The sequence below is a fragment of the Epinephelus lanceolatus genome, chromosome 14 (assembly GCF_041903045.1).
Source record: "Epinephelus lanceolatus isolate andai-2023 chromosome 14, ASM4190304v1, whole genome shotgun sequence".
NCBI lineage: Eukaryota > Metazoa > Chordata > Actinopteri > Perciformes > Serranidae > Epinephelus > Epinephelus lanceolatus.
The window spans coordinates 35,297,905-35,438,213 of NC_135747.1; the positions used below are offsets into that span (position 1 = coordinate 35,297,905).

General features: G+C 41.0%; 7 protein-coding genes across 11 annotated transcripts; 4 read left to right on the forward strand and 3 right to left on the reverse strand.

The window, feature by feature from the left end:
• The first annotated feature begins 34,681 nt into the window (after positions 1-34,681).
• Positions 34,682-77,575, forward strand: parp4 (poly (ADP-ribose) polymerase family, member 4). Of its 5 annotated transcripts, XR_013493288.1 has the most exons (42): positions 34,682-34,836; positions 37,337-37,464; positions 37,620-37,842; positions 39,283-39,415; positions 40,761-40,839; positions 40,939-41,043; positions 42,696-42,854; positions 44,750-44,887; positions 45,064-45,234; positions 45,550-45,701; positions 46,128-46,265; positions 47,270-47,368; positions 47,652-47,835; positions 48,791-48,932; positions 51,331-51,482; positions 51,638-51,769; positions 52,392-52,478; positions 52,792-52,956; positions 53,110-53,147; positions 53,387-53,468; positions 54,297-54,434; positions 54,521-54,710; positions 55,216-55,286; positions 56,644-56,831; positions 56,952-57,051; positions 57,642-57,812; positions 59,540-59,620; positions 60,539-60,619; positions 60,723-60,818; positions 60,916-61,044; positions 61,156-61,224; positions 61,342-61,401; positions 61,526-61,576; positions 61,673-61,804; positions 62,724-64,129; positions 64,908-64,973; positions 69,202-69,277; positions 69,555-69,657; positions 71,456-71,588; positions 72,842-73,021; positions 74,048-75,964; positions 76,044-77,575. XR_013493288.1 is itself a non-coding variant. In XM_078174651.1 (41 exons), the coding sequence occupies exons 2-41, from the start codon at positions 37,339-37,341 to the stop codon at positions 74,055-74,057; spliced, it is 6,036 nt and encodes a 2,011-aa protein (XP_078030777.1). In that variant the 5' UTR covers positions 34,682-34,836; positions 37,337-37,338; the 3' UTR covers positions 74,058-77,575. The 5 variants fall into 5 exon arrangements, 4 of the variants coding, with proteins under 4 accessions (XP_078030777.1, XP_078030778.1, XP_078030780.1 ...); XM_078174651.1 differs by having other exon boundaries at positions 74,048-77,575; XM_078174652.1 differs by having other exon boundaries at positions 34,682-34,831; positions 74,048-77,575.
• A 1,857-nt stretch (positions 77,576-79,432) lies between these two features.
• Positions 79,433-87,845, forward strand: LOC117251694 (C-type lectin domain family 4 member E-like). Its single transcript, XM_078174171.1, has 6 exons — positions 79,433-80,537; positions 81,200-81,311; positions 81,388-81,519; positions 85,139-85,281; positions 87,002-87,105; positions 87,705-87,845. The coding sequence occupies exons 2-6, from the start codon at positions 81,239-81,241 to the stop codon at positions 87,838-87,840; spliced, it is 588 nt and encodes a 195-aa protein (XP_078030297.1). The 5' UTR covers positions 79,433-80,537; positions 81,200-81,238; the 3' UTR covers positions 87,841-87,845.
• Positions 87,846-90,293: 2,448 nt separating this feature from the next.
• LOC144466873 (CD209 antigen-like protein C) lies at positions 90,294-96,477 on the forward strand. The gene is made up of 6 exons (XM_078174658.1): positions 90,294-90,421; positions 90,494-90,592; positions 92,633-92,803; positions 92,898-93,040; positions 94,906-95,006; positions 95,345-96,477. The coding sequence occupies exons 1-6, from the start codon at positions 90,349-90,351 to the stop codon at positions 95,496-95,498; spliced, it is 741 nt and encodes a 246-aa protein (XP_078030784.1). The 5' UTR covers positions 90,294-90,348; the 3' UTR covers positions 95,499-96,477.
• Positions 96,478-103,610: 7,133 nt separating this feature from the next.
• LOC144466871 (CD209 antigen-like protein C) lies at positions 103,611-114,764 on the reverse strand. The gene is made up of 6 exons (XM_078174656.1): positions 114,631-114,764; positions 114,460-114,558; positions 112,252-112,422; positions 112,015-112,157; positions 107,474-107,574; positions 103,611-107,135 (listed from the first exon to the last, which is right to left on the reverse strand). Exons 1-6 carry the CDS (start codon positions 114,701-114,703, stop codon positions 106,982-106,984), a joined length of 741 nt encoding a protein of 246 aa, XP_078030782.1. The 5' UTR covers positions 114,704-114,764; the 3' UTR covers positions 103,611-106,981.
• A 2,163-nt stretch (positions 114,765-116,927) lies between these two features.
• Positions 116,928-123,050, reverse strand: LOC117251632 (CD209 antigen-like protein C). The gene is made up of 6 exons (XM_033618100.2): positions 122,918-123,050; positions 122,747-122,845; positions 119,860-120,030; positions 119,623-119,765; positions 118,507-118,607; positions 116,928-118,168 (listed from the first exon to the last, which is right to left on the reverse strand). The coding sequence occupies exons 1-6, from the start codon at positions 122,988-122,990 to the stop codon at positions 118,015-118,017; spliced, it is 741 nt and encodes a 246-aa protein (XP_033473991.2). The 5' UTR covers positions 122,991-123,050; the 3' UTR covers positions 116,928-118,014.
• Positions 123,051-123,973: 923 nt separating this feature from the next.
• LOC144466808 (E3 SUMO-protein ligase ZBED1-like) lies at positions 123,974-126,485 on the reverse strand. Its single transcript, XM_078174216.1, has 2 exons — positions 125,465-126,485; positions 123,974-125,123 (listed from the first exon to the last, which is right to left on the reverse strand). The coding sequence occupies exons 1-2, from the start codon at positions 126,275-126,277 to the stop codon at positions 124,692-124,694; spliced, it is 1,245 nt and encodes a 414-aa protein (XP_078030342.1). The 5' UTR covers positions 126,278-126,485; the 3' UTR covers positions 123,974-124,691.
• Positions 126,486-127,502: 1,017 nt separating this feature from the next.
• On the forward strand, positions 127,503-137,456 carry LOC144466872 (CD209 antigen-like protein A). Its single transcript, XM_078174657.1, has 6 exons — positions 127,503-127,700; positions 127,773-127,871; positions 131,466-131,636; positions 131,731-131,873; positions 135,834-135,937; positions 136,157-137,456. The coding sequence occupies exons 1-6, from the start codon at positions 127,628-127,630 to the stop codon at positions 136,317-136,319; spliced, it is 753 nt and encodes a 250-aa protein (XP_078030783.1). The 5' UTR covers positions 127,503-127,627; the 3' UTR covers positions 136,320-137,456.
• The last annotated feature ends 2,853 nt before the right edge of the window (positions 137,457-140,309 follow it).

Here is a 140,309-nt window from a genome sequence, read left to right on the forward strand (position 1 = left end):
CAACCACAGACCAAAGTGCTGATCATCAAGAGCCTGAAGACCAAGTCTGCTGCTGAGGTGGCAGACATCTTCAGTGTATCCAAACGTCAAGTGGAGAGGATAAAAAAAGATTTGAAGAAACTGGTGACACTTCATGACAAGCCCAGGTCAGGCAGACCCCTTAACACAACTGTTAGAGAGGACCGTTTGTTGCTTCGGCAGTCCAGGGCCAGCCCTTTTTCAACTGCAGCAGAGCTACATCAGAACTGGTCACCAGAAACCCCTGTATCTACCAGAACAGTTTGTCGAATTCTCTCACGCAATGGTCTCCATGGCCGAATTACTGCTCACAAACCAGCATTAAACAGAAGACAACAAAAGAATCGTGCTGCATTTGCCAAGGCCCACAGCTTGCAGAAAGGATGGACAGTGGAAAAGTGGCAGAAGGTTGATTTTTCTGATGAATCATCCATTGAACTGCATCCCAATTGCCGCAAATACTGCAGAAGACCTGTTGGAACCCGCATGGACCCAAGATTCACCCAGAAAACAGTCAAGTTTGGTGGAGGAAAAATCATGGTTTGGAGTTACATCCAGTATGGGGGTGTGCGAGAGACCTGCAGAGTGGATGGCAACATCAACAGCCTGAAGTATCAAGAGGTTCTCGCTGCCCATCACATTCCAAACCACAAGAGAGGGCAAATTCTTCAGCAGGATGGTGCTCCTTCTCATACTTCAGCCTCCACATCAAAGTTCCTGAAAGTGAAGAAGGTCAATGTGCTCCAGGATTGGCCAGCCCAATCACCAGACATGAACATTATTGAGCATGTCTGGGGTAAGATGAAGGAGGAGGCTTGGAAGATGAAACCAAAGAATCTTGATTCTTGACTCTGAGAGTCCTGCAAGACTGCTTTCTTTGCCATTCCAGATGACTTCATCAATAAGTTATTTGAGTCATTGCCGAGACGTATGGATGCAGTCCTCCAAGCTCATGGGAGTCATACACGATATTAATTCTTTTTCCCAAGGCACCATGACTTTATGTTCTGATGTTATTGGAGCATGTTTGTGTATTCAAAATAAAGTATCATTTCTACAGTACACTATTTTTGTATGCGACAAGACTTTTGTCCAAGCAAGATCTGACCTTTCTGTCCTAATTAAATGATAAAATTCAGTGAATGATGCACAACTTTATTTTGGTATAATAAGCATAATCTAGAGGCCTTTGCCTTTCATATAAGCCATTTCTGATTCCAATTGATCAACTACAAGTCAAGTTATTATTTGTTGTTCCTACAACTTGGATAAGCGACAAGACTTTTGTCAGGGACTGTATATTAAAAAAACAAGTATCTATCTATCTATCTATCCATCTACCTACCTACCTACCTCCCTACCTCTATATGGTGACACCAATTAGTTGCAGTTTTGAGTATTTTCCAGGTGTTTATATGTCTCACCTTTTGGACAGATTTTGTTCATGCCACGACCGTGCAAGAGAGTCACAAAACTTCACATATCTAGTTAAATACCGTATCTAAAAATCTATTTGATGAACGGACACGAAATTTAGTCCCGACATTAATGGCTCCCAGATGATGTATCTTGTCTTGTCTGTATCTTGACAACTATTGGATGGATCGCCATGACATCAAAGATTTATGGGGCGACCTCTAGCTCACCGGGTAGAGTGTGTGCCCCCTGACTAGCAGCCCCTTGCTGCACTTAACCCCCCACCCTCTCTTTCCCCACCTTTCCTGTCCATCTTAGTTGTCCTATCAGTGAAGGCAAAATCGGCTAAAAAATAATCTTGTCTCATGCAGGATGATCTGTCATTACTTTGGCGGTCCTCTGACTCTTGTTTATGTCGTCAGTCTCTTTGGACTCATCAGGTGATCCACATACACCATGGTGAACATTTAAGTGGGATGTCTTCTATGAATTTTCACTAAGGTTTGAACTCACTTCAGACACACTAGACAAAGGAAAGGCATCTCTGACAACAAACGAGGGTCTACAGAAACCAAACTGTGCCTGCAGCTGTGTATGTAAGCCTTGTTGCTATAAGCAGTTGAATAGCAGATACACATCTATCGCCGAAAGATAAAAGTTTTGTGTGTGTGTATGTATGTAGGAGGGCTGTTTAAAGGAGGCATGCTCTGTAGGTGAGGGGGCTGTGGATGGGCGAGCCACATTTCTTCTTTTAGCTCTTTCTTTTTAGAGCGTATGAAGAGGGAAAGATCTGTGAGCGCCGAGCACTTCTCTCCAACATGTTGGATTTATCTCTTATGCATCTCAACAGCCTGAGAGTGTGTGCTCGGTGAAAAGAGCTGATATACTGTACAGGACACAAGGACAGGACTCGAGTTGCTATAAATAACACAGTCCAGTGTGCTTTTGTTTTATTCCCATTTGCTGACTGTATCATTCACATTGCTGTTTAATAGGCACTATACTGTAGTTTTAAATCAGTGAGGGATTGCTGCTCTGTTTGGCCAATACTGACCTTGAATTTGATATTAACACCACATCAGTGCTGTCTATATGGGCCACTCTGATGATGAATGTGCACCGGGCTGACCTATAAGAGGTGGGACACACTGGAGAGTCCAAAAAAGGGGGGGGGGGACTCTAACCTTTCAGCTCATTTACTGTAGCCTAAGGGTGCCTTTTACAACCTTTTTGTCATCTTCAACCAAACTCTGATGCATTTGTCCGTTAAGTTTGATTAAGTGATTTAACATGAATTCCAATAATTAAAGCTGCAAGTGGGTCCTCGCACCGTCGCACATGTGGGTGGGGGATGCTGGTGGGGGGCGTACCTATCGACACATCTATGCATTTCAGAGTTAGATGGTATTTCTGGCTTGGAATACATGGCTTTGGAAATGACCTATTGCAAAACATTTCAGGAAGTGGCACAAGAGAACACACACTAATTTTATGTGGTGTTGCTGCATATCATGTGTAGATCACTCAGTGTAGATGTCATGTAAATCAGATGATCCTTGTCACATAAGGGGCTGTACACATGCTGCGTTTTTTGCGTGCTCATATTCATTGTTTTCAATGAGGATGTACGGCGGGCGCTTTCAAACACCAGAGCGACGCCAGACCGGCTTCCACGCGTTCCCGAACACCTATTTTTCAGAGATGTTCAGAGTTCAACTTTTGGAATGCAGCAGCAGGCATCGCATGTCATGTGACGAGTGACAACCAATCACAGCCAACAGATATCTTTCCCTTCTTCCGTAAATTTCAGTCTGTGGTAAATATGGAAAGGTTGATCACTTTGGTGCAGGGCTGAGCTTTACATCTGTCCCACGCATGATAGGCCTACACACAAACAGCGCCTGGGAGAAGATCAGCTCTGCACTCAAGATTTCAGATAAAGACTACAATACGGTGCTTGTTAAAGTTGCTTAGCAACCTCAATCGCGACCTACCACAATGCTCTTGAAAGCTGGCACAAAAAAGTTACAAAAGTAGCACCCAGCGCTGACCTCTCGTTTTCCAGTCAGTTAAAGATGTGGCATGTGTACGGCCCCTTAGACTCACTTCCTGTTTTCAGTATCCAGCATGTGATATTTGGGGCAGATTGGACGGTGCAAAATGAAGTTACAACAGCCTCCTGTGCTATGAACATTGAAATTCACCAGGCTGCAACAGCAATGCCGTTCCATGAAAACACAAACGCTTCACAAGCTGGTACCATGAAAGTCTTGAGATTCTTCTGCCTAACTTTGAGATGGATCTGTGAACACTTTAGGAGGAGTTTTGTAAGGTTACATACCTGTCAAGTGCCTAAAACAGGGTGTTCTCATGTAAACTATAATTGTTCAAACTGTCAATGATTCATCTGATCATAAAGATATCCACATACAGTGTCACAAGTTGTATGCGCAAGCAAATATGTCTTGTCTTTATATTGTATTTTTGTACACAGACGATTGTCTGTTTTATGTGGCATGCCATGGACCTTTCTCTGTGCCCTTTATAAAGTCATTTTATATTATTATTATTAACTTTTCCTTCACAGTTTAGCTTCACATTAGTCGGAGGGTTATGCCCCCCAAATATGAAATGAATCCGATAACCCTCCAGAAGGAGCTTGAAAATTTTGCTTAAAATACATGAAGAATGACCTCCATGTGGGCGTAGCTAATGAGACCGTATGAGAACGAGGTCCAAAATGATGAGACGAATATACGTCCCAAATTCCAGGAATATCAAAGCAACCTTTTCACGCATTAGGGGAGCTATGGAGCCCACTAAACATGTGTGAACCCAGTCACTTTATATTCTTCCAGAGTCAACAAGGTTTGATGTGTGTGCCGAGTTTCATGAGTTTTTTAGTATACCAAGGGGATCAAAATTACCTTTCCTTATCCACTTTGAGGGTCCAAGGACAGAGGGTTTCATATGTTGTAAAGCCCTCTGAGGCATGTTTTGATTTGTGATATTGGCCTATAAAAATAAAATTGAATTGGATTACATTGACTTGAAATCCATCTGCTATTTTTAAAACAAAGGTGTGTTCAGCTTGTGTTTTTCCTTCTCCATGTCTCCCCCACCCCCTTTTTTACGACACACCTTTATTTTTATTGTCCTGCTTTTACTATAACTGTGAGTCATTATTTACAACATATTAGGTCCTGTTGCAGACTTGATAATACATCATGTCTTGGTGCGCTGTGTGACAACAGAGAAGAAAAAAAAAACCTAAACAGCACAGCAAAGTGCAGAATAAGAATAAAAACGACGATGCAGGATCACAGCCTGTAGAACTGTTACAGCCCAGTCACCAGAAGAAAATGTTAGCATTAAATGTTCCTGCAAGCCATCAATATGTTACATTTGTACCCTTGTCCCACAAGACCGATAACATCATGGGGGTGGAGCTGGACTCTCTGGTGGCAGTGTCAGGGAGGAGGATGCTCACTAAGACACATGTCATCTTGAACAATGTCTCCCACCCACTCTACGATGTGCTGGTCAGACACAGGAGCACATTCAGTGATGGTCTCTTCCCTCCAAAATGCACCAGAGCACCACAGGAAGTCATTCCTGCCGCTTGCTATCAGCCTGTACCACTCATCCCTCAGACTGCCAGCCGCTCTGAGTCAATAGCCTGGCATTTGGACTTTTTAACTTACATTTATAATTCATAATTATCTATTGGGTGCATTAGTTCAACTGCCGCAATAATTTGTGCAATTATTCAACTGTGAAGTATTTTTCACCTCTTGAATGTAAATATTAATTCGATATACAATGCACACAATTGTACATATTTCTTATGTTTACTCTTATTTTATTGTTGTTTTATAGTTTTAGCCTCAGCACAGTGACAATATATATTTCATTTTAATATACATGGTAGCATATTGCACATTTATTTTTATTTTAATGCACATTTCATTTCTACTTTATTTTATTTATTGCTTTGTATGTACACACATTAGAGCTTAGATTCACTGCTCGAGCCCGAACCCGACCCGAACCCGTAATTTCCCGCCACTATCCTCGGGCTCGGCAGGGTCGGGCTCCTCATAATAGACCTAGGCTATGGAACCAACTACTTATCACACCTGGAGCGGCGCGGATCACAATGCTGGTATATGACAGCAAAAAGACGGGGACCTTGACACTAAAGAGGCACATGGCGAAGGCTTGCCATAGAAAGAAAGACGAGAGTCAGCCTTCAATGTCCACGTTCATATCCTTAAAAAAATGTCGGGTTTAAACCAGGTTCGGGCTCATAATTACAGTTAAAGGGATGGGCCGGGCCTGGCTTGGACAGAACATGCACGGGCTTGGGTGGGGTCAGGCTGGATTTTTTGGGCCCGATCTAAGCTCTAACACACATTTATTTCTCCTCTCTTTTCCTCTCGTCTCGTCTCATCTCATTCTCGTCTCGTCAGGGGAATGGTAAAGGACTGCCAATCTGCAATCCACCGCAGACTACTGTTCGAGACCAACACCCAGCTTTTTAAATATTTTTAGTCACTAAACAGATGTTTTTAATGACCTGTTTTTTTACAGAGACAGAGCTGCATTCCTTGCCAAGATAGTGCCACAAAAAGCAATCCTTTTTCTACAGAGACATTGCTGCATTTCCAGTCAGGATTGTGCCACCAATAGTTGGTATATTGAGCCAAAACATGATCTTTTTCTGACTATATCCAAGTAGTTTTTGTGTCCAAACCTAAGCACATGTTAACCACAGTGCTGTCCAAACATAAAGGAAGTTTCAATCTATCCACCACATAATAATGTACAAATGTAACGTATCCGTTGTTTGCAGAAACATACAATACCAACAGCAATTGATCTGACTATCAAATAAATGACCATGAATCAGTCCATGACACTTATGTTTAGTTTCTTGGTTCATTTATTTGTGAGTGTTCACACAGAATTGATCACTCAGGATTAAGAGGATGTAATTGTGTTCTCATATATTTCACATATTTGCCTGCTTATTTGAGCATTGCTGAGCTTTTAGTTTAGTTTTTGTGTGACTTATCTGATATAATGAAAGTTACTGTCTGAACACAGCTGTAGAAAATAAGTGTTACCTTTCAGAAATCCACCTATCCAAAGTTTACTTTAAATTCATGATATTTTGAGGCACAATAAGGCTGAACTAAAGCTGTCTTCGAAATTTACTCTGAGTCAGAATGCTTTCTATGAAAGAGAGGGGAGAGACCCGGGAGCGTCTGCGGAGACTGTGGTTTGACAGATAGAAAAAGAAAAAGAAAAAAAAAAAATCAAAGTGCTCTAATGTGTTTTACAGAGAAATTCAGGCTGAATCGATTCGGCTGAACTGAAACGTCGGGCGGTTTTCACACCAAACCACTGGCTTATTCTTTAGGGTCTGTTTATACAGTTTGAGCTGTGAAAGAACAAAAACAACTTGGTCCAGAGTGCTGCTTTTATTTCAGCCCGAGTTAAGAGGATAGATGAACTAAATATCTTGTAGCAATCAATAGATATCGATCAATCCACTGAAATGCTTTTATTTCGGGCATGGTATGGGCCAAATTAAAAAATGGCATGCTGTTAATGGAGAGAAGGGGGAGAAATAGGATACTGTGCCGTATGAAGCTGCTTTGTTTTTCCTCCTGACCTGTCTGGACTCTCAGTGCTGTTTTGGTTAATGAAACAGGAAATACGGGAGAAAATGATTTAAAGGCTTATAGTTGTGGTTCAAAACTATTTTTCAAAACTGAATATTGAATTTACATGCAAAATATGAATCCTGCTGTATCTCGTTTTGTCTGCAGAGAGGCCAACAGCCAGATTTGTTAAGGTTGTGTTTTGCCAAATTGAAGCTGGATATAAAATGGGAAGCAGCTACTGGGACCCACCATAACAACCCTGACGTGTGTGCACTACTAATTTGCCCTGCCAAGTATATTTTGCAGAAAAATGTAATTGGTGCCTGAATTATTTGACCTTGGTTGAGGTCAGGGGAATATTCTGTTTCTGAGAAATGTTAATGAATTTTACACATCTGTGTGAAAAGAAAAAACTTTACCCATACATTACCAAGTGTTGTGGGTGCCTAACCATGACATGTTTGTCAGTGCAAATTCAAATCATCGGTGAACAATATAAAGTTGGCCTTTTAACATGTGGGTCTATGGGGATTGACCCACTCTTGGAGCCAGCCTCAAGTGGCCGTTAGAGGAACTGCAGTTTCTTGCACTTCTTTTCAGCCATAGATGTGTCTTCAAGTCATCTAATCCCATCTTTCCATTTGAATTTGTATGCAGTCATAACCTCTAAAATTAGCATCACACTGTGTCTGAGCACAATGTAAAATATGGCACATAGATTACATCTTTTTAGACAATTTTTTTTATCAATTGACCCTTCGCTAAGTCCCGCCCCTGGATGCAGACTGGCCAATCATAACGTAGCATCAGGCCGGCTCAGACCAGGGTCTGACAACAACACAGCTGTGCTCCATTGACTCTAATGCAGTCGTTTCAGATTTCCTTCATTTTCAGGCTGGTGTTGTGGATTAGGAGCTAAATGTTGTGTCTGGGGCACGTCGTGTATTAATGATACTCGTTACCTGGAGAGGTTGGAAAAAGACATACGTTTCTTCCCTGTTCCAAAACCAAAATCAAACCCTGAAAAGTGTAGGGTTAGCTAGCTAGCTACTGAAGATATAGCCTACTGAATGTATACACATGCTGCTTTTGCTTTTTAATGATTGTAACAGTGAAACAAAGACCGACCCTGCTGTACAGGAACCAGTGAAGGGAAGCAGCGAAACTTTGCTGATATTCAACCAGCTGTGTGTCATCACAGTGTGTGCAGATGAATGTTGTTTGACTTCCCCTGGAGATCCCTGCCTGTCAGGTGGTGGAGGACCAGACACTCTTCATCTGCACACACTGTGATGCCACACAGCTGGTTCAGTATCAGCAAAGTTTCCCTTTATATTCATTGTCTTGTGTGGCGATCAGCAGTGATGTGGTGGTTCACTTTTACACTGTGATCTGTAGCCTATAGTTCGGCTTTAGCTTCTAACTGTCTTTGTCTTTTTAACCTGTTGTTGCTGCTGAGTCAGGTTGACATCCTGGATATATCCTTCAAACACAGACTGTAGACCCCTCTGTCTGCTTCTCTCTGGAATCACTGGTTCATTTCTCCAAAAATATGATAATATTTTATCAGGGAGTGCAGTTAGTTACAGTGTGGGCTCCATGCTTACTGCGACAGCTTGTTGGACCATCACAAAGGGGTGGGGCTTAGCGAAAGGTCAATTATTAAGTAGTTATTTGGTTGAAACTATATTCAGTTGGTTTCAGTTTTTCTCTTCTGTCAAAGTTTTTTAAATTAACATTTAAAGAGAATCTTTAGACTGTGTTGGTCAATCTAGTTTGTGCACTGTGGTGGTACAATATATAATTAAGTTTAAGCCCAAACGGTTCAAGCTCTGTGACATTAATATAAAAAGCATGCGTGTTCGGTTATTACATTAAAAGACTGTTACATTAACACAGAAGCATTCCAAAGAGAGGCTGTAGCAATGTAAATCAATCTAACGGCTGAGATATTAGATCAGTAGCGTAACCAGAGGATGGTGCATGGTGAGAGCAGCATGAAATTAGATTTCAGGGAGGCAGCACCAGTGAAAGTGACTGGCTTCAGTCACAATCTCTGGCACAAGAGAAAAATACGAGGAACATTCACCTTATAGGACATCTTTTTGAGGCTTTTGTTTCATGGTCTGTCACAAGGGAAGAAGGCTGTCAAGAAGACAGGGGAAAAAAAGCAAAGACAGAAGAAGCTCTTTGGATAAGGTCTGATGTTACGGAAGTGGAAACATGGCTTTTCTCACTGTCTGAAATGTGGATCTCTGAGATTTCTATCCAGCAGCTACACTTGTATTTATCGTGGTTTTACTAAGCTTTGATGTAAAATCTGAGTCCATCATATCCCACAGAATAAAAGCAGATATCAATAAACTTTTTTTTTTTAATAAATAGAATTTCTGAGATACTAATAAAATGAATATTTGTTAAAGCTGGGGTAGGCAGTTTCATTTTGGCATCACTGGGCAAAAATCACATAATTAACACTGACCATATGATATTCAACTGAACTGAGAGAAAACTAGACTTCTGCACCTCTTCTTGGCTCTGTTTTCAGACTTTAGAAAATCTAGCCTGTGATGGGAGATTCCTATTGGCTGCTTTACAGATGTACATGCAGGTGAATAAACAAATAAAGCGTGTTAGTATCAGCAAATATATTCAGAGATGGGGAGTAAATGATGCTAATAGTTTAGCCCTCTGCTTACCGGAGCGAAAGGCTTGCACCTGCGGCGTTAAGTTCACGTTTATGTAGCTCACATTAGCTAGAGCCTCGAAGTGCAGTGTGTTCTCCACCTCACTCCCCACTGCTATAGACCAGAGGGGTTTCCAACTGGTGGGTCATGGTCCAAAAGTGGGTCGCAGATCCATTCTGAATGGACCATAGGTGACTTACAAACATGAGTGCCTAACAGCTACTTAACAGAGACAGCAAACTAAGTCAGTGACATGGCTAACAGCAAGCATGATGCTGAATAGATTAAACTGTGTGGACCTAGATCTGGACCTGGACTAATGACTTCCTTGCTGGACCAGTTGGGATCCACTGCTATCGACCACCTTGCCAGGAGGAGAGTGGGCAGCAGCTCTGGAGTCTGACCTCCCATCTGTGACCGCAGTATTCAAAATCCAGCCAGTGCAAACCCCAGTTCTAGGGGATCAGACAGTGGCAGTGACTTCCCACCAGATCAGCAAACTTTCTGTTGCTGCCGTTACACAGGTTAGGTTAGACCTTGCATTTGGGATTTGAGCTGGGCGAATTCAAGGCATTACAGCCTGCTGTTGTATGGGAAACACTGGGTTACTGAATGAAGCGTTCTGCATATGTCCATGGTCGTCTGGTGGGAGAGGCTTAGGACAGAGAGGGGAGAGCTGCAGGAGGAGGGTGTATTTTCAAATTCTAAAATCTTTAAATATCTGAAAAATACTGGGATATTCAGGCCTCTACCACAAACCGAGATTATTGGGTTTGCCAGCTGTTTCTGGGCTCAACTCATGTTCTACGGTGTCCCAAAGAAGAACAAAACAGTGTCCAGAAAAGTGACAATGAACAGAAGCCAACTGATATTCTATGGATCATTCAGATCATTTTGCTGTTCCATATTTCCCTCGTGTCACTCTGCTTTTAAAACAGAATTTTTAAATACATAGCGGCAATAATAGATGCATTTCTATGCGAAGAGTCTTTTCATTCCTGACAGGATTCTTGACAGTGATGATGCTTTTACACTCCTTTTCAGCCAAAGCAACTCAGAATAACTCGAGGCGACTTTGAGATGATAATTGGATATAAAGACTATACCCTCTGGTGTCTTTTATTAGAAAAATAACATGCACAATGTTAAATATTTCCCATGATTGTATATGCAACATGTCTCTCAGAGAGACCTCATCAGGTATTCACTGCTTTTCTTCTTATGTCTGCTCTGGCAGTCGCAGTGACATTACTTTTAACTTTTTGTTTCATGTGCGTCGCATTTTTGTAGTAGTTTATTCATTATCAGACAAAAAAAGGAAAAAATATTCACTATATGTATATTATAATATTTCCCACACTTATTTATAGGCTTACTTCAATGGAAATTATTTCTAGTGTTTCTACAGCTTCTTGTTTTACTCAGAGATTTTACCTTGTTGAATGTCACTTTTTGCTGTCACTCTAACCAAATTTTCTCACGTGTTCCCATTTCATGCTTTTTCTTTCAAGTTTTCCACTCAAGGTTCTGATGACATCGCTTGTTATTTAACCACTCTGCCTCTTCCAGTAGTGGAATGCAATCAAGTACATTTACTCAAGTTCTCTCCTTTAGTCCATTTTCAAGGTACTTGTATTTTACTTGAGTATTTGGATTTTATACTGATTTATACTTCGACCCTTCTACATTTTGGGGACCAATATTGGACTTTTAATTTTACTATTTTTATTTGACAGCTTTAGCTACCTTGCAGATTTAGATTAATGATACAAAATGTAATAAAAAGGCTCCCTTTGCCATCTTTATTTGTGACAAGATGAAACCATTTTAGAACGTTGCAGACAAAAGTTGCAGCAGTGTGAACTGACCGTCTGAGCTCGACTCAAGCCGGCTGATGGTGTCACCTGCAACAATCTTCGGAGGCTGGTTTTAGAACGTACAGCAGGTCACCAGTTTCAACAGCCAATCACCTTGTCCACTGGTTGAGTCAAAATGACCGCAGATGGCAAACGAAAGACTTTCACCCAAGAGACTGCAGTTTGTGTCCCATGTGAAACCAAAATCAACATTTTAACTCAAGGTTTTCAGAGTTTTCTAAACCCAACTGTAACCAATATAGAATGTGCTGTCATTAAGGGGTTAACTAACTAAGCGACAAATCGCGTGATGCCAGCAGAGGGTGCACTTTCGCTATAAACAACTCAAGTGCTACATCGTGAGAGCCTGGTTTCTGTTGATTTCCACCGTGTTTATTTCTTGCTGTTAACGATTGGTTTTGATCCTGGATTTAGTTTGGTTCCATACCACGCTGACTTCGATAGCGAGCCTGTCCCAGTGAGCGACACTCAACCGAAGGATCATTTTGATGCAGCATGGCCGACTGTGTCAGATTCCATTCTGGGAGTGATTGAACTGATTCGCATCAGGATTTCGGACACTGGATCCAGGATAGGGAACACTCAAAAGTATTTTGTTTTACTGCCCGGGTAGATTAACTTTATCTTGTCTCACAAACACAGGCTAAAAGATAATTTACTCTATTTTTCTGTACTTTTTTTAAAGGTTTGTTGCAGAGATTGTGCAGTAACCCTAGCCTGGAAATCCAGACCCAAATCTAGAAAGATTTAGGGTCTGGCCATGAGTAGTGAAAATGGCCCAACTCGAGGAGCGGCACCAAGCATGCATTTGTAAATATCACTGCACGCAATTGGATAACACTACAACCAATCAGAACAATACACGGGGTGACGTATACGCTTAGCTACCAGCGGAGCTAACTGGTAGATTAGACTCTTGTTGTATCCGGTCGGCAAAACAGTTAAAACGTCCTTCTTGCAAAGGAAAGACTCGAGTGCCGTCTTCTGTTCCTCTTTTAGAGAAAAAGCCAAGTCTAACTCGTTCATTGTAGCGGCCGTTTCAACCAACTGGTGTTCATCAGTAGCCATCTTGCAATGTTTACTGACTGATTCTGGACTTTGTCGTCGCAGCGCTGTTGTCATCTGTTTAGCTCGCCTCTGGCCCTCCTATATCAGATACACCGATGTGATTGGTGCAGCTCGGCTCCAACGGCATGGGTAATGAGCATCATTACTGATTGCCAGAGTGACTTGCTGAGCAAATTCAAATTGTGCTCTCACGAGAGCTCTGGATTTCCAGGGCACAATAACCCTGCAATAAATCTCCATGTGCAACATATTCTCATAGAACAGATAATATGATATCTACAAATAAGCACCCCACGAATGACATCATGTCCTTAACATACAGTTATGTAATTAATATAAAGTTATGGAGGTTAGATCAGGCAACTTAAGTTACTGTGGTTAGGTTTAGGAAAAGAAACATGGTGATGATGTACCTTAAAACGACTCCAAGTTCACACAGTTCCGAACATGCGACTCCAGGGGAAAGTCCACATTGTTGTGGCCCATCCATCATCTTGACCTGCCTCCTCACAAGACTGCTGGGGACTGCTTGTTTACTCCTGTCAGTGCATTGGTCACACGATTGCAGCCTTTCAAAATATGCAGAATTTGGGTGCATTACTTTTTATAGGAAGACATACGATCAGTTTGTTAGAGCAGCCTGCCTTGTGAGTCTTGTCAACTCCACACTCCACCCAGAACCTTGGTAACTGATGTGTAGATATCCTTTCTAATTCAGAACAGAGGTGCTACATAACCAAGTAGTTTTGTTGCCTTAACCTAACTGCAATCATTTGACAACTTTAACGACGTATTTCAGCTGTGCGTCACTTAGAGACGCTAAAGGGTTCCCTGTGAGGTGCAATGAGATCATGAGGAGCATGACCAGGTTGTATTTTTGCAATATAGTATTGCTATTTTTATGTAAGTGAAATATCTGAATACTTCCTCCACTGCCTTTCTCACATGTTCACACGTGTAGCTGGATTGGGTAATCCAGAGTTAACAGAACCAGATTGATAACCACATTCATTATACAGCTTTAGCGTTCGGCTCACTGAAGCCTGCTAACTGGAAGAGAGCCAGACAACTGTGCTGTCCAGGCTCCAGGTCTGAGCTGACTCACAGGAATAAAACAATATAATATTTCTCTCAATACCATTATCTCATTTTTGGTCAAACATAAAAGAAAGGTGTAAATACTTATTGTATATCTTTCCTGTTGTTCGTGTTAACTACAGATATTGGCAGTCTGTTAATTAATTGGACGTCTATTGCCAACATTTATGAAGTGAACTGCTTTCACACCCACAGGCGAGGCAAACAGTATCGAGTTTTGTTTATTATGTCAGGAGCCATTAATTTGCTGCCAGCTTTATATTGAATATGTTATCAGAAACCTGGCAAGCGAGTGAGAGCGAAGACAAAATGAGCCAATTTAATACTGTTTGGCAGGAGGAGTCAGATTTCACTGCTCGCTGGGCTTTTGTCTGACTGGGAATCTCTGAAAATGAATTTGCGCGACCTCATTCTCCCGAGGTGTTTGCACCTGTACCTTAATTTTAGCGACAGTGCTTTCATTAGTGCTCCGTGATGCAGAACTGCAATGGGCGTTGGGATAATTTTCTGTTTCCTGACAAGGGAGCTCATTGTCTGCTAACATGCTCTGTGTCCAAGTCAAACACTTTTCAGTTACAAACAGCCTTGATTTCAGCTCTGCAGTCACGCAAACATTCCTTTCATTTTATTCTGAGCTAAAGGTGGATGAAGGTTAGGAAAGTGCCAGCATTTCAACAAACAGGTGCTTAAGTAATCTGCTTTTTGTTAAGTTATTTGTGCTGTTATTGCACACAAATGACCTCTCAAAACTGACTTGAAAAGCAAATAAGTGGAAGCAAAATGAGCCTTAGAAGATTTTGTCTTAAAACCTGTGAACCGTAAAGGGAGACTAAAACATCATAGTCGGGGCTCAAATGTTCTTTGTGATACTTTTAAAAGGAGAGATGAGAATAGAAGAAAAATGTGTAATAAAACCACAAAAAATAATACAATTTTTGCATCTAATTCATGAACGAACCCAAGGAATGACGCACATTATCGACAGTGATGCTGTTTCCTTTTATAATTCCCAGTCATCTACAATTTATGAAAATTCATTAAAAGAGGTCACAGCTTCAGCAAAGATTGGACTTGTATTAAATAACCCAAGTTCTCTGTGGGATATGACTCGCTTGAAGTCAAGAACAAGGAGAAATTGATATCACAAAAAGCAGACTTCAGACTGGACTCACTGCCCTGATAATATACATGTGATGCAGTTTGCAGATCGTGACATCACCCACAGGACTCTCAGTTTTAAGCTTTGAGTTTGGCATTTTTTGTCACCGTCTTGGATATTTGGAGCCAGAAGTGACCAATTTGGTTGAGACGATGTGGAAGAGCAAAGGCTGGATGGATCTGATGATGTGCTCTATTATGCACTGGAAAGTCAGAAGTTCCATGTTGGAAATTTCAACTGGAGCGGCCCCCTGAAGTCGGATTTCTTACTTAGAGAGTTGGGGGAACCTCACCAACCCAGATCTCAAAATCCAAGATGGGGCTCTGTGCATCAGAAGTAGTGAAAGCTGTAGTAATGTCTAGTGTTTATCAGCGCTTCTGCCTTATTTGTGTCTCATTAAAACAGTCGAAACCATAGTACTATCCAACCCCGAACTGTACATGTGTTCCTACTATGTTCGTATGCGCAAAATGCAGCATAATGCACAATGCTGATGTGACGTCACTTTCATCTCCGACTGCTACTCTACAAATGAAAAGTACTACTTTACAAATGTGAAGTAGCACAACTCGCAGACTCTGTTGACGCTTTGCAGAACGCTTGTCACTCAAACTGGCCACATTACACGCCATATAAAAATTCACCTACGTACAGCTGGTATGAACAGGGAAATTAGCAACTAGACCAAAACCATTTTTTGGCTGTGACCATGTTTATCTCCATGGGGGTCTATGAGGACTGACTCCATAATTATAAGAATAATAATACACTGGATTTATATAGTGTTTTTGTGGATGCTCAAAGACACTTTTCAGAGAACAAGAACAATTAAACTAAACTAAATTAAACAAAAATGAAATAAAATGGGAAACAATGAAGAGAGAAAGAAGAAGTACACTGTTTTTTTTAGAGGTTGAAAGAGGTGCGTTTTGAGGGATTTCTTGAAGGTGGAGAGCGAGGGGGGGTCTCTGATGCATTTAGGGAGTGAGTTCCAGAGGGTGGGAGCAGCAGGTGTGGTGGTTAGTCCTGGTGGGGGGTGGCAGAAGGTTGGTATCAGCACATCTGAGACTGTGGGAGGGAGCGTGCCAGTGGAGGAGCTCAGACAGGAAGGGGGGAGCCAGGTTGTGGAGGGCTTCATAGGTGATGATGAGTTTGAAGTGGATACTCTGGCGGATGGGGAGCCAGTGGAGGTTATGAAGGACGGGGGTGATGTGGCCACAGGTGGGGGAGTGCGTGAGAAGATGAGCAGCTGAATTTTGGATAGTAGTTTCTTGAGAGTTTCTGATGATGAACAGTAGAGGAGACTATTGCAGTAATCAAGTCTGGAAGTGATGAATGCGGTAATGAGAGTCTCTGCAGCTGAAAAGGAGAGGGATGTAAGAGATGGGCATTGATGTGTAAGAAAAACTGGATACAGTGTTGGAGGCGGGGCTCCATTCATTCCTGTGAAAGTTTCTCTGTGGTGCATTGAGCCAAAAAAGTTGCTACCAGGGTGTAAAATTACCTGGACCTTCTGCATTGTTGGACTCATGGGGCTAGTGCACTTGAGCAGCGGCGGGACCAAGTAATTGTTTTGCATGTCACAAGTAAGTCTCAATTCTTTGCACTCAGTTCCCACTGTCAATTCCTAAGCCAAGTCCCAAGTCCTAAACTCAAGTTTCGAGTCCTAAACTAGTGAAAATATGCTCTTTGCCAAATGTGATGCCAGTTTAACAACAGAATTCAAATATATAAAATTGACAAAAATCATGAATGCTGTTTAAAAGGTTTGTTGGACGTTGCTGCATCTATTACTTTCAACCACTGAAATTTGTTTCTGTTGATCAACTTTTTGTATGCAAATGAAAGTATCTTTGGTATCATTTTTTTCCAACTGCCGCTCAGTAACGTAATGTTCGTGCTTCATGGTTCTCTTTTATCAGATGCTGCCAGATTGGTCCAAACAAAGTGGATCTGGGGAATTAAGTGTCAACTTGCTGGGAATGAATAGTGTTAATGTTAGCTGACTCAGGAAATAAAGGGACATCAACTGATTTGTGGCATTTTAAATAACATACTTTTTAATCTTTGGTTTGGGGGGAAGGTATCAAGTATTTTCAAGTCAATGGGCTCATGCCCACGTCAAGTCCTAGTCACTGATGTTAAAGTCCAAGTCCAGTTGTATCTCATTTTTGATTTTGTCGAGTCTAAAGTCATCCCATTTTTGACTCGAATCTGACTCAATTCCAAGTCATGTGACTCAAGTCCAGACCTCTGCACTAAAGACTTTGCTGGCCGAGCAGCTAACTTCTGGTTTAGCTCTCTGCTAACTAGAATGGGGATAAAGTAATTAAATTGTGACTTTATTCAGACTTTGGATATGTGATCGAACCAAATGGATTGAATCCCAATAGTGAAGCGAGTCATTTCATGAGGGTGATGAAGCTAAAGAAAATGTATCCACTGATATACAGACGTCTCCTTCCCAATGTAAGTCTATGAGAATTTTTTGGGGGGCCCTATAGCATCATGTGATGGTAGTTGTAGTTACACAGTTTGGCCACTGTGTCAAATTGGCTGCAAAGTTCAGTGCACATCCTTGAGGCCTGATTGCTTTTGGGGCCAGCCTCAAGTGGCCACTTCAGGAACTGCAGTTTTTTGGTCTTCCTTGTTAACTTTATTTTTCAGCCCCGGAGGTTGCTGCTTGTTGCAAATGCCACTTTGACAGATCAAGATCATATTGTTCATACATATAGGTATTAAACCAAGCGTAGATGTGCTCTCATGCTTAAGCTGAAGTTAAAATAAAGGAGATTTTGTGGGGATCAGTTTACATCATCTATCTTGACTGGACACTTTGTCTGTTCCTATTTGGCACTTGTGTTCAAAAATGAAAATGGATGTCAACAAGGATTTAAAACTGAACCTGCAGCACTTGTTCCCCGCTTCCACAACGACCTCCTACTTCAAAACATAAAAGGTTTCCCTTTTATTTGTAACACCTCTTCTGTCTCTTTCTCTCCGGGAGCAGAGCAAGCACAAAAATATTAATGCTGACTGTTATGATCATTGTACTGTGCAAAGCAATCTGCTGCAGGCATGGTGAAAAGCAGAAACAAACATAGGGACTGTTTGTCTTTCTATATATGTCTGTACGGATCATGGCAGGATAAATCTGTTAGGGGGCCCTGGGGCACAAATATGCTGCAGGGGGTGGAGGGGTGCTACCCTTGTGCTCCCTGTGCAACATGAGAATATCACAGTCCTTCTATGCTGGAACAATAGTTCATGCTTATGTAATTAAACACAATTTATCACATTACTGATGCCTTATCTGAGCACAGATGTAATCAAAGGTGTAATTAGGCTCCTAAAACTAGACTTTCACACAGGGCTGCAACATCAGGTAATGGTCATTTACACCAGAAATTGGCACAGCAAAATATGTGGTTCTGGTACATTGGCTAGTTGGCAAACTACCGTGGCTGACGAGCTAATATGCAAGCCAGCCGGAAAGATGCTAGTCAGTCACAATAGCTCCAAATGAATAAATGCAAATGAGCTTCCTTCTATTTTCTCTGTTCTGGGCTTGAACAAGGATAAAAGCTCAGTTAGCGAGCTCATTAGCTCAGCCGCTAACGGACGATAAGTTCACACAGTTAATTCAAAAGATGCATTTGTGTCATTAACTCCTGTCTCAAAACAATCATTTATTGTGGGGTGGTTCATACTCCAGCAGAGGAGGTTAAATAGAAGCGGACGGTGGCACACAGCTAAAAAGCTACAGTAATAGCTTCCTCCATTTTGGACTCTGACATCAGTGGAGGAGAGAAAGAGAGCAGACAGGTGGCAGTGAGCACAGGGTGCATAAAGAGAGGAGGCAGAGAAGGAGGAAGAAAGGACAGATGAGGGAGGAGGAGCTTTAATGTGCTTTGCTCCTTTTTTTGTTTTTTGCATGAATGGAATCAATCGGGAGGACAAATGTCTGCAGTGTGAGGTGGTGACTAGTATTCAGGGAAATTATGACCATGTGTGGCTCCCAAAAGAAGGAATGTGAGAGGGATGAAATCCTCACACTCACCACCATCCTCAGTGACAGTGGTCTGAGTGCTGTGGTGTCGACTGCAGGAGCCAGAGCTCCTCCTGCTGGCGGGTGACGGCACTGCAGTACAAGTACATGTGTACGGCAATAGCACTTTCTCCTTCATGCTCACAGTAGAGATGTAAGATTAAGATGGAAATCTAAATAATCAAAAATTCATTCAAACACAATCATTTAGACAGCAAAATACAGTAGGAAAAATACAAAAATAGTATTTAAAACTTTATTTTGTCAAGTTGCTTCTCTTAGTGATGAGATACTACATCAACACCTATTTTGATGGTGAAGTCATCCAGGTCATGGTAATTCCAAGTGCTATATCATAGGTAACTGGACTTGCCTGCTTTTCCTGAAGATGTTTCACCTCTCATTCAAAACCTGAAGTGAACTGAAGAAGTCTCTTGGATGTGAGGTGAGACGTCGTCAAGAAACTCAGGCAAGTCCAGTTGCCTATGATATACTTAGCACTTAGGACACACTATTGTCTGCCAAAGTTAGAATAAAAATATCTGTGGTTTTATTTTGGTGTGCAAATCAAGATTTAGCCATGTTTGGATTGAAACAGAGTCTGTTGTTTGGCCACTGTCAGTCAAGTCTGATAAATGTATATACGGCCCAAATGAAGCAGATTAGCGACATTTTTCAGTGTTAAAAATAATAAATAATAAAAATCTAATAAATAGATAAAATAGAAAATAATGATAAAATAAATAATAATAATGATAATAAAAATGACAAAATTATAAAAAATAATACCTCATAAATAAAAACATAATAAAATAAATAATAATAAAAAAATAAAAATAATAAAATAAACAATAAAAAAATAAAATAATAATAAATAAATGTTTCGCTTCCATGTTTCGTTTTAACATTGGGGAGAGCTAATACAAAATGGGGAGGTTTGGGTTTCCTCTGCTAGAAAATTTTGGGCATCAAACACTTGATTTCCTCCATTCTGGTAATATTTTATGAAAAAATAAGAGTCCTCTGCTACGTTCATGTTTTTATTTGGGGTGACGAATGCACATGTTCACCTGTGCCTAAAGACATTGTTTCTTTTATTGTGATTGTTGCTTGTTTAGTGGTCAAGCTCATTTATAGTCATAGACAGGCTTGCCATTGGGGGAGGGTCAAAGGGTACAGATGACCCTGGCTCCAAGCCCAGAGAGGACCCATGCAAAGGTCTAATGGTTCACCCTTCAATGGGATCAATTACAGCAGTTAACTAACTGACTTATATCACCGTCAATACAAGTTATATGTATTTGACTGATTATTAAATATACTGTAAAATGGTGCGGTCCAGTTTCAATCCCAGGTATGACTGGCAGAAGCTGAACATGGCAAAGGTGATGAGCTTGGAAGACTGGCAAATAAAACCCACTGCTGCAGGCTCCATTTTAAAGCTAGAGTGGAGATACTGCTATTGACAACCTCAGGCAAAGGGAATAAATAACACCCCAAAGTTAAGATAAATTTTGAAGAGGGGAAAAAGTGGCATTGCCATTTTTTCCAAAATGCATTTATTTCTGAAAACAGTTTTGGCATTGCATGAATTAAGACATCAAAAACTTTGGATTTTGAAATGGTAATGAATAAAGAGAAAGTTTGTTTATTCAGTCATGATTTGACCTTGCCATTGAATGCGTCACAGTAATTTCTTCAATTGATGTTTGATTTTACTTTTCTGTAAGCACTAATTGAAGGGCATTTCTTTTTATCTCGTTTTATTTTAAGTGAAGAGGAGGAATAAAACCGTCTTTTTTGAAAGACATTTCTCTGTGTTTTGAAATAACTGACTTGACCTTTTGTGCTTTGTAACTATATCAAGTGTATATGTGCAAAACAAGCAGTGGTCTGAACAAGTCTTCTTAGAGGCTCCATTTCTGTCACGACAAGGCTAATGGCCAAGAGCTTATTTAAATTTGCTCATGTTGGTTTTATAGTTAAGAGGAAGGTGGGAGGTGGTGGTGCTGGAGTGGGTGTGAATGAGAGGCCCAATTTGTCCACCTGTCCATCATTCCTAATAGCCAGCCTGGTGCAAGACAAAGAATTAAGATCTAAAGCCAAGTTTTCAAGGGCTTTAAAAACAAAATCATAAAAGATAAGAATCCAATAATGGCCTTAAAACAGTCTAAGCAAAAGCCAGGCTGAAGAGGTAGCTTTCAAGTTTATCTTTAAAGATACCAACACTTTCAGCTTCTCATACACCCTCCGGCAGGCTGTTCTAATAGCTCCAAGCACAAAAACTAGAAGCTCATTTAATGTTTTTCCTGCATTTTTGAATAACTGAAAGACTTGTATGAGAGGACCTGGGGGTGAGGGAGGGGGGCGTTTCATCACAATAACAACATGCAATGTATGATTTGCAACATAAAATTTAACATTGATTGATTCAATCTTACATCATTGTAGAGCTGTTTTTATCAGACTACAAATGAGATAAGAATTAGCTCATCACTTTCCACCTTCCCTTCACCTCCTAGCTCTGATGAGGCTCCAGCTCCTCATGAGATAGACCTTCAGTAGTTGGCTGTAGCAGCTCGAATTTGGCCAGCACACTGACCAGCGGCAGGCATCGCAGTGGTTTGGTTGTCAGGTCCAACCTGTGTAACGGCAACCTGGTCTCACTCTGAAGTCGTTGAAATCCAGTGCCTGGGCAGTGATTAGCGGTGTCAGACGTTGATGAAAAAAGCCATCCTTAAATGTCAGCATGATAGCAGCCGGTTGCCATTACAGTTTAACGCAATCAGCGTCGTCCGATGGAAATGCAGCGGGACAAGAACGAAAGTTAAAGCGGCGAAAGTCCGAGTGTGGTGGGCGGAGGGTTGCCAGATGGGTCCAACAAACACCGACTTTCGCAGAGTGGTGTTCACGTCCTGTAAGATTATAAACGCAAATACTGTTCTTTTTTCCTAAACCTAACCACATACTTTAGTTTTGGAGGGAAAAAAAACTCAATTGAAAGAGACTATATGTAAACAGTAAATTTTCCTGTGAAAACGGAACTGCTCTGTTTTGAAAGAAGACAATACAGGCTGATCTTGACACAGCGTCCTAGAACGTCAAAAACCAACACACCCAGGGTACCTTTCACATCGTATCTGGACGTGGAAGGTCCATGACCAAACATCGTTATGTGACGAGGTCGGAGTGAGAATTCGTTGGTAACGGCAGCAACAGAAAGTTTGCTGATTCAGCTGGGAGTCAGGGCTGCCTGCTCTACTCCAGGCGGGGTGGTCCGTAGTGGCGGGGAGTGAGGCAGAGAACACACTGTGATTTCAGGCTCTAGCTAACAATAGCTACATAAACATGAACTTGAAGTCGCTGTCGTGAGCCTTTGGCTCCAGTCAGCAGAAGGCTGATATTGACGTGTTTTGTATTGTTGTCAGACTCTCTTTTTGATAAATTTATCTTCCTTTTTAAAGTTGCTTTGCAGTGTTGGCAGTTGTTACCAATGCTGGGATAGCAGCTTTCTCTGCAGGATTCTCCGCCATTGAATCAGACTTTCACTAAAGGGACGTACACATCTGCTTTTGTAGAACAGCCAATAGGAACGCCCTCTTTTTGAAATGACCTGTGATTAGCCAAAGTCTCCCGTCATGGTCTAGATTTTCTAAAGCCTGAAAACAGAGCCAAGAGAAGGTGCAGAAGTCTAGTTTTCTCTCAGACTTCAGAATTGATTTCAACACGTTTTACTGCTCAAACCAAAGGACTCACCTGAAGATGGCTACTTGCAATTCTTTCCACAATTTTCAAACGTACAACATTTGTCAACTTGTAAGTTGCTTTTATTAAGTCCCTGGTTCATATCTTGCAAGCACGTCAGACGAACAGAGTTCTTTATGAACTGGTCAAAAATAATTTCAAAAGCAATACAAAGAACTGAAGACCAATGTAAAGACATAAAAATATGTGCTCTCCATCTGCTCCCAGTCGACACTCAAGCAGCAGAGCTCTGAGTCAATTGTAACTGATTTATGACTGTGGCGCTCCGAGCCACATGGTACACAGCTAAAATATTACAGCTGGACAATGAATGAATATTGTGACAATGTTCCCTCAGTAAACACACCCAGGTAACTGCTGTGCAGACCTCAGAGAGGAGCGTACAGTAATGAGAAAGCTGACTCATATCTCTGTTCAGCCCTTGCTCTGAATAAAAGCTGACTCACTTTCTGTGTCACTCCTGCAAGGCTACTCAAAGACAGTCTGGACGGCGGGTTAGAGAAGAGGGCAGGGGATCAAAGCCAATCTGCGATCTGCTTTCTCTGAAGTAATACTCCAATTAAACACTTTGTGACAACAAACGGATGAAGGTGCTGTCTGCAGCTGCTGGAGTCAGAGAGGCGAGGGAGATAGCTGCTATTATAGTGCTGAGGCATGATTGGTACATGAAAAGCTTGCATCTATGTGTATGGAAACCCACAGGCTGTATACAGATAATTATGTAGGGTTGGGGAAATTTATCAAATTACACTGGGAATATAATCATGTCACAGCCTCCTGCTCCATCCATCAGTTTTTGTCACTGGGTCTGTGGATGATTCAGAATATTCTTTTCTTTTATCAGTGATCCTCTCATCTCTCTGCAGCTTATAGAAGCTTTGGAGGTTTCTGGTACCTGATGATGCAAGTCCTGGCAGGCAGAAATGGCAGCTGTGAAAATCCCTGCTGGGATCTTGTGTGTGTGTGTGTGTGTGTGTGTGGTATTCAGTGTTGATTTCTGTTCTTCGACGTTTAGCAATCACAGGACGGAAGGAAGCCCTGATTGTGATGAACTTGCTTCCTGCTGCTCGCTCCGTCAATCCAATCGTTGCGTTTCCTTTCCAGCATGATGAATGCTGGTCCAATTTGTCATCCAGAAATTTTTCTTGGACACAAATACTCCCACGTCTTCAGCAGCTCACACCATCAATATTTGCCAAGCTGGTGGTGTTCACATTTCCCAGCCAAAATCCTGTCCTACAGTCCTACTTTATTATGTGAGTAATGCACATGTCCACATGCATTAACACCAGTTACTGTTTCTGTTTTTGGTGCTGCCTTGTTGTGCTTCACAGCCCTGTCAATGCAATTAGCTGACTCGAGCAGACAAATTCACTTGGGATAGAACAGTAATTATGTTAGAAAAGGGCAAATGGGCTTGCTCCAGGCTTCAGTGTGACTTCTAGTATTCACACAGGAGTGTTAGGATCCTGTGGGCATCAGTAAACATTACACTATCCTCCACAAAACAATGGGCCTCATGCAGGAAGTGAAATACAAGCTAGTATTCCCTTACTTATGTTCGTATCCATGATTTGTTGTTATTTTGTTAGTAATTACTGAGTTCTGGGATTCATCAGTGTTTTCTTATTTTTGCTCCTCTCTTAGGGAAGAGAAAACTTTATAAGTGTTAGGAAGCACTCTCACTAAGACAAAAGCAGTACCTGATGTAGCACATTCGGCACCAAAGGCAAGCTTTTCTGGGTGACGTAGTAGTAGTAGTAATCGTAGCAGTAGTAGTGGTTGTAGTCGAAGAAGTAATGTTAAAATTTATAACACTATTATGCACAGTGGTGCAGTGGTTAGCATTGTCACCTCACAGCAAGAGGGTTTGCGGTTCAAATCCAGGGTTCCTGGTTCAGTCCCAGGAGGAAGCCCTTCTGTGTGGAGTTTGCATGTTCTCCCTGTGTCAGCGTGGGTTTCCTCCAGGTACTCCAGCTTCCTCCCACAGTCCAAACACATGCAGGTTAACTGGTGACTCTTAATTGTCCGTAGGTGTGAATGTGAGTGTGAATGGTTGTCTGTCTCTATGTGTCAGCCCTGTGTGTCTTAGTTTTTTATGGGTCATTTTTCTTCTTAAGAATGAATCAGAGAAAAACATCTAATTTCCACAGTCCACAAATTCTTTTTCCAACGCAAGAAACCATATGTTTTATGCTTTTTATCTCAAGAATAGACTTTTTACTGACTTAATTTGAGGTACTTTTACTTTACTTGAGTATATTGATCTCATGCGACTGTCTACTTATCCTCCACTACACTTCAGTGGGACATATTGTACTTTTAATTCCACTATCACTCTGTGATGACACTAATTACTTTACAAATCAAGATTTATGCACAAATACCACATGAAAATATACAAATGCAGCTGAAATTATTAGTTGATTGATCAAATGGCAGAGATATTTTAATAATTAGAGTCATATTTCACGCGAAAACATTTGATGGTCTCAGTTTCTCAAATATGACGACTTACTGCTAGTGATGGGTGGACCAGTTCCTTTCACAGTGTTGGTTCCTTCTAGTTGATACGTGTAAATGTATCAAACCTTTTCTCAAGAGTGTAGGTTTCCTTTGAACATTGGTGGGGACACTCTGCCAGAAAACTTTGAGCATTAAACATTTCATTTTTGTGCAAACTGGTATATTTTTATGCACAAATTTGTACCTTTTCTGACCCAATTTATGGTGTTAATGTCCCTTTGGTTGGGTATCCTTAGAACTTAGATACTGTGGCAGTGTCATCTAAGACTTTAGTCCGATTGGAGCTCATTCAATATCCTTTGCTGATACACAGATTGTTTCAATGCAATATTTGTCTGATATATTTACAGTATTATATTACAATATGGCAATGGTCCTAATACTGTATGTACCAAACAATGCAGCCTGTTTTGGGATGAACAAAAGCTCAACTTTATTGTAAGAAGGAGAAAAAGGAAACTATTCCTATACAGTTTTAAGCCACAACACATATAGATGGTGTTTTTATTGTAGTGTTCTAAATGTATCACATCAGTGTTTAATTGATGCTCTGTAAGAGATATTCATATGACGGATGTGTGTATGGTTTTGGTGGAAAGAATCAGTTTTGAGAAGAGAGAACATGGTTTTGAGTGCTGTCTCATTTTGCATTAGATATGTGGAGTTTTGACTCTTTTCAGTTTTGTGTTTAGAGTTTTTAGAAACTGAGTTAATGTTTCTGTAAATATGCTTAAATATTTGAATGCATTTACTTAATTGTACTTTCATATTTTTACTTAAGTAATATTTTCAATGCAGGACTTTTCCTAGTAACAGAGTGTGTTTACACTGATTTATTAGTACGCTTTACTGAGCCCCCAGCAATGAAAACCAATATAGATGTTTATTTATTAGAGTTATTGATAGATTCAGGTCCAAATCTTGACATTTGATTGCAACATATTCTTACTATACTGTATAATGACGAAAACTCTGTCTGTGTGTCTGTTCCACGTTTTTCTCCTCACTGACTTGGTCAGTCCATGTGAAATTTGGCACAGTGGTAGAGGGTCATGGGAGGATGCGAATGAAGCAATATTACATCAATTGTCCAAAGGGGGGCGCTATAGCAACCAATTGAAATTGCAAACTTTGAATGGGCATATCTCCTGCCCCATAGAGACATGAAACTTTGCACAGAGACGCCTCTCCTCATGAGGAACAAATTTGCCTCCAGAACCCATAACTTCCAGTGATATCGATTTTCAGCCATTTTGAATTTTTTGATAAACACTTTAAATCGATCTCTTCCTAGGAAGTTTGAGCGATCTGCATGAAACTGGGTGAACATAATCTAGGAACCAATATCTAAAGTTCCCTCTTGGCAAAAGTTGGAAAACTTACTAAAACTGAGCTTCTATAAGGCAATGAATATTGCGGAGGGCGTGGCTCATCACATAAAGGTGTATAACATCTCAAGGGTTTCACCCATCACCACGCAACTTTGTAGGCATATGACCACACATAATCTGAGGGGACCCCTCCATTATTGACCCCATCAAACAAAATGAGGGCGCTAGAGAGCTAATTTCTAATCTCGGCCTAACCGCCATATCAATTTTTACTAAACTTGGTAGATATGAGAAATTTAACTTTAACTGGCAACTGGGTGGCGCTATAACAACAGAAAAATGCTTAAAAGTGGCTAAAATGCGACCAATCGCTGTGGCTGTGGTATGGTATGCTGTACATAATCACAGAAACTGTCAGTGTGTCATTCTGTCAGTGCACCCCACTTTTAAGTCAATACAATATATAAACACTTTAACTATCTGCCTTTCAACGTGCTACCTCAGCTACTAATGTACAGTTTTTAGCCCACTAACTATCCCACTATTGGCAATGGTACTACTGTACTTTCAATAAAGCAATCGTACTATCAAATTCACAAAAACTCTGTCTGAATACATTGCTCTTCTTAATGGGTTCACTTGACTATTTAACTTGACTATTCAATTTCCTATGACCTGTATCCCAAACACACACCATGTGAAACTGTACGTGGGCAACTGTGCACTCAATGGGTATAGACTAGTATCCATATATTCTACATATTGTGTTATAAATATGCACAGTGACTGCCCTCTACAGGTTGAAACCTGGCTATTGCAATTTAATTTAGCTGTTGGCTGATCTGGTGGGTGAAGGATCAGAATACTTCCTCCACCACTGCAGCTGACACATCATTTACAGCATCACTGAAGTTTTGCCATTGCCAGTACTGACAGTCTGGAAAATCACATGGTTAAGGTTATTTAACAGCACGTTGACTGCACTACTGCTACACTTTTTCCTTCTTACAGCTTTAATTCATGTATTTATTTTGGTGGCATCTTTCCCATTCTCAGGCATGTGCCAGAGTACTTTCACAGTACACAACACCTGCCCTTACGTTGTGTTGAAGGGGCGTTACCTACATATGCTAATCAGTTACATATAGTATGATCTAGTAGGATTCATCAGTCAGCATGTCTGGGTAAAAGCAAGTTTGGAGGATTAAGAATGTTTGGTGCATCCCTTTTTTTCTCTTAACATTAAATTAAGAGAAAATATAAGATGAATTGAAGACAATGTTGCTGCATGAGGCCCAGTGATACATTTTCTGTTACTACATCCATTCTGTGGCCTGATGTGACACAGATGAACAGCTGAAACGGGTCAGTGGTGAGTAATTAAACAAAGACGGATGGTTTCATGAGCGATAATTAATAGTCTCATCTAGATAGATAGATTTAGATTAAAATTATCACCAGATATGTTCTCATCTTACCATGTCTGGAATGAAAACAGATTTTTATTTTGCACAGACGCAAACACCACTATACTGTCTGTCCTCAGCAGCAGCAGTGAATGACAGTCAGGAATACTGCATACAGGCATGACAACTGCAAGGACAGGAGGAGGAATGATAGCTGCATGGTCGTAGTTTATAAAAATGCAGCGTGATCACCACACAGCCATTTCATACAGGAGAGAAGCGAATGACGCACATTCAACCTGTTGAGACATCTGGACAGCTCCACATGGCTGAAGCTCCACACTGTGAAGAAGTCACTGAGTTTACCTGCCCCCTTGTGGATCACATCTGTCATAAGACTATTGGTGCATTATTAAACTCCATGGCTTTGTTTGAGTCCTTCCTGAATCCTGTCCCACAATAGTTTAATGATTTCTATCATGGATCTGTCAGAAGCTTAGCTGTGTGCCACAAACACTGTCTGCAGTTGATAATTAATGCATGCTTGTGCTATCATTTCTTTTATTAATCAGATTCATTGACAGTTGCACCTTGGCAGTGGCAACCTTAAAGAGTCAGAGAAATGCTTTCAGTAGCATTTAATAATAGTATTAGTTTTAGCAGCAGTAGTAATAGTAGTACCAGCAGACATAGTAGTAATGTTACTTTACCAAATGTCAACTTTGTTTAGTAATATTTTTAGAAACAGAGCATTTAAAACGTTTGCAAAGATTGTTGGCAACAACTGATGTTTTTTTTCTTTTGCTCACAACATGAAGTACTTTAAAGCAGTAAAGAACTGTGTGGCGTGTTTAATTTACTGTGTGTTCATAAAGCAGATGCTTATACTCAGTCACATGCACAGTGATGGTGATGCTCAGACACCGGTCCTTTTGCAAGACTTTTTTTTCTGAATTTATTTTACTTTATTTTATTTTATTTTTAATTTATTATATTTATTTTATTTTATTTCTTTATTTTATTTTATTTTATCTATTTATTTTGTTTTATTTTATGTCTTTAATTTTATTCAATTTTTTTCATTTTATTTCTTTATTATATTTTGTTTATTTTATTTCTTTATTTTATTTTTATTCTATTTTATTTATTTTGTTTTATTTATTATATTTTGTTTATTTTATTTCTTTATTTTATTTTATTCTATTTTTATTTATTTATTTTGCTGTTTCTTTTAATCATTTTACATTTTAGTTTTAACATTTGGCCCATGGCTCCAATTCTCAGTTAAAAGTGTGTTGTATGTCCAATGACTGCATTTGGGTCGAGCCCCCCTCCCTCTTTCACATCCCTTGTCAGAGTCACCACAGTTAACCAAGGAAAATCTGGCACCCTGCGGAGCAGCATCATGTCTCCCTGACCTGCCTTCAAGGACAGCCAGGTGACTATAGTGACTGCCCTGAGTTTCGGCATTGTTTGTCACCATTATGAAATTAAGCCACCGTAAAAACATCACAATACAGGCAGGCTAATTTAGGCAATAACCCACCACTGAGTTTAACAAGTAAACTAGTCTGCCGTATAACCACCTCTCTGGCAGTTTCGGGTTCAACAGAGGAGCGCGAAGCTGCACGCGTCTGTTCTCTAAGATTATTTAATTAAAGCTTATTTAGAAGATGCTTATAAGAGCTAGTATGTGGCTATTTATAAAGGAAGGAGGAGGAGAAGTAAATGAGGAGAACAGAACGCACTTGAAGCCTGATTATTGTAACTGACCACAGGCCACTTGTCCGGAGGGCAGATTGAGTTGATTATTTTATTTATTCAAAGAACAGCGTTTTTAAGTTTGTGTTAAGATTATTTGATTGTGATGGTTATTTATTTTATGGAGCACCGAAGTGAGCACAGTGTGGCGTTGTTGCCCTTGTTGTTGCCCGTTATAAACATACATAAATGTAGAAAGTCTACATGTAGCAGCTGCTGGGTGTATGTAGTGTAGATCTTGAGACACCTCAGAGAAACATTTTCCCTGATCATTCCTGTGCACAAATGTACCGTATGTACTCCAACCTCAAGAGCTCTTCTGGTGCCAGCAGACACTTAGAAATCTCCTTGCAGGGTGTACAAGAAAATTCTGCATGCCCACATGCAAAAGAAAATTGTGGAAGGGATGCTTTCTTTTTCACTTGAGCACCTGCATCACAAAATGTCTGTGTACGGCACTGCTGATACTGAAGTCTTATATCTGGTGTTCAGACACTCAGGGAGAAATGTATGTCAAACATCTTTTCTGGTGCAATATTTAACTATGTGAAGGTACAGTACTGGCTTAAAAGGACAGGTCACCCCCAAAATCAAAGATATATTTTTCCTCTTACGTATCTATTTTTTACAATTGTTCTCAATTCCTCAGGCACACTTAATGAACAGGGACTCATGTGATCTTCATCGTCACCTTCATTGCACAGCAGAAGTCATCTCTTCTCGTCTCAAATGTGTTCATTTTCACTGGTTTCACACATTTTATTACTTCCTTTCTCACAACAGTTCACACAGATCTCACTGAAATATCCCAAACTCTGTTGGACTGACTGTGTTGAACAAAAGGGAGACATCTATTCACAGCTGATGAAAAATTCTTGCATATTTATGAGCCTCTAATGTGTGAAACTTCTGTGAAACTTCTTCTCACAACTCTTCAATTGGCAATCAGTCCTTATGCACCTATAAAGATGTCACCTCTGTGTCGCTGTTTAAAGCATGGATCCAAGAGGCAGAGGCACGTAAGGAGAGTAAACGGTCATGGCGCAGGGGCCTGAGTATCCAGCATGTCTGAGTTTGGAAAGTATAGAAACAAGACTAGGTCAAAATCTTGTGTATGGTCGTTGCAGTCCAGCCAAAAAGAACGATAGGGAAAAATCTAATCCAGTACAAATCACAATGTTTCTGAGTATCAGTGGCGTACGGTAGTTAGGATGGGCCCCAGTGCTTGTTATTATGATGGGCCCCAGTGCAAGATTTTGCATACTAGCTACGGCTTGACATTAGATAACACCAACGTACATATTGCTGAGCAGTCATCAGTGCATATTTGTATATGACAAAAATACCAAATAAAATAAGAAAGTATTCATTTAATTAATTGTTTTTATAGGTTTATTTGTTGTTTTATAGTTTATGTAAAGTAATCATATAACTTTATTGTAGAAAGAGCCTGGTCTAAAGTCATCGAAGCAGTAACTTGCGGCGTCAGAGACCAACGATAAAGGTGTCCTTTGACGTCGGCATGATACGCGGCTAGTTGCCGTGATAGTTAAATGGCGGAAATGTGATGGGACAAAGACAAAAGTTAAGGTGGCAAAAGTCCAAGTGGGGCAAGCCGGAGAGGTGGTGAATGGGTCCAACAAACATAGACTTTCATCCAAGAGAGCTGTGTTCACATCCTGTAAACTGTATCACTGTGCGGAAGGAAGAGTGCATCTACTCATGGACAAGAGGCTCGTGCTCGTGACAGTGTGAGATGTAAACAGTAGTGGCCTCCTCGGCTGAGCTGTAACGTTAGCTAGCTCAGTGGTGCTAGGTGAGCTCGCAGTAGATGCACACTTCCTGCTTCGTGGCGATATGGTTGGCAGGTGTAGTTTGGCAGAAAGAAAATAGTCCCTACATGAAACTGCTCACAACAAAGTCTGTGAATTATCTTGAGTAATCAGGTCATGATTTCTGCAAAGAGACATTGCTGTTGAGTTTTTTTTAATGTATTTTTGGCGCTTCAAGCACTACAAGCCAAGTGCCATTTAATTCCATTATATTGGTGAGAAGGCAGACATCACTACAGCTGATATCTCCAACACTCAGTAACTCGCACCAAAATAATCTAGTTTAATAAACAGCACTACAGGTAAGAGGAATAGTATGTATATTTGATTTTGGAGTAAACTGTACCTTTAAAAATGCCAGTTTTGGACATCAGTCTCAAGTATATATCTTCTAAGGTGTTGGTCCTCTACTGTTCTCCTTAAGTCCTTCACTTATCTGCATTTGCCATTTTGTATCTTCAGTCATTTTCTGTATTTTTTTTTAGCCGAACAAAATAAATAATAAGAGTAACTACTGTTTATTGAGGACTCTCACTGTCACTTTGAGGCACCAGACTGCACTGTATCTGAATCAAAGGTTGGACAAACTTTGTGTTCCCATTATAAGATATTAGATTATTTTATTTTACTTCACTGCAGGAGGTTCAGGCTGTCAGAGTTCTTTAGTTTTGTGTTTTAATAACTGGCTTGGTGCGGCTCTCAGTGTCTCCTGACTGTGATGATGGAGAAATGTATCCTGCCGCTCTATAGAAGGATTGCTGTTTTCAACGTACTTAAATATATCCACTTGTAATATCACATCTTATGAGAAAAGTAAAAGCCCCAGTGTTAGCGTGAAACCTGAGGTTGTTGCTCAAAATAACATCTTAATTTACACACCAGACAACACACAACTCTTTTACCACAGCTGCTCAGTGTCAGCCAATCATTACTGTGGGCCATGTAACACGTGTGTGAGTGTGTTCCTGTGAAGAAGGCGTGGCTGCACGTTTCAATAATCCTGGGGCCGTATTGACAATCATCCCGAGAATACTCATAAAGCTCCTAATTTAGCCTAATTTAGTAAGGAGTCCTAGCTTAGGAGTGATTTAGGAAAGTTCTCAGAGCAACTCGAGAAAGGGACAGAAACTTTTACCTCAGTGAGGAAGTGTGGTTGACCCCCCTGCTAGGTGTGGTGCATTCTTTTAACAGGTGTGATTGGTTGTCACAGACACACCCTAGATGTGGACACCCAGTGGAAATGAAATGAACTGCTGACTGTGAAAGTGTCATTGTTAGTGTGATCACTCTGCTGATGGAAGGTTGAGACAGACTCAAGTCGTCTCTGCTGCACTGTGGCATTTTTTTTCCAGTTTTCTATCCTAGTACTGTGATAACTTATTGCGTTGGGTGGAAAAATGCGTGTGTGTGTCCCTAATGAGATCAACTACAAATATTATCCCTCCACAATATAATCTGTGGCATTACATTTACTCCCTGTCATCCAGTATTGGGAGATCATTTCTCTGACCTCTTTGTGTTTCTGCCATGTTCTCCTCTGATTAAGAACCTCTAAAGCCTCATAAAAGTCCTCCTCTCTATTCCTAACAGTTTTTCAGCTCCTTTAAGGTCTAAGATGCTCTGTGAATAACTCTTATCTTTACAATGACCTAGTCTTAACTTTAAGGGGAAATTTTGAATCAAGAATTTTGACACTAGGAGCAACTCTTAGCACGAGGAAGCTTTGTGAATACGGCCCCAGGTTTCCATACTGTTTTTGTTGTACTCTTCATCCAGAGGAGGGCAGCGTGGCCTTCTGGTTGTAGTGTAAGTAAAGCAGCTCAAGTGGTGAATCAAATGAATAACTACAATTTGCTTTTAACCAGGAAGTTAGCCACTGATTAGCTCTGTCAAGTCACAGAAACTGAAAGTGAGACTACTTCCACTCTTGTGAGTCTCCTTTCAATGTAAAAGTCAGATAAAAAAGAGTTCACAGTTGGAGCAAATATCTAACCCTGGGAAAGCAGCTAAGCCTTTTCCCTGGAAATTGCATTTTGGGACAATCTACATACAGTTAATTTATATTATTTCTTCAGTCAGTATTACATATCAGTGTGTTATCAGTAAGAGAGAAAGAGAGGTATATGGGTGGATTACTGCACAGGCTGACTGGAAAAATTATATGGAAATGAATAAAGGCAAATTATGTTAATATACCATTGTTGTTGGTCTAAAGTGGTTCTTACGTTCTTCACTTGTACAGATATGTAGCCTATACACCAAACTAAAAAACTGTTTCAACATTTCATCATTCGTCTGCGGCCTGGCGCCTTTTCCTCTAAATTTTGCCGAACCTCAATAGCAGTGGCTCGTCTTGAGTCTCCCTAGCTAGCCTAGCTATAGACTCCATATCCAAAAAAAAAAAGTCTTGGAGGAAAATAGAGAATTTCATAGTACATGAACATATTCATTTACTTTCACCACCAATGCTGCAAAGTTGAAGTACAAAATAAACATGAATAGCCCACTAAAGAGCAGCCATCTTGTTGTAAAACACTATGAATGCTCATTAAGACCTGTTAGTAATGTTAAAAGGATAATTTACACTTAATAGACTGTGTTACCTTCCTGATAAGGTATGTTTTGCAGCTCCAGACAGATTTTTATTTTTTATTTTTTGGTCAAATATGGCTCTTTTGATAGTAGAGGTTGCCACCCCCTGACCTAGGGGAATGCTCTGAGTATACAGGTACATTTTCTGTGTCAGAGATGAGAAAACTACAACAGCTACAACATTTTGTTGGTCCACAAAATCAGGCTCCTGTTCATTGTCTATGACGTCACAAGTTTGAGACTTAATTCTCAAGTTTCTGTCTTTAAAAGAGAGTAACTCGTGTTCACAAATATTCATTGAACTTTGTTAGGCCATGAAAATATATTTATATCATAACATATATAATACTGGAGTTCTAATTTTGGGGGTTCCGCTTTAACGCCACCACTTTTATTTTGAAAAGCACACACACACCGGAAATGGAGACGGTCGTGCCGTTAGCTTGATGCTAAGCTGATATACGCTGCAGCACTGACAGGTTAGGACTTTACTTCAACGCTTCATCTGCTATAAGACCTAACGCCAGCCGTTACTCTCTGACAACAGCCGCAGAAGTATCGCCTGGATGTTAACAGTAAAGTAAACCTCTCTTTTTATTAATTAACAAGACGTTAGTGACGCCATGACTCAACGAAGCTAGCTAACTCTTACTGTAATGCAAACTGTCAAAGAGCTTAGCTTGTTTTGCGGTTAGTAAAGTAGGTTACACAGTTTATTAGACATTTAAGGGGCGCATTTACTTTGCCTACTTTGTTCATTGCTTTATTTCTTATTTTTTGTTTCATATTCGCCATATGAAAAACATGGAATACAAATTTGAAAGCTATTTCAAGTAATGCTGCGTCAGTGCATCCGGATGTGACTGTAACGTTAACCTTTGATTCAGATGCTTGTAGCCTGTATGTTGCACCTTTATACCTGTTTACAGCTTACTTGTTCATGCTTCCGTGTTTGTTTCCCAGCAGTTCAATTACTGTTGGTGTGTGTGTGTGTGTGGGTGGGTGGGTGGGTGGGTGGGTGTGTCATTATGACGCCAATTACTGTAACAATAACACACAGAAATCAGGACATATAAAGTACACCAAAAAGCTATTATCCTGCTTTTCACACCAAAAGAGAGATAAACAGCAAACACAATAAGCAGCTTAAAACATCAGATGTATAACAATGATTTTATTTATTTTTATTTAATCTATATTTAACCAGGAAGTCCCATTGAGACTGAAAATCTCTGTTACAAGAGAGACCTAGTCGAGGTAGCAGCCGATCAAAACACATTAAAATGCAACAAATACAACATATAATACAAAAATCCCACAATAAAACAACAACTATTCAAACATAGTGGCCTCTTAGGAAAAACAAGCGCATGTCTCTGTCACTACATTCTTTATGAACCCCTAAATTCATCAATTAAATTGATCTGTGTCCAAGGTGCAGAGTAGGGGAATGCAGTTTTCCCCAGATCTGTTAAAACCCAAGGTAATTTAAAAAGCAAACACCTGGAGGAGCTGGTAACTATCAGAGCTGACACACAGAAGGGTGCAGAGTTCAGCTGGAAGTTTGCCCAATATTGCTTATAGATAAAAATACACTAGTGCTGTTGTCTGTGAGTGGTCAGTGACGTCCAACCCACCAAATCATAAATGGAGTGGTGAGTATGTGTCTTTGCATTTGTAATAAATCATAGAGACGTATGGTACACTGAATCAAGGCTACGTAACATAGAGGAGGTTGCAAGCATATACAATATGTCACTGTCATCGATCACAGACAGAAAAGTAGCATCTACACGTTTCTTTCTTAGCACTAAAAGATTTATTTCTAAAATAAAAGCCAATCTTCACTTTAAGCTTCCTGACTAGAGCAGCAATATGCACATGAAATGAAAGCTTGTCACCTATCCATATACACAAGTACTTGTATGACTTGAAACAACTTGTATGTTGTCATAACTATAATTAGTTGAGTATGCAGTGGTGGAAGAATTATTTAAATCTTAAAGTTAAAGCAGAAATACTCTGTTAAAAGTGAAAGTCCTGCTTTGAAAATTATGTGTATGTAAAAGTAGGTAATTATCAGCTTAAAGTATCAAAAGTAAAGTACTTAATGTGCAGTAAAAAGTCGCCTGTCGGTATTTTACCTTTATGATTTTTTTTAACAATATTACAGTCGCATTAAATGTTGTATTTTACTGCTGTAGGTGTTTAATGTTGTGCTACTACTCAGATTCAGATTCAGAAAACTTTATTTGTCCCAAAAGGGCAATTCATTTTTTCTGCCTATGCCATCCATGTAAGATAGAATAAACAAATACATAAACTAACAGCAGCAATCAGATATCAACATCAACATCAACATGCCAGTGACGACAACAGCACAGATAAACAGGCTGCAACAACAGAAACCAAGATCTCACTCTGGCTCTTTCCAGAGGCCGTGTATATGTAACCTTACATGAGGAGCCAGGTGGAAAAAAATATAGATATATATAGAAAATATAGACATAAAATAAATTAACATGGTGTAGAGGGTTGGCATAGATATTTGCAGCTTGGTTACTATCAGCATTTAGTGGCCTGATAGCAGAAGGAAATGAAGGACTTTGCTCATCAGTTGTTTTCTGTGTAGGCACACAATAGTATAACTCATTTATATACTGTTGGGTAGTTTAATCTACAGCAATGCTGCACCATTATCTATAATATCATCATATGTTTGTAGGGTAGCTGTCCTCTGATCTCCAAAAAGTCAACATGTTATGGTGTCAGAAAAACAGCTGTTTTCAGCTTTGTGACGATGCATTCCCCGGCTGATCCAAGAGGATTTTTCAAATAGTTTATCAAATTTAAGAAGTAGCTGGATTTAATCACATTTGGGGATACATGGTTTACACAAGACAGGAAGAGTATGGACAGTCTCAATCTAAAAACTAAAGCTGTCAAATTAATGTGGAATGAAGTATTAGTTGTAATATTTACATCTGAGATGTGGTGGAGTAGAAGTATAAAGAAGCGTGAAATGGAAATACTTGTCCTTAGTTACTTCCCATCACTGTGGTTGTGTCCTCTCCTTACAGGCATGGCTGTGTTTGAGAACTGCTCCATCCTGTTGGAGCTGAAAACTTTGCCCTACAAGGAGAAGAAGAAGCTGAAATCAGCAATAACAGAGAATGGAGGCCACATTTCCTTTGTGGTCAATAAACAGGTCAGCTGATGTGATCACTCCTCACTCCTCACCGGTTAAGGGCCTTTATTAAAAACTAAGTATTCTTCTCCAACATGATTAATGTAGATGCAGCTTTCATGAATGTTCATATACAGTAACAAAAATCTTCTGATATCTGCCCACGTTACCCACAGTGCTCTCTGATAGTGACCAGTGATGTATCCAACCTGAGCTCCAACAGGCTGCGCAGCATCCAGAAATACCAAACGCCCGTGGTCGGGGTGGATTACGTGCACAGCTGTGTGGAGAGGGGATATCTTCTGCCTGTGGATCAATACAAGTTGGATACTTCCTCTTCATCTCCTTCTTTTTCGCCTCCTCTTCTTCTCTCCTCATCGAAGCCACTCTCACAGCAAGGTATTGAATCATTATTATGGGCAGTAACTGTCCTAGAAAAGCACATAAATACTGATGAATACCAAGCAGATCATCTGTGCAACAAAAACAGTATGAACATTTAAAACAGCTTAAAACTTCAAACTGTTGTCACTTCTATTTTAATTTTATATGGGCATCACTCATGTTTTAACAACAAAAATACTCTCATCAGGCCACCTCTGTCAGGGATCCACATAAAGAACAAAAGCAAAACTCAAGTCTAACTTTTTTGTACAGCACATTTAAAAACAACTGCAGTTGATCAAAGTCACGAAACAGGCACCAAACAGGCATGAAATACTGAAACAAATGAATACAGATGCAACAAAACGTGTGTCAAAAATGCTGGTTTGCCTTGTTTGCTGTTTCCAGAGGAAACCAGGATAATATTAACTTCCAGGTTGGCCGACAAAAACATGTCTTCTCTGCACCTCTCCACACAAAAGCCAGTTGTTGTCTAATACAGGAAACAGACTTCAACCCAAAACTGGCCTGAAACCTCCAGCGCAGGGCTGACTTGTCGGTACAGAAAGTGAGAATTTCTCTTTTACGGATTGAAGGAGTAGATATGCTTTCATCCCCTTTTGGCAAACTGTGTTCAACAAAATATTAATCATATCTGAGTATTTTTACATACTTTAAAACTTGTCTGGAGAGGATCTTTAAATAAAAATGCAGATATCAAAGATTCTGCCTTTGAAATAGGATGTAGTGCAGATTTATTGATCCCTGTTAGACGAAAAAATGAATATTAACTGCAGCAGTAAATGGAAGAATCCTCCCAAACCCTGACGCTGATATTTGTAAATGCACATTATTTAACAGTTTGTGCTTAAACTTTAAAATTACATTTAAACATGTGCAGTGGGGGTTTGTGCAGTGTGCAGTCAGTGATGTGGGAATGAAAAATGTCAATCAATCACTTTGTTTATACTGTCTCAGCCAGTTTGAGGGCAGCGTAACACAATCAGTGTTAGGACTCAGCCTGCACCCAACACAACCACTCATGATTCATCTCAGGCAGAAGTCATGAGTTTATTGTTGTTCAGTAGTTGTTTCCTCCCACTTCTGTTTCCACATTGAAAAATGGACATTGTGATTTGAGAATACAGTGCAGACTGAGTCAGCAGGTTTAACCACATAGCAGCCTTTGGGTCAGATCAGGGGTGTGTTTGCTCATCAGGTGTGTGCACCTCTGTACTTTGTTACACAGATTTGCTTTAGAGCTCATTCAAACCTGCAGCAGCGTTGTGTAACGAGCGCTTTGTGAAGTGTATTTAAAAGAGTCTATATGTCACTAAGTTCACACAGCCTGTGTGTACTCAGGCTTAAATGCATACCACTTTTAATGCATGTATTGCAGAACATGTGACATGAGGAGTGGCATTTATGTGATTGGCTCTGTCTTGTGCTTTGTAGCTTCTGAAGTGCCAACAAGCAAAGCAGCTGTGAATAAGCCATCCAAGGGCCCAGCCAAGCCTGTAAACTCTGTCAGTGTGATTCAGAAGGCAGAGACTCCGGGGAGAAGTGGAAACATCCTGGAAAAGTTCAGGTGTGAACAACGCTCACTGACTTGACAGCCTGGATGTGCACAGTTGTGTGTTGCATTTGCACTGGAGGATGAGTAATGAAGGAGACAATATGACACACAGTACACTCGTACTAATTGCAGAGATGGTTAAATATTAAAGGTCCAGTGTGTAGGATTTAGGGGGAAATGTTGCCAGAAATTGAATATAACATAATAAGTAGGTTTTCCTTAGTGTATAACCGCCTGAAAATAAAAATCTTTCGTTACCTTAGAATGACCCGTTTATTGCTACCTAGGCAGTAGGTCCTCCTCTACGGAGATCGCCATGTATGTACCACTATGTTTCTACAGTAGCCCAGAGCAGGCAAACCAAACACTGGCTCTAAATAGGGCCATTAGCATTTTCAACATGAAAACGAAGTAGCTTCGGAAACTAATTACATGTCATGTGAAACTGCTTTATTCAGTGTTTTTACCATTTTAAATCACCAGAGGTCTCCCATCAAGTCTGCTTTTACAGATTACAACTTTTGCGTGGGAAATGGAGAACGCCGCTTTCAGGCCTTGTTTTGTGCGTACACAGTGTTTATAAATGAGACCCTGAGTCCGCTTGTTTTAGAGAGAAGGAAAACTCTGTGGATAATTTGGCTTGCAGTAAAAGGCTCCTGAAGTCTGGATCTTAATTTGTCAAAGAAAAAAGGTGAGCACACATTAGCAGGTGCAAGGCTAGCGGCCCATCTCAGACATGCCCAAACATCGTCAGAGAAACACTGATTTCTACTGTGAAACTGCTTTACTAATTGTTTTTACTGGTTTAAATTACCTGGCCTGTTTGTTTTGGAGAGGAAGAGACCTCTGTGGATAATTCGGCTCACAGTAAAAACCTCCTGAACACTGAAGGAGCTCTAACTGGGAGAAATTGCAGCTGGTTGAAATCTGCCATCCTCACCACTAGATGCCACTATATCCCCCAAAATCTTACATTTTGTGCCTTGAAGTCTTTTTAAAAAACATTTAGCATTGTAAATATGGCGTAACACTTTTGGCATAGTTACAATAAGCAGGTGAGGCCTTTATAAAGCTGATTTGTAGCCTATTCCTGATCATCTTTGAGCATTTTCTGCAGAGAGTGGCTTTCGCTCATTCACGGGAGGGCATGTTTTGCCACTTGAGGATGTAGCCCACAAAGATAATTTCTCTTCCCTTAAATCTCAGTGTTTTCCATTTAAAAATACAGTTGGTTCAGGGTTGAAAGAGCTGGATGAAACCCACCACAAGACATAAACATTTCTGCAGAAAACTGTATTATAACATGTATAAACTTGCATTGACTTTTGCATGTTTGTTGTCACTTGTTATGTCACAGAATTTATACTGAAAATGATTCTGATATTCCAACGTATCCAGATAATTTCAAAGTGGCCAAGTATTCCATCTTTGAAAAGGTAAAGCTGCAATTTATTTTTAGCTTTTTTTGTTTTTACTATTGCGACAACGAGGGCACTGTAGTCACTAATATTGATATTAAACATTTCTGTCTATAGGCAAACAGCAACATTTGGTGTGTGCTGGAGCTGCAGAGTTGCAAAGGAGAGGAAGGATGGCAGTACCGTGTGGTCAAGTACTGGAAGGACGATATACTGTCCAAGGTATGAACTCTATTTATGTTACTGCTTGTGTCTCAGCTCACAAATGACTTATTTACTTGTTAGAAATTAGGCAATGTCATTCTTTTTTGGAGAGCTTGACATTGAAAACAAAAAAAAGTAATTTGGTCACATGGCCAAAAGTCATATGGATGGGTATGTACTCGATTTGGATGTCAGTATTTCTGATGCAGGCATTTATTTGCTGTCTATAAATCTGCACAGATCCTTATAGCAATAATGTTGGATCTATGCAGCTGCAAATAACATTCCATGTTTTCAGTCAGACATCACTTGATCAACCGGTAATGGCAGAATGGTGACCAGGCATAAGAATCCTGTTAGCTAATCTCTACAGTAGGTAGGTAGGCTAACCCTAAACCCTACCCACATTTTGCTTGGGTGGTCATTTTGGACCCTTTTCTTAAATTTAGGGCTGACTTGAATGCTTCGAAGAGTCAGTCATTGCCATGGTAATGGACATCCAACTCTGTATTCAAAATTTTCTTTTGTCTCATTTTATTTTCCTACTAGTAAACTGGTAAAGGAAACTGAAAGGGGGTGGCAAGTGTCAAGACACTAGTGAGGCCAGTGTCCTCAGTGCAGTCATTGACCCCCGCTCCAAGCCATTAAATTGGCGCTAGGACCTACTGTTGGATGAATATTGCATATGAACATGAGTTATTACTACAACTCAACCCCCCACCCCCACTCTCTGCTACACCTTTAAATATTCGTAGGTAATTATCACTGAATCTTCAGAGCCCCCAAAATGCTATTCAGGACAGCCCTGCTTCCATTGTTTCACTTTATTCTGAGCTTTTGGTCCATCAGGCCTCATTAGAGCGTACATGAGTCAACAGTGCACAGGCAGGTAAAAGCAGCCAATCCCATAATAATCATTGACAGTAAGCGACACACCTCTGCATAACCCTCGAGGTAGAAACTCCAGCTGTTGAGAAGTTTTTCAAGCACTGAAACGAGTACTGTGAGGCGGACAAGTAGAAGTCATACGTGGTGTTATAGACAACAGGGTAGTTAACACAGTTAGTGCAGCAAATACATCGACAGTCAGGAAGCACCTTATAAAAGTGCCATACCATTTTATTTGATATTTAATGGGGCTTGGAGAGGGAGCAGACTTGAGCCATCGTTACTCTGAGATCCCCAGTTGTATCACACAAGGACTGTTATGAACCGGCCCCAAATTCCGCATCAGACATGAAGAAAAGAAACTTGGTGACATCTTAGATAACAGCATGACACTCATATCAAAGTCCTTGTTGAGGCATTAAATGTTTCTCATGTTGCTTTAGACACTCACATAGTGCTTGACCTTTTATCGATATACGTTTATGACCTGTTTACGAAATGTTCTCCTTTATGTCTTGAAACATGTTGTCTTCTGTATTATCCTGTGAAAGTAAACTGAAGTTAAAAGGTGTTTGCAGTAGTTTTAAACCAGTGTGGAATTAGTGTGAGAAAGCTCCTGAACATTTAGACCATCACAGGACACAAAATTGACCAATGAAACCAGATGCCCAAGTTATCAAGTGAGAGTCGGAAGTTTTGGCCCCATCAGAGGCTTCAGACGCAAGTCAGACTTATGAAGAATAACTTTCAGGTTAGAAAACTCTCTGTGTTTGTGCCAACAGAAGGCGGCGAAAAAGGATGCGATGGTGTTCTTGTCCACCTCAGAGGACGCTCTGGAGGTGTACAAGGCCCTGAGAGAGACCCTGCAGGCTGCTGGTCTGCAGCTGAGGATCAAAATCCCTCCACAGGCAGTGGACCTGGGCTCCGCCCCCCTCCAGCAGGTCTGACACACTCACTGTACATCACTTACACATTTAATAGACATTTTATAAAGCTGCACACAATAATGTGAAGGGTTAAATACTGGTTTACGGCAAGGCATTGTGGGGACTGTAGTTTTTGTCACAGCATTTCAATTTTCAAGTAGCTGTATTTTCTTCAAATCTGAACAACCAGAATGTGATTAAATAAAATTTCTGGCCAACTTTTAGGTTTTTATTTTATTCATTTATTTTTTTAGTTCATGCTGACTCACTAAATGTTGCGTAATATGACACATATTGTTCAAAGCAGTGGCTCCCAACTGGTGGGTCACGGTCTAAAAGTGGGTCTGAATGGACCACAAGTGACTCGAAACGAGTCAAGTTTGTAAAAGAAACAAACTTCATTTTAAGTACGGTGAATTTCTGGCACAGAGCTTTTGTTTTCATGTGCAGTTTCCTGCTGTAGAGTGAGTGACTAACGTAAAGCTACTCAGGAGAGACAACAAACTAACTCGATGACACTAAATAAATTAAACGGTGTGGACCTTGAACTGATGACTAAGGAGAAATCTGGACCTTGTGGCCGGACCAGTTGAAAACCACTGGTATATAGTATGTTTATGGTTATTAATTCATAGTCACCATAATAACAAATTATGAATTATAATAATGCATTACACTATATGATCGTCTGAAGCTTTACATATCTGTTGCCAGTGTCGGGCAACTTACTAAAAATCAGTAATAAGTTACAGTTACTAGTTACTTATTCCAAAAGTAGTTGAATTATTCATTCATATTGTATGGTACTGTACATCAAAGCACTTTGTAACTCTGGTTAAGAAAAGCGCTGTAGAAATAAAGATTATTACTTTAAAATCTGTTTCAACTCTCTCATAAGTGCACACTGTATTGTTTATGTGTCGCTGTGGAACAATGTGCAACAAGACAACTTTTATCCATTTTATTACCTATTCATTACTATGATGAGAGTCTAAAGTAGAACAATTAAACACAGTAGATACGTTTTCACAGTTCTATTCATTGTGGCCTGGTCAGACCTTCAAATCAAGCGACACAAGTCAGTTTTAAAAATGCTTTTGGCAGAATAAAATGAAATTAAACTGTTCCTCAGACATTTAATAGTGATTTCTTCTCACAATAGCAAATAAAGGTGCTAAATAAATGTGATATATAAATCATAAACACGCTGACATTTATCCTTTTAAGCTTAACAGAAATTTAAATCCTTGACATAGACTATAACTCACCTGTTTGTCTTTGATCTTGAGGAAGGAAAAATGATGTCCATATTTCCAGGACAGCAAGCTCATTACCTGTCGGCCATTATGTGCAGTGACAGTCTAATAACAATTGATTGATCCAGGTTATTTATGTGCCACCGTAAGGCCAGGTCTAGTTATCGACCAGTGGGTCCTGCAGTATTTTAAATAACGTCAAGTTATTAATAACATACAGGAAATTCAAGAACACAGGTCTAATCTGTCTGAGAGCAGGGTCACTACAGGTGACGTTACATCATAACAAGGAAAAAATCCAGGGTATAGGCTGTTTGTCTGCTACGATGACGACAAAACTAACGAGTAACGTGTCCATTTGAATTTCAATAATAGTAATTGTGTTAGTTACAAGTTACTTGATCATAATCATTTATAATCGTCATCACAATACACTTGAATGTCTGTGTTTCTTTGACCCTAGCATTAAAATGTGAAGGGAGGTGTGTCTTACAGTAAAATGTAAGGTTTACAGTATTTTCTGTACACATTTTATGCTCTTATGTTTGTTTCATTATGATGTCTGGCGCCTGAGAGTAGCTGCTGCTGGACATTTGCGTAGCTGAATCTAATGAGCTGATCAGCTGATTTATACGTGCCTTGTTTAACTTGCAGCTGCTGCTGGAGGAGAAGCTGAACACAGGAAGCTTATCACAAGAGGTGGGCGTATTTGTGGAGCTGCTGTGGACCGAGGCTCTGGGCTGCCTCAGCAACATCCTCACAGTTCCGATCAATAAGCTCAGCCTCAATGATGTAAGGTTCTCTCTGTGGATTGTTCTGCGAAATCTCAGTCTGCCCTCAGACTGCTTAAATCAGCTGTCCCATCAGCCTGTTGTTTGTCTCACCTTCCAGGAAAATACAGGCTAATCATGAATCTCATTATGATTATGCCTGTGCTCCATGCTTTGTTGGTGTTTGTGTGTGTGTAGGTGAGCAGGGTCGAGGGCTTGTTGCTTCAGGCTCAAAGGAAGCTGAAGGAGGCAGATCAGACTGACGTGGCGTCTCTTTTTGACGAGATTTACACCCTGCTGCCGCATGTAACGCCCCACCACTCCCCTCCCTCTGCCAAGCTCATCTCTCAGAAACTGGACCTCTGTCAGGTAACACAACAACATGCACGCATTCAAAAACACGTGAACTCAAGCACATACATGAAAACAGATACAAATGTACAGAGAACCCAGAGAACCAAATATTCATATGTCCTAAATCCATGCCACACACTAAATCTAAGCAGGTTTTGATTTGGAATAATGACCAAATTAAGCATACTCAAAACAGTCAGTAAGTGTACTAAAAGTAAAAAAGTTTTCCAGACCTGACATTGTTTTGGAAAAGTTTTAAATATACACTGTTTTGCCTGTTGTTTAAAACATGCCCATAAAATCCCCAAAACATTTTTTTCTTTTTCCAAGTTAATCCGAGATGTTCTGAACGTGACTGAGATGACACTGAGAACCCCGGTGCTTTCCTCTCTGGGGAAGTACCGCGCTCTGAGGTGCAGCATCGAGAGCGTTCCCCAAGGCACCTCCGAGTTTCAGGCTTTGACCTCTCTGCTGCAGAGCAGGTAACGTACTGCCTCAGACATGCTTTTATATCTGATATCATGGAGGAGTGCAGAACCTATTTGCCACGATGCAGTGCCTCTAAACCCGCCCAATAAATACGTCTATCCTCAAAACCTGTTGCAGATATAAAAGCACGACACCTGTTAATTGTGTTACTGAGTATATTTTCTACTCGAACATGGGTGCTGGCTGTGAAAATGACAACTGCATCAGTTCGGAGCCAAATGAGATTTGCGCCAGGTGTACCATCGTGTCCTGTACCTGTTTTAGAGGCACTGGATTTACACTTTTCTTGAAACAGCCTAGTAAAGCATGCTGATGTAAAACTTTTTTAGAACAACAACTTACAGTTTAACACATGCACTTGCTGATTTTTCGACATGACGCACCTTCTTTGCCGCACTTCTCTCTCCACTTTTAACCAGTTTCTACGAGGTGCAGGTCCGACAGGTTCTGCGTGTCACCAGAGGGGTGGAGCTTCAGACGTTTAAGAGTGAGGTGGGAAACGTTAAGTCCCTCTTCCATTGCTCCAGCCCCAGCAACTTTGTGGGACTCTTGTCGCGGTGAGATTACACACGCGAACACACACAGACATACACACACTTACAAGTACACTAAATAGTAGGAATTTCATGAAAAAACTGGGTCATTGGCTGTAACTTTAAGATGTCCGCTAGGCAGCCTGCTCGGCCTAAGCATCTGGCAATTGTTTTATAATATATTTTTAAGATGTTTTTTTAACTTGCAGTAGCCTAGGGAGTATAGCAAGAGACACAAAGATAAACACCCTGCAAATGTTACAGTGAACAGTGATGAACGGTATCACACAAGCACACACACACACACACACACACACACACAGCAGAGAGCCGCCAACTTCTGCAACCGGGAATTAACGTTGGACTGTTTGATGTTAACACAAATGTTACTGTTAATTTAAGTTAACAGGTCAGCAGCCAATATTTACAATTATTGAGAGTGAGCTGACAATAACATAACGTATGAGGAGTTAAAACTCACCCCTCCTCCCCCCCTGTGGGACATAAGACTACAATGAGATCTCTCCAACGCATTTTGTCACTGGCAACGTGCTGCTCCTCTTCCCACGGCAGCTGCATCTTGTCCAGTAGACGCTCCAGCTAGCAGGGCTGTTTGTAGCTTTTTGGGCAACCCCCCATTTTCCCATTTCAGTTGAATATAATTCAATAAATACACACTAAATCTGCATCAAATTTTATATGCACATGACACCAAATATTGCTGCCTCCATCACGCCTGACAACTTTTCTTGGGAAAACCCTGAAGTTTGACTACGAGCAGTTTCCCCACATCAACCTACAGGATTTATGCATCATTTAAGTTCAAGTTTTCAAGCAGCATCCCTCTAGTGCAAAGATGCTGTATGTACTTAGTGTTTTGACAGTCCTCTTTATATTTATGCATATATTAAATAGTGATGATGATATATGTAATATCAGTACAGAGCAGCTTTTCATCTTTAACTGAAAACTTAAGAACTCTAACTTGGACTTTTTTTGTGTAACTGAGTGTTTCGCTGTTCCTTTAGTGGCCTGCTGCTGCCCCGTGTCGGAGTGGAGTATCATGGGATTGAGAGAACAGACATGGGTAATCTGGGGAGTGGAATCTACTTCAGTGATGCTATGAGGTCAGTAGAAAATCTGGTATTGATCAGGTTTATTCCAGAAATATTGTCGATTAGTTTTAACATATATCACCATCGTCTATATAATGCCATTTTATTGCCTTAAAACATTAAACAAAGTAAGCCCAGAGCAATTTCAATAGCATGTCTGAAAATGAGGAAATATGAAATTGAGCTAGTGAGCCTGAGATCCTCATTTACATCTTTTCATCATCTGGGAGCGCAGATGGCAACAACACAGCCATCTCTGGAAAGCACATCTCTTTGTCTCCATCTCCATCCACAGCACCAGTTTGCAATACTCCAAGCCCAGTGAGACCGATGGCTCCCGGCTGATGTTGGTGTGTGATGTGGCACTGGGACGGTGCAAGGACGTCTACAAGAGAGACCTCACACTGACACAGGCTCCTGAGGGACACAACAGCGTGCACGGGGTGCGCCGCACCCGTCACATTAAGTCTGACTTTCAGGTAGGAGTGTTTGCCTGTACTGCTAAATTAAGCGTCTCTAATTAGATGTTCAGTGCTAGTATCAGACACACATTAGTTGTTCATCGTGACAGTGTGAACCAATCAAATTGATTTAGATCAAACAATTTGAATTCTGGGTGGATGGATGGATGGATGAATGGATGGATGGGACAAAAAGTGACATAGAGGGAGTATTATGAGTCGGTTTTAAGAGAGACATTGCATCAAATTGTCCGCTTTTACATTCTCTCCCCCTGTCTGTCTCCCTCTGAACACACGTAATTTTGAAGAGCACCCTGCTGCTCATCTCTGTCCTTAGTCCTGACAATTGTTCAGCTGTAATGCATATTAGTGGTTTGCAGACTGGGTGGTTGATTAACGCATATTTTTAGCATCCTGTGCATCATTTTGTGTGATTTTATATCCTCTTCTGACGCTACTAAATATGACAGCTGGTTTGGTGTTCACTTTCTGCAGAGGCACCTCCACTTCAGAATTCCTTTTTGTGTGTGTGTGTGTGTGTGTGTGTGTGTGTGTGTGTGTGTGTGTGTGTGTGTGTGTTTGGGGTCTGTTGCTCCACCACCTTCGGACTTTCTTTTGGGCATTCTTGACTCAAATCTCTCAACTTCCTCTTATTTATCATTTACCTATGCTTATTAGGATCAGCAATTACGTTCCTTTAATAAGAAGACAGGAGCAAACAATTCTGCCATGTAAGAACACGTTGTTAATCTGACATGGACTTTTTCTAGGACCTTTTCTGAAGAACAAATCTAAGAAGAAACTTATATTGGTGAATGAGACCCAATAAGTGAATTCACCTATTTGTTATCATATCTAAATCTACTATTTATGAAAACAATCATTTGTGTAAATCTATAAAGCTTTAACACATCTATATGTCTGTGCCTGTGTGCATTCTAACGTACTGTGCATCATTATACTTGTGCTCCAGGATGACGAGTATGTGGTGTACAGTCCTGATCAGGTCCAACTGAAGTATGTGGTTCAGTTCACCATGAAGAACGACCAACTGAAGGAGTTCAGCCCTGCCATCGACACCTCAGCTGAGCTGTTGCGGCCCCTAAAGACAAATGGTATAGTTGTCCTGACGATCAGCAGTTTAAATAACATAAGAACACATCATATTGTTTGTGGTGATTGAAAAACTTTTCTGAAATCTTTTGGCTCCTGAAGCCATTTTGAACCACTATGGTAAACTTATTAAGTTGTGTTGTTACCAAAATATACTTTATCAAAGTATAATTCTCCGGTCCACTCGGCTGAATTATGGAGTTGTTTTTACTTCGGACAGCAGGAAAGCTAAAATGAAAATGCAGAGTTTAGTTTTCTGTGTTGGTTTAAATGCTGCTCCAAAAGCTTTTACATCCTGATGAGAGGACAGTTCTGATTTTACAAGGAGACGCTGGAGTAAGAGGATCAAGGAGCTTACTTCTGTTTAAATATATCTACACCGATCAGCCACAACATGAAAACCACTGACAGGTGAAGTGAGTAACATTAAGTATATCATTACAATGCAATGTTCTGCTGGGAAACCTGGTCCTGGCATTTATGTGGATGCCACCTGATTCGCTCTACCTACCAAAAACACTGTTGCAGATTAAGTACTCCCCCCTCATGGCAACGGCACTCCCCAGTAACAGAGGCCAGATCAGCAAAAACTGCTCAGAAATGCTTTGAGGAACGTGACAAAAAGCTTAAGGTGTCAACTTGGATCCCAGTCTAATCAGGCATCTGTGGGACTTGCCTGTACCCCACCAAACAACCCACAGGACTCAAAGGATCCACACCACAGGACACCCTCTAGACGTCCTGTGTCCATGCCTCGACAGGTCAGAGCCAAGTCCAGTCACCATGGATCAGGGGTACCTCTTGGGATCTGAGAAATTTAGAGGCAAGGTAGATGAATTGAAAGAAATGGCCCACAGGAACACGACCATGTGGCGTGGTGCATTGTCCTGCCGTAGGAGCCACTGCCATTGGGGAATGATGTTGCCATGAGGGGGGGTACTTGGTATGCAATAGTGTTTGGGTGGGTGGAGGTGACAGGTGGTATCCACATGAATGCCAGGACCAAAGGTTTCCCTGCAGAACAATGCATTGTAATAAGATGATCAGTGTTACTCACTTTACTCGTCAGTGGCTTTGGCTGTACATCATTACTGACCGTTAAAAGCCTGGATGTGTCAAACCCTCCACGGTATAGTCTACTATGTGTTGCTTAAAAGAATACTTTACCCATAAAGTATGTTACCTTGACTTCTCTCATGCCTCCAGGGTGAACAGAGAATCTAAAGAAGATGAACATTCTTAATGAATTTGAGTGATAGGAGACCCCATTTAACAACGGCGTAACTATATCAAAACATCCATTTACATCAAGTCTCACACAACTCCTGTAGTATAATAGAAGTCTCATTTATCCAGTCGTATGCTCAGTGCTTTTCAAACACATGCATTTTCACTAAAACCTCACAATTTAAAATACTTTCATCAATGAGAAGCACGTCCTGAGCGCGCCTGAGTGCAAGCCTGCATTTGAGCTCCCCTTGAACAGATTCATGCACATGCCCTAGCTTGAGACTGTGTGCACTGACCTGTTTTAAATCATGTTTTTAGCAAAAATGCATGTTTTTTTGGAAGTACTGAGCATACAACTGGATAAATGGGACTTTTATTATACTGCAGGAGATGTGTGAGTTTGTAAATCGATGTTTTGATGTACAGGTAGTTTTGCTTCTGTTAAACGCAGCCACAGTTTGAGAATGGTCACCTTTTTTGGATTCTGTGTTCACCGTGGAGGGATGCAAGACGAACAAAGTTTTCCACACAAATTCAAGGTAATACAGGTCGAGTAACTGATATATAAATGGTCATTTTACGGGTGAAGTAGTCCTTCAAAAACTATGAAATTCACAAATAAGTGCAAACAAAACTTGTCTCTGCACTCATTTCGTCGACAGATGCAAGTCAGTCTCTTATTTCCAAATACATTTCGGAGTCCACTCTCATCGCCAGAGAGGGTGTTTTGTCTTGCAAGTCACATCACAGCAGCTCATTCTAATTCATCACATTTCTATGCAGAAGTAACTGAACTGATGGCGTTCCCCAAGAAAATCTGCAAGTCTATAGCTGTTGTAAATTATGTAAAGTTGAAGTCTCAAAGGGCATAAGATGAGATACACTCACACTCACACATGCCACATAGCATCTCTTTCATATACAGCATGAAGCCTTAAAATAGAGTCTTGTGATCACTGTTTCAGATTTTGCATGTTTCAGGATTACTAAGTATTACAGACACTGTTTTTATTTTCACATGCATGTCATGAAAGACTTCGTATTCCATATATTTGTGAATGTACTTGTAATGCTTAATTGTGATATTTTTTGTCGAGATGTCCTGTTTGTTGTGATAGTAGTGAAGTAGTGAAATAGTGAAGTATTTTGCCTGTCTTGGTGTGAGTGTAGCTCAGTTGGAGTCGTCGTTGGAGGATGATGGGATTGAAAACATTAAAAACCCACTGGAGGATGTGACGGCTGGACTGTTGGACAGCTCTGGTCAGCAGCTCCCTCTGCAGGGCGTCCACGTGAAGTGCAAACTGAGGGATCTGCTCTCTCAGGTGAAATTAAAACGTCTCCACTGAATTTTTTTCTTCAGTGTAAGATTGATTGCAGCTCAGTGATCTGATGTTTGATTTGATTCAGCCATCTAAAATGCATGAAAGTGTCTCACACCTGTCCTTAAAACATGTCTTCTCTTCTGTCCTCTGTTTAGGTCGTCATTTTCCAACATTACACCAATCTGAGCTCTGTGCCCATTGAGGCAAAGTATGTCTTCCCGTTGGATGATTCTGCAGCAGTGTGTGGCTTTGAAGCTTTCATCAATGGGAAACATGTGGTGGGACAGGTAACCTAACTAAGTAGTAATTATGTTATTAGTAACTATATACATATGCCAGCCAGTGTTAGTTGTTAGCTGACTACTTAATATAAAACATTCTGATTAACCTCTAAGCAGGCGTTCAGATATTTAGCCTTGCAGGAAGATAGTGCAGCCGCGCCTTCAGGAGAGAGCACATCTTCAGAGACTGGCATAACGTGTTTGAAGAGAGTCAAGAGTGGCCTGTTAGCTATTTCTGCTGCCAAGAAAAGTTTTGCTGCAGCTATGCAGTTCCCTGGAACAGCATCTGAGTCATTGGATACCCTCCCAGTTTCAAGGGAAATAGCAGATCGGGCTGGAACAATTGTCCTTGTGTAGAGCAATGGGGGTGTGGCAGTATGTGGATTGAAAATAGTGCATCAGTCAGTTTAGAATGATTCTGATTCACTAAAATATGAATGTTGGCAAGTATGAAATTGGCCGGTGAACGTCATGAATCTGAGTTTGTGCGCAAAGTAATAACATTTCTACGCACATATAAGTGAATGAGGCCCATTGTGAGCAAATGTTGGCATTCTGTCCTTTTCTGACCGACTGCTCAGTGACTGGAAATATTTTGACTTGTTTTGTATGTTTGTTTGGATCTTAGGTAAAGGAGAAAGAGACGGCTCGCAAGGAGTACAAGCAGGCCATTGCGAAAGGCCATGGAGCCTACCTCATGGACCAGGACGCCCCAGTATGTCCACCCTCTGCACTCAGCTGAACACATCTCGTCATGCTAAACTGAGCTCTCAATCTCACAATCTCTAATTCTGAAATATAAGACTGATCAATCAGTGTAGCACAGGGCTTGAAATACTTTTTTTCTGTGTACATGCACTGGTGTATTTGTCTTACTTGGCACTTCCATCACAGCATATTTTTTTTGTTTGTTTTGGGTATAATTTGAGCTGGGAATTTCATATCCAGGGGTTGCCCAAAAAAGCTCTTGCCCCTTTGAGTCTCTGTCTCTACGCCAGTTGTGACATCATTTTTGTTTTTCTCTGCAGGACGTGTTCACCATCAGTGTGGGAAATCTGCCGCCCGCTGCAACTGTCCTCATTAAAGTCACCTATGTGTCCGAGCTGATCGTCAGGGACGGGAGTATTCACTTTTCTCTTCCTGGGAGCGTGGCTCCGTGGCAGCAGAGTGCAGCGCTCAACCAGACCACGCAGGTAAGGAAGACCTGGATGGGAGGCCTAACAAAAACTAAAAAAAAAAATCACACATCAAAATTTTAGTTTTTACTTTGTTTCTTTCTGTCTTAGTTTTGTGAATGTAAAATGGCTGTTCTCGTCTGCATTTTTGTGTTTTCCATTGCTCAACAGGTCTCTGTGGAGAAGGTGTGTGTGACTGACGAAGCAAGGTGAGCTTAATATTGTTTTGACTATTTTTATACAATTTATGTTTAATGTAATTTTAAACCCATGAGATTCTTGTTCCCTGAATTCGGACTCCATCTTTAGTGCTGAGTGCTCAGTGCTGAAATGTGGTGAAGCAGTGGATTTATCGACTAGCTGATTCACAAATAATTAAACAATGACGCCTCTGTGTGTTCTTCCATATAATGTTATTTATTCAGTTCAATGCGTTTCTTTCCCACAGAGAGTTCACTCTGGACATGTTTGTTGAGATGCCCTATGAGATCACCAACCTGCAGTGCATCACACACAAAATCAAGATGAAGGTAATTTGGGTATTTTCACATTTTATAAATCCAATATTTAGAATATGCAGATATTGTTACATGGTTATCAGTCATTTCCTCTGTCTCGTAGAGTGCTCAGGGGTGATGTTTTTCTGCAGCCCGTCAAGGAAGTTAATGTCACCCTGGTTCCTTCATTATTCCCGAAATTAAGCTCTGTAGCAAACTAACATTTATGATACTTACACATGTTGTTCAGCAAGATGATCTATGAACACGTCTTTTATGATTTTTGAAGCCAGAATGCAGTCGCCAGAGGTAAAAAGCTACTGTTCGGCTAAAAAACGAACTACGCTAGGTCGCACCACCATAGCATAAATTAGTAGTTACTAATAAGAAACTTATGTGCCATAACAACAGCTATCTAACTGAGGACTTTACACCTTCTAAGGGCGTATTGTAAGATTGAAGCTGCAAGTAATGCCAACACTGGAAATATTTCAGCTGGTGCAACCCTTAAAATGTTTGTAGTGCAAAATTAAACCAAGTTTAGAAAGTGTTCAACGAGGCTACGATTGACCGTACGCATAGCTGGTGCAACCCAGTGCTGAGTGTTACAGCTTCATAATAATCTACCTGCTCTTCTATGCTTCATCATATCAGAAGTTATTTTTTAATTCAATTTTGTCTGCTATTTAGAGTGTGTAAGTCATTTTAAGACTTTGAATATTTTATTCCGAGTTTTGGCTTCTTACGATGCAGATTTTTGACATCAAAACTCAGTTCTTCGTCCCTTCTCATATGTATCCTTTTTTCTTTTCTGTGTGTGTGTGTGTGTGTGTGTGTGTGTGTGTGTGTGTGATCCCACAGAGAACAGACTGTAAGGCGGTGGTGAGCGTACTGCCAGGACAGGTCCTGGGTCAAGAAGGTTTCCAGCTGTCAGTCACTATGTCTGAGGTCCACCTGCCCAGGATGTGGGTAGAGAAAAGCCATGATGAGGACACTCAGGTGTGTCTGTGTGTCTTCCTCTCTTTCTCTCACCCTGTGTTACTTTATTTCTTGTTTCATAACCATCTCTTGCCCTCTTCCACTAGGCCTGCATGTTGGTTTTCTATCCAGACTTTAAAGTCGACTCCACATCGGCATCCGATGAAGTCGTCCTGTTGCTGGACACGTCTGAGTCCATGAACGGAGCACCTTTCAGCACGGCCCAGAGAATCGCGCTGCAGGTTCTCAAAACCCTCAGCGACAACCTCAGAGTCAATGTCATTTTCTTTGGCACAGGTCAGTTTGATCATTTTACGTTTTTGTGTATATAGTGATTAAACCTTAAAAAGACAGTGATGTGTGAAAGGTGGGACAAAAGTAAAACTGTCTCACTGTTGAGGAAGAAGTTAGATCTGAGAAAAACAGATAGTGAAAGGAATTATTGGACAGCTTTAAATAAATAAAAACTGAAGAGAATCCTCGGGGCATTTTGGAAAAAAAACTACAGGACACAATCCATGCATTAAAGGGAATGAAATTAGGGAATTAAACCACCATGTCTTTGGTTCTGGTAAACTGTGATACACTCTTACATGCAGACCAGTGTTTCAGCACTTTACCTTACATCAAAGTTTACATTAAACCTTACATTAAAGTTTCTTCTGAATAAGCCAAACTCTGTTTATAGTTTAAACCTGTTAAATCTGTTTCTCATCGATCATTATCTCACTGAATATTTTGCAAAAGTACTGCAGTAGTCAGAAGTAATTTTCCTGACTTTTACTGTGCCTTTGTCTGTCAGATCACAGCGACGCTTTCCTGACAGCGCAGCCACTCACTGAAGCTCGTAAGGACGCCAAGAACTTCATCAAGGTAAGTAATGACTTGCAGATTCTTTCATTCTGTTGTTCAACGTGGAAGCAATTGTTATGTGTCATTGTCATAGAAACAGAATAAGATAGAACTGACATTCCCATTCAAATTAACACAGCAGGATGGTCATAACAGCAGCAATTTTTTGGCATACCATTGCCATTGCCACACTTGTAGCAGGCCAATGTCTGGACAGTCAAACAGACCGAAAGCAAGTTGCAAACTTACTGAGGTAAGGTTTTGGAGTAACGACCAAACAAGCTGTTGAGCAGTGGAACATAGAAGCACAGAGAGGCATCTTTTGTGCACTATCTCTGTTGCTTTGCTGCTAGAGAAAAATCGAGAACTGCTGGATTTAGGTCACAGCGTTAACCTACTGAGAATAGCCTGTGTGAGAGGAAACAACTCTTCATACCAGCAGACGGCAGTTGTCTGTATTCATCTTCAAAAAGGCTAGTTAGCCAGTTAGCACATTAACGACACAACCGTGCACCGGTGGACAATAACACATGCCACCACGAAATGTAATTTCCTTACGTTTCCTATAATCTAACCCTATGTTACAAGTTTTTTTTTTTGTCTCACTCCCTCTTGACTTTAGCTGTTTGTTTACTTTCCTCACTTCCGTTTCTCTTCTTGTGTGCTGAGGTGAACTGCCAATCAGTGATTCCATTCACAGACAGCTATGCTGAACATGCACACAGCAGCAACTAGGACGCTCACCATGGCCCGACATTGACTGACACCCGACTGTCAGCTTGGTGTGTCAGGGCCTTTGAAGTACTTTTGTGTTACCCTGCCCCCATAGTTTCAGCTGGGAAAGATGTTCAAGCAGAGATTGAACTACCTTCGTATGTATCTTATTTATCATTATTATTATTATTATTATTATTATTATTATATTATTATCTACTAAACAAAGTGAACTGAAAGAAAAATGTTCTTACACCTGTTTGTTTTCAAAAGCTGGGTTGTGTGTGCAGTAAAAAGACAGAAAGACCTTTGAAATCAGTGCTACATGACCAGAGAAAACCAAGAAAAGTGCTGGCATTTGCCTTAGCTCAAGAGGTAGAAAACCTACAACTACCAGAATGCACCGCGCCCCACTGAACTAATAAACGCTCCCGCTGGTGGGTGAGGGGAGGAATAGGCAACACAGTAACAGAATCTTCATATTTGATCAGCGCTGCTTAGTTTTACAGTTCGATAAGAGTTTGGTCTGAACAAACATGGCAACATAAATAAACAGGGAAAGTATGGTAATATAAGCAACACAATCAATCGCAATTTTCTGTTGAACTAGTCAAATGACCATATCAAACTGTTTCTGTGGTTATGCTCCTCTGCCTCCTATCAGTCCTCTACTCCGCTAGGGGGCAGCACTGAGCTGTGGCGGCCGCTGCGAGCTCTCAGCCTGCTGCCTCCGTCCCGCGGCACCAGGAACCTGCTGTTGCTGTCGGACGGTCACATCCAGAACACAGAGCTCACCCTGCAGCTGCTCAGAGACAACGTTCAGCACAGCCGCCTCTTCACCTGCGGCCTCAGGTCTGGATGGGTCAAGACAAACACATTAACATTTACAGTAGAACAGTAGCTACCATGCTCTGCACACTGAGCATCTTTGATCACAGACAAACATTTTAATAGTCTTCTTTCTCATTTCAGCTCGACAGCCAATCGGCACATGCTCAGAATCCTGGCTCAGGCAGGGGGCGGAGCCTATGAATTCTTCGACACTAAAACCAAACACAACTGGACAGAAAAGGTGAGGCTGGCTACCTTCGATTAAATTGAGCATAGCATTAGTTCAGGCCAGACACGATGTCAAGCTCAGCTCATATTTCAGCTACATCAGCTGATCTCAAACAGTCTAATCAACTAATGGATCAGCTGATCGATGGAAGGGAGTCAGCTGATAGATCACGATTCTCTTCTATGCAACCAGTTGGGGAATCTCTTTAAACTGCTCTGACCTGCCTACTGTTGCTTGTTTTGATTGTTCATAATATTTTAATGAATCACAACAGGGGGGAAACAGTAATCCAAAATGAGGTTAATAAATGCATTTCACCTAAATGAGAGTAATAAATCACAACTATTGTAAATAGGCTCATCTAGGCTTTGTATTGTTGCACTATTATACCTTCAAATGGGTGATCATTCATGCTTTATCTGTTTGTCTACTTACCTTTCATATTGTTAGTCATTTGTAAATATGCAAAGTATCCTCAAATTTCCCAGGAGGATCTTTCCAATCTTAGTGCAGCTCTAATGTCATGAAATATGACAAACACACTATCACATGGACTGAAAAAACCTCTGTTAACTTGTCTGTTTTGCTTGTTTTGGCTGCAGGTGGTACGGCAGGTGAAGCGTATGGCGTCTCCTGGCTGCAGTTCAGTGTCAGTGAAGTGGCAGCAGTTCAACCCAACAGCGCCCTCTCCTGTGCAAGCCCCCAAGCAGCTCCATGCTCTGTTCAATGACTGTCACACCCTGGTGTATGGCTTTGTGCCTCACTGCACTCAGGTACACACGACATGATTACAGTATGATTAGGACAAACAGTATTAACAGTGTGTATGAATACACTTAAATATATACAGCAGTACCATAGTAGGCAGTTCTTGTATGGTATAAAATATAAAGTGCAGAGTGTAATTACAAGTAATGCTCATAGTGGACCTTATATACAGAATAAACAGCTTGTTGATGGTATGAATATGTATACGCTATAGATTTGTTATGTCTCCTTCCCAGCAATAGCCATAAGCAGAGGCATTATGTTTTTGGGTTCGTGTGAATGCGATATCTCAAGAATTTGGCACAAGTGTCCCATTGGACTCAGTGATGCACTGATTAGATTTTGGTGGTCTTAGGTGAAAGGTCAAGGTTAATGTGACCTTGCACCTATCTCATTCACATGAACATGATATCTCACTACAGCTACGCTAATTCTTCATATTTGGCACATATTTCTACTTGGATTCAACAGTGAACTGATAAAACTTTTGGTGGTCAAAGGTCAAGGTCACTGTGACCTTGTCTGTCTCATTCTTGTGAAAGTGATATTTCAAGAACAGTTTGAGGGATTTTTTTTTTTCCCCCAGATTTGGCACAAACGTTCACTTGGATTAAACGATAAACTAGTTCGATTTTGTTGATCAAAGCTCAAGGCCACTGTGACCTTCTCTCTCTCATTCTTGTGAAAGTGATATTTCAAGAACAGTTTGAGATTTTTTTTTCCAGATTTGGCACTAACGTTCACTTGGGCTCAACAATAAAGTGGTTAGATTTTTGTGGTCAAAGGTCACTGTGACGTTGCATCCGTCTCATTCTCGTGAACGCAGTATTTCAAGGACAGTTTGAGGTATTTTTTTTTTCAAATTTGACACAAACATCCACTTTGACTGAACTTAAAGATTTTGATGGTCATAGGTCAAAGGCCAAGGTCACTGTGACCTTGTTTGTTTCATTCTTGTCAAAGCGATACGTACTTTGACACAAATATCCACTTGGAGTTGACGATAAAGTGGTTAGATTTCGGTGGTCAAAGGTCAAGGTCACTGTGACCTTGCATCCATCCCATTCATGTGACTTAACGATGAACTGGTTAGAATTTGGTCGTTAAAGGTCAAGGTCAGTGTGACCTCACAAAACATGTTTTTGGCCATAACTCAAGACTTCTTCCGCTAATTTGGACAAAACTTCACACAAATGTTTAACAGGATAAAATGATGAAGTGATGACATTTTATATCCAAAAGGTCAAAGGTCAGCTTCACTGTGACATCATAATATTCTGTGTAAAGCCATTTTTTGGCCATTACTCAGCCTCATATCTCAGGAACAGAAGGGAAGACATTTGGTCAGATACTGAATTGGTGACACTAATCTTGAGTGCCCACCTTAAAATTTGCGCTTCTGGGGGAATATGTGTGTGAAGCAGCCATATTTTCACAGACATGAGTGTAAACTGCAATGAAAATACTTACGCAAGGCAGTAATTCTAGTCTCATTTTTGATTAACTGTTCAGTCCACAAAATATATCCGACACTAGTAAAAATACCCGTTGCAATGTCTCAGAGCTCAAGGTGATATCTTAACATTGCTTGTTTTCTTTGACCAATAGTTAAAATCATCAACGTTGAATTTACAATAATATAAAACATACAGAAGCAGCATTTTTAAGGAGCTGTTAACTAGCAGATATTTTTTGCCTGATAAATGACTCAAATGATTGTTACTTCACACAGGCCACCCTCCATGGAAACCTCAGTGGTCAGGAGCTCAAAACGATGGTGTCAACCAGTGAGCTGCAGAAGTCCAGGGGCACAGTAAGAACACACTCACATTCACACTGAGCAGTCTCAACATGTCCTGCTAATGACACCCATGTTAAAATGCCCAGTGTTACAGCAGAGCATGTAGAGCCTGGTACAAAAATCGTCCCTCTAGCTAATTTTAACTGCCATGACAACAGGGTGAATTTTTATGTAACTCACCAGTGTACATTTTATTAAAGCTTGAAGTTGTGTCTAACCAAGGGGTGCTTGAGTGACAGGCTGTCTGCAAGGCATCACCGCAGTCCATGAGTCAGATCCATCCTTTGCTCATCCACAGCTCCACCCTGATGGCAACAGTAATCTGAGTTTTCATGTCGGCCACCACAGTTAGCATCCCCTCCACTACAAGCAGCGTAGTAGTTAAACTGCTTTATTCAGTGTTTTTACTGGTTTTAATCACCTGGTCTGTTTGATTTTGGAGAGGAAGACACCTCTGTGGATAATTCAGCTCCTTGTAAAAACCTCCGAAATTCCTAGATCTCTAGTTTTTGGAGTAAAAAGATGAGCATGCAGTAGCAGGTGCTGGGATGAAACAAACAGTGATTTGTAACATGTAACTGCTTTTTTCAGTGTTTTTTTTCTGGTTTAATTCACTGAGTAAGTTTATTTTGGAGAGGGAGAGAACTCTGCGGATGATTCTAAAAACCTCCTGAGCAATGAACACTGTTTAAGCTGGTTGCAGTCTGCAATCCTCACTGCTAGACGCCACTAAATCCCCCTGAATCTTACACACTGTTCCTTTAAAAGTTAAATTAAAGGCTCCAAAAGGGTCCACTTTCACACAGCAAGTTTACCCTGCTGATACTGATGCATGTTGCTGGTGATTGTCATTATCATGAGGATGATAAGGTGATGATCATGACGTGTGTGTGTGTGTGTGTGTGTGTGTGTGTGTGTGTGTGTGTTCAGCTTCTTCACAAGCTCACAGCAAGGGCCATCATCAGGGATTACGAAGACGGAAGCCTGGATACCAATGAAGCCGAACACGAGGTTTGTGTTTGCGTGTGTTTAGCTTGTGTGTTTAGCTTGGTTTAGATGTCCCGTCTGAACATGTTATGTTGACCTGTATTTTTTATTTTTTTGGCTTTTCTAGGGGAAGAAAGCAGAGTTGAAGCGCTTCATCATCGAGTTAAGCAAAGAGCACTCTATCCTGTCTCAGTTCACCAGCTTTGTGGCCATCGAGGAGAGGGTTTGTTGTACTGTTATTTGTATGAATTTCTCCTACCTGCTTAGCCTGGGTTTGAAGGTTTCGCAGCGCCAAACCAAACTCATCAACCTCATTTCAGGATGAGGTATCAACCGAGGAGGGCGTCATGGACATCCCCAACTTGATCTTGGAGGAAGATGTGGACTTCCTCCCCTACATCAGCTGGATTTCTCCTGAGGATCGCGAAGGGGAAGAACGTGTTCTTACGGTAATGTTGCTCTGTGTATAGTGTAATCATGGAGAGAGGAAAGAGCAATTTTACTTATTGTGATTTATTAATTGTCACTTTTATGAGCTGCATTTTGTCTCTCTGTTACAGGATGTGCGTGAGTCTGAGTCTGAGTATGAAGATATGGATATGAGTGTGACTCTTAACCTTATTTCTTCTGTAAGGGTAACATCACACTGTGTTCAGTTTAATCATGAGGGAAGGACAGAGCAACTTAACTTGCTGTGATTTACTAATTGTCACTTTTATGAGCTGCATTTAGTCTCTCTGTTACAGGATGCGTCTGAGTCTGAGTCTGAGTCTATGGATGATATGGGTTTCGGTCTTTTTTCTTCTGTAAGGGTAACATCACACTGTGTTTAGTGTAATCAGGGAGGGAATGAGGGAAGGACAGAGCAACTTAACTTGCTGTGATTTATTGATTGTCACTTTTATGAGTTGCATTTTGTTTCTGTTACAGGCTAAGGAAGAGTGTGAAGATGAGGATCTTGGTCTTGCTTCTCCTACGAGGGTAACATCACACTGTGTTTTAGTGTAGTCATCGGGGAAGGATAGAGCAAGTTCACTCGTTGTGATTTACTAATTGTCACTTGTCTCTCTGTTATAGAAAGAAGGATTAGATGATGATGAGTCTGCAAGTGAGGATGATGATGAGGATTGGCCTTCAGACGAAGGAATGGATCAATATGTTATGCAAGGACTGGAAGAGAAATCAGCCTCTCCACAGTATTCACCCACGGTTAGTCCCTTTATGCCCAAACTGCAGCTGCACATTTGCTGTTTCTGGGGGACAATGAATACATCATGTAGATAGAGTTGCTATTTGTGTGGCATCATGCAAGCGCTGTAAATCCCTAGTGATGCGATATTGATTCTTTGGACAACGATACGATATTTGCCCATATCACAAAGTTTGCATAAATTAGCCTAGCAGCTAGTACACTTTTTCCACTCATAGCTCAACAAATTACTGTATTGTATTATTATGTATTATTATTATGTATTATTCAAAATTTTCTTACTCACTGTTGGTTCAAGTCATTTCATCTCCTGACAGAACAGCACGGTTAAATTTTAGCCTGCATACACTTTTATTCAGCTGAACATCGTTGAAGCAGAGCAGCTAATGTTGTTGTGTTGAGTAATTTATCTTATAAGGGCGTTGTACAAATAAAATGTGCTTTGTCTCATGACCCATATTTTCTCCGCAATCCAAATATTTCCACACTGCTGATGTATCCTCATCGTCGTTTTCTTGGCTGCTTGCTATTATCTGCCTGGTGCTGTTTGATGATGACGCAGAGTTTCAAAATAAAGGCGTATCCTAAAAATAATGATATGGATCAATGTTTTTACTTTGCATTGATGATATTGGATCATTGATCATTTAATTGATATATCAATCGAGAATGATCCATCATTACAATCCTATATCATACGCATGTTTTTGTTGAAGCAGGACAATGCATACTGCTCCATTCATTTGCTAAATTGTTGCATAAAGTTATTGATCAAAACTTTGCTTCATATCTCATATCTCAAACTTGATTTTTGTGCGTGAACTACAATGAACTTCAAGTGGTCAAAAAGAAATTTGTGAGTGTATGAACAGGTTCTGACTTCTTTTTTGTTTTCTTTATTTCTCTGTTTTTTTGTAGAGTCACCATTCCTCACATTCAGTAGAGCATCATGCAATGGTCATTCGAAAAAGAATGCCTGAAAAATTGACCAAACTAATGAGGCTCAAGGAAACAAGTTCCGTGGAAGTGGCAGAGTGTCTTTCTGCACAAGACAGATTTGATGAGTCTCCCGTCAAGGAAGTTTCCCAACCCCTACCTCCACCATTCAGAGCTTCACGTAGGCAAGCCAAGGGCCTCGACTCTCTTTCTATTGGCTTACCCATTAAGTTGAAAAGTAAGCTAGCTCGTCTTCCTGCTCCTCCTCCTCCTCCTCCTCACCGTGGTGGTGTTGCTCTACACTCTTCACAGAGGCTACAGCAATATATACCCTCTACATTACTGCCTCCTCCTCCTCCTCCACATGCTCCTCTTCTTCCAAGTCCTCATCCTCCTCCTGGAGCCCTGGGAGCAGACAGAAGTTTAAGGAACCTAGCGATACCTAGGGCACTTGGCCTCTCCCTTGCATCTGATATCGACTTGCAAAGCACACCTCAGTTGGCTTCTCAGGCTTTAGTGCGTCAGATGGCCATTGAGTCTGGTGGCACAGAAAAGAGTTCATCTGATCTTCTGGGAATGTTTGAAGGATTTGGGGAGAAAATCCTGACTGAATCTGCGACAAAAGAAGAACAGCCCATACTTTTTGGATTTAGACCCAGAACCACGAGTGGGGTGGGGGAAATCGGTTTTGGAGCTTCAGTACAGTCAGGTTTCAGTTTTGGGGGCTCTCTGCCTCCAGTCCAGCCCCTTGCTCAGAATATTGGTGCAACAGGAGGACCTTATGAAGTTACTGAAGCACAACAACAGTTAGGTTTCAGTTTTGGGAGCTCTCTGCCCCCAGTCCAGCCCCTTGCTCAGAATATTGGTGCAATAGGAGGACCTTATGAAGTTACTGAAGCACAACAACAGTTAGGTTTCAGTTTTGGGAGCTCTCTGCCTCAAGCCCAATCCCTTGCTCAGAATATTGGCGTAACAGGAGGACCTTTTGGGGGTACTGCAGCTCAACAACAGTCAGATGTCAGTTCCAGGAGCTCTCTTTCTCAACTTCTCTCCCGTGCTGAGAAAATTAGCACAACAAGAGGACCTTTTGGAGGTACTGCAGCTCAACAGTCAGATGCCAGTTTCGGGGGCTCTCTGCCTCAAGCCCAAGTCCGTCAAGAAACTCTTCAAATCTCAGGTAGTGGTCCAATTGCATATGGAGCATTTGGTCTAAACTCATTGCCTGAAGCAGATGCTCCACCAGCACGTTTTTATTGTTCCACTGAAGAGGGTCAAGGTGCACCTATACCTCTTTTGAAGAAGAAGAGAATTTGCACAGTACAGTCAATCGATGAGAAGACTTTAGGCAAGAGACTCCCTCATGGTCCATCTCCAGTTCTACAGGGCGCGTGAGTCCCAATACATTTTTTTAGATATGCCTCAAATTAGAAAACCCTGGTTGTTATCCTTATGAAAAAGTGTTGCCAAAATAAACATAATGATGGCAAGGCTTTGGTTGACGAAATGAAAACAGACTAAATTTGTATGTGAAAGGTCCAGTGTGTAAGATTTAGGGGGATGCAGGGATATCTTGGCAGAAATGGAATATAATATGATAAGTTTGTTTAAGTGTATAATCACCTGAAAATAAGAATTATTGTGTTTCCTTACCTTAGAATGAGCCACTTATATCTACAGAGGAAGCCTTGGAGTCTGCCATGTTGCACCAACATTTTTCTTGATTAGCGCAGAATGGGTGAACCAAACGCTAGCTCTAGATGGGGCCATTTGCATTTTCATGTCGGGCACAGTAGTTAGCAGCCCTGCTGTGCCGAGCCGAAAGGCTTCTGAATAACACTGATTTTAACGTGAAACTGCTTTATTCAGTGTTTTTGCCCGTTTAAATCGCCTGGTCCATTTGTTTTGAAGAGGAAGAAAAACTTTTCAGATAATTCATGCTCAGCACCTTGGAGACGTTTCACATGGTTGCAATCTGCGATCCTCATTGCAGGATGCCACTAAATCCTACACACTGCTCCTTTAACTAAAAGTTATTTGCACATGTCCTCAGAAAATTTGCATCTGTGCACATGGATGGAAGAGGAGGGCAGCACACAAACCTGTTTATGTTTACATCACTGAATGTATGTTTTTTTAATACTTTTGTTTGTTTTTGTGTGAACATAGACCAGTGGAGATCTCAGACAGTGAAACATCAGCGAGACTGAGAGGAGTGAGAAGACTAATGCGCAGGTACATTTCACAATGCGAAAAAATGTTTAGTCTAGATGGTTATAACCATGTTCCCAATGTTTCTCCCCCTTCTCCTTTGAGTCTAAGAGTAAAAGTCCTCAGAAATGCCTCCAAAACAAGGAGTTGGTGGAAGTAGTCTGGGCTGCAGATACATGAAGCTACATTTCCTGTGATCTTGGCGTCTTTCCAGTATTTCCTCCTTATGTAGTTTGTTGAATTTAAATTCATTGGGGTGAAGCCATTGCATGGGTTACCAGTGATTTAGTGTTATGTTGTGATGTTCAATATGTGTCTGAGTTACTCTTGAGGGCTCAGCAGAATCAGTGAACTTCATTTCCTTTAAAAAAAATTGATGGATCTGTAGAAATGGGTAAAAACACTTTTCACCCAGCTCATAGAATACAGTTATACCATGCAGGATTTTTCTATAAAACAAAGTAGAGACTCATAGAGAGGTAATCCATCTCAATTATTGCCTATGACCACAAGTATGTATCCCCCCTGCCTGTTTTGTCTACTTATTGTCTTATTTTGGGTACGAAAAACGCAGACAAAGGGCCAAAGAACGCAAATAAAGCAAGGCAAAATGGCAAACGGACAAAGTTGTTGCAAAACAAGAATGACTCTGAGGTTGATTTTCACTTTTGCTAGCAATGTTTTCAAATGGTAACCTGCAAAGTACACCTTAAGGATCGTCATTTGTTTTTATTGTTTTTTATCCACCTTATTTCTAGCCTTTGATACCTTTATTATGGGTGCAACTTCCGGCATTGAACCGAAACCGGCAGTTTCTAGTTTGTTTACAGTACTCTATTCTTCTTTCCAAGAGCAATTGGGAAATAAAACATGTAACACACCACCTGTTATAGCTCAAACAGGATTATGTGATCACACCTCTGCCATCTCTGACGGCCATCTCAAAGCATTGTTTTTTTTTCCCCTTATCAACAGAGCACGCTCATAATTAGCTCGCCTGGCTCTATTAAAATATTGTTAACTTTAACATGGCCCGAGCTAGCTTAAGGTAAACATCTGCCACAGTTAACATAATTCAGTATTAACTGTAGCTCCATGTAAAGTGAATAAAGGTGATGTTTCCCAGCTAATCCTTCACTCGTCTGCATTAATGAAGCAGTTTACAGGGTTTTTTTTAACTTCTGGTTTATTAAAACTGTTCTGAGCAAAACATGAAGCTGAATTCAGACTTCAGTTATAGTAATATAAAGTAGTAGTAGTAAAAGAAATAACTTTTGACATTAATTTTTTAATATGATATAAAGGAGGTACGGTAAATCAGTGACACATTCTCAGCCCTAATGTTGCTGAGTTTAATTTCTAATGTAGGTTGAGAATGAAGTCAGACGGGGAAAGACAGGGACATCATGTACTGACATTGAGTGACGGACTTGTCAGTCTTCGTGTCATTCTCTCCTGCACAACAACAATCCCTTTTTGTTCTGGTTACATGTTTAACAAACAGTTGCTGAAGACAAAAATTTAGCTTAGACTGGTTGTTAGTCATTACAGACACGGACAGTGCAACAGGTACCAGAGCTACGTAAAGATATTTTAGAAAATGCGGAGTTAACATTAGTTAAATATTTGTTAAAAAAAAAATCAGTGTTTGCTAAACTGGAGGCAAATTACTTTTGAAAAGAACCAGTGTTGGCGGTTAGCCACTAAGAGTAGCCACTGGGACTAACCACAGACAGTCTATGGGGCTAACTAGCTTACTGCTACTTCCGCTATTTCACTGGAAGTTGCGCCCATAATCATTTCTACAGTAGTGCCCTCAGGAATAAGGTGAATAGAATTCATCATAGGTCAGGCAGCTCACAGTTAATCTCTGTGGATCTGGAATCTCTTTACCATTTCAGACCGTTTATCTTTGAAAAAGCATCCCATTGATTTTGGCACTGGAGTGCTTCATTAACTCTGCTGGGACTGCCCAGTGCTGACTGTGAGTGTAGAAGCAGATCAAGAGGAGCCGCCCTTCCCTCTCCTTTCCCTCTCTCCCTCTCAGACTAAATGCCGATTAGCAGTTAAACTAGGCAGTGCAGATCAAATTTAAACCAAGATTCTGTTACAGTATTGCCTATTTTTCGCCTAAAATGTCTTTAAAAACATATTTTAGTGCACTGTTTGGCTGTAAACCGAGTTCGTTAACAGCGACATAATGTTTCCTGTATTGTGAATAAAGAGCCTGGAAAAAATGAGATCAAACAGTAAATCTAAGCAGTACTGACCAAATATAAACCAAGATTCTGTCAGTAAGTTGTGTATTGCATGCCTAAAAGAAAGATATTTTAATGCGCCATTTAACTGTCATATAAGATCATTAGTTACCAGCCGGCCGCCATGTTGTTTCCGAAGTAGGGATGTGCCATATCATCTCGTTCACAGTATAATTTTTAATATCATTTGAAAAATTCATACCGTGGTACTCACGATATTTCAGGTTGTTGACATATTGACGTCATTCATTAAACCGGTAGGGTGGAGTGCATTCTGGTAGTTGTAGGTTTTCTACCTCTTGACCAAAAACAATGCCTCAGCCCTTTATCTTTGTTTTCTCTGGCCATGTAGTCAAAAGTATTTGCATCTTTCTACTAGGGCTGTACCCAAATATTCGGATATTTGAATATTCGTCTCTATGGGTAGGTATTCGTTATGAAAATTTGGTATTCGATATTCATTTTTTTATTTACTTTTTTTTTTTTTTTAACATTTTTTTTTGGTGCTAAATGTAGTCTTTTTGTTGTTGGTAAATGTAGGTTATAAATAAAAATCAAAACTTTTAAATTGCATTGTTAAAAATGTGAAAATATAGTATCGCCTACCAACGGAGCTTGTGCACACGGCACGCTTGAGCGCATCCGTCTGAGGCTGTGGATCAATGCCAAGTTTTACCACTTTATCACTATTCCCTCTAACTTGTAGCTGTTTTTTCATTATCTTTTGAATTTAATATGAATTATGGAACTGTTTTTTTGTCAACGTTTGTTTCCCCCGTTTTGTACAATAAATTATTGTTTAAAGTTTCAACAAGTTTCTTTTGGAGTGCGTGATACAAGCGTGTTTTGAAAACGGCCGCAGACTGTCACCTGCTCAACGCATCAGTACCTTCGGATGCCATGACAGTAATAGCCAATAATGTCAAAATATCATTTACAGACCGATTTAACAGACGATCACTGCTGCCCGACCCGCGGGTCCATTTGCAGGTCCCACGGGTTACGGGTCGTCCCGCGCATCACTACTCAGCTCAGTCTATAAATGCTGTACACAACAGTAAGGCTATAGACATTATATTCTATTCAGGCCGGCAGAACCAGCAGCACATCGGCTCTACAGTGCACGGCACTGCTGATTAACCATTTTATTGCAGCACAGAGTGTCTGCCAGCAACCAATTACTTGCAGAGGCTTCCTACAACTTGTTTCAACGGTTCCGATTTAATCAGAAGACAAATTAAATAGGATGACTAGTCAATGTGAAAATCAAAAGAAAGCATAGAATAATGTACTGAAGGAGACTGTTGTGCCATCACATTTTTTTGTGGTTTGAGAGCAAAGATCCGGTCGCTGCTGTGCAAAACTCTGCAATACAATTAGGTCTGAAAAACCCCCGGAGTCCTCCCCCCCCCACGTGAACAAATATTTGAATATTTGTTATAAATTCTGCCGAAGGTCCGAATGTTAAAAAATGGTATTCGGGACAGCCCTACTTTCTACTGCATAGACAGCTCATTTTTTTAAAAGAGGCACTTGTAGTATTATGGTTTTACATTATCATTATATCACATATCAGTGTCATAAAACAGTTGCAAAATGACAATAACATTGTTCATCGCAGTTATTTCTGGGATAATGTATCATCAAACCAAAGTAATTATCATGACAGGCCTAAAAGAGTCTTTCAGAAAGGGGAGCAATGGAATTCATCACAGCCTGCACATCTGTTGGCACTAAAACTACACCATCAATTTCCTCTAGTGAGATTTCAGATACCAGTTTTTCATTTTGATGTTTACCAACCCAACGGAGGTCTAATGAGCTCAAGAATTTTTGAGTTGTTAGTCAGTCTGCCTTATGTGGCTGTGTGTATAATGATTTATAGTATATTTCAAACACTTTCTGGATTGCTTCCATTTTGTACTTGTTTTTTAATGTATAACAGCTGTTTCACTATTGTCAGTATTCCCTAAGAGTGTCCTTCTGTGATCAAGTTGTTACAGGAAAATGGCAGAAGTTCCTAAAGAGCAGGAGATCAAGTGGAAAGAGATCTTTGAGATGCAGCATTCAGTAAGTGTTGTTTTATCAATTCTGGTCCATTGATTGCTGGTAACCCATCATTGTCAAGGGAAATACGCTACTGGCTACTAGTTTTGCTTCAGTCACCAGCCAAAAACAACAATGCTAATCTATTGATTGGCTGGTAGATTTTGATATCCATCAGCTGCAGTGGCAGGTGGACAAAAAAAATAATTTACATTTTGCTCTGAGTTTTCTGAGTCATACATTGTTCCCACTTTGCAGAGGAAATGAAAAAGTTAAAAAAAAATGTTTCTGTGTGTTGCAGGAGGGCTACTGGGAGTTAACCCCAGAACTGGGTGAACTCATGAATGTCGACGTGGACCTCTTTGCCAACGTGTTCCTGAAAAGCAAGGGCATCCAGTCTCTAGGTGAGAACTCTCAGAACCTGTTTCAGGCCTTTAGAGTGGAAGCAGTTTTATCATTTCAGATAATGTTTGCCAATTCTGACATCAAAGGTACCACAATGTAAAACATAAACAAATACACTGAACAGAAATCTAAACCCAACACTTTGTTTTTGCTCCTACTTTCATGGGTTTAAGTTAAAGATCTACAACACGTGCACACAGAAGACTCTCAAATATTGGTCAATTGGTTAGTCAATTTTTTTTTATAAATCTGTGGTAGTGAGCACTTATCTGTTCCCAAGGTCTCGAAGGTCAAGGTCTTTTGTAATCTCACAAAACATTATTTTGGCTATAATGGCAAAGCAAGGCAGCGTTATTTGTACAGCACATTTCATACACAAGGGCGATTCACAGTGCTTTACAGAGCAATAAAATATAAAACATAATAGAGGATACAGAAAAGAGTAAAGAGAAAAAAAGATATAACAGGTAAAGTTAATTACTAATTTACAATTAAAAGAAATCACCTTTAAAATAGCAAAGATCAGACAAATAAAAATAAAAAGATTATTTAAAATGATTTAAAATTGAGTTTTAAAATAAGTTTGCAATCATCACAGGGTGGAGTAGGCAGTGTAAAAAAGGAATGTTTTTAGCTTTGACTCATCATCTGGGAGGTTTTTCCAGGTTTGTGCTGCATGATAACAAAACGCTGCTTCAGCATGTTTTGTTCTGACTCTTGGGACGGTCAGTAGGCCGGCCCCAGATGTCCTCAGGGTCCTAGAGGGTTCATACGTCACAAGCATGTCAGAGATATATTTGGGTGCTGAGCCACAGAGTACACGAGCAGCAAGGTTTTGAAATAATTCTCTGTGTAAGGATTTTAGAACTGGAGTTGAGTTGTTGTCAGGACGCTAGCAGCAGCATTCTGAATAAGCTGAAGTTGCCGAACAGCTTGTTTTGAAATTCCTACAAAGAGACCACTGCAGCGATCTAATCTACTGGAAATAAAGGCGTGTGTGAGCCTGTCAGAGTCTTGCTTTGATATTATTCCTCTGACTCTAGCAGTGTTTTTTAAATGGTAGCAGGCAGGTGACGTTACGGATTTCATGTGGCACTGGAGATTTAAATCTGAGTCCAGGATAACACAGAGGTTTCCTGCTTGACTCTTAGTTGTAAAAGAGAGGGATTCGAGGTCTGTCTTTTTTCCATGTCCAAATACAATTATGTCAATCTTAATTGATAATTCAAGAATTCACACAGTAACTGTGCCAAAATTTCACACAGGTGTCCCAGTGTTTATTTGCAATAACGTGGGTAGAAAATTCTCACATCATGTACATAAAATCAAATGGCACTAAACTGCTAGTTTTAGCCACCTAAAAAACACCCACCAAAAAAAACTAATATCAGTGTAAATGTGCTCTATATTTAGAGTATTTTCACCACTTAACCTTGCCATCAGACGGCCTTTTCCGACAGGGTACTGTAGCCGTTATGTCAAAGTCACCAAACTCCGTCGAAAACTGTAAACTACAGCTTAACTGGTTGGCAGAGGCTTACAACCTGGAGGCAGATGTTCTCGTATATCCAGCTTTATGATTAACCTCTGCTTTGACACCAATACAATGGACGTGAATGGATTTTCTACTGCTCCTTGCTCAAAAAGCAAAGAAAAAAACAACAACATTCACATCTCTTTCAGCAAATAACATCCTGTCATTGTGGAACCGGTGCAGATATCTCAGCCAGGATTTGAGCTTTGGTTCTCGCTAGTTCCCACCAATGTTAAAAGTGTGCATGTGCGTGTGTGGTGCAGGTGTGAAGGCCCACGCAGACATCCTGAGGCTGGTGGCAACTCTTCTGGTTCTGCAGATGATGAGGGAGAAGAAGCTGGAGGAGGGCAAACTGCTCCGCACCCTCTTCAGCCTGGACGACTCCACTCAGCCCAAGTCAGTCCAAAACCAGACAAACAATGCAAAGACACTGATATAATTGACTTTCTGACATTTTTATAAAAACACATCAACTGATCTTCTTCAACTGAACATCAATCATACATTTTTATGTAACAGTATTTAATATATCCTTTCACATGAAAAATACCTCTTTTATAAAGTGCTTCAAAAGCTTTTTACTATATATAATATACTGTATAATAATTCCCTCTCTTATATCTAAACATTAACAAATGTCTCCTTCAAACAGCTGTATTTAGTCAAATTTCTTGCCAAAAACTACACTTAACAAGATTATATTGAACACATCATGAGAACATTACAATTTGCCTTTGCCTAATACTCATTTTTACTGAATAGAGCTTGAACGCACCCTAATGTAACTCAATGCAACCTCCCTTAGCTGTTAGTTCCGGCCACCGGCTGCTAACAGCTAACGTTAACTAGCTCTCCTCCCGCCAATGTAGCATTATCAGGGAAACAATAGGAGAGCTCTCTGTGTCCTTTTGTGACAAAGGTGTCCTGGGTAATATCTCTATTTGTCCCAAACACATTTTCCACTAACCCCAGGACATCGGGACGCCAACTATTACCAGCCATCTCGAGATCAAAGAGCCCATTTAACAAACAGTCACTATATTCTTCTTGCACCCACTTCAAGTTTGTGTCCTTTGGTCTGGAGTCCTGCTTTTTAGTCCACGCAAAATTGCTAAAACAACAGAAAAACATCAGCTACTGCCATCAGTGTATGTCATTTAATTTGCTGTTAGGCCACTGGCAGTCGGCAAGGTGAATATCGGTCGATACCATCTAAACTGTAACTCACATACTGCATCCATGATACATGTTCAGAACACGACAAAACAGGTGTGATGTCTCATGTTAATGAAGCAGGTCTTTCTCAGTCTTTCTCACATGAGGTTAAATTGGTGAGTTACAACTTACAACAGATATAAAAACTAAAGAACAAAACAAAAACACAAGACATGATAAATCCAGGATGGAGCATAAAGGCTTGCATCGTCAGAAGAGGAACTGTAAGAGGAAGCAATCAGCTTTTCATGCAAACATGACCTTCAGATGACCAACGACTTTTAAAGTACTTCTTGAAATTAAACTTGCTTGGTTTAACCTGTTGTTTATGTTTGTGGAAGTTTCATAATTTATTGTGATTTCCTGCTCTGGATGATTTTATAAACCGCTGTGAGTGGCTACCTCTCTTGGTAATGACTGAGTGTTTCTTCCAGGCCTGAGCGGTGGGAGGCGGTGAAAAGGGCAGTGGACTGGGTTTGCTGGGCTGACCGCCAGTACCCGTGTGTCTACAGCCGGCTGGAGTTTGGTTGGAGCTGGGAATCCTCCACCCGTCAGCTGCTGGGCTACGAAGTCCTTCCTTCCTACTCACCTCTCTGTGGTCTGAACCTGCAGAGGTTTGATACGAGCACTTTTCTTTGGTTTGCAGCTTGAACTGTTTGACAGTACTAGGGATGGATATTACTGGGTTTTATTTATAATATAGATACTAATACTGGTTATGGATACCTATACTTACTTATTGATATTGATGTGTCTAAGACAAAGACTACGTCATTGATGTAGGATGTGGTGGTTGTTTTGTTGACCGTATGCTAACACTCTAACTAGCCCATTTTACGAGAAATTGCAGGACGTGTTGCATGACTGTTCGTCGTTTTTTGCGCTATGCAAGAAGTCAGGTTGAACTCTGCCGACAGCGATATCTCCAGCTGTACCGACACAAGTGCTAGCATGACTAGCAAGCAGCTAGCAAAAGTGTGGACACAATAACTGTGCACGGGGGTCTTGACCGCAGTTACAAAATCTGAACACAAGTGGTCAGCTGGAAACGCATGATAGAAACAGGTTTAGTTTATTAGGATCCTCATAAGCTCCTGCATTGCAGCAGCTATTCTTGAAGCTGTTACAGTAATCTCCCATAGATAAAGTTCCACGTAATGTGACGGAGGCAAATTTATTTTCTGTAGCTGTCGACGTAACATATAGTAGCTCTAATATGCATCGATATATATAACGTTTTGTTTACCATCAGGTACGTTTCTTCATTTTCTACCTGCATTCCATCTCTCACTTTCAATTCAGTTTTATTTATAAAGCCCAATATCACAAATCAGAATTCAGCATACAACATCCCTCTGTCCTTTGGACCCTCACAGCAGATAAGGAGAAACTCAAAGGCGGAAAAAAATAATAGAAACCTCAGGAAAAGCAACTGAGGAGGGATCCATCTCTCTGAAATTATGTTTGAATAGAGTTTGAATCTGATATGTTTGAAAAATGACAGGCAAGTGGGGCAAGGGAAAAAAAATATCATGGGTCCTTGAAAAGTCATGGGAACATTTTGAAATTTGGTTTGTGTAAATGTGTGGGAATCCTGGTTATTTTTTTAAAGACTGTTTTTTGGCTTTTACCTTTGACAGGGCACATTAAGCGGAATGGGGAAGACAGAGGGGATGACATGCAGCAAATGGCCACAGGTACGAATCGATCCTGGGTTGTTGCGGCAAGGACGCAGCCTTTGTTAATGGGGCGCCTGCTCTACGAGGTGAGCGCCTGGACGCCCCCTCCGTGGTTATTTTTAACAAGTGAAATTGTTCCTTGAGTTTCCTGTATATATAATGAGAGAGAAGCTATTGTTACAAATGTCTGGTCAACTGATGTCTGGTGGTGATGTGCCTTAATGCTGCTTTACTACCAGAAGATAAACTTCAGCAAGATTATGAATTACTAAAGAACTGTTAGTCCTCGAGCTTCTCTAAAGTTAACAGACAAAGATAACATAAAAAATTTACTTTAATACCAAATAAGGTAAAAATAGATATATGTTCTGGGTTAGTCACACCACAGAACAATGTGTTATCAACCTCCCAGACAAATTTGAATGACTAGAATTTCCTGAGTGTAAAAATTAGGTTTCAAAATCATGAAAAAATTGCAGTAGTCTCTGTACTGAAACACTGGGGGTGTATCCACTGAAGGCCAGTTTTATCTGCCCAATATGGCAGCAACATCGGCAGCAATAAGCCAAAGCAGTACATGCAGTGTGACAAAATGACAAAGCAGCGTTCTGAGTAAGTTATTAAAAGGAAACTGTGGGGATTTTCAACCAACTCTGTGTCACTGCAGCAAATGAACAGTGTTTGGTTCAACCTACCTCCGTGCTACAGCATCTGAAGCTCCCCAGTCTCTTGGCAGGGGTCTGCCAAATGATGTAAAACCTCTGCTGGTTGGTAGGTGAGCCAGGGGAGCTCTGTGTGCTGTAGCACAGAGGGAGGGTTGACATACGACTGGTTAGAAATTGGGAACGTTTTCCTTTCCCCTCCAAGTTTTCTTACTATTAAACAGTCTAACCCCAAAATGCAGCGCTATACAATTCAGTCTTTTCACGTTTTCCAACATGTAAAAATGTTTTTAGAAACAAATCTTTAATTTTACTTTACCCAGACTTTAGATACAGTGTTCATAAATAGAGCCCACACTTTTGACTGGCAGCTTCGTCGTCATTAGGGGACAGTTAGGAAAATGCCGACTATGTCAGAATGAACTGTTCATTCATTCATGCATTATCCATGACCACTAATGCTGTTCAGGGTTGCGGTGAGGCTGGAGCCTATTACAGCTGACACTGGGTGAGAGGCGGGGAATCACAGAGCTGTAAATGAATACCTATAGAAGCACTGTTTATCCAGGAGCTTATTGTTATTTCAGCAACTGTACCAATTTCGTCCCAGTTCTTGATACCCATCCCTAGCTGATGAGTTAAAATGCCCTTAAATGTCCATATACAGCTGGCACTCTGTGGTAACCTAACTTTTTAAACTATATAGAAATAAAGTAATGCAGTTTCCTTAATTAGGGTAGGGGATCTGATAGTTTTCTCCTCGGGGAAAACCAATTTCCTGGCTATATATACTGATAATCGTGTTTCTAATTATCTTTTTACATGTGCGCATGTCTATGACAAAGCCTTCAGACAGAGAAAGTATCACTGTGAGAGCAGAGCAACAGGAACAAAAGGAAAGGTCGCGGTGAGAAGCAGTGCGTCAGAGAGCTCAGAATAATCCGGTCCAAAATTAGATTAAAACTGAGGCTCACACAGCAGAAGTCTGCTTCCTCTGAACTTCTGACCCTTTGAATTTAAACACAATTTTCCTCCCAGTGTCTCACACACGGACATACAGGCAAAAATAGATAAAATTCCTTGTTGAGTGCATGTGTTGTTTGCTTTAAAGGTGCAATGAACGTACCTTGCCTTATCTATATGTCACTGCCTTCCAGCACCTTTGATTACTTTATTGTAGCTATAAGTTCAAAATGAAGAAAGTATGACCAGACTTGTAATGAGTAAATATGGAAGGAAACAGTTTATAGGTGGTGATTTCAAATCATGTGAAATCCACAGTTGCTGTGTGTCAGTTGTGTGAACCTGAAGTGTCAGTGAGAACAATGATAAGTATCTGCATACTATCACGTAAGATATAACTAGCTCATGCAATGGCAGGTCTTTTATCAAATTATTTTATATCTTTCTGATGTTGGCTGGTCACAATTTGTTTAAATCTTTTCTCAACATAATCACCTGGAACATACTGCATGTGCATGAGATGTGCTTTTAGAAAATACAGCTGTTGAACCTGAACATATTGCTGTTTCAAGAACTGGTTCACCACTTCTCTATTTTTTCTATTTTTTTCTCACGCTGCTTCAGTTGTTTTTCCTGTGAAAACCACTATAATGTGTAAAAACCAACAGCAGACAGAGCCTGTCTGAGAAAAAAAAATACAGAAGCTAATTACACACAAGAGATTTGAACTATCAGGGCCTGTGTCCACATAGCGTTTATTTCTTGACACTGGTGTCTTTTTCACTCGTTACTAATGAGGAGAGAGCATATGCAGCGGCCTAGCGCCTGTCCGTTCTTTGTTTTGTTTTGTTTTGTTTTGTTTTGTTTTGTTTTGGGGATTTTTTGTGCGTCCACTCTAAATGCTTCTATTTGAAAATCTGTGAACTTTTCAGAGAGGCACTGGCGATGTCACTGATGTTTCTTTAGCCAGGCTACTGTCACTACAAAGACAGAAAAGCCCATTTGTGGGAGCAGATCAGCTGGTGAACACTGAATGTTTCTGATGGTTAATGTTCTTTTATCACCGTATGTGTGTACCTGTGTATGTAACTGTGTAGTCAACCATCAGTTAAGGTAGCGTTATTTAAGCTGCCTAGCTAACGATTATACAATAATATTTGACCTTATACTTAATTATGTTTAACTTGGACCTGTTGTCCTCGTCCGTGGACACTTTTTTGTGCCATCTCGTGTAGTAAGAGCACAATTCACTAATCCGTGTAAAAACAAGATGGAAGCCATCTCTGCCAAGTCAGGCTGCAGCTCATCCCAACACAAAAGTGAACAAGGTCCAAATCATGATCAGATTTTGAGATTGAAATTTGTTTATTTAATAGTAGTAGTAGTAGTATAGTTTGATATGGCAACAAATTTGACCAATTTTAGCAACAGTAACAAGATAAGACACTGATAATTAGGAAGTACTCATTTGAAGACACTGGGACTTTATTATCGTTTATACTTATCAGGTCCTACTGATCCCAAAGAGCTAGGAGAAATCAAAAATGCATAACAAACAAGAGTTTGGGTCTCAGGAGGATATAAACAAAACCCACGTGCAGGGCTTCATTAAAAAAAAAGTCCTGTGACCACTTTTGTGCCAAAGAAAAACACTATGTGGACACACGGCCTTAGGTTGCTTTCTATATCAGGTGTCACATGTTTGTGTTATGGTGGAAGGTATATTGTTTTTGCGTGTGTGTGTGTGTGTATAATCATGAACAGAATTAAAATCTTTAAAAATGTTAATTGGAGTGCCTTCACTTCTCTTTTTGTGTCACTTTCTCTTTTTGTCAACACCATAATAAATTCATTCTGCATGAAACCTTTGTTGTCTTTTGCCTCTCTTCCCAGCCCAGCCACTGGAAAAAATATTGGCGTCATACATTTCTGCAAACCATGAATACATTACAATTGCACTTGCATTATGTAGCGGACATGTTAAAAAGTTTGCATTTCAGCAATGCTGTGGTTAACTTGTGGTTCGGAAAAAGAGAAACTCATTTGAAAACATGTTTTGGCTGAAATGTCCCAACCCTCACCTATGGTCATGAGCTCTGGGTAGTGAACGCAAGAAAGAGATCACAGATACAAGCGGCTGAAATAAGTTTCCTCCGTGGGGTGTCTGGGCTCCGCCTTAGAGATAGGGTGAGGAGCTCAGACATCTGGAGGGAGCTCGGAGTAGAGCCGCTGCTCCTTCGCGTCAACTGGGGTCAGTTGAGGTAGTTTGGGCATCTGATCAGGATCTTCCAGGCACGACCCACTGGTAGGAGGCCCTGGGGCAGACCCAGAACACGCTGGAGGGATTACATATCTCATCTGGCCTGGGAACACCTTGGGGTCCACCAGGAGGAGCTGGAAAGTGTTGAAGGGGAGAGGGGCGTCTGGAGTGCTTTGCTCACCCTGCTGCCCCCATGACCCGGCCCCGGATAAGAGGATGAAAATGGACGGATGAATATTTTGACTTAAAATTCCCTGTTTTTTGGTGGCACAGTCCTCGCTAGGAACACAGCAATGTCTCAGTAAAAAAAAGTACCGCCTTTCGTGGCACTCTCCCTGGTGGGAACACAGCGATGTGTCCCTAAAAACACAACACTCACTAAAAACAGATTATGCTGTTTGTTGGACTCAAACAGTGGTCTGCAGCTTGGCAGGTGTGTGACCTACATGTCGTGCTAATTGTCATGAATTTTAACTTGGTTTATTGTGGAACCAGTAACTGTTTCGTCCTTATCATGATTAGCCTGATAATGGGTATTCACCATTGTTTTATCACAATCAATGATTAAAAAAAAAAAAAAAACGCACATCCCTCTTCTAACATATGGGATTTGATTGGTATGCTGCCATTAAATAGACTTAACTTCTCTTTAAACTGTCAGCAAGAGTGTAAGTTGCATTTCCCAAAAAGGTCTTGCTAGTTGTTTTAGCAGCGCCATAAAAAATGTATAGAGATCACCAAAAAGGCTGCAACTAACGATTACTTTATTATCAACTAATATACTCATTATTTTCAGGATTGATTGTTTCATCAATAAAATGTAAAATAAAAAAATCCCCAGAACTCAAAGTGAGATTCTCACTTTGCTCCTCATGTCTGACCAGTGGTCCAAAACCCAAAAGACTCTTAATTTCCTCTCACAAACGACCAAGAAAGCAGCAAATTCGCACATTTACGGAGCTGTAGCCAGCAAATGTTTGACTTTTTTGCTTGAAAAGTGACTGAAACGATTCATTGCTTATCAAAATAGTCGATGATTAATTTTCTTTCAATGGACTAATCAACGAATCATCCTTCTGTTGCCTCTGTAACGACGAACCAAGCACACTCCTATGCGTTTTCTCTTACCTGGGAGCTCACTGCGATCTCCATAAGGTAAGACACTTTTTTTTTCTTTAGTGGATTATTCCAGCACAGACTTAGTTGCAGAGGTGTTTGAAAAGGTAATTTTGACTTAGTAATGCCTGATTTTTATTTATCTTAGGGACTCTAATAGGGGTCCTGGTGGTTTTCCACTCACTCCTGTTTAGAGGTCATTTAAAGTCTGCGATGCATTTTGAAAAGAACTTGAGTGATTTTTTTGTAGCGCTTTATCGTAGGCAACCGGTTTTGCTTGAGTTTCCTGACAATGTTTCAACTCTCATTCAAGAGGCTTCTTCAGCTCAGTTCAGTTTCAAGAAACTCAAGTTACCTACAATATAGCACTTTCGATTACCATGACCTGGATGACTGAGAATCTTCACCAACATGTTGCTAAACAATTTGGGAAGAATGCCCTTCGACTGGTACAGGAATTAGAAAGAATATCTATTACAGGAACCACCTGTGCTTCAATTTGAAATGCAGGCAACATGGGATCATTCCTAACATCCTTGGGTTTCATCGTGAAAGGACACAGGGCTGCAGCTATCCTTCAGAGGGCTCAGCACCAGCTGCTCGATGAGAGAGAGAGAGAGACAGATTCATTTCACCATCGATGCACTTGAATCCAAGACTGAACAGATATTTGAAGAACTGATTACCCAGTGAAGTCCTTGAAGATGTCTCTGAGTTTGTTGAGAGGGCGTCAATGTCGCAACACACCAGGGGCAAGGAACAACAGACATGGAAATTCCTTACACTATAGTCTCGTCAGAACAACCACAACCTGGAGAAATTAGTACAGCAACACAACACATCTGGACATACATGAGAAGTGGTTGAAAAACTTATCAGACAGAGAGCTTAACAACTTTGCTGCAACACCAGAACAGAAAACGGAAGTAGATCTCACATGGAAGGATGTCAGAGGAGACAGTCTACCCTTCTTAGACCATGCAGTGCACACTGAAGAATACAAAAGCCTTAATATTGGAGTGAATGGAAAACTTTCACACAGACCAGTACCTGTCGTTTGACTGGACAACCCACTGCAGCACAAGCTGGGGGTCATCAGAACCCTGAGCCATCGGGCTGGAAACGTGTCCACGAGGACAGAGGGGAAGGTGAAGGAACAGAAACACATCAGGGAAGAGCTAAAAAATCTTGTGACTACCCTAACCAAGACCTCAAACAGACCAAGAACAGACAGAGAGGAAGAGACACAAGCTCAGAGGTTACATGTGACCTCAATGACTCTGAGGGGACACCCGCACAGAGTTTAAACCCTGCAACTCTGCAACAGTCCGTTAGAACTGGAGAAGCCTCTTGAATGAGAGGTGAGACGTCTTTAAGAAACTCAAGCAAGTCCAGCTGCCTACAATAAGATTACTACGACCTGGATGACTGAGAGTCTTCACTGATTAAGGTGATTACAGTGTCTCTATCATATTTGTTTGCCTTTAACAGGGGAAAAAAAAGCAGTAGAAACCTCAGGAAGAGCAACTGAGGAGGGATCCCTCTTCCAGGACGGACGGACGTGCAATAGATGTCGTACAGAACAGATCAGCATAATAAATTAACAGTAATCCGTATGACACAATGAGACAGAAAGAGAGAGAGAGAGAGACAGATGCAGGACAGACGGTAATGACAGTAGCTTACAACAACATTAATGAAAGTAATAATATTATAATTCTGGCTACTGTGGTACAATATGTTGAAAGTATATATTAATATCTGATAGTATACATATGGGACAATGCATTCTCCGAGCGCAGTGTTCTGGTGGGATAATATGGCACTATGAGCTCTCTAAGATATGACGGAGCTTGACCATTTAGAGCTTTATAAAGTACCGGAGGATTTTAAATTCAATTCTGGATTTTACAGGGAGCCAGTGCAGAGAAGCTAAAACAGGAGAAATATGATCTTGTTTCTTAGTTCCTGGTGTAGAACTTTCAGTGGTGGATGACCTTTGTCCGAGCTGCATTCATCACCAGCAAAACTCTGGACTTCCTCTTTTAAAAAACCAGACATTATAACCAACAAGAGTGTCATCATTTACATGTTTTGTATTCTGTGCAGCAGAGCTGACCTTCAGGGAAATAGCCGGCATCCTCGTGAGCGATGGAGGAAATCTATGCCAATGTTGAAAATGCCAAACCTGTCAACCCGAGACCTTCAACAGCGCAGACGACAGGTGAGAATGTGAACAGATGTTTATTATCATTACTGTTGTATTATTGACTGTGTTTACTGGTGTTCTCTGTGTTCAGGCACCAGGAGCTCAGAGAGATTTCCTGGAGCTGTTGTTCCCTGCCTGGGGCTACTCAATGTTCTCCTGCTGGCTGGGCTCACCGGCCTCGGTGTCTACTGTAAGTCTGCTTTTTTTATTCAAGTTAATGTCAGTTTGAAGTTGTGATTTTTCAGGAGCAATATTCTGCGCTGAGAGATGCACCTAAATGTTAGTCAGCTTTCTTGATTTTTGTCAATTATTTTACTTACCTTTTTAGAGTCTGTCTTGAAAAGCATCACAAAATATAATTGAATATTGACCTCATTTTTTGTTTTGTAAATACATTTGTCATGAAGATGATTTTTTCCAGGCTGATAAAAAGTCATAGTCAAGCAGCTTGCTTCCAGCAGATTATTTACTTTAAATTCTACTTTAGAGATGAGTTTTCAGTATTTTCTTCTGCCTGGTGCTTGTTAAACACTGTAGCATAATGCACATTTTCATTTGTATTTTATTTTATTTTATTGCTTTATATTCACATACTTTTTATTCATACTCTTTTTCTTATTTCTGATAATTCTCTATTCTTTATATCAGAGCGACTGTAACAAATCACAATTTCCCTCGAGGATCAGTTAAGTATTTCACATTCTGATTTCTGACTCTGAAATTTGTACAACCTAAGCTGAAAGGTTATGAAAGTCAGTAAATTATAATAGTTAATAAAAGTATTGAAACTGTGCCATTTTGAAAATATATATACAAAAATCTGACATGTTTTTTCATTAGATTTTACAAAATAAAAACACACTGATCCAAAAGATTTTTTAATGTAGAAACATAAACAAAATATTTCTTAACACTCCATGACTTATTTGAACCATGTGCATTATTTAGTTTTTGGGATATGCTCATTTTTATGAGCAGAGTGAAAAAGCCTTGTGATCGATTTATCAATCATTCATCTGCGCTGCTTCACGTTTTTGCACTACTTGTAATGTAGCACAATGACGTGAATCATGACACGAAAGAAGCCACAGTTTTCTGCTGCAAAGAGAATGAATGCTCTCACTATTATGGTTTTTATTTTACATCAATATGTAAACTGATAGACTATCACAGGGCTGACACATAGAGACAGACAACCATTCACACTCGCATTCACACCTACGACCAATTTAGAGTCACAGTCACAACTTCTGTTTTTACAGTTTCTGGCTGTGATGAAGGGTGTAATTTTGGTGATTCTTTTAAGGACGACGTGCCTTTTAAACATGCTGTCAGGTTTTGGGGTTCAGGGAGAAATAAATACAAAATACAACCATTTAAAGTTGTACGTCCCTCCCCGAAACCAAAATGAAAAGCAAGTCCCTTAAAAAATTATTTGACATGCCCCCATGATTTTGCACCATCCTGTCCTCTCTCATTAATAGCTGTTAGGGACCAAGCAGTGAGGCAACAAGGACACAGGAGTCGTTGACAAAATCGTGGGTTTTTATTTAGCCAAAAAAATGCATGAAAAATCACAAACCAAGAAATGAATAACTATAGAACAGGTCAACATAACATAACATAACCATACTCAATATAATAAATAAACAAGGTGTGTTAACTGAACAAACTGACCTGTCAAAATGACACATGAGGGAGCAGTGGCTTGGTCAAACCAAATAAACACAAGGGGTAACCAAAATGGACGGCAACTGCAAGTAAACACAACGCAAATCTAGCTAAATCCAAATCAACATTTTTTATGACCTTAGGGCAGAATTATGAAATATTTTGACTACATTAATATCAGTATAGTATCAGTATGTATAGAAAACCATGATTATATTCTACTTTTAACTCTGTAAACTCTATGTACAGTCCGTTTGTCTTGTTCCAATAACTTAATTTCAGCCACTCAGTTTATGTAAACATGAATTTATTTATGCATGAGGCACCTTTTCCAACTAGAAGTCTTGTAAGCATCTGTATTAAAGCTAAAAGCCAGAGTTTAGTCCATGGTATGTTTAAAAGAAGCACTGTGTAGCAATTAATGACATCTAGCAGTGAGGTCTGCCAATTGTAACCAGCTGAAACTACTCCCATGTGCCAAGCGTGAACTCCCTGTTAGGATTCCTTCAGTGTTCAACGGACCAGGTGATTAAAAATGGTTAAAACACTGACTGAAGTGAATCAGTGTTTCTCCTCCACGGTTTGGCTGATCGGGGACCTACCTACCACTAGCCCAGTACCTGCCAATGTGCGATCACCTTTTTATGCCTCTGAGCCAGCAACAGCCTTGGCTGGAGTAATTTGAATTGAATTTGGTGGTCACAGGTCAAAGGCCACTGTGACCTTATGCCCGTCTTATTCTGGGAACGTGATATTTCAAGAAGGCCTTGAGGGAATTTCCTCAAATTTGGTGCAAACGTCCACTTGGACTTAAGAATCAGCTGATTAGAATAAGGTAATTGAAGGTCAAAGCATCCATGTTTTCACAGACATAGATGTAAACGATAACTGCAACTTGATGGGTTCTTGGAGGCATTCAACTGTGAGGCGGTAATTCTACTTAAGTCAGGACCACTTCAGTCAAAGAAAACGATTTCCATTTGCAGTAATATATGTGGCAGTATGGCTCTGTTCTGGGGCCTCTCTGCCCTCCCTAGGCCACAGAAAGCCTGAGGCGGAGAAAGCACACCTCCCTGCCCTTCCATGCGCCTACATGGAAAGCCTAAGGCAGGGAGAGCAGCAGGAATGACCCACCAGGAACAGAACAGAGCTTCAGTGACAAACAGAAATGACATTGATAAGTCAGACACAACATGAAAAGGAGGAGCTGGGGTGGAGGTGGGTTGCAAAGCAGCTTGCAGAGGAAGCAGCAACAGTAGGCAGGCCAGAGCAGTTTAAATAGGGCACCCTGAATGATCCAATGTTTCGTTTATCTTTTCTGGGCTTTTGTATGAACATGGCGGTACACTGTCTGCTACCTATGTAGATATTAACGGTTCATTCTAAGGTAACAAAATCACAAAAGTTCGTATTTTCAGGTGATTATACACCAAAGAAAACACACTTATAATGTTATATTCCATTTCTGCCAATATATACTTGTAAATCCTACACACTGGACCTTTATGTGGCTACTGTCTCTGCATGAACAGTTGTTAAAGTATGCAGCTAAGTCATAACTTCCAGGTGAAAAAATGTCTTTGCTTGAACAGTTCCCCAAAAAACTCTTTATACTTAAACGACTTTCACTTCCTTTTTATGATTGTGATAAATTGACAGTACAACTTCTTCATAGTGTGACCTCTAAGTTCCACTATTTTCACTTTTCCGGGATTCTTTTTTCATATCGCCTTCCTTTTTGTTCCAATGTCATTTTATTTAATGAGTGATCTGAGAGGTAATGTAGTGTGAGGAGTCACTACAGATCCTTCAAACAAGGCAGAGTGAGGGGAGTTTATTTATTGTCATATGCACAATAGTTACAGAGAAGCTGATGTAGGTGATGAAAATCTTAAATCTCAGGCTCCCTCCAACAAAAATCATTAAATATGTGTAAAAAGAAAATCATGCAAAAGGGCTTGAAATGTCTATAGAATATAAAATATGTTTGTGGCAGACAGTAATTGCAACATGAATAAACTATAATATAAACATGATGAATTACACGTATACGTGTACTGAGAGCGACATGAGTCTAAGCAGGAAGTCACACAGCCTCCAACTTCTGTAATAGAACGTAGGATGTGGGTCTTGTCTGATCTTTAATGTCTTTTGTTTGATGCATGTTACAGAGAAAATCTGTCCAGCAGAGTGGAGGATGTTCAGCTGTGTCTGTTATTTCCTCTCCACTCGGTCTGATTCTTGGGAAAAAGGCAGGCAGGACTGCAGAGACAGAGGAGCAGATCTGGTCGTCATCAACACTTTAGAAGAACAGGTAGTGTGTGTGCTTCTTTATCCCCTGACCAAAAACGATATCCCAAGGAAAATGTTCAAATCAGTCTATATGGATATAGATATAGATATAGATATAGATATAGATATAGATATAGAAGACTGGCAGTTTGATCACCGGCTTCTCCAGTCCACATGTTGAAGTATCCTTGGGCAAGATACTGAACCTCAAATTGTCCTAAGTGGCTGTTCAGTCGGTGTATGCGTGTGTTTAAGCTGAATGGCATGTGGCACCTTGTATGGTAGCCTCTGCCACCAGTATATGGGTGTGTGAATGGGTGAATGTGACATGTAGTATTAAAGCACTTTGAGTGGTCGGAAGCCTAGAAGGGCACTATACCAGTGCAGGTCCATTTATTACTATCGATAATGAAATTCACTTTTAAAGCCGCAGTGTGTAGTAATTTCTCCCATCTAACATTGAAATCGTATATTGCATTCAAACAGATAGCGCAATAGTCGGGTTACATTATTCATTTATATTTTGATCTTCATCTGGTGATTCAACGCCTGCAACGGTAGGGAGAGGGAGAGAGCGAGGACAGAGAGGCAGAGGATCGGTAGGAGTTAGGCGTGGAGGAAGAGCAGGAGGAGGAGGAGGAGGAGAGCGACAGTCAAGACCACGACGTTTACTTACCTGTCGAGAAGAAAGCAGGCAACTTCAGCGTCCCTTTTAAAACCTTTCTCCTTCAGCAGCTCTCTCCACCTGGGAAAAGGCTACCCCGATGTTGACCCTCGTTTTTTGAAGTCGCCGGTCACGTTGCCTTTTGATTCCCTTTTGCGCTTTCTTGGCGACGAAGGATTCCGTCTCCCATGATGCTGCATATACATGATCCTGCATTATGCTCAAAGAGTGGAACTTTGTTATGCTGCAGTAGTGCAGGCTTTCAGATTCGCTGGGATAGCAGCAAAGCGCCTCTTGCTCCTCTCCTTCATCTTCTCAGTCAAACAGTGCTGGCCTGGCTCTCAACGAAAACGCAGAAGGCGGGGCTATTCCCTCATAGAGCTATATGTCCCTTGCTGGCGGATGTATTTTCAAGATGGCGGTACGTTAAGGAACCCCCCAACAATGTACAAACAAATCCGAAATTCTCCTTTTACGAAAAGAAGTCAGATTATTGGTGGAGGTAATAACACACCAATGATGACATATTTATGAATGCAGACATTGATTTTTGCCAATAAACAACTGAAAATGCTACACACTGTCCCTTTAATAATTACCAGGAGAGAAAAGGTTGAATTTAACCGCTTTACTTTTAATTTAAAAACTTAACTTACCAAGGTACACGGGTAATAATTTCAGTGTTAAAACAACAATGAAAAACACACACAAATAATAAATAAATATAAATAATGATAAAGAAATTATCTCACCCCAAATAAGGAAAGCAAGTAAAATGAAGGTTAAGGTAGACTGACTTAACATCAATAAGAGACAATGAATAAACAATTTCTTGAGCTAAACTAAAATTTTACAAAATTTGTGCACTGTGAAAGTGTTTTGTAAATGTAGAAAACAAAACTAAATCAACATGATATCTGTAAGATGTAATAAGACATATAAAAACCTCTAAAATGTAGTCAACAAAATAAGATGTTAAACTAACAGAGTAATCTGAGTACTTTAATCCCCACAAACTGCATTCATGATATAGTTTAAGTTAAGATTTAAGCACTCTCATATCCTTTATCTTGAACAGGAATTCATCACTCAGATCATTAGGAGTAACACCTGGATCGGTTTGAATGACAGGGACAAAGAGGGCACCTGGATGTGGACTGATGGGACTCCACTGACTGTTGCGTAAGGCTTACACTACCTTATATTAATTCAGATGTATATGTGCAACTTTGGATGTATGATACCAAATTTATTATTTTATTTTATGACTGTCTAAATCAGTGGTTCCCAACTGGTGGGTCACAGTCCAAAAGTGAGTCATGGGTCCAATACCAAATGGACCGCAAGTGACTCATAAACGTGTCAGGTTTGTTAAAAACACACTTTATTTTGAAGGACAGTGAATTTTCAGCACAGAGCTTTTATTTTGAGGTGCTGTTTCCTGCCGTAGAGTGAGTGACTAACAGGCAGCTACATGACAGAGACAGCAAACTAGCTCGACTCAAATATGACGCTGAATATATTAAACTGTGTGGACCTTGAACTCATGACTGAGGAAAAAATCTGGACCCCGTGGCTGCACCAGTTGGGAACCACTGGTCTAAATAATAATTGTAACATTTCTTGACATGAAGAATTAAACTCATTTATTGGAAGCCAAAAACCCACATTTTTATTTCACCAGAAAAACTTTAAGCTGCATTTGTTTTGTTTTGTTTTTGGGCTCCTGTGGAAAATTGAAAAATCCTGTAAAAATTCACTTGCTTACTGACCTCCCATAGGTACTGGAGAGGCTGGCCTGATAACTGGCGTGAAGAGGACTGTGTAGAAATCTTAGCTGGCAAGAAGACAAGAGAAAACTGGAATGATTTGCGATGTGATACCTCTAAGCCATGGATCTGTGAGAAAATGCCGTAGCATTTAAACCTGTAGTTGGTAAAATAACATTTTGTCATATTTGCTGAAGCTGTCACTGTGTCCACACAGTCCACACAATCATGTTCCTCTGCCTTCTTGTACTGCGTCTAATGCCATTATTGCATGTAAACAAAACCAAGAAGAGTCTCTAATGCAGCTGTCGGTCATGTCAATCACTGCTCGTGACCAGCGGTCAAATTAGGCTGATTAAATATGGATCAAGATTGTTTGACTGCATTGCCTTTTTCTCACCTCAAATGTTTTCTCAATCATATTAACCCTATATATAACCATAACCCTATCATTTCATTTAATTTATTTGGTGAATTTGATAATTTTGATGACTGGGATGCAGAAGAGAGGTTAGAGAATGAAAAGAAAAGAAAAGAAAAGAAAAGAAAAGAAAAGGGAGAAACGGCACAAGGAGTCGCGGGTCTACACCAATCACAGCCTCAGGAGCACAGCTGTAGGTCAGCTCTCTGACGCCGGCCTGGAAACTCGTCAGATCATGACCGTCACGGGACATCGGTGTGAGAGCAGCCTGCAGGCTTATTGGGCCCCGTCAGCGCAGGAGAGACGAGACTGGAGCAACATCTTGTCGTCTCCAAATGTCCCAACAAGCAGTGCTCAATCTGTCAATCTCCGTCCTTCAAATGCCACTGTGATGGACATACCCATATCACTTTCAAATGTCACTATTAATGGTAATGTAGGCCTAGTATTTAATTTTAAATAAGAAGAAGAAGAAGATTTATCTATATTAATTTATTTATTTATAAAAACAAAAAATATGAGCACATATTTACAAGCACGCAGACAGACAACAAACAAGAACATGAACGTATGCAAGCATACATGGATGCATCTTATTTAAAGTGCATAGTGATTCTAGTATTTAGTGACAAAAAAATAAATAAAAAATACCAATTAACAGGCTAGTTAAAACAGAGGCAAATAGAAATGTCTTAAGTTTACTTTTAAAAGAGCTCAGTGTTGGCGCATTTCTGACATTGCTTGGAAGGGCATTCCATCTGCTAGGAGCACAGCAGCTAAATGCTGCCTCTCCAGCTTTAGTGTGCACACGGGGAACAACGAGGAGACCATTAGCTGATGACCTGAGAGTTCTCATTGGCTCATATGGCACAAGTAATTCTTTAATATAGTTTGGGGCAAGGCCATTCAGTGCCTTATAGGCAATAAGAAGAATTTTAAATTCATTTCTGGCATTCAATGGGAGCCAGTGTAAGGATTGAAGAACTGGAGTGATGTGTGTATATTTCTTACTTTTGGTTAAAATACGTGCAGCAGCGTTTTGAATAAGTTGCAGTCGTTTGATGGATTTTTGAGGGAGTCCGGAAAAGAGGCTATTGCAATAGCCTAATAGAGTCTGCTTGTTACAAATGCATGAACCAGTTTTTCAGCGTCTGAATTTGTCAGAAAGTAGAAAACAATCGTTAATTTGTTAATGTGTTCATATGATTTAATCTCGACTACTAGGCTATATGCTTATGAATTAGGCTATGTTGCAATTAAAAACGATTTTGACTAGCCTACTATTTGGATGTTGATTATTTGAAACAAATTTTCTTGGGCCTATAAATGAACACCAGTGAATCATGAAAGTAATAGCCTATCTCAAGTGCACTGGCTTTCTGAAATAATCATCTTCTGAATAATATCACGTAGCTAACGTTTATCCATCATCTCACTTCCCTTCACTGATCAGAGTCGCTCTCTACACTGCGGCCACAGCGGGTTTCTATGGCAACGCCTGTCAGCTACAGAGATTAAATAGTCCGCTCAGCTGTGGCTTGTGAAAAACTCATGATTTTAACTGTAAAACACATTAAAGCATAAATAATTGATTTAATATTCGTTTCTTTGGTAAGTGACCATGGTATAAGCGGGTTAATGCCCTTCGAGGTGTCCATTATCAGGAATTAATGGACTTCGCGGACTTCGTCATGTTTTGGCATAAAATATCTTGTTCTGTACAAAAATGTTCAATCCCAACATTTTCTTCAGGCAACTGGGCTGGTCATGAAGGTTGAACCTGAGGTGCACTTATGATCGTAAAAATGTCCGTCACTGTTTCCTCTAGTTTCTCCCATGAACTGTTACTTCCCCCATTTTGTTGGTACATTAAGACTTTACACTGACATTCACAGCTCTGGGCTATTTCCAGTCGTGCACCTGCAACACACCTTACTAGTATAAACCCTCTCTCAAGTTTCCCTGTAGGTACCATGACATTACAAGTCTATTTAAGGCAACTTCATAACAAATAACATTCATACACTATGTTTATTTCATTGTTGTTTATTTGATCATTTCACAGTGCATAGAATTGCTCAAAAACATCTCCTTTTAAGGAAAAGGAAAAGAAGCATACATTTATACTTCCTCAAAAGATACGAGAAACCACTAAACCTGACGACTCACTTTGGTCACTTGCATGTAACACAGCCTGAGCTGCAAAGCCGACTCCTCAGATAGTCATTAGCATCAATGGAGGAAGTTTATGCGAATGTTGAATATGAGGAATGTGTTGAATTCAAAGGAACCCCCAAAAAACAGACAGGTAAGAATGTTTAATATCATCATTAGTTCTGATTTATCATTTTCTATATTCACTGGTGTTCTCTGTGTTCAGGCTCCGAGGTTTCAAAGAGATTTCCTGGAGCTGTTGTCCTGTTTCTGGGGCTGCTCAGTGTTCTCCTGCTGGCTGGACTCATCGGCGTCTGTGTCCACTGTGAGTTTAACTTACATTCCTGTAAATGGTCTCCCTAGATTTCACACTCTTTCACTTTTTGTCACTTTTTAAAATTATTATTATTTCTGATCTATTTTTGTTTGATTGACTTTCTTGTATTAATGCCTCATTTATGTTTTTTTTTCTGTTAAAGTAGTTTCATTTTCAATATTTTGTCAATTATACACAGAAAAAAATCAAACCCTAGCAGCCAACTCAACAAAACAAGGACTCATTTTGGTGCCATATTCCAGTGGTTTCAAACTTTTTGTGCCCAAGGCACACCAAAGGGCAAGCCAAAGTCTCAAGGCACACCTGTATTTATATCTGTGCACAATAGCTTCTATAACATGTAAAAGCTATAAAAGCTTCAGAATTCACGAGTGGGGTATTCTATGTCGTAAACAAAATGAAATTCTCTTGAGCTTGTGTTCACCACAGATCCTATTCCAAGCATTGACAAAAACCCACTAAAGTCTATTGACTTGAGATGAGGGGACTGGGAGTGCTGCAATGCTGACTCGTGTCTGGATTTTAGGACTCATTTCTGCACTACTCCTGTCACTTCCTCCTCTGCTCCTGAAATACTTACTACAGTTAATATAACACCAGGTCTTGGTTGTAATAATTCTTCAATTTCTCTGTGAGAGTGAATCAATTAGATCAGCTTCAGATTTTGTCTATGCCATCTAAATACCTTTACAAACAGTAACAAAACCTGGCTCAATAGGGGCAGGAGGCTGCAACATATAAAAAGAGGACGCCATCAACCAGCTTTGTTGTGTAACCCCCAAAGCATTAAACAAAAGCACAAACAAACTAAAGGAAACAAAGGGGACTGGAGACCCCGGTCAAAAGGACCAACCACACAGTGGGCCGTCACTCCCAGCATCTCCTCCTAAACTATCTAAAACATGAATTAAACCTAAAGAAAACAAAAGAGACAAATAACGTGACTACCGGCAATCTCCAGCCCAAACTAAAACAACAAAACCCCAGCACCTAAACAAGCATGGGGGAAAAGAACCTGCTTGGGGGACAGAAAACGATGGAGGAAGAAAACAACTCCTCAGTACCTGATCGGCTGTCTGTGTGCCATGTGCCATGCCTCTCCTGTCTCTACACTGCCTGTCCCTCTTATCACCTCCTCCTCTCTCTACCTGAGTGCAGATTGCCCTCAGGTGCACAGCAGGCAGAGGGTGGAGGGAGACCAGGCTGACAGAGAGAGAGAGAACAGGCTGCTGCACATCACACCCCCACCCTAAAAACGTGAATGGGGGGAGCGCCACGGACAACATTCACATACAAACAGCTGACTTTGTGACAATGTGTCGGCCAGGACATTCTCTCGGCCTTTGATGTGCCTGACCTCCACACTGACAGACTGTAAACAGTGTTGCTGTGGTGTGGTGTGGTGTGGTGTGGTGTGGTGTGGTGTGGCAGCCATTTTGTGTGTTTCCCCATAAAACAGAAAGTTGTTGTAACTTGAGTGTACATCCACCAATCTGCCCCAAATTGCTCATGCTTGAGTCCTGGCCTGAGGACTTTTACATGCCAAAATAATTGCATCACCTACTGGCCACAGGAAGTAGGCGCAGACCAGCGACATGCAGGGACCCCTGACGTGTGAGAGGGTGCAAGGGCCCGTTCATTGCTGCTTGTAGCTTTAATTTTATTTATTCAATACCTTTGTATTTGTGTTTTTATTTATGTTTTTTGTATGTGTAATGTTGTCTTTTATGATTGCAGCATGGGTTAAAAGCCCAACGCAGATCTTTCACTCCATGGGAGATGTTTATCTTGAATTACACCAAGTGATGTTACTGATGAACTGCAGTGGAAAATATACTTCACTTCCTGAAGTCTGCTACAGTTTTACTAAACACTTTCATGAGGCATGTGTTGGTTTAGATTGGTATGATAGTCTTTCACAATCATGGGGCAAAATAAGGAAACATGTAGTCTTGTGATATACATTAGGCATCGTGTGAATGCAAAAGGTTGTTTGTGTTTTCGTGAAATGTCTCTTGGTTATTTCAGACCATGTCTCAGCATATGGATCAGCTCCAGATCTCTCCATGATCAAAGCCAACCTGACTGAGAGTCTCAACACCAGTTATGACAAGATTTCTTCCCTGACTGAAGAAAGAGACCAGCTGAAAGCCAGAATCACTGAAATGACTGAAGAGTTGAAGAAGTCTGTCCCAAAAGGTTACACCAACCAAATGACCATCATTAGAGGGTCCTTACCTGCTATTGACACAAGTCTTGTTGATCTTTAATGTCTCTTATTTGTATCTTACAGAGAAAACGTGTCCTGCAGGATGGAGGATGTTCAATTGTGCCTGTTATCTTCTCTCTTCTGGGAGTGGTTCCTGGGATGAAGCCAGAGAGGACTGCAGAGGCAGAGGAGCAGATCTGGTGGTGATAGACAGCTCTGCAGAGCAGGTACTGTGTGTGTGTGTGTGTGTGTGTTTGCACGTTACTGACAAATTTGAGGAAGTACTGAAAGTAAACAAGTCGCCATTACTTTGATGGTGTGTAATCGGAATATGTGCACATTTGAATCAGGCCCACAGGAATGCTGCTCAGCCTTGCTTTCAATTCTAACAACTACTTCCAGTTCAACCCTCCACTAACTGAATAGAGATATAATCATTTGATCATGCCGCTCTTCTAGACCTCCAAATATTACAGGACCAAATAGATCAAATCCCGATAGTGAAATGAGTCATTTTGTGATGTCACACTGGGCACTTTTTACCTGCCATACTTGTCAGCTTCTCAGCTCATTCAGTAGTTTGCCACTCTCACCACCACACCTACCTGCCAGCCTATCCCCTGTCCACACATTTCCCGCTCCTGCCCGTCCATCGCGCCCACTTCATCAAGACTCTCACCTGTGGATCATTACCTCCTGGCACTATAAGGACTCCCTCGTCACAGACTCTCCTTGCCACATTGTTCTTTTTCCTCACTGCTTTGTTGTAACTGACCCTGCCTGTCCCTCATTCTCCTGTTTCGTCTGCTCCCTGGTAAACCACTCTGCCTTCTGTCCTTGACCAAGAGCTCTGCTTCCGAGCCTGACTGAACCCGAGTTGTTGTTTTTTTTTAAATGGAGGGGGGAATAAAATGATGCTCCCCCTGTGCGCCTCAGCAGTCTGGCTTCCCTGGCTCAAATACAGTGGCCTCTAGTTTCAAAGTCGTCCATTGCAGCTACTATAGTACGGAGATATCGCGAGGCTAAATAAACAACTGAGTTTTGTTTACAGGCTACGTCTGTGCTTGTGCCTGCTCACCGGTGTATGCCTCCGCGGATCACTGCGCAGGACGTACTGACCCCCTATAAGCGCCATGCTAACCGCTGAGACCCAGCCACTGGACGTACAGACACAAAAAAGATATCGATCATGTTGTCTCAATATGAAATTGATAGAAAAAGGGCATAACTCCCAAATGGTCAGAGTATTCTTTTAAATGCTCTGCATGAAGGCGTAATGAGTGTTTACTCAATTCCCCATGGCAAAAGAGCGCAATAATGTACTCCATCTTTGTAGATCACGTTAAGCAAGAACATTTTAACATTTGTAGGCAATCACATGAAGCACGTAAACCCTTAAGACACCGAACATAATTTACAATTTGTTGACAGTGTTTCTCTGGTGCGCACGCGTTCTCTTCTTCTCTCGCAGTCTCACTCTGTTTATTTTCTTTTGACTTTTCTAAGATGACAGATGCTGAATATATACTCTCTATCTAATGCTGTGGCTGTTTGTGGTTGGCTGAGAGGGATGTGAACACATTGAATTTCCCCTCAGGGGGATTAATAAAGTAATAAACTTTAACTTAATTTAAACTTAAATCATTAGTTTGCAGCTGTGTTAAAGAATAACTTGTATATTTTTCAACCTGGGCCCTATTTCCTCATGTGTACGTGTGCGTATGATTCATAGGTACAACTCGTTTTAAAATTGGTTCAGTATTGAGGGAGGCGGATGCAGCCGCGAAACAAGCTAAAAAGGTAACGGGGACAAATGCGTCCCGTATAAGTTTGCGCATTAAAAGTGCTTTTTATCACCACTTAGAAACCACTTCGAAATCTTAGAATTCGAGGAATTCTAAGATGTTTCTTAGAATGACGTCACTAAGAGCTACTTTTAGTCTTAGGATTTTTTGTGAATACGAGCCCTGATATTTAATTATGATTATCAGGTTACAGCAAAGTTTTGTGTTGAGATAAATAACTATAAACTGCACACACATACATTGTGGTTAAAACTAAACTATACTGTGGGTTTCTTTATGTTGAACAGGAGTTTCTCAATAAGTTCACCCAGACTGCTTGGATCGGTTTGACTGACAGAGTTAAAGAAGGAACCTGGAAATGGATAGATGGAACTCCACTGACTCTGAAGTAAGGCCTTGCTTTGGTTGAAGACATTTACATATACAACTTTAATTTTATATAACAATACTAGAATTTGCTTGATTTGCATTTCCAGCAGACATTTCTTTCATTCATAGCTGCTGCACATGCATAAATATTGTACACAGATTTATTATAGATAATGAAATGGGACTCAACCCAAGCTGACAGATTTCATAAATTATGTTCCGTCATATAAACTGTTATCCAAAATTGGTAAATTGATGAGTTATTATGAGGTCAGGTGATTATTTAAATACAGGAACTGTGATTGTGTCAGACATTTACAGTATCATGATTCTCTTGTTCATTATTTAACCTGTTAGCAACTGGGAAGTGAACCAGCCTGATAATGGTGGTGGAGATCCACAGTGGGGTGAAGAGGACTGTGTCCATATCAGACCTGACAGCGAGTGGAATGACCTGTCATGTGAAACCTCACTGCGGTGGATCTGTGAGAAAACGGCTCAACATTGCTGAACGTTTTGAGATCATCAATTTAATAATGCTTTGGCTTTGGCAATAATGCTCTGTCATGATGAGATGATCCACCGCCATTCCAGCCAGTGTGTGTATGTGTGTGTGTATCATGTGATGCAGTTGAAAGCCCCATAGAGTAGTGCAGGGATGACGCCCTTTTGTAGACCAACACAGAAGTTAACATTGCCCTGGTTCCCTCAACAAAAGCCTGTGGGATTTTTCAGTAAGATTTTGGATAATTGCAGAAAATAAACTCTGTGGCAAACAAAAGTTTGTGATACTTACAGGATTTGTTTAGCAGGATAGTCTTTATAAAGGAACACAGTTTTTATTATTTCTGAAGCATCAACGCAATCACCATAAGGAAAAAGCTAATGTTGGGCTATAAACAAACAACACTATGGTCGTGTGACTTCAATGTCCTCACCATAACGAGGCTGTAAAGGTGAGTTTGGCATGATGATGCTCTGTGGTCTCATTTAGCCACTTGTTAACAACTGTCTTTTTTAAGACGCATTAAGGCTTCAAAATTTACAATTTGGGTATTGACTGACATATTTTATGTGTAGACCAAAACCTCAAAGTCTCTGAAGCTTGTGTTAAACAGACTTTATTTCAGGCATCTAACCAAAAACCCACTGACTTCAAGATGAGGGAACCAGGAGTGCTAAAATGCTCACTCATTTCCCAGTTTTAGGACTCATTCCTGCACCACTCTGTAACGGCTGCAGCCAATAAAGTTTGTGCTTTCACCTACCCCTAGATTAGTGGTTCCCAGCTGGTGGGTCGCGAATCCATTCTGAATGGATCGCAAGTGACTCGTAAATGTGTCAAGTTTGTGAAAAATACACTTTATTTTCAAGTACAGTGAATTTCCAATACAATGCTTTTATTTTAAGTGCTGTTTCCTGCTGTAGATATATACAATATGCACTTAATTTTGCAATGACAATGTTTTGAGATGATTAAAGAGAGAAAGGAATATTTGTGAAGCTGTGTAATTTGTATTCCATAACTAACTGCAATGTAAAGTCATCTGACCCAACCTGCATATATAAAAACGCCGGAATGAAGCCATATTTCCAGGAGCAGCTGCAAATATAAAACAACACAAAAAGAAATGTTTAACACATTTTTGTCATCCTTGATCTTGGTATTACAGGAGGTACGGTACAAGTGGAAAACGAGGAAGCTAGCAATGAATCTATGACTCTGATACAATCATGGACAACTCGGAGCAGAACTCCATCTTTAATTGTTGCATGTGTTGTTTTAAATGGCACTTTGCTTTATTGCAAATCTTTGTGTGTGTGTGTGTGTGCGTGTGTGTTTCCTGACTTTACTGATAAACATGCACGTGTTTGTTTCAAAGAATAATATTCAAGTGTAACATGCAGTGTAACCGATTTCTCGTCTTCCCGGGTGTACATGGAGGCTTTTGTTTGCAAGCCATAAATGATGTGGACGCTGTGCCAGACTGTGGTGGTAAAGAGGGGCCTGAGCCTTTACATCCTTTAACGTCCGCATGATACGAGGACGGTCACTGTTACAGTTTAATGACGCAGGGCGGCGCATCGGGGGGAAATGCAGCAGGACAACAAAGAAATTTAAGGGGTGAAAGTCCAAGTTGGGCAGGTGGGAGATGTAGTGGATGGGTCCAACAAACACCAACTTTCACCCAGGAGAGCGGTGTTTGCATCCGGTAAAATTAGAAGGCCAAACCCTGTTCTTTTTTCTTAAACCTAACCATGTGCGTTAGTTGTTGGAGGAAAAAAAAACCTCAATTTGCATTGTTGTACTGACGTAGTGCTTTTATTTTGAAAGAGACTGTATGTAATCGTTAAATTTCCTGCGAAAACGGAAGTGTATTTTGAAAGAAGACAATGCATGTAACAGGCAGAACTTGACACAGCATCTCAGAACGTCAACAACCAACACACCCAGGGTACCTTTCACATCGTATCTGGACGTGGAAATTCCATGACCAAACATCAATATGTGACGAGGCAACTGAGAAGGTGGGGCACTTTTATTTTATTTTATTTGCTGGATTTTTCAAGCACAACCAAAGTTGTAGAGGTGTTTGAAAGGTTTAATTTATTTAGAATTAGACTTTATTTACATAGAGACATATGAAATGACAAGTAAGACTGGTTCTTACTTCTATAGTGAATCAAAGGGTGAAAATATACTATTCCTAATTTTCTGGGGACCCCCTGGAACTCCCTTGAGAGCCACCCAGCCAGCATTTGTATGTGTTGGATTGTTTATGGGTGCCATGCCAATTGCCCACATGGGTGGGTTTACCTAAGTGGGCCCCAGGATAAGATGCCCATTTTGAACCCGTACCCACTTAGTACCCAGGTAGCCCTATCACAACCATGTGGGGCCCACATGGGTAAAGCCATTGATGTGGGCAGTTGGCATGGGGCCAATACAGAGCCCATGGACAATCCCATACAGGGACCAAATTCCAGCCCATTTACTACCCACATGGGCCCCACATGCAGATGCTGGCTGGGCAGTGATCTATCCACTGCAGCTATTTTAATAAAGTTCCAGTTTCAGCGCTGGGTGATCTGCACAAGATGTTTTCAGCAATTATCTGTGACACTCATGACTTCAGCAGAAGTTGGAAAAAAGAGACATTATAACCACTGGAGTTTCATCACTTACTGTACAAGAACTGTAGTCGGTTCTGCTGAGATGACCTTCTCCTAAATAGTTTGCATTCCCATGAGCAATGGAGAGAATCAGTGTTGAAAATTTTACATCCATCAACGCAAGACCTTCAACAAATCAGACGAGTAAGACATTGAGCAGATGTGTATTATCATCTGTCATTATTTCTCTTGTATTATTTGGTCTTCTCTTTGTGTTTAGGTCCCAAGGGCTCAGAGAGGAGATTTCCTGGAGTTATTGTTCTCTGTCTGGGGCTGCTCAGTGCTGTCCTGCTGGCTGCGCTCATCAGCCTCAGTGTCCTGTGTGAGTGTGATTTATATTCAGAAGATCAGGTCCTTCCACTCTGAAAGATGTGCATGTTTTCTCTACAAATGTGCTTCACTTTTTCAGTTTTGTGTCCAGTGTTCTTTCTGATTTGTTTGATTCACTGTCTTGTCTTGATTTTGCTCCTGGAGCCTGCTGACACACCAACTCTCATTATCCTTAATGTTTTTGAAACTACTGAGTGCTACCTTTGATTCTCCTGGATCGGTAGACTTCTCTGGACACAGTGAGTAGCATTGTTTCTGCATATGGGTGGATTACTCTGTGCATATCAACATAGGAGGGAACCCCCCCCCAAAAGAGGGGATAGGGTCTGAGCATCAAACACTTCATGTCCTGCATTCTTGTGAATTTTTCTGCATCAACTGAAAATGTTTTTGTTTACGCTGAGAATTCTGTCAAATCAAAGCATCAGTAATGGCAACAAGAGTGTCATTGTCTCCTTATACTATTAATAGCGTGTCACAAGATCACTGTCTAAAGACTTTTATTTAAAAAACATAGACTGTATGAAATTACGCACATAGCCAAGATGTCGTCACCCATTGGTTTGTGGACTATAGTGTTAATTATGACAACTATTTCAGATTTAGTCATAGTCTTGAGACTAATATACTCATTCGGTTTAGTGACATTTTAGTCATTTTTATCCTTCATAGTTTTACTCTACTTTTAGTCCACGAAAATTCAAAATGTTTTAGTCAACGAAACTTAATGACATTTTAGTCATTATGTTTTCTATTTGTTTTTTTAATCTTTAAACTAATCCAGTTAGGCTAATTCATGTATCAGAAATTAGAATCAAGGTGACAGGTTGTATACAAATTTAATCAGTACAATTGTTTTCTGCAACTACCAATAATTTCTGCACACTTTTCATCCATTCATTCATTTTCTGTAACCGCTTATCCTGTTAGGGGTCACGAGGAGGCTGGAGCCTATCCCAGCTGACACTGGGTGAGAGAGGCAGGGTTCACCCTGGACAGGTCACCAGACTATCACAGGGCTGACACATAGAGACAAGTAGTAAATGAAGTCTACTTACAGTATTAAGATGTGCACACGCGTGACACTGTGTGTGTGTGTGTGTGTGTGTGTGTGTGTGTGTGTGTGTGTGTGTGTTGTGAAACAAATGGTACTGATTGTGTGTGTGTGTGTGTGTTGTGAAACAAATGGTACTGATTGTGTGTGTGTGTGTGTGTGTGTGTGTGTGTTGTGAAACAAATGGTACTGATTGTGTGTGTGTGTGTGTGTTGTGAAACAAATGGTACTGATTGTGTGTGTGTGTGTGTGTGTGTGTGTTGTGAAACAGATGGTACTGATTGTGTGTGTGTGTGTGTGTGTGTTGTGAAACAAATGGTACTGACTGAGTGGTTTTGTTGCTGTATGACTATATAACCCTATTGGGGGACATGTGCTAGATACCGATTGCGAACAGTGGCGGTTGTATATTTTGCGGCACAGTTCTGGCAGAATTTCCAATGGCTTCCGATAAACAGAGTGGACACTATGGTGCTAGCGATGATGTTATGGACATGCAATGGGAGCCTTATCCTGCTGGTTATTTTAACAAAACAGTGTTTGAGAAGTTTAAAGAACCAGACGGGATAAAGGATTCATTACGCTCCAAAAACTTACCCAAGGCCGCTGATGCAAATGTTGCTAGAGGATGTATTCAAAAAGCAACCTCTCTCTAGCCCCAACAACTATAGAACATTTGTTGTTTTGATTCCTCTCTATGGTCAAGGTAAGTTGTTTAATTGTTGTACAACTATATTATGACGTGTCTGGTTTTGATTGCCAGCAGCTGTCGATTTTACTGGAGCTCCATTCCTTCCGTACTTTGGAGCTGTTGCCACCACGTGTTGAGGAGGGGCATATTTTAGGAAGTAATGTGTATAGTAATGTCCAGGATGTGGTTTGTCGCTGCTATGTAGTCCAACCATGTGTCTGTTTGTAACAAACCTCAACTGAGGACGCTGATGATCTGTGATTTAAACACGAGAACCTTATACAGAAGGGGCGCTGTATTCTGCATTTCCTGTCTGAGATCCTATACTCTACAAAGATGGAAAATATAGGTAGAGACATTTCGTGTGGAAGGACATTTGGAAGAAATTAAACAAGAGATTTTTAATGAAAATTACACAGTTGCACAAGCATGTGTATTGTTTTGCCTTGGTAACATACTGCCTTCTCAGCAAGACATACAAGACATTGCGGAAGCTGTTTTGCAGGAGTGGACAACTACCCCATTTCTCACAAGACTTAAACAGGTATCCAGTGGAAATGAAAGACTGCACTCTGCTGTTCAAAAATCACTGAAAATTTGGAGCAGAAATAATGGGAATGTGTGTAGCCTGCTGAACTATACCAAAAACCTGTATGTCATGTATAGGCTGAAAACTCTGTTGTGTAATGCTGTTAAAAAATATGGTGTGTGATGCCAATAGTTTATGTTGCGCTAGATTTATGAGACAGATAGACTGTGTCAGAGAACTAGCAGAGGACTGGTCCTCTATGGTGCAAACAGTTGCTGACAAATATACCGACGTAACATCTAGTCTTATCGATATTCTTAATTGTTTTCCTTTAAATGATGATGAATTTCACAAAGGTCATGTAGCTTGTTTTTGTGCTTTTAGTATTGATCTGTGTGTATTGACGTTAAACAGAAAACAACCCATAAATGTTAGTAGTATGAGGCAGTGTCTTGTAGAACCGCTGATTAGAAAAAATTTAAATGCATGTTTTGATTTTATAAAATATGTATCAGTGTACTGACATTTTACAGACACACTTATGTCCTACTAGGCATGAGGGGATGACAAAAATGAAAGCCCTAAAAAACTGTCAATTGCTACTCATTCTTATAGCACCAACCATGGACAAGGTCATGAAAAAAATATACTATGCGCCAGAAAGCACTGGAGGATACGGAGGTATACAAAGGCTAAAACAGGCAGTGTTTGAAAGTACGGGTATTCATTTAGCAGATTCTGACATAGAAAATTAGCTCATAAAACAGGATGTTACACCCTTCACAAAACGGCCCTAATACATTTTAAGAGAAATTGGGTGCTAGTAAATAAAATAGATCAACAATTTCAGGCAGATCTTGTAGACATGACTGCTTATTCTTCGGAAAGCAATGGGGTACGCTTTTTATTAACATGTATAGATGTGTTTTGAAAGTACGCCTGGGTTCGATGTTTAAAAAATAAAAATGGAAACATGTCAGTGTTGCTTTTAAAGACATTTTAGATGAAGGCAGAATACCCAATAAATTACAGACAGACAAAGGAAAAGAGTTCTTGAACAAAGAGTTTAAAGACTTAACTAAAGCTAATATTATTCATTTCACCACGTCAAATGAGACAAAGGCTAGTGTTATTGGACGTTTCAACAGGACTCTTAAAACCAAAATGTGGAGATATTTATCAGCCAATAATTCTACGTTATAACGTTATGTTGATGTTTTGCAAGATTTAGTAAGAGCCTACAACTCGAGTTATCACCGAAGTATTAGAATGAACCTGGTTGAAGTAACGAACGATAATGAGCACATAGTTTTTGATTATCGATATAAAGCAAGGAGCAGTGATTCGCTTCAATGGAAATTTATAGTACGGTGAGAATTTCAAAATTAAGACAGCCTTTTAAAAAAGGTTATGAGCAAAATTATACTGATGAATATTTTAATGTAACAGATTGCATACCAAGAAGACCCCCTGTTTACAGGTTAAAAGATTACAATGGAGAAACATTACAAGGAACGTTTTATGGATCAGAGCTACAAAAAAATATTGTGGATAAAGACAAAACTTTTAAAATAGAAAGTTTCTTATCTAAAAAGAAACACCAGGGGCAAAACATGGTGTTAGTCAAATGGGTGGGATGGCTAGATAAATTTAATTCCTGGATTCCGGAAAAACAGGTCATTCAGCTGTCGTAAGGCGATCTCGTATGTATTGACAATGACAATGACAATGTGTGCAATGCATTACCTAAGAACTGTGGTCTCTTTTACAGAGCTGCTGCTGAAATTTCCCGCTCCTGGGATTCTTCTAGGCATCTCAGAACTGTTTTGGAAACACTAGTAGGATTAGAACCTCTTGTAACATCTTAAATAGCATTTAAAAGAAAAACGTTCTGTTCCTACTCACCAGAAACAAGAGCCATTTCTACAAAGTGTAGAGAAGTGAGCCTAAGTAGGTGTCTAGCGAAGTGTTGTCTTCACACAAGCAGAGATGCGATGTGCACAAGTTTTCACTTGCCATGGGACATGTCCTTAAATAGGCCCTTCCTGACCGTTTGGCCACTAATAAACCGCTCAGGGAGGGGTTTTGATCACGTCACAAGATGTGAATCTCAGAGAAATACTTTCTTATTTGTTGATAATGCCATTACTATTATGTGGTAAGGAGGTGATGTTATAAAAATTGTGTGTAATTTTACCATATGTAAACAAAAAAAAAAACAATCAGTCTTTGACAGGGACCCTCAACTGCTATTTTGCTGAGCCACTTTTCAAAAGAAATACTCTTGTTGAACTTCAAACCTTGTGTAGTTTGGGGGTAAAATGGCACAATCCATTTGTTTAGGCTAGATTATCCCATGTTTTTACTTAAAACGTGTTGTATACACTCAAGTCTGTGAAAAACCAACCAAACTGCGGGTCTGTAAAATTGAGGAACAACTTGTGATGTCTGCAAAACTTACGCTGTTAAAAAAGTTCCAACACCATGTTCATTATTATTTGAGGAAAATAAATAAGCTCTTTATTTAATTTATTTTATATCATCAACCATTTCCCTCTTTGTGGAAATGAAAAAAGGAGGAATCTGTTTTATTACCCTTCTGATGGTGACATAGCACTTCTCAGCCCCCTGCTGTCACACCTATATGACAGCTGCAGCACTCACTACGTGTTATGTTTTAAACTTAAGAAGGTAAAGGAAGCAAACTCCATGAGCCCTGATGCTTTCCTTCCTTTAAAATGAAAAGATCTGCAATAAAGCAAAGTGCCATTTAAGACAACACATGCAACAATTAAAGATGGAGTTCTGCTCCGAGTTGTCCATGATTGTATCAGTGTCAAAGATTCATTGCTAGCTTCCTCGTTTTCCACTTGTACCGTACCTCCTGTAATACCAAGATCAAGGATGACAAAAATGTGTTAAACATTTCTTTTTGTATTGTTTTATATTTGCAGCTGCTCCTGGAAATATGGCTTCATTCCGGCGTTTTTATATATGCAGGTTGGGTCAGATGACTTTACATTGCAGTTAGTTATGGAATACAAATTACACAGCTTCACAAATATTCCTTTCTCTCTTTAATCATCTCAAAACATTCTCATTGCAAAATTAAGTGCATATTGTATATATGCTACAGCAGGAAACAGCACTTCAAAATAAAAGCATTGTATTGGAAATTCACTGTACTTGAAAATAAAGTGTATTTTTCACAAACTTGACACATTTACGAGTCACTTGCGATCCATTCAGAATGGATTCGCGACCCACCAGTTGGGAACCACTGATCTAGGGGTAGGTGAAAGCACAAACTTTATTGGCTGCAGCCGTTACAGAGTGGTGCAGGAATGAGTCCTAAAACTGGGAAATGAGTGAGCATTTTAGCACTCCTGGTTCCCTCATCTTGAAGTCAGTGGGTTTTTGGTTAGATGCCTGAAATAAAGTCTGTTTAACACAAGCTTCAGAGACTTTGAGGTTTTGGTCTACACATAAAATATGTCAGTCAATACCCAAATTGTAAATTTTGAAGCCTTAATGCGTCTTAAAAAAGACAGTTGCTAACAAGTGGCTAAATGAGACCACAGAGCATCATCATGCCAAACTCACCTTTACAGCCTCGTTATGGTGAGGACATTGAAGTCACACGACCATAGTGTTGTTTGTTTATAGCCCAGTGTTAGCTTTTTCCTCTTCTCCGGAGCCTTTGTGCTCCACTGTCTCTCAGATTAACTCATATCGCAGCGGTGCCTGGACAGCGTGACGTGTGTGGTTGTGCTGCTGCCGTGGTTCTGCCAGATGCCTCCTGCTGCTACTGACATCATTAGTCATTAGTCATACTTCTACTGTTATCATACACATATGACTATTGTCACACATGTATACTGCCAGATATTAATACATACTTTCAACATATTGTACCACAGTAGCCAGAACTATAACTATAATATTATTACTTTCAATAATGTTGTTGTAACCTACTGTCATTACCTGCATCTCTCTCTCTCTCTCTCTCTGTCTCATTGTGTCATGCGGATTACTGTTAATTTATTATGCTGCTCTGTTCGGTACGACATCTATTGCACGTCTGTCCATTCTGGAAGAGGGATCCCTCCTCAGTTGCTCTTCCTGAGGTTTCTACCGTTTTTTTTCCCCGGTAAAGGGGTTTTTTGGGGAGTTTTTCCTTATCCGCTGCGAGGGTCATAAGGACAGAGGGATGTTGTATGCTGTAAAGCCCTGTGAGGCAAATTGTGATTTGTGATATTGGGCTTTATAAATAAAATTGATTGATTGATTGATTGATATGGTGATTGCATTGACGCTTCAGAAATAATAAAAACTGTGTTCCTTTATAAAGACTATCCTGCTAAACAAATCCTGTAAGTATCACAAACTTTTGTTTGCCATAGAGTTTATTTTGTGCAATTATTCAAAATCTTATTGAAAAATCCCACAGGCTTTTGTCGAGGGAACCAGGGCAATGTTAACTTCTGTGTTGGTCTACAAAAGGGCGTCATCTCTGCACTACTCTATGGGGCTTTCAATCAGGGGCGAAAATCCCATTTCATAGTTGGGGGGGACAATAAACAGTAAAATTTTAGAGAATAATTCCAGGGGGGGACAAGGGAAAAAAGTTGTGTCTTTTATACAGCATCTTTTACTGCAATTTGGCGCTTTAATTTTCTCTCTATCTCTCCAACAGGCAGGCATAGGACCTTTCTTAGCACTGGCTGAGTCCACCTGCACATGTCCAGATTTAAAACAAAATGATTGAAATCAAATTAACATGTACACATGCAATGAAAAAAAGTAATTATCAGGCAAAAATCTAAGTTTGTTTATCAGAATTCTCATAATCAGGTAACTGCCTTTTTCCAGATGAAAGATATCAGATTATGCTATTTACATGCCAGCTTGATCTCTCTCTCTCTCTCTCTCTCTCTCTCTCTCTCTCTCTCTCTCTCTCCCTCTCTCTCTTCGTCTCTCTCTCTCTTCGTCTCCTTTGAAACCCGTCTTGCAGTGTTGAGCTGTCAGCATGTTCAAATCAAATGTTTTTAAAAATGTTATCAAAAGTAATGATAATTATAATTATTGCATTATACTGTATTAGTCCTTACCCTACCTGGATACAAGTTCTTGTTTATTCACCCAGCAATACAAACAGTGGTATTAGGTGGAAGGTGGCTGTTCGTAATAAATTACTTTTTTTGGACTTTAAACATTTATCTCAGCATTGCAAGTTATTGATAACGAGAGAGTCAAGACTCAAGCCAGCAGTAGCCACATGTAGAAAAGTGGATATACAGTGAATGTCTATACTTATGAGAAATGTCTTAACAACTAAACATTTCCTGTAATTAAACTGGTAAACTGGTTTATAAACTGTGTGCTGTGAGATCTGCCGCTGCGCACCTCACAACCGTGTGTAATAGTCGTGCGTAATGACCGCTCCTCGTTGGTTAAACTGCACGTCTTTCATGTTTGTCTCACTGACAGGTGGAGAGCCTACAGACAGGTACCCATTAGCTACGAGCCGCTCCGCCACTGACTGCTCTTGTCCTGTCCTCTCCCTCCTCTTTCTCTCCTGTCCTCTCTATCACTAAACTTTGAGCTTAATCATTAGCTTTTAGCTTAGCAGCACTCGTAATTGAGTAGGCTTTTGAACAATGCAGGAGAAATGTTGCAGACAGTTTATATTATCAGCCTGGGCCTGGGGCTTCTTGTAACAGTAAATGGGATGTGTTGTAACTTGTGTAAGTTAAACTGTGTCTGTGTCAGTGAACATCTTACCCTGCGATGCGCGATGTGGGCAGCGGTTCCAGCCACATGCTGCTACTGCTGCCAAGCAGCCCCGCCCACTGAAAAGAGTGTGGGATATACCACTACTAGGAATGGGAGGGGGGACTAAATCTTTTAAGATTTAAATAGCACATTATTGCGTGATTATAATGAGCACCGCTTACATTGTGCTTTCAATAAATACTACTGCATTGTTCAAAAATTATTAATTGTGTCTCAAATGATTCTAGGGGGGTACAGCTTTACTGAAGGGGCAGTCATGTCCCCCCTGTCCCCCCCCTGGATTTCCGCCCCTGCTTTCAATTGCATCACATGATACACACACACATACACACACTGGCTGGAATGGCGGTGGATCATCTCATCATGACAGAGCATTATTGCCAAAGCCAAAGCATTATCAAATTGATGATCTCAAAACTTTCAGCAATGTTGAGCTGTTTTCTCACAGATCCACCGCAGTGAGGTTTCACATGACCGGTCATTCCACTCGCTGTCAGGTCTGATATGGACACAGTCCTCTTCACCCCACTGTGGATCTCCACCACCATTATCAGGCTGGTTCACTTCCCAGTTGCTAACAGGTTAAATAATGAACAAGAGAATCATGATACTGTAAATGTCTGACACAATCACAGTTCCTGTATTTAAATAATCACCTGACCTCATAATAACTCATCAATTCACCAATTTTGGATAACAGTTTATATGACGGAACATAATTTATGAAATCTATCAGCTTGGGTTGAGTCCCATTTCATTATCTATAATAAATCTGTGTACAATATTTATGTATGCGCAGCAGCTATGAATGAAAGAAATGTCTGCTGGAAATGCAAATCAAGCAAATTCTAGTATTGTTATATAAAATTAAAGTTGTATATGTTAATGTCTTCAACCAAAGCAAGGCCTTACTTCAGAGTCAGTGGAGTTCCATCTATCCATTTCCAGGTTCCTTCTTTAACTCTGTCAGTCAAACCGATCCAAGCAGTCTGGGTGAACTTATTGAGAAACTCCTGTTCAACATAAAGAAACCCACAGTATAGTTTAGTTTTAACCACAATGTATGTGTGTGCAGTTTACAGTTATTTATCTCAACACAAAACTTTGCTGTAACCTGATAATCATAATTAAATATCAGAGCTCGTATTCACAAAGAATCCTAAGACTAAAAGTAGCTCTTAGTGATGTCATTCTAAGAAAAATCTTAGAATTCCTCGAATTCTAAGATTTTTCTTAGAATTTTCCCTTGGTAAGATAAAAGTTATTCACAAAGCATCTTAGGCCTTAAGAGAGCTCCTAAGGTGAAAAACTGTGAAGAGGAGGGAGGAGGACTTTTAAGAAGCCTAAGAGTGTCTTAAACAGAGAAGATGGCGGAAAGACAGAGAGGAAGGAGAGATATTCTCCGTATATTGAACGACAGTGATTAAATAAGACGCTACCGGCTTGATCGTGCAGGGAGAATGTTTGTGGTTGACCTCATCAGGGATGATTTCCCTCTTAAAACTCCTTTGTTCTCCTCCACGAGCTGTGCCAACAGCAGGCACTGCTCTTCTGTCCAGTTCGGCTTTCTCGTTCTTTTTTTCCTCTGTTTCATTTGTTGTTTGGACATTCTGCCAAATCAAACCGCTTTTTACAATGAGGCCAGCAATCACAGTAATTGCTGACAGCTGAGTCTGCGTCCACCATTAATATCAAATAGATTAAGTAGTAAAATTACCAGCATGGTGAGTAAACATAACAATAAGCAAATCAATATAATATTCAGCATGTGAATGAGGTACGTTCAAACATTTTGAAGCTGTGTAACAATTAATTCAATTTTGCTGAGTTTCATCATCATGACATTAAATTATTTTCACGATTACACATTTCTTAATACAGTCTAAGTTCTATGATTGGTTGATTTCACTGTCCATTCATTACTAGGAGCGCATTTGTCTTTTTTCTTCTTTTTTCCTTTTTGTAACAACCAATCACAGCTTTTAGAAGACTGCATCATACCTAGCAACGGGGTCAACCACACCTCCTCACCAAGATAAAAGTTTCTGTCCCCTCCTTGCTCAGAGTTGCTCTCAGAAACTTAGTTAGGAGCTCTCTGAGAGGACTCTGAGAATCTTTGTGAATACGGGCCCAGGTCATTCCTGGCCACACTTCCTGGTGGCCTGGTACAGAGAATATGAAGGTATGTCATGCCATGTGAGACGTGGGTGCAATCTTTGAGGTATGTGCTATGTAGAGTTCTCAATTTCAACCCGAGCCTGAGCCTGACTCGAGTAAGCCCGACGGGTTGGGTTGGTTTGGGCTGACTAATTAAGTTAATTGGGCAGGCTGAGTCGGGCTCAGACAGCGGAGAGAGAGAGAGAAACAAAGTGTGTCTGTATGTCAGAGAAGCGCACTGTGTGAGGGTGTGACAGCACTAAATGCTGCTGTCCATGGTTCTGATTTTGGAGTCTGTCAATCAATCAATTATCAACATTTTCTCTACTTGTAAAAATGTAGCTTTTCATCATTTTGTTAATCCATCATCTCCAGTTTGCTGTAAGCTATGGTGAATGGCTGTTCAGGTGCAGGAAAAGTGTTGAGAGCAGCTCATTAAGTGCGCTACTCTCAGCGCAGGCGGAGCGCAGCTGGGGTTTGGGTGACCGGCGGACAGTGTGTCACATCTGATGTCAGATCAAAGGGGATTGGCACCGTTTGGCACATTTGGCACGCGTAATGGAAACCCAGCCTGATTTGATTAAAGGATAACTTGGGTATTTTTCAACCTGGGCCCTATTTCCCCATGTGTATGTGTGCGTATGATTCATAGGTACAACACGTTCTAAAATTGGTTCAGTATTGAGGGAGGCGGATGCAGCCGGCAGCCGCGAAACGAGCTAAAACGGTAACGGGGACAAATGCATCCCGTGTAAGTTTGTGCATTGAAAGTGCTTTTTATCGCCACTGACGGGTTCAGATCGCCAGTGTTATCTCTGTAAATAGCATACTAAGCGTTTCGAACATTGTTTATATAACATTATCTCCACTGTGTCTGTAGCTCTCTCTACTCGTGGGACAGCCGTTTTCTTGAGGAAGAGGTGTTTCGGGATTGGATGTCTTCTCTTCCTCGGCTGGCAGTAGTCATCTTGGGAGAAGTGAGCACTGCAGACCCGATGGTCTGCAAGGCGCAGTGTCTGGACAGGAGTGTTAGCATCCATTTGTAGCACAACTAGCCACAACTTCAGCATCTTGCCGTCCGACAAAGGCAGCCTATGAAAGCTGTACGGGGTGTTGCGCGACATCCTGTTCTTGCAATTCGGATAAACACAAACACAAACCATTGTTTTCAATCAATGCAGTGAAACTCTCAACTGTACTCCGGGACAACCAGCGCCACTCTGAGCAGCGCTCAGCATGGCTCCTCTGTTTTCTTCCAGCAACAAGCAAAGCTCTCACGAGATGACGTCACAGCCGGGAGGAGGTGAAGGGTCAGGGAAACGTTTACTGTGCTATTTACAGAGATAACACTGGCCATCTGAACCAGTCAGTGGCGATAAAAAGCACTTTTAATGCGCAAACTTATACGGGACGCATTTGCCCCGTTACCGTTTTAGCTCGTTTCGCAGCTGCAGGCTGCATCCTCCTCCCTCAATACTGAACCAATTTTAAAACGAGTTGTACCTATGAATCATACGCACACATACACATGAGGAAATAGGGCCCAGGTTGAAAAATACCCAAGTTATTCTTTAACACAGCTGCAAACTAATGTGTTTACACCCCCCACTCAGCCAACCACAAACAGCCACAGCATTAGATAGAGAGTATATATTCAACATCTGTCATCTTAGAAAAGTCAAAAGAAAAGAAACAGAGTGAGACTGCGAGAGAAGAAGAGAACGCGTGCGCACCAGAGAAACACTGTCAACAAATTGTAAATTATGTTCGGTGTCTTAAGGGTTTACGTGCTTCATGTGATTGCCTACAAATGTTAAAATGTTCTTCCTTAACGTGATCTACAAAGATGGAGTACATTATTGCACTCTTTTGCCATGGGGAATTGAGTAAACACTCATTACGCCTTCATGCAGAGCATTTAAAAGAATACTCTGACCATTTGGGAGTTATGCCCTTTTTCTATCAATTTCATATTGAGACAACATGATCGATATCTTTTTTGTGTCTGTACGTCCAGTGGCTGGGTCTCAGCGGTTAGCATGGCGCTTATAGGGGGTCAGTACGTCCTGCGCTGTGATCCGCGGAGGCATACACCGGTGAGCAGGCACAAGCACAGACGTATCCTGTAAACAAAACTCAGTTGTTTATTTAGCCTCGCGATATCTCCGGACTATAGTAGCTGCAATGGACGACTTTGAAACTAGAGGCCACTGTATTTGAGCCAGGGAAGCCAGACTGCTGAGGCGCACAGGGGGAGCATCATTTTATTCCCCCCTCCATTTAAAAAAAAAAAACAACTCGGGTTCAGTCAGGCTCGGACACAGTGTTGTATGTGATGATGTCGGGCAAGCCGGTTTCGGGCTTCAAGTCCCTGGGGTCATTTCGGTTTCGGGTTGAATTTTTGGGCCCGTTGAGAACTCTAGTGCTATGCGCTCAGCCCAAAAACAAGATATTTTTCAATATCCAGGTATGTGAGTGGAACTAGTGCATCAGGGTCTGGAGTTCAGATCTGTGCTGTTAATTGTGATCAGTTTGTTGGAGTTCTGTTGCTTGACCACCCTAGCAGGCACAATGAACTGGATGATGGTCCCTCCAAACAGCTACAGAGACAAGCGAACAGGAACCAGGAAGGTGGAAGCAGAGCTCTTGGTCGAGGACAGAAGGCAGAGTGGTTTACCAGGGAGCAGGCGAAACAGGAGAATGAGGGACAGGCAGGGTCAGTTACAACAAAGCAGTGAGAGAAAAGAACAATGTGGCAAGGAGAGTCTGTGACGAGGGAGTCCTTATAGTGCCAGGAGGTAATGATCCACAGGTGAGAGGCTTGATGAAGTGGGTGCGATGGACGGGCAGGAGCGGGAAATGTGTGGACAGGGGATAGGCTGGCAGGTAGGTGTGGTGGGGAGAGTGGCAAACTACTGAATGAGCTGAGAAGCTGACAAGTATGGCAGGTAAAAAGTGCCCAGTGTGACATTGCAAAATGACTCATTTCACTATCGGGATTTGATCTATTTGGTCCTGTAATATTGGGAGGTCTAGAAGAGCGGCATGATCAAATGATTATATCTCTATTCAGTTAGTGGAGGGTTGAACTGGAAGTAGTTGTTAGAATTGAAAGCAAGGCTGAGCAGCATTCCTGTGGGCCTGATTCAAATGTGCACATATTCCGATTACACACCATCAAAGCAATGGCGACTTGTTTACTTTCAGTACTTCCTCAAATTTGTCAGTAACGTGCAAACACACACACACACACACACACACACACACACACACACACACACACACACACACAGTACCTGCTCTGCAGAGCTGTCTATCACCACCAGATCTGCTCCTCTGCCTCTGCAGTCCTTTCTGGCTTCATCCCAGGAACCCCTCCCAGAAGAGAGAAGATAACAGGCACAACTGAACATCCTCCATCCTGCAGGACACGTTTTCTCTGTAAGATACAAATAAGAGACATTAAAGTTCAACAAGACTTGTGTCAATAGCAGGTAAGGACCCTCTAATGATGGTCATTTGGTTGGTGTAACCTTTTGGGACAGACTTCTTCAACTCTTCAGTCATTTCAGTGATTCTGGCTTTCAGCTGGTCTCTTTCTTCAGTCAGGGAAGAAATCTTGTCATAACTGGTGTTGAGACTCTGAGTCAGGTTGGCTTTGATCATGGAGAGATCTGGAGCTGATCCATATGCTGAGACATGGCCTGAAATAACCAAGAGACATTTCACGAAAACACAAACAACCTTTTGCATTCACATGATGCCTAATGTATATCATAAGACTACATGTTTCCTTATTTTGCCCCATGATTGTGAAAGACTATCATACCAATCTAAACCAACACATGCCTCATGAAAGTGTTTAGTAAAACTGTAGCAGACTTCAGGAAGTGAAGTATATTTTCCACTGCAGTTTATCAGTAACATCACTTGGTGTAATTCAAGATAAACACCTCCCACGGAGTGAAAGATCTGCGTTGGACTTTTAACCCATGCTGCAATCCTAAAAGACAACATTACACATACAAAAAACATAAATAAAAACACAAATACAAAGGTATTGAATAAATAAAATTAAAGCTACAAGCAGCAATGAACGGGCCCTTGCACCCTCTCACACGTCAGGGGTCCCTGCATGTCGCTGGTCTGCGCCTACTTCCTGTGGCCAGTAGGTGATGCAATTATTTTGGCATGTAAAAGTCCTCAGGCCAGGACTCAAGCACGAGCAATTTGGAGCAGATTGGTGGATGTACACTCAAGTTACAACAACTTTCTGTTTTATGGGGAAACACACAAAATGGCTGCCACACCACACCACACCACACCACAGCAACACTGTTTACAGTCTGTCAGTGTGGAGGTCAGGCACATCAAAGGCCGAGAGAATGTCCTGGCCGACACATTGTCACAAAGTCAGTTGTTTGTATGTGAATGTTGTCCGTGGCGCTCCCCCCAGTCACGTTTTTAGGGTGGGGGTGTGATGTGCAGCAGCCTGTTCTCTCTCTCTCTGTCAGCCTGGTCTCCCTCCACCCTCTGCCTGCTGTGCACCTGAGGGCAATCTGCACTCAGGTAGAGAGAGGAGGAGGTGATAAGAGGGACAGGCAGTGTAGAGACAGGAGAGGCATGGCACATGGCACACAGACAGCCGATCAGGTACTGAGGAGTTGTTTTCTTCCTCCATCGTTTTCTGTCCCCCAAGCAGGTTCTTTTCCCCCATGCTTGTTTAGGTGCTGGGGTTTTGTTGTTTTAGTTTGGGCTGGAGATTGCCGGTAGTCACGTTATTTGTCTCTTTTGTTTTCTTTAGGTTTAATTCATATTTAAGATAGTTTAGGAGGAGATGCTGGGAGCGACGGCCCACTGTGTGGTTGGTCCTTTTGACCGGGGTCTCCAGTCCCCTTTGTTTCTTTTAGTTTGTTTGTGCTTTTGTTTAATGCTTTGGGGGTTACACAACAAAGCTGGTTGGTAAAATGTTGTGACGTCCTCTTTTTATATGTTGCAGCCTCCTGCCCCTATTGAGCCAGGTTTTGTTACTGTTTGTAAAGGTATTTAGATGGCATAGACAAAATCTGAAGCTGATCTAATTGATTCACTCTCACAGAGAAATTGAAGAATTATTACAACCAAGACCTGGTGTTATATTAACTGTAGTAAGTATTTCAGGAGCAGAGGAGGAAGTGACAGGAGTAGTGCAGAAATGAGTCCTAAAATCCAGACACGAGTCAGCACTGCAGCACTCCCAGTCCCCTCATCTCAAGTCAATAGTCTTTAGTGGGTTTTTGTCAATGCTTGGAATAGGATCTGTGGTGAACACAAGCTCAAGAGAATTTCATTTTGTTTACGACATAGAATACCCCACTCGTGAATTCTGAAGCTTTTATAGCTTTTACATGTTATAGAAGCTATTGTGCACAGATATAAATACAGGTGTGCCTTGAGACTTTGGCTTGCCCTTTGGTGTGCCTTGGGCACAAAAAGTTTGAAACCACTGGAATATGGCACCAAAATGAGTCCTTGTTTTGTTGAGTTGGCTGCTAGGGTCTGATTTTTTTTCTGTGTATAATTGACAAAATATTGAAAATGAAACTACTTTAACAGAAAACAAACATAAATGAGGCATTAATACAAGAAAGTCAATCAAACAAAAACAGATCTGAAATAATAATAATAATTTTAAAAAGTGAGAAAAAGTGAAGAGTGTGAAATCTAGGGAGAGCATTTACAGGAATGTAAATTAAACTCACAGTGGACACAGACGCCGATGAGTCCAGCCAGCAGGAGAACACTGAGCAGCCCCAGAAACAGGACAACAGCTCCAGGAAATCTCTTTGAAACCTCGGAGCCTGAACACAGAGAACACCAGTGAATATAGAAAATGATAAATCAGAACTAATGATGATATTAAACATTCTTACCTGTCTGTTTTTTGGGGGTTCCTTTGTATTCAACACATTCCTCATATTCAACATTCGCATAAACTTCCTCCATTGATGCTAATGACTATCTGAGGAGTCGGCTCTGCAGCACAGGGTGTGTTACATGCAAGTGACCAAAGATAGTCTTGTCAGATTCAGTGGTTTCTCTTATCTTTTGAGGAAGTATAAACAAATGCTTTTTTTCTTTCCACAAAAAGGAAAAGTTTTTGAGCATTGTTATGTTATGTGAAATGATCAAGTTAACAACAATGAAATATTTAACATAACATAGTGTAGAATGCATGGGCGGATCTACCGGAGTGGCATAGGGTGGCAAATGCCACCCTAAAAGAAAGCCATGCCACCCCAGTTGGCTGCAACGAATTCAAAGAAAAGTTATGGCCAATTTGACTTGAATTGAATTGAATTTACGAGCGCGAGTCTCCAATGTCCGACTGCTGTGAATGCAGCACGAGATAATGCCACAGCGGCAAGAGACTGCTTTGTTTGGAAAACTGAGTGGAGCCAGAGGGGTAGCCTATTCCAGAAAGCAGGTTTAGTGAAAACTCTGAGTATGTTAACCCTGAAATGAGCGATACTCTGTGTTTTCAATTCCAGAAAGAGAGGTAAATCAAATTCTGAGTCAATCACCATGGCAACTGAGTCTGTGAACCTAACCTGCTCACTGTTAGGTTTTTCTCTGTCTCCTCCCTCTTACACACTGTTTCATTTCCTCATTCATTAAGTCCGTGTCAAAGCTTGTATCGAAGCGCATTCATTAGCGGAGATTTACCGTCTGTCACAGTTTAAATCCTGCTGGATATTAGTTTGTTACTCAGGACTGTCTTAAGTTACTGAATTTATGCACATCAATCATTTCCCCTGTATGAATGTTATTTGTTATGAAGTTGCCTTAAATAGACTTGTAATGTCATGGTACCTACAGGGAAACTTGAGAGAGGGTTTATACTAGTAAGGTGCGTTGCAGGTGCACGACTGGAAATAGCCCAGAGCTGTGAAAAAAAAAAGAAAAAGGAAAACCCAACTCTCCCACCCCACATAGAGATACATAAGTATACACATTCACACACACACACACACACACACACACTAGCTATCACTAAAGAGACATGGCCGAGCACCGAGACCCGAGGCAAGGCAAAAGCCACCTCTGGGGGCCGTCCACACTGAGAGGGCCCACGGACCACAGCCACAGGGAGCGCCGCCATAGAGACCACCCCGACCCGGGCAGACAGGAGGCTCCACACCGAGGTGCAGTGCCCTTCAGCCACCCAGGTCAGAGCTGTCCACGGGACGGCACCCCCATCAGTAGACCAGGAACAACTCTCAGTGTGGTAGGTCCCCATGAGGAAACACTGGAGGTAAAGACGGACTAAAACAGTAGGATAGGATAAAAGTAATAAAACGAACCAAATCAACAAAAACCTATTTAGCTCATAAAATTAAGTTAATAGCTAGATAAGAATGATCTCAAACAGAGACATAAAATACATCAAAACTAAAACCTATAACTAAAATAACAAAAGATAAAGATTAAATGAGATAAGAATGTAAAAAGAGGAAGGGTAAGAGCATTTTTTAAAAAACAAAACAAAAAACAAATAGATAAATCGGTTCAGAGCCTGATAAAAGGAATTTAAAATAGATTAAATAAAGAGATCAGTTAAAAGCCTGATTAGAAAGATACACCTGTATACAGATACATGCTAAAAATCCCAGCATCCTGCAGATACAAAAAAATCATTCTGACTTTTCGGCCTCCGACCATTCACATGTTGATGTACATGTTCTCTGTCTTTCATGTTTAATTCATTCCACTTTGAATTCGATGACCTCTGCATGTTTTCAGCTAAAGATAGCATTCAAATGTATTTCATTTCTTCCAGTGTCAGTGGTATTGATACAATATTTTCAGCCCTTTCAGAGAGTTTGACAGTACTACAGTTTAGCTGTAAGCTGTAGCTGTCCAGCATTACTAGCAATATCTTTAAGGTCTTTAAGAAGGTAAAGGAAGCAAACTCCATGAGCCCTGATGCTTTCCTTCCTTTAAAATGAAAAGATCTGCAATAAAGCAAAGTGCCATTTACAACAACACATGCAACAATTAAAGATGGAGTTCTACTCCGAGTTGTCCATGATTGTATCAGTGTCAAAGATTCATTGCTAGCTTCCTCGTTTTCCACTTGTAACGTACCTCCTGTAATACCAAGATCAAGGATGACAAAAATGTGTTAAACATTTCTTTTTGTATTGTTTTATATTTGCAGCTGCTCCTGGAAATATGGCTTCATTCCGGCGTTTTTATATATGCAGGTTGGGTCAGATGACTTTACATTGCAGTTAGTTATGGAATACAAATTACACAGCTTCACAAATATTCCTTTCTCTCTTTAATCATCTCAAAACATTCTCATTGCAAAATTAAGTGCATATTGTATATATGCTACAGCAGGAAACAACACTTCAAAATAAAAGCATTGTATTGGAAATTCACTGTACTTGAAAATAAAGTGTATTTTTCACAAACTTGACACATTTACGAGTCACTTGCGATCCATTCAGAATGGATTCGCGACCCACCAGCTGGGAACCACTGATCTAGGGGTAGGTGAAAGCACAAACTTTATTGGCTGCAGCCGTTACAGAGTGGTGCAGGAATGAGTCCTAAAACTGGGAAATGAGTGAGCATTTTAGCACTCCTGGTTCCCTCATCTTGAAGTCAGTGGGTTTTTGGTTAGATGCCTGAAATAAAGTCTGTTTAACACAAGCTTCAGAGACTTTGAGGTTTTGGTCTACACATAAAATATGTCAGTCAATACCCAAATTGTAAATTTTGAAGCCTTAATGCGTCATAAAAAAGACAGCTGCTAACAAGTGGCTAAATGAGACCACAGAGCATCATCATGCCAAACTCACCTTTACAGCCTCGTTATGGTGAGGACATTGAAGTCACACGACCATAGTGTTGTTTGTTTATAGCCCAACGTTAGCTTTTTCCTTATGGTGATTGTGTTGACGCTTCAGAAATAATAAAAACTGTGTTCCTGTATAAAGACTATCCTGCTAAACAAATCCTGTAAGTATCACAAACTTTTGTTTGTCACAGAGTTTATTTTCTGCAATTATCCAAAATCTTACTGAAAAATCCCACAGGCTTTTGTTGAGGGAACCAGGGCAATGTTAACTTCTGTGTTGGTCTACAAAAGGGCGTCATCTCTGCACTACTCTATGTGGCTTTCAACTGCATCACATGATACACACACACACATACACACACTGGCTGGAATGGCGGTGGATCATCTCATCATGACAGAGCATTATTGCCAAAGCCAAAGCATTATTAAATTGATGATCTCAAAACTTTCAGCAATGTTGAGCTGTTTTCTCACAGATCCACCGCAGTGGGGTTTCACATGACCGGTCATTCCACTCGCTGTCAGGTCTGATATGGACACAGTCCTCTTCACCCCACTGTGGATCTCCACCACCATTATCAGGCTGGTTCACTTCCCAGTTGCTAACAGGTTAAATAATGAACAAGAGAATCACAATACTGTAAATGTCTGACACAATCACAGTTCCTGTATTTAAATAATCACCTGACCTCATAATAACTCATCAATTCACCAATTTTGGATAACAGTTTATATGACGTAACACAATTTATGAAATCTGTCAGCTTGGGTTGAGTCCCATTTCATTATCTATAATAAATCTGTGTACAATATTTATGTATGCGCAGCAGCTATGAATGAAAGAAATGTCTGCTGGAAATGCAAATCAAGCAAATTCTAGTATTGTTGTACAAAATTAAAGTTGTATATGTTAATGTCTTCAACAAAAGCAAGGCCTTACTTCAGAGTCAGTGGAGTTCCATCTATCCATTTCCAGGTTCCTTCTTCATCTCTGTCAGTCAAACCGATCCAAGCAGGAGTCCCGGTGGACACAACAAACATCTGCTCAACAAAGGTGAAACACACATTGTATTTTAGTTTTAACCACAATGTATGTGTGTGCAGTTTACAGTTATTTATCTCAACACAAAACTTTGCTGTAACCTGATAATCATAATTAAATATCAGGTCACTCCTGGCCACACTTCCTGGTGGCCTGGTACAGAGAATATGAAGGTATGTCATGCCGTGTGAGACGTGGGCGCAATCTTTGAGGGATGTGCTATGCGCTCAGCCCAAAAACAAGATAGTTTTCAATATCCAGGTATGTGAGTGGAACTAGTGCATCAGGGTCTGGAGTTCAGATCTGTGTTGTTAATTGTGATCAGTTTGTTGGAGTTCTGTTGCTTGACCACCCTAGCAGGCACAATGAACTGGATGATGGTCCCTCCAAACAGCTACAGAGACAAGCGAACAGGAACCAGGAAGGTGGAAGCAGAGCTCTTGGTCGAGGACAGAAGGCAGAGTGGTTTACCAGGGAGCAGGCGAAACAGGAGAATGAGGGACAGGCAGGGTCAGTTACAACAAAGCAGTGAGAGAAAAGAACAATGTGGCAAGGAGAGTCTGTGACGAGGGAGTCCTTATAGTGCCAGGAGGTAATGATCCACAGGTGAGAGGCTTGATGAAGTGGGCGCGATGGACGGGCAGGAGCGGGAAATGTGTGGACAGGGGATAGGCTGGCAGGTAGGTGTGGTGGGGAGAGTGGCAAACTACTGAATGAGCTGAGAAGCTGGCAAGTATGGCAGGTAAAAAGTGCCCAGTGTGACATCACAAAATGACTCATTTCACTATCGGGATTTGATCTATTTGGTCCTGTAATATTGGGAGGTCTAGAAGAGCGGCATGATCAAATGATTATATCTCTATTCAGTTAGCAGAGGGTTGAACTGGAAGTAGTTGTTAGAATTGAAAGCAAGGCTGAGCAGCATTCCTGTGGGCCTGATTCAAATGTGCACATATTCCGATTACACACCATCAAAGCAATGGTGACACACACACACACACACACACACAGTACCTGCTCTGCAGAGCTGTCTATCACCACCAGATCTGCTCCTCTGCCTCTGCAGTCCTCTCTGCCTTCATCCCAGGAACCCCTCCCAGAAGAGAGGAGATAACAGGCACAACTAAACATCCTCCATCCTGCAGGACACGTTTTCTCTGTAAGATACAAATAAGAGACATTAAAGATCAACAAGACTTGTGTCAATAGCAGGTAAGGACCCTCTAATGATGGTCATTTGGTTGGTGTAACCTTTTGGGACAGACTTCTTCAACTCTTCAGTCATTTCAGTGATTCTGGCTTTCAGCTGGTCTCTTTCTTCAGTCAGGGAAGAAATCTTGTCATAACTGGTGTTGAGACTCTCAGTCAGGTTGGCTTTGATCATGGAGAGATCTGGAGCTGATCCATATGCTGAGACATGGTCTGAAATAACCAAGAGACATTTCACTAAAACACAAACAACCTTTTGCATTCACATGATGCCTAATGTATTTCACAAGACTACATATTTCCTTATTTTGCCCCATGATTGTGAAAGACTATCATACCAATCTAAACCAACACATGCCTCATGAAAGTGTTTAGTAAAACTGTAGCAGACTTCAGGAAGTGAAGTATATTTTCCACTGCAGTTTATCAGTAACATCACTTGGTGTAATTCAAGATAAACATCTCCCACAGAGTGAAAGATCTGTGTTGGGCTTTTAACCCATGCTGCAATCATAAAAGACAACATTACACATACAAAAAACATAAATAAAAACACAAATACAAAGGTATTGAATAAATAAAATTAAAGCTACAAGCAGCAATGAACGGGCCCTTGCACCCTCTCACACGTCAGGGGTCCCTGCATGTCGCTGGTCTGCGCCTACTTCCTGTGGCCAGTAGGTGATGCAATTATTTTGGCATGTAAAAGTCCTCAGGCCAGGACTCAAGCACGAGCAATTTGGGGCAGATTGGTGGATGTACACTCAAGTTACAACAACTTTCTGTTTTATGGGGAAACACACAAAATGGCTGCCACACCACACCACACCACTAGGGTGACCATATTTTGATTTCCAAAAAAGAGGACAGTCGCCCCGGCCACGATAGCCTACTTAAATGATACTCGCAGTTTACTCAAAGATGCCTTATAATTTTAATATATTTAATGTTTATATGTATGGATAGAAAATTCAGTTATATTACAAAATAATATCTCTCAAAGACAGAAATTTAGATAGGCTTCTCAGAGGTTACTCAACTTGCTTTTATTATGCCTAAAATAATAATCTATTTACAAGTTTCAATTGTAGAAAAATAAATATAAATGTAAAATAAATGTAAAATCTCTGGAATGAAATAATGATAGAAATAATGTCTCTTCTGTATTAGAAAAATCAACTTGTAAAATAAGAGCTATCTTTTCAAGTCTTAATGGACAAATAATATGAAATAATGTTCTAAATAATACCTCTTCTGTATTAGAAAATCCAACTTTGAGGTCCCCGGCACCTTTATTAGACACAGAAATATATGTGCCAGCTTTGCACACAGTGCACTCAGCCTCCCATATATCCCGACCGGGTCTCGACAGTAAGTTGGGAATTTTTTCTGCAATTCATCTGTGAAGCTGCACTTGCGCTTCGGCATCTTGGAAGCTCAGAATAATGCGGGTGTCTGCTGCTTCCTCGTTGTGAGTGTTGGAGATCCGCCGATAAGGCAGCCTCTCGGGGATTACACACACGCACACACACATACACACACACACACACGCAAAACCGGACATTATCATCAATTTATAAACACCCCCCAGACGCCCCAGACAGGATGTGAAAAGTGGACATGTCCGGGCAAAAGAGGACGTTTGGTCAGCCTACGTGGGGGTGTGATGTGCAGCAGCCTGTTCTCTCTCTCTCTGTCAGCCTGGTCTCCCTCCACCCTCTGCCTGCTGTGCACCTGAGGGCAATCTGCACTCAGGTAGAGAGAGGAGGAGGTGATAAGAGGGACAGGGAGTGTAGAGACAGGAGAGGCATGGCACATGGCACACAGACAGCCGATCAGGTACTGAGGAGTTGTTTTCTTCCTCCATCGTTTTCTGTCCCCCAAGCAGGTTCTTTTCCCCCATGCTTGTTTAGGTGCTGGGGTTTTGTTGTTTTAGTTTGGGCTGGAGATTGCCGGTAGTCACGTTATTTGTCTCTTTTGTTTTCTTTAGGTTTAATTCATATTTAAGATAGTTTAGGAGGAGATGCTGGGAGCGACGGCCCACTGTGTGGTTGGTCCTTTTGACCGGGGTCTCCAGTCCCCTTTGTTTCTTTTAGTTTGTTTGTGCTTTTGTTTAATGCTTTGGGGGTTACACAACAAAGCTGGTTGGTAAAATGTTGTGACGTCCTCTTTTTATATGTTGCAGCCTCCTGCCCCTATTGAGCCAGGTTTTGTTACTGTTTGTAAAGGTATTTAGATGGCATAGACAAAATCTGAAGCTGATCTAATTGATTCACTCTCACAGAGAAATTGAAGAATTATTACAACCAAGACCTGGTGTTATATTAACTGTAGTAAGTATTTCAGGAGCAGAGGAGGAAGTGACAGGAGTAGTGCAGAAATGAGTCCTAAAATCCAGACACGAGTCAGCACTGCAGCACTCCCAGTCCCCTCATCTCAAGTCAATAGTCTTTAGTGGGTTTTTGTCAATGCTTGGAATAGGATCTGTGGTGAACACAAGCTCAAGAGAATTTCATTTTGTTTACGACATAGAATACCCCACTCGTTAATTCTGAAGCTTTTATAGCTTTTACATGTTATAGAAGCTATTGTGCACAGATATAAATACAGGTGTGCCTTGAGACTTTGGCTTGCCCTTTGGTGTGCCTTGGGCACAAAAAGTTTGAAACCACTGGAATATGGCACCAAAATGAGTCCTTGTTTTGTTGAGTTGGCTGCTAGGGTTTGATTTTTTTCTGTGTATAATTGACAAAATATTGAAAATGAAACTACTTTAACAGAAAAAAAACATAAATGAGACATTAATACAAGAAAGTCAATCAAACAAAAATAGATCAGAAATAATAATAATAATAATTTTAAAAAGTGAGAAAAAGTGAAGAGTGTGAAATCTAGGGAGAGCATTTACAGGAATGTAAATTAAACTCACAGTGGACACAGACGCCGATGAGTCCAGCCAGCAGGAGAACACTGAGCAGCCCCAGAAACAGGACAACAGCTCCAGGAAATCTCTTTGAAACCTCGGAGCCTGAACACAGAGAACACCAGTGAATATAGAAAATGATAAATCAGAACTAATGATGATATTAAACATTCTTACCTGTCTGTTTTTTGGGGGTTCCTTTGAATTCAACACATTCCTCATATTCATCATTCGCATAAACTTCCTCCATTGATGCTAATGACTATCTGAGGAGTCGGCTCTGCAGCTCAGGCTGTGTTACATGCAAGAGACCAAAGTGAGTCGTCAGGTTTAGTGGTTTCTCTTATCTGTTGAGGAAGTATAAATGTATGCTTTTTTTCCTTTTCCTTAAAAGGAGACGTTTTTGAGCAATTCTATGCACTGTGAAATGATCAAATAAACAACAATGAAATAAACATAGTGTATGAATGTTATTTGTTATGAAGTTGCCTTAAATAGACTTGTAATGTCATGGTACCTACAGGGAAACTTGAGAGAGGGTTTATACTAGTAAGGTGTGTTGCAGGTGCACGACTGGAAATAGCCCAGAGCTGTGAATGTCAGTGTAAAGTCTTAATGTACCAACAAAATGGGGGAAGTAACAGTTCATGGGAGAAACTAGAGGAAACAGTGACGGACATTTTTACGATCATAAGTGCATCTCAGGGTCAAACTTCATGACCAGCCCAGTTGCCTGAAGAAAATGTTGGGATTGTACATTTTTGTACAGAACAAGATATTTTACGCCAAAACATGATGTTTTCCTCACCACAACCGAGTAGTCTTTGTGTCTAACCCGAGCTACATGTTAACTACAGTTCCCACTACATATTGTACAAATGTAATGTATCCGTGGTTTGAAGAAATGTACAGTACCAACATTTATTTATGATTGGGTTGTTATTATAATACATATTCAGTATAATGTGCAGCTTTAATTGCACATGCTGTGCATCAGCACAGGTACACATACACCTGTATACAGATACATGCTGTTGAACTTCAAACCTTGTGTAGTTTGGGGGTAAAATGTAGGCCTGTGAATCTTTGAGTGTCCCACGATTCGATTCAATATCGATTCTTGGGGTCACGATTCGATTACAAAACGATTTTTTCGATTCAGCTCGATTCTCAATTCAAAAACGATTTTTTTCCGATTCAAAACGATTCTCTATTCATTCAATACATAGCATAGTATATATATTTTTTAACTTTTATAATTGTAAAGGACAATGTTTTATCAACTGCAATAATGTAAGCACATATTAATGTAAATCCAAGACAACAATAAGTTGTCTCTCTGATTTATTTATGCTTGCAGACAGAACATATTTTTAACTGGAAAAAACAGTTTAACTAACATCTGACTGAATGAATGTCACTCAGTTGCTTCAATTATCAGCAGTACACAATAAAACAATAAGGTGCTGTTAGGCTAGCTGCCAGTCTGTGCCAGAACTTGGTTCCACTTCTCAACATTACTATAAACAACACGATACTGCAACAATTAACAACAACTGTTGTTCATTTACTACTTCTTATAAAGCAACAAACAAATCAAATGGGCATAGGCTAGCCATCTTATATTCCTGAGAATATGCCACTTCCAAAATAATTACAAAATTAAAATAAATACCAGTAGTTATATTTCTCATTTTTGTCTTAACAAAAACATTAATACTGTTACAACAACTTCTTTACTACTGTAAACTGTTAGCCTGGCTGACTTGACTTAGGCTAGCTGCCTTTATTTCTGAGAACATTCCACTTCCAAAAATAACATTACACAAACTACTGTAGTAGACAGTTACATTTCCCTTTTTTTTCCTAACAAAACAGTACAATAAAACTTTGTAACTTGACAACAAATCCCAAAAGTGCTTTACAAAAATGTCAGTGTAGAATAGGAGGATTAATTATCATAGTCACTAATCTGTAGGTTCTTTCGGAGGAAAATGAGCTGATCTACATGCTCTGATAAGAGACAGCTCCGCTGAGCTGTCACTACATCTCCAGCAGTAGAGAATACTCTCTCTGCTGCAACACTTGTACCAGGGATACATAGAATGCGTTTAGCTAATTTGGCTAGTAGAGGGAGATCTTTCTCTTTGGACTTCCACCACATAAGGGGGTCTTCTGTGAGAGGGAGTGCAGGTTGCTCCAAGTACTTTTTCATCTCCTCCTCAGCTCTGGTACTAACTGATTTGGGGGCAGCTCTGACCTCAGTGAATGTCTTCCCCAGCAGATTGACCAGTGCAGCAGATGTTGATCTTCTTTTTGGGGCAGGGCCTTCAGCTTGGCCTGTCTCTGGCTCCACAGGACTGCCTTCAGCCTCTCCTGGGTCCTGCAGGAAAATATTTATCATGTTTTACTTTTTGTAAACAAAAGTCCATAAGGAAATTACATATTATTCTCTTACTTGTCTGTTCATTTTCAAATTATTCTTGTTTTCTACTCTCTTCAGTCTATTTTTCCATGCTGTCTTAATTCAATGTTGTTGTTTTTTAATTTTCCTCACATTTGCTGTATGTAAAGCAGTAAAGCACTTAGTTTGATGAAATGTATATATAAAACTGTATGAAAACTTAGGCAATGGGCATTTAGGCTGGCATGACAATATAGGCTACTTACAGCAGGGTACAACACACACACACACACACACTAATAAATAATAAATCATTTTACCTCGAGTGCTACAGCCTCTGCTATCATCCTGGCATGGATGTCCTGCTGTTCTTCTTCAGAGAGGAAAGGCAGTGCTTTAAACCGGGGGTCGAGTGCAGAGGCCATGTGAAGAAGGTTCTGAGTTTTCACACCGCTGTATCTTGGTGCTAAGTCCTCATGGACCGCCCGTTTGATGTCACGGACCATTGGAGAGTCAGCCAAGTCCAACTCTGTGTCTTGAATCAGCTGTGCAGTCAGTGGAGCTATGACTGACAGTGTGGGAGAGGAATCCTCGGACATAATGTTGGTGGCATCTTTCAGTGGTCTGAGTGTCATGACTATTTCTTCAGCATGTTTGATTTCTACATCAGTTAGCGCGGCACTGTCGGTGCTGTTATTTCTTCTCACATCAGGAGAGGCAAGAGCGGCACATACAGCAGGTAGCTGCTCCAGAAACCGTTCCACCATATCGTGCGCGCTATTCCATCTGGTTGTGACGTCGGTTATCAATGAGTAATCCGAGATCCCCTTCTCATTCTGACTCGCTTTTAGGGCGTCAGCTGCCACGGCGCTCCTGTGGAAGAACCCGGTTATTCGTCTGATCCTCCCTAGCAGCCGGGCAACAGTAGGAAACTTCAGAGCCTTCTGGGCTGCGAGGTTGAGTGTGTGTGCAAAACACGTTATGTGTGTTAGCTCATCATCAAGCCGCATAGCAGCAATCATGTTGGCTGCGTTATCGGTAACAATCACCAAGTCACTGAGCGTCAGCCCCCATTCTCGTGCGACCGCGTGAAATGTTTCATTCACGTTAGTAGCAGTATGACTTACATGCATCGCCCTTGTTTGCAAAACTTGAGACTTGAGCTCCCATTCATCTGTGATGTAATGGGCAGTGAATGTGGCGTACGACTCGGTTGCCCTAGAGGTCCAGTGGTCACATGTAAGCGCTACTCGGGCGGCTTTAATAACAGCGTTCCCAACTTTTTCCTTAGTCTCTCTGTAAAGACGGGGCACAACAGTGTCTGTGAATACGGCGCGTGATGGTATAGCCCTCTTTCTCCACTGATCTGTATGGTTGTTGTTGGTCAGAGAGGCTGAAATGTGGCTGGATTTTCAAAATAAAACCCTTCCGATGGTACCAGGAGTTTACCAAGGGCCCTGGACAAGGCTGGATTTTCAGGATTGTTTTTTTTTTGGTGGGCATTTTGCCTTTTTAATGGACAGGACAGGTAAGTATGAAAGGGGAAGAGAGAGAGAGAGAGGGGGAATGACATGCAGCAAAGGGCCATAGTTTTTCACAGACTTGAGTGTGTACAACACATTTTAAGTAAAAACATGGGATAATCTAGCCTAAACAAATGGATTGTGCCATTTTACCCCCAAACTACACAAGGTTTGAAGTTCAACAGCATGTATCTGTATACAGGTGTATGTGTACCTGTGCTGATGCACAGCATGTGCAATTAAAGCTGCACATTATACTGAATATGTATTATAATAACAACCCAATCATAAATAAATGTTGGTACTGTACATTTCTTCAAACCACGGATACATTACATTTGTACAATATGTAGTGGGAACTGTAGTTAACATGTAGCTCGGGTTAGACACAAAGACTACTCGGTTGTGGTGAGGAAAACATCATGTTTTGGCGTAAAATATCTTGTTCTGTACAAAAATGTACAATCCCAACATTTTCTTCAGGCAACTGGGCTGGTTATGAAGTTTGACCCTGAGATGCACTTATGATCGTAAAAATGTCCGTCACTGTTTCCTCTAGTTTCTCCCATGAACTGTTACTTCCCCCATTTTGTTGGTACATTAAGACTTTACACTGACATTCACAGCTCTGGGCTATTTCCAGTCGTGCACCTGCAACACACCTTACTAGTATAAACCCTCTCTCAAGTTTCCCTGTAGGTACCATGACATTACAAGTCTGTTTAAAGCAACTTCATAACAAATAACATTCATACACTATGTTTATTTCATTGTTGTTTACTTGATCATTCCACAGTGCATAGAATGCTCAAAAACTTTTTGTGGAAAGAAAAGAAGCATACGTATATACTTCCTCAACAGATAAGAGAAACCACTGAACCTGACAAGATTCACTTTGGTCTCTTGCATGTAACACAGCCTGAGCTGCAGAGCCGACTTCTCAGATAGTCATTAGCATCAATGGAGGAAGTTTATGCGAATGATGAATATGAGGAAGGTGTTGAATTCAAAGGAACCCCCAAAAAACAGACAGGTAAGAATGTTTAATATCATCATTAGTTCTGATTTATCATTTTCTATATTCACTGGTGTTCTCTGTGTTCAGGCTCCGAGGTTTCAAAGAGATTTCCTGGAGCTGTTGTCCTGTTTCCGGGGCTGCTCAGTGTTCTCCTGCTGGCTGGACTCATCGGCCTCTATGTCCACTGTGAGTTTAATTTACATTCCTGTAAATGCTCTCCCTAGATTTCACTCTCTTTCACTTTTTGTCACTTTTTAAAATTATTATTATTTCTGATCTATTTTTGTTTGATTGACTTTCTTGTATTAATGCCTCATTTATGTTTTTTTTTCTGTTAAAGTAGTTTCATTTTCAATATTTTGTCAATTATACACAGAAAAAAATCAAACCCTAGCAGCCAACTCAACAAAACAAGGACTCATTTTGGTGCCATATTCCAGTGGTTTCAAACTTTTTGTGCCCAAGGCACACCAAAGGGCAAGCCAAAGTCTCAAGGCACACCTGTATTTATATCTGTGCACAATAGCTTCTATAACATGTAAAAGCTATAAAAGCTTCAGAATTAACGAGTGGGGTATTCTATGTCGTAAACAAAATGAAATTCTCTTGAGCTTGTGTCCACCACAGATCCTATTCCAAGCATTGACAAAAACCCATTAAAGTCTATTGACTTGAGATGAGGGGACTGGGAGTGCTGCAATGCTGACTCGTGTCTGGATTTTAGGACTCATTTCTGCACTACTCCTGTCACTTCCTCCTCTGCTCCTGAAATAATGACTACAGTTAATATAACACCAGGTCTTGGTTGTCTATGCCATCTAAATACCTTTACAAACAGTAACAAAACCTGGCTCAATAGGGGCAGGAGGCTGCAACATATAAAAAGAGAACGCCATCAACCAGCTTTGTTGTGTAACCCCCAAAGCATTAAACAAAAGCACAAACAAACTAAAGGAAACAAAGGGGACTGGAGACCCTGGTCAAAAGGACCAACCACACAGTGGGCCGTCACTCCCAGCATCTCCTCCTAAACTATCTAAAACATGAATTAAACCTAAAGAAAACAAAAGAGACAAATAACGTGACTACCGGCAATCTCCAGCCCAAACTAAAACAACAAAACCCCAGCACCTAAACAAGCATGGGGGAAAAGAACCTGCTTGGGGGACAGAAAACGATGGAGGAAGAAAACAACTCCTCAGTACCTGATCGGCTGTCTGTGTGCCATGTGCCATGCCTCTCCTGTCTCTACACTGCCTGTCCCTCTTATCACCTCCTCCTCTCTCTACCTGAGTGCAGATTGCCCTCAGGTGCACAGCAGGCAGAGGGTGGAGGGAGACCAGGCTGACAGAGAGAGAGAGAACAGGCTGCTGCACATCACACCCCCACCCTAAAAACGTGAATGGGGGGAGCGCCACGGACAACATTCACATACAAACAGCTGACTTTGTGACAATGTGTTGGCCAGGACATTCTCTCGGCCTTTGATGTGCCTGACCTCCACACTGACAGACTGTAAACAGTGTTGCTGTGGTGTGGTGTGGTGTGGCAGCCATTTTGTGTGTTTCCCCATAAAACAGAAAGTTGTTGTAACTTGAGTGTACATCCACCAATCTGCCCCAAATTGTTCGTGCTTGAGTCCTGGACTGAGGACTTTTACATGCCAAAATAATTGCATCACCTACTGGCCACAGGAAGTAGGCGCAGACCAGCGACATGCAGGGACCCCTGACGTGTGAGAGGGTGCAAGGGCCCGTTCATTGCTGCTTGTAGCTTTAATTTTATTTATTCAATACCTTTGTATTTGTGTTTTTATTTATGTTTTTTGTATGTGTAATGTTGTCTTTTATGATTGCAGCATGGGTTAAAAGCCCAACGCAGATCTTTCACTCCGTGGGAGATGTTTATCTTGAATTACACCAAGTGATGTTACTGATAAACTGCAGTGGAAAATATACTTCACTTCCTGAAGTCTGCTACAGTTTTACTAAACACTTTCATGAGGCATGTGTTGGTTTAGATTGGTATGATAGTCTTTCACAATCATGGGGCAAAATAAGGAAACATGTAGTCTTGTGATATACAGTACAGGCCAAAAGTTTGGACACACCTTCTCATTCAATGCGTTTTCTTTATTTTCATGACTATTTACATTGTAGATTCTGACTGAAGGCATCAAAACTATGAATGAACACATGTGGAGTTATGTACTTAACAAAAAAAGGTGAAATAACTGAAAACATGTTTTATATTCTAGTTTCTTCAAAATAGCCACCCTTTGCTCTGATTACTGCTTTGCACACTCTTGGCATTCTCTCCATGAGCTTCAAGAGGTAGTCACCTGAAATGGTTTCCACTTCACAGGTGTGCCTTATCAGGGTTAATTAGTGGAATTTCTTGCTTTATCAATGGGGTTGGGACCATCAGTTGTGTTGTGCAGAAGTCAGGTTAATACACAGCCGACAGCCCTATTGGACAACTGTTAAAATTCATATTATGGCAAGAACCAATCAGCTAACTAAAGAAAAACGAGTGGCCATCATTACTTTAAGAAATGAAGGTCAGTCAGTCCGGAAAATTGCAAAAACTTTAAATGTGTCCCCAAGTGGAGTCGCAAAAACCATCAAGTGCTACAATGAAACTGGCACACATGAGGACCGACCCAGGAAAGGAAGACCAAGAGTCACCTCTGCTTCTGAGGATAAGTTCATCCGAGTCACCAGCCTCAGAAATCGCAAGTTAACAGCAGCTCAGATCAGAGACCAGATGAATGCCACACAGAGTTCTAGCAGCAGACCCATCTCTAGAACAACTGTTAAGAGGAGACTGCGCCAATCAGGCCTTCATGGTCAAATAGCTGCTAGGAAACCACTGCTAAGGAGAGGCAACAAGCAGAAGAGATTTGTTTGGGCCAAGAAACACAAGGAATGGACATTAGACCAGTGGAAATCTGTGCTTTGGTCTGATGAGTCCAAATTTGAGATCTTTGGTTCCAACCGCCGTGTCTTTGTGAGACGCAGAAAAGGTGAACGGATAGATTCCACATGCCTGGTTCCCACTGTGAAGCATGGAGGAGGAGGTGTGATGGTGTGGGGGTGTTTTGCTGGTGACACTGTTGGGGATTTATTCAAAATTGAAGGCACACTGAACCAGCATGGCTACCACAGCATCCTGCAGCGACATGCCATCCCATCCGGTTTGCGTTTAGTTGGACGATGATTTATTTTTCAACAGGACAATGACCCCAAACACACCTCCAGGCTGTGTAAGGGCTATTTGACCAAGAAGGAGAGTAATGGAGTGCTGCGGCAGATGACCTGGCCTCCACAGTCACCGGACCTGAACCCAATCGAGATGGTTTGGGGTGAGCTGGACTGCAGAGTGAAGGCAAAGGGGCCAACAAGTGCTAAACACCTCTGGGAACTCCTTCAAGACTGTTGGAAAACCATTTCAGGTGACTACCTCTTGAAGCTCATCGAGAGAATGCCAAGAGTGTGCAAAGCAGTAATCAGAGCAAAGGGTGGCTATTTTGAAGAAACTAGAATATAAAACATGTTTTCAGTTATTTCATCATTTTTTGTTAAGTACATAACTCCACATGTGTTCATTCACAGTTTTGATGCCTTCAGTGAGAATCTACAATGTAAATAGTCATGAAAATAAAGAAAACGCATTGAATGAGAAGGTGTGTCCAAACTTTTGGCCTGTACTGTACATTAGGCATCGTGTGAATGCAAAAGGTGGTTTGTGTTTTCGTGAAATGTCTCTTGGTTATTTCAGACCGTGTCTCAGCATATGGATCAGCTCCAGATCTCTCCATGATCAAAGCCAACCTGACTGAGAGTCTCAACACCAGTTATGACAAGATTTCTTCCCTGACTGAAGAAAGAGACCAGCTGAAAGCCAGAATCACTGAAATGACTAAAGAGTTGAAGAAGTCTGTCCCAAAAGGTTACACCAACCAAATGACCATCATTAGAGGGTCCTTACCTGCTATTGACACAAGTCTTGTTGATCTTTAATGTCTCTTATTTGTATCTTACAGAGAAAACGTGTCCTACAGGATGGAGGATGTTCAGTGGTGCCTGTTATCTCCTCTCCTCTGTGAGTGGTTCCTGGGATAAAGGCAGAGAGGACTGCAGAGGCAGAGGAGCAGATCTGGTGGTGATAGACAGCTTTGCAGAGCAGGTACTGTGTGTGTGTGTATGTGTGTCACCGAGTGGAGTGACCGTGACAGGGTGCAAAACCACAATTTTCTGTTGGGGGAGCAACCACAGCAAACAACAAAACCCAGAGAGGATGTATTCTAAAACATTATTTTATTAATAAAACTCAATAAAAAAAGTTACTATATTAAAAGTCCATTTAAAAGAGTCCACAGTCTGTTTGGGTTCCAGATGATAGATGCTGTTGAGTCCCTGCACAGCAGGCCTCAATACCGCTGGCTGCTGATAGCTTTAAAAAAACAAACAGAAAACACAAGGTAACCGTCAGGGCGATCAACCGATCAGTCTTCAGTTGCATTAGGTTTTGCGAGGCAGAACCAGTAAATCTTGGTGGGCAAGGAATAAATAACAATAGGAAATAAACACAGCAAACAAAGCCAACACCGGCCGAATAAAGAAAAAATTAATTCCACCACAACTCAATTCAACGCCCCATCCAAAACTACCGAATCTGTCTATGCAAATAACTGATGGCGGGATGCCTAAGTTTGTATTCCATGTATTCAAAGCAGAGAAATAGAGGGGTACTTATCTGGAGGAAGGGTGGAACGCATCCCCACCCTTCCACTGTCACCCAAGGCTTCCCCCTCTCGCACCGTGCGTCTCCGTGGCCACTCTGTCGTGCGGGCAGACTTTTCTCCCTGTGCAGCGGCAATTCCCGTCGTCCTGGTGGCCGTTGTGCGTGTTCTCAGTCCGACTTGCTCCTCTGTAGCTGTTCTCCGAACTATGGACCAGATGCTCCTCCAGCCGTGACAGCCGTCTGATCAGTGCTCCTTTTCAGCGTTCCTGTCCGTGCTGCCTGCTCAGTGTCAGCTCTGAAACGGGTGTGTTTAAGACCCAATTTCAGCACAGCAGACACACAGGCACAGTTGGTTGAGGATGAAACTGGAGGGGACCCATGACCTCTCTTCCGGACAGTCGACCAGATACTGGAGGCCCCGCCCACGGCGCCGGGAGCAGAGGAGACGTTGCACCGTGTAGACTGGGACCCCCTCGATGAGGCGTGGAGGCTGGAGGGAAGGAGCAGCAGAGACCAGTGGACTCTCCCAGACCGGCTTGACCTTGGAGATGTGGAAGGTGGGATGGACCCTCATGGAACGAGGGAGCTTGAGCTTAACCGCTGCTGGGTTGACAATCTGGATTTCAAATGGGCCAATAATCCGTGGGTGTCAGCTTCTTGGAGTCAACCCGCAGCGGAAGGTCCCGGGTCGAGAGCCACACCCTTTGGCCGACCTGGTAGGTGGGAGCCCTGGTGCGTCGACAATTGGTGGTTGACGTGTAGCGGCTCACTGAATGCAGGAGGGTGGTTCTGGCCCAGGCCCAGGTGCGGCAACACCGGCGAATGAAGGCCTGGACGGAGGGGCAGGAGACTTCCTTGTCCAGGGTGGGGAACAGAGGAGGCTGGTACCCATAGGCACATTGGAATGGTGAGAGGCCGGTGGAGGAGCTGGTCAGGGTACTCTACCCATAACAGCTGCTGCGACCACGACGAAGGGTGGCTGGAGACCATGCAGCGACGTGCCACCTCCATCTCCTGGTTCTTCCTCTCAGTCTGGCCGTTGGACTGGGGATGGAACCCGGAAGACAGGCTGGCCGAGGCCCCGATGAGAGTGCAGAATTCCTTCCAGAACACTGATGAGAAGTGGGGTCCCCGATCAGATACCACGTCAACAGGAAGGCCATGAAGGCGAAAGATGTGTTGGAGGACCAGTTCAGCCATCTCCTTCGCTGAGGGGAGCTTGGGCAGGGGAATAAAATCAGCCAGCTGAACTGCTCCACAACAGTCAGGATGGCGGTATGGCCCTGAGATGGAGTTAGGCCTGTGACAAAGTCCAAAGAGATGTGGGACCAAGGATGATGGGGCACCGGGAGAGGCTGCAGGAGTCTGGCAGGAGCCTGGTGGGAGGCCTTGTGCTGGTTGCAGACCGGGCAAGCATTGACAGATTCTCGGGTATCCTGGTCCAGCGAGGTCCACCAGAACCTCAGCTGTAGAACCTCCTTAGTCCGCTGGATCCCGAGTGGCAGGTGAGCTGTGTGCTGTGGGCCCACTGAAGAACCTCAGAGCGCAGAGAAGCCGGGAGGAAGAGCCAGTCGGGAGGGCAGGCGCTGGGCCCAGGTTGGTTCTCCAAGGTCGCCTTAATTCTCTCCTCTACTCCCCACATGAGGGCAGCAAACAGGTGGGCAGAAGGAAGGATGGTGAAGAATGGGGGCCGAGGTGAAGCAGACTTTGAGGGCTTGGAAGGCCGCAGCGGCAGCGGGGGACCAGCAGAAGGACACCTTGGAGGAGGCGGTGAGAGGGGCTGCTACCATGCTGTACTCTCGGATGAAGCGGCGGTAGAAACTAACGAAGTCAAGGAACCTCTGTAGCTGTTTCCGGGACTCAGGGATGGGCCAGGCAGTGACGGCGGAGACTTTGGCTGGGTCCATCTGGAGGCTAGCCTGGTGAAGACAGTGGCCCCTTCCAGAAGCTCGAAGGCTGACAAGAGGAGAGGGAGGGGATACCGGTTCTTCACTGTGATGTCATTAAGGCCTCAATAGTCAATGCAAGGCCTCAAGGTCTTGTCCTTCTTCTCCACGAAGAAAAACCCAGCGCCAGCAGGGGATGAAGACGGGTGGATGATGCTGGCTGCCAGGGATTCATTAATGTATGTCTCCATGGCCTCTCTTTTGGGTGCAGACAGGGAATACAGACGACCTTGAGGTGGACTGGTGCCGAGCTGTAGGTCGATGGCGCAGTCGTAGGGACGGTGAGGAGGAAGCAAGGTGGCCTTGGCCTTGCTGAAGACCTCTCGGAAGTCGTGGTACTCTGGCGGAACCCCCCCAGAGAGGTCAGGAGATGGGATGGTACTGGTCACAGACTGAGGAGCTGAGGCTTGCTTCAGGCAGACTCGATGACACACAGAGCTCCACCCCAGGATGGGGGAAACTATATTCCTTTCTTATATAAGGTTGTATACTTTGATATGTTACACGCAATGGACACATACTCTTTCCATTATGGTCAAAATTGATTCTTAACATCCAATTAAAACTACAGATTAACATTAAATTAAAATACAATTATTATGCTGTGGTATCAACTAGGCTATGTCAAATACACACACCCTAGACCAACTCATAGTGGCAATATATAATGAAAACACAATGAAGAAGCACATATTCATATAAACAAGTTGATTAATAATCCCCAATTGTATCTTAATTCAAACTATGAAGTTGACTTCCTTAAGGGAACTCTTCTTAACTCCGCCACAAGATGGCAGTATGGCTCCATGTTAGATGAGGGGTTAACAATTGAAATTGAATTCTGCAACTTATCAGTCTTTTGTTTTACAGGATTAAAGCAAATCATCATTCAGATAAAAACATGATTATGCATGTGTACAAGTTAGGACATGGCAAAACAACCAACAAAGAGGAATAAAATGAATAATCTCACTTCCAACATACATTTCAATTTTATCACACAGAAACATTTGGTAAGAGAGGGGATGGCATGGCCCCCCTGGGGTCACAGGAAGGGACAGGATGTTGTGAAAAAGGGAGGCATTGTCTTATCCTAGCAGTGCTGTTAAAATGAAGGTGTTGCCTCAGGGCGGAGGAGGGAACCCTTTTATAAATTAATGACTTACAAAGCATTTGAAGCACCTCAGATGAACTCTCTACCCCCCTTTTGGTGCCAGGATGTCTGGAGGACATATCCCTCCTGACCGGAGTAAGCTCGGGGGCAGGGTAATAAACTTTTGACCCTGCTTGTGGATTTCTCATTGTTTCATTTACGGGTAGTCCAGAATCTGGAGGGTTGAGGAAGGGTATGCTCCTACACAGCAGAGTGTTGTGTTGAGATAAATAACTGTAAACTGCACACACATAAATTGTGATTAAAACTAAACTATACTGTGGGTTTCTTTATGTTGAACAGACATTTCTCACTGAGTTCACCCAGGAAAATGCTTGGATTGGTTTAACTGACAGAGATGAAGAAGGAACCTGGAAATGGATAGATGGAACTCCACTGACTCTGAGGTAAGGCCTTGTTTTGGTTGAAGTCATTTACATGTACAACTTTAATTTTTTATAACAATACCAGATTTCATAAATTATGTTATGTCATATAAACTGTTCTCCAAAATCAGTGAATTGATGAGTTATTATGAGGTCAGGTGATTATTTAAATACAGGAACTGTGATTGTGTCAGACATTTACAGTATCATGATTCTCTTGTTCATTATTTAACCTGTTAGCAACTGGGAAGAGAACCAGCCTGATAATGGTGGTGGAGATCCACAGTGGGGTGAAGAGGACTGTGTCCATATCTTTTATGGCAGAAAGTGGAATGACCGGTCATGTGAAACCTTAATTCAGTGGATCTGTGAGAAAACGGCTCAGCATTGCTTAAAGTTTTGAGATCATCAATTTAATAATGCTTTGGCTTTGGCAATAATGCTCTGTCATGATGAGATGATCCGCCGCCATTCCTGCCAGTGTGTGTATGTGTGTGTGTATCATGTGATGCAATTGAAAGCCCCATAGAGTAGTGCAGGGATGACGCCCTTTTGTAGACAAAAGCCTGTGGTTTTTCAATAAGATTTTGGATAATTGCACAAAATAAACTCTGTGGCAAACAAAAGTTTGTGATACTTACACGATTTGTTTAGCAGGATAGTCTTTATACAGGAACACAGTTTTTATTATTTCTGAAGTGCAATCACCATAAGGAAAAAGCTAACACTGGGCTATAAACAAACAACACTATGGTCGGGTGACTTCAATGTCCTCACCATAACAAGGCTGTAAAGGTTAATTTGGCATGATGATGCTCTGTGGTCTCATTTAGCCACTTGTTAGCTCGTCTTTTTTAAGACGCATTAAGGCTTCAAAATTTACAATTTGGGGTATTGACTGACATATTTTATGTGTAGAACAAAACCTCAAAGTCTCTGAAGCTTGTGTTAAACAGACTTTATTTCAGGCATCTAACCAAAAACCCACTGACTTCAAGATGAGGGAACCAGGAGTGCTAAAATGCTCACTCATTTCCCAGTTTTGGGATTCATTCCTGCACCACTCTGTAACGGCTGCAGCCAATAAAGTTTGTGCTTTCACCTACCCCTAGATCAGTGGTTCCCAGCTGGTGGGTCGCGAATCCATTCTGAATGGATCTCAAGTGACTCGTAAATGTGTCAAGTTGGTAAAAAATACACTTTATTTTCAAATACAGTGAATTTCCAACACAATGCTTTTATTTTGAAGTGCTGTTTCCTGCTGTAGATATATACAATATGCACTTAATTTTGCAATGAGAATGTTTTGAGATGATTAAAGAGAGAAAGGAATATTTGTGAAGCTGTGTAATTTGTATTCCATAACTAACTGCAATGTAAAGTCATCTGACCCAACCTGCATATATAAAAACGCCGGAATGAAGCCATATTTCCAGGAGCAGCTGCAAATATAAAACAATACAAAAAGAAATGTTTAACACATTTTTGTCATCCTTGATCTTGGTATTACAGGAAGTACAGTACAAGTGGAAAACGAGGAAGCTAGCAATGAATCTTTGACACTGATACAATCATGGACAGCTCAGAGCAGAACTCCATCTTTAATTGTTGCATGTGTTGTCTTAAATGGCACTTTGCTTTATTGCAGATCTTTGTGTGTGTGTGTGTGTGTGTGTGTGTGTGTGTGTGTTTCCTGACTTTACTGATAAACATGCACGTGTTTGTTTCAAAGAATAATATTCAAGTGTAACATGCAGTGTAACCGATTTCTTGTCTTCCCGGGTGTACATGGAGGCTCTTGTTTGCAAGCCATAAATGATGTGGACGCTGTGCCAGACTGTGGTGGTAAAGAGGGGCCTGAGCCTTTACATCCTTTAACGTCCGCATGATACGGGGACGGTCACTGTTACAGTTTAATGACGCAGGGCAGCGCATCAGGGGGAAATCAGCAGGACAACAAAGAAATTTAACCAAATCTACCTTTGGGTACAAATAAAGTTACCTTACCTTATTTAAGGGGTGAAAGTCCAAGTTGGGCAGGTGGGAGATGTAGTGGATGGGTCCAACAAACACCAACTTTCACCCAGGAGAGCGGTGTTTGCATCCGGTAAGATTAGAAGGCCAAACCCTGTTCTTTTTTCCTAAACCTAACCATGTGCGTTAGTTGTTGGAGGAAAAAAAAAACCTCAATTCACGTTGTTGTACTGACGTAGTGCTTTTATTTTGAAAGAGACTGTTTGTAAACATTAAATTTCCTGTGAAAACGGAAGTGTATTTTGAAAGAAGACAATGCATGTAACAGGCAGAACTTGACACAGCATCTCAGAACGTCAACAACCAACACACCCAGGGTACCTTTCACATCGTATCTGGACGTGGAAAGTCCATGACCAAACATCAATATGTGACGAGGCAACTGAGAAGGTGGGGCACTTTTATTTTATTTTCTTGGATGGTTGGATTTTTCAAGCACAACCAAAGTTGTAGAGGTGTTTGAAAGGTTTAATTTATTTAGAATTAGACTTTATTTACATAGAGACATATAAAATGACAAGTAAGACTGGTTCTTACTTCTATAGTGAATCAAAGGGTAAAAATAAACTATTCCCATTTTTCTGGGGACCCCCTGGAACTCCCTTGAGAGCCACCCAGCCAGCATTTGTATGTGTTGGATTGTTTATGGGTGCCATGCCAATTGCCCACATGGGTGGGTTTACCTAAGTGGGCCCCAGGATAAGATGCCCATTTTGAACCCATACCCACTTAGTACCCAGGTAGCCCTATCACAACCATGTGGGGCCCACATGGGTAAAGTCATTGATGTGGGCAGTTGGCATGGGGCCAATATGGAGCCCATGGACAATCCCATACAGGGACCAAATTCCAGCCCATTTACTACCCACATGGGCCCCACATGCAGATGCTGGCTGGGCAGTGATCTATCCACTGCAGCTATTTTAATAAAGTTCCAGTTTCAGTGCTGGGTGAATAATGTTTTTGAAACCATTGCCAAAACTTCTAGAGTGCTACCTTTGATTCTCCTGGATCGGTAGACTTCTCTCGACACAGTGAGTAGCATTGTTTCTGCATATGGGTGGATTACTCTGTGCACATCAACATAGGAGGGAACCCCCCCAAAAAAGAGGGGATAGGGTCTGAGCATCAAACACTTCATGTCCTGCATTCTTGTGAATGTTTCTGCATCAACTGAAAATGTTTTTGTTTATGCTGAGAATTCTGTCAAATCAAAGCATCAGTAATGGCAACAAGAGTGTCATTGTCTCCTTATACTATTAATAGCGTGTCACAAGATCACTGTCTAAAGACTTTTATTTAAAAAACATAGACTGTATGAAATTACGCACATAGCCAAGATGTCGTCACCCATTGGTTTGTGGACTATAGTGTTAATTCTGACAACTATTTCAGATATAGTCATAGTCTTGAGACTAATATACTCATTCGGTTTAGTGACATTTTAGTCATTTTTATCCTTCATAGTTTTACTCTACTTTTAGTCCACGAAAATTCAAAATGTTTTAGTCAACGAAACTTAATGACATTTTAGTCATTATGTTTTCTATTTGTTTTTTTAATCTTTAAACTAATCCAGTTAGGCTAATTCATGTATCAGAAATTGGAATCAAGGTGACAGGTTGTATACAAATTTAATCAATACAATTGTTTTCTGCAACTACCAATAATTTCTGCACACTTTTCATCCATTCATTCATTTTCTGTAACCGCCCAGCCAGCATGTGGGGCCCATGTGGATAGTAAATAAGCTGACATATGGGTCCTATATGGGACTGCTCATGGGTTCCATATTGGCCCCATGCCAATTGCCCACATCGTTGGTTTGCCCCAGTGGGCCCCAGATAAGATGCCCATTTTGGGCCCCTACCCACTTGGCACCCAGCTAGCCCAAGCATAACCATGTGGGGCTATGATATGTGCACAGTCCTCTTCACCCCACCCTGCAGTGTAACTCATGTCTCTTAAGTCCCATGTGTATCTTCCCCAGGGAGCACATGGTAGCTCTTGTTTGCAGGCAATAAATAACAGACAAAGACAGATACTGTGTTCAAGTATTTAATTGCTGTTCATTGCATCCTAACAACAGCTTCTTAGTTTGCGACAGGCAACTCTTTATCACAAATTTGCCTCAAGGCGAGGAGCTGTACACAGCTTACGACATCTTCAGTCCTCAGACCCTCGCTTCGGAAAAGGAAAAACAACCCCCCAAAAAATTTCATAAAGAATACCTCGGTTTCTTCCATTTTCCCCCTATTAAAGAACACTTCACCTGCAAAATGACCATTTGTGTATCATTTACTCACCACGTTACCTTGAATTTTTGAAGAAAACTTTTTTCTTCTTCTGCCTTCATGGT

What these genes read in the sequence shown, in the direction of transcription:
- parp4 (XM_078174651.1), top strand. Translation starts at nt 37,339, where the DNA reads ATGGCTGTGTTTGAGAACTGCTCCATCCTGTTGGAGCTGAAAACTTTG. An exon ending in AACATCCTGGAAAAGTTCAG is followed by an intron (nt 39,416 to 40,760) that starts GTGTGAACAACG and finishes GTTATGTCACAG; the next exon opens with AATTTATACTGAAAATGATT. An exon ending in AGGACGATATACTGTCCAAG is followed by an intron (nt 41,044 to 42,695) that starts GTATGAACTCTA and finishes TTGTGCCAACAG; the next exon opens with AAGGCGGCGAAAAAGGATGC.
- LOC117251694 (XM_078174171.1), top strand. Translation starts at nt 81,239, where the DNA reads ATGGAGGAAATCTATGCCAATGTTGAAAATGCCAAACCTGTCAACCCG. An exon ending in TCAACACTTTAGAAGAACAG is followed by an intron (nt 85,282 to 87,001) that starts GTAGTGTGTGTG and finishes TATCTTGAACAG; the next exon opens with GAATTCATCACTCAGATCAT. An exon ending in GGGACTCCACTGACTGTTGC is followed by an intron (nt 87,106 to 87,704) that starts GTAAGGCTTACA and finishes GACCTCCCATAG; the next exon opens with GTACTGGAGAGGCTGGCCTG.
- LOC144466873 (XM_078174658.1), top strand. Translation starts at nt 90,349, where the DNA reads ATGGAGGAAGTTTATGCGAATGTTGAATATGAGGAATGTGTTGAATTC. An exon ending in GAAGAAGTCTGTCCCAAAAG is followed by an intron (nt 92,804 to 92,897) that starts GTTACACCAACC and finishes TGTATCTTACAG; the next exon opens with AGAAAACGTGTCCTGCAGGA. An exon ending in TAGACAGCTCTGCAGAGCAG is followed by an intron (nt 93,041 to 94,905) that starts GTACTGTGTGTG and finishes TATGTTGAACAG; the next exon opens with GAGTTTCTCAATAAGTTCAC.
- LOC144466871 (XM_078174656.1), bottom strand. Translation starts at nt 114,703, where the DNA reads ATGGAGGAAGTTTATGCGAATGTTGAATATGAGGAATGTGTTGAATAC. An exon ending in CATCGGCGTCTGTGTCCACT is followed by an intron (nt 112,423 to 114,459) that starts GTGAGTTTAATT and finishes TGGTTATTTCAG; the next exon opens with GCCATGTCTCAGCATATGGA. An exon ending in GAAGAAGTCTGTCCCAAAAG is followed by an intron (nt 112,158 to 112,251) that starts GTTACACCAACC and finishes TGTATCTTACAG; the next exon opens with AGAAAACGTGTCCTGCAGGA.
- LOC117251632 (XM_033618100.2), bottom strand. Translation starts at nt 122,990, where the DNA reads ATGGAGGAAGTTTATGCGAATGATGAATATGAGGAATGTGTTGAATTC. An exon ending in GAAGAAGTCTGTCCCAAAAG is followed by an intron (nt 119,766 to 119,859) that starts GTTACACCAACC and finishes TGTATCTTACAG; the next exon opens with AGAAAACGTGTCCTGCAGGA. An exon ending in TAGACAGCTCTGCAGAGCAG is followed by an intron (nt 118,608 to 119,622) that starts GTACTGTGTGTG and finishes TTTGTTGAGCAG; the next exon opens with ATGTTTGTTGTGTCCACCGG.
- LOC144466808 (XM_078174216.1), bottom strand. Translation starts at nt 126,277, where the DNA reads ATGCATGTAAGTCATACTGCTACTAACGTGAATGAAACATTTCACGCG. An exon ending in CAGAGGCTGTAGCACTCGAG is followed by an intron (nt 125,124 to 125,464) that starts GTAAAATGATTT and finishes ATTTTCCTGCAG; the next exon opens with GACCCAGGAGAGGCTGAAGG.
- LOC144466872 (XM_078174657.1), top strand. Translation starts at nt 127,628, where the DNA reads ATGGAGGAAGTTTATGCGAATGATGAATATGAGGAAGGTGTTGAATTC. An exon ending in GAAGAAGTCTGTCCCAAAAG is followed by an intron (nt 131,637 to 131,730) that starts GTTACACCAACC and finishes TGTATCTTACAG; the next exon opens with AGAAAACGTGTCCTACAGGA. An exon ending in GGAACTCCACTGACTCTGAG is followed by an intron (nt 135,938 to 136,156) that starts GTAAGGCCTTGT and finishes TTAACCTGTTAG; the next exon opens with CAACTGGGAAGAGAACCAGC.